Raw genomic sequence first — 144,179 nt, 5'->3', positions numbered from 1 at the left:
GATACTTGTTTGGTCTCCTCCAGCAGAAGGTAAACATCTGTATTTGATCTTTCTCAGTTAGGAAAAAAATTGTTGTCAGTAATCTGTGACCACTCATAAAAATTTTATGGAAGATGAGCATTGTGTCTAATGATCACTCACACTCCTAATACCATCCCTAACAAGAACTTCTTGACTGTTAGATGCACTTGCCTGCTTTTGCTATGGCTCATATGAATTCTTATAAGAAATCAAGGCTGGAGGTAATTTTCTGCTTGTAGTTTATGAAAGAGCAACTGGTTTTACAGGAGATAAACACAAACTCCTCATACCTACTCACTTCTTTTCATGTTTTCATCAGACCTCAACCTGGACGTGATGACATAGATATCATCTACAAAAGATGCCCACACCTGCTCCCCAGAAGAAAAGAAGTGCACTCTGTCTGGGCAATTCTCGGCTACAAGCTTGTCTTATCTTCACACACCCCCATCCTAACCCTGTGGGACAAAGACTATCGACGGTGTTGGGTACTGGTCAAGCCAGCATTCCCCTCTACAGCTGATAACAGGGAGATGCATGAATTGGTCTTTTCAGCCAAGATCATTGTGTCCAGCCAGAGCTTATCTTCAGTCTTAAGGAAGGAAAAGCTGAAGTTGGCTAAAAGCTTTTCTTTACTCTTTCTTCCTCTGATATTCTATAAGTCACCAAGGGAACTGAATATTGCAAAATCCTGTCATGAAACAGCAGGCTGATAAACTGAAAAATAAAAACAGATGTGGAGCAGAAAAGGCTTATGGACATTTGTTTCTTACTTTGGACTGGTTCAATAGCTGGGAATCTTTAATCCTACTCCCACTCAGAAAAATCCAATATTTCCTCTGCTTCTGACTATCACAATCCTTGGATAATTCACATCTTTGGATAATCACCTCTCCCACATTGCAGTCAAAATAAAGTGATGGGAAAATGCAAAATAAAAATAATAAGTGACATTTATTGCATGTGTAGGTGCCAAACACTCTGCAGGCGATATTTCATTTAAACAGGGTGGGGGCATAGAGCTCACACTCCAGAGCCAGGAAGCCTGGAGTCAAAATCCTAGCTCTAGCTCTTACTAGCTGAGTGGCTTTGAGCAAGCTACTTAACTTGTTTTGTTTTGTTTTGTTTTTGCCTTGGTTTCTTCATCTGTGCAAGGGGGATTATAATAATTGTACCTTCCTACTAAGATTCTCTAATGGATTAAAAGTGTTAGTATTTCTAAATTGCTTAGAACAGCATCTGGCACATTGTAAAACCTCAATAATTGTTTACTATTAATGAAATGAAGTAGAAAGACTTAGCAAATCTCATATTTCACATAAAGAACTGGATCTTAGTGAGATTAAGTTGCAGGTGAAATATACTGAAGAGCCAGAATTGAAACTGTCAGCTGTTTGTCCTCATGGCCCAGGTATTTAATCATGATGCCACACATACAACTTTCAAGACAAAATGTGGAGAGCCCACCAACCTATGAACATCAAAGTTATGTCTACATATATGTGGATAAAGAACATAGTTCAGGTCCTTTTCTATGATGTTTTGCATTCATCAATTTGGATATGGGTTTGACAGATTTTCCTCAAAATTCTAGCTTCTTGGAGACACAACTGCTGGTCTCATCCTAGGCTCTGAGGAGTAAAGATGGCATCAGCTTTGCAAAGGAATTAATTACTAAGTACCCTAAGAGCAAAAACCATTTAACTCTATTCATGGCAGACTAACTGCAGATGGTGGCTACTCCATCCTGTTTTACCTGGAATTTATTGTGCAGGATTCTATGGGCTACAAGTTACAGAAGATCCAAGTCATAATGACTTGATAATAAAGTGTTTATTATCTCACAGAGCAAGAATTCCTAAGGCAGGATGTTTCCTGTGCTGGTTACCTTATTGGCACAAGGATCCGTGTTCTTTCCATCCTTTCACATTGCCAATATTTGCATAACTGCTTTTATCCCTAGACTTGGCCCTGTATGATGGCATGGCAGCTACTACATCAGCTCAATTTTCAGCTGGGCCTACCATATCTCTTACAGCTCTCTGGAAATATGTGCCTCATTTCTGACCTCTGGATCATGTGGAGTGAAATGTCCAACTTCCCCAAAGGGCCTATCTTCCTACTTTCCTCCATCTGCTTCTTGCACCCACTAAGGATGGCAGGATGGAAATATGGGAGCAGCCTTGTTTCCACATGACTGAGGACATACCAAATCAAGGATAAATGACCTACATCTGGGCTTTTCCATAAGAGAAAAGGATGTTTCTATCTCATTGAAACAATTATTACTTTGATTCTCTTCTGCTCATATTCCAACCCTTATCTTATTGACAATATTCCTGCTACTATGTCCACATTCAACACTGCAGCTGGAATGGAGGCAACTATAAATCTGTTGCCACAACCCTCCAAGGCCTGCCATAGCTTTCATGGCACCCATGCTCCTGTCCTGCCCATCTGCTACATCTCAGCAATTTTGCTCTTTCTGATACCCAGGGAGGAAAACAAAACAAAACAAAACCCATTCTCACTCTAGGGTTTTCTACTTGCTATTCTGTCTGTCCTCTCACCCCAAAGAGATTTATATAATCAGCTGCTTCTCAGTCAGCAGTGACCTTGGCTAACATACCCTCAATGAGGTCTTGCCACACCACACTTTCTAGAGGACTTCTTATCACCACTCATAACTTTCCTTATTTGGTGATTTGTTCATTATATGTCTCCCACCTTTGGAATATAAGCTCCAAGAAAGGTGGGGCCCCATATACCTAGATGTAACAGGCTAATAAAAGCACAGCTCAAAGTAGTTAATCTTTTCTTTACCTTTCAGCTTGATTTTCAGGATTCCTTTTCACGCCATTCCATCAGCATTCAGATCACTTAAGGTCCCTGAGAGCAGGAGTTTTGGTGCATAAACGATTTTTGTGTCCCTCTTCATACATAATGAAGGTTTTGAATCAACCACACTTAACTCTAGTACTCAGAAACGAAGAGGATTTTAAAATAAAATCATAAAGAAACTTTGGATGATTAGAAAAAACCAACTAATTGAGAGAATAAACATCCAAAGTGTTCTCTAATTTGGTCGAAAATAACTAGGATCTACTGCATGATGCTGGGAAAAGATTATTGAAGTTCTTGATTTCTGCTTGCTTTGCAATCTGACCTTGGGGAGACAATTGGATGGACACTTCCTAATATATGCATTGAGAATCTTATAACAATTTCAAGTCAAGGTTGAAGAACTTTTATGAATGCTTTTAGTTATCTTTAAAAATTAAAAGCAGCTTTGCCTGAAGTGCATGTCTCTTGTTAGAGTTATTGAAACATTCCCAGCAAGTGCTTACATCAAGCCAAAATAATTACTTGGAAAGTGCCCAATAAAATTTAATTTTTTTTTTTACTTTATATATATTTATTTTGTATTTAATTTTCTAACATCCAACTCTGAATTAGTAATTCGTCATTTCATTCCTATGTTAGGACTAGTAATTTTTTAAATTAGAGATGTTATAGTTTACAGAAAAATAGTGTAGTAAGTAGAGTTCCCATAAACCCCACACACAAACCATCACACACACTGAGTTTTCCTTATTTCTAATACTTTGTATTAGTGTGGTATTTTGTTACAATTGATGAGCCATTATTAATATACTTATACCGTTGACAGTAGCCTATCATTTACATTAGGGTTCACGGTTTGTATTGTACAGTTCTACAGCTCTTTCAAATTTTAATCCTGGCAACATATATACAAATTTCCCATTTTAACCACCTTCAAATAGACAATCTGGAGGTGTTAATTACATTCACGAGTTTGCATTACCATCACCACCATCCATTACCAAACATTTCCGTCACCCCAAACAGAAATTCTGTACCAGTTAAGTATTATCTCCCCATTCCCTAGTCTCACCCTGGCCCATTATAACCTGTATTCCAGGTTTTGACTCTATAAATGTGCATTCTAAATATTTCATATAAGTGTGATCATACAATATTTGTTCTTGACTTTTTTTTTCATCCTCATAATTGTGGCCCATCAGTTGTATTGATTTTTTAAAAATCAACTGACCTATTTAAATGCTTTATTTATTCATTCCTTTGACAATTGTATTTTGGCCACATGTGACTGGAACCATAGAGCTATAGCTTCAATATTTGGATGATGATGAGATAAAGGGATGTTCAATATAGAATGAAATGCTTGCCCTTGGGAATTTTGTATATCTGTATTGAGTCATATAACTCCATAGATGTTTTCTGACAGCTCTCTAATGTTTCATGTCTGTTTTCACTCTAGTATTTTTCTCTAAGCAGAATTAACCTTAGCAACCAAATAATGACATCCTTCCTAGAAGAAAAAAAAAGTTTCCTCAAATTACTTCAGAGGACTTCCGCTGATGTTTTATTTTCAATAAACCTGGAGGCGAATAGCCACTTTTGAACTTTGCACTTTGCCCTCTGAGTTTCACAACCTGGCAAAAGATCAATACCAGAGTCAAAAGTGTCAACAAAAATGAAAATGATATGCACAAATTGTTATTTATATAGGTCGTCTGATTTTGTTTACTGAATTTAACATAAACTCTGTCTTTTGATTAAAAGCAAATGTTCAAGTTCTCCATAGAGACCTGCTGTTCTAGATGATTATATCTTTGAAAGAAAACTGCAAAGGGCAAGAAATAACCGAGGAAGGCAGATCTCTAGAAGGAATTTCTTTGGTATTAAATAGCAGAAGATAATGACCAGGCCATGTGTAGGAGGGACAGAAAGGGGGAGAGAATAATCACAAAAGATATGTTTTATCTCTTAAAGTCTTCTAAAATGTATATCATTTAAAAGCAATTGGTATATCACAACAAAGGTACAAAAAATTAATATCATTTTGAATTGGTTTTCCTAATTCTTGCAATTTACCAAAAGGAAATAATCAGAGAAGTGCACAAAGATACCGGTTTTGCAAAAGGATAGTCTTGGCACTATACTTCTTATAGAAAGAACAAAATTTGAAGTAAAGAAAATTTTTCAACAATAGAGAAATTGTCAAATGATCCTATTGATTTAAGATAGAAAATCATGAATCTACTTAAAATCCTTTTAAAAAATTCATTTAACTGAGAAAGTGAGCATTGTATAAATGTGTATGAAAAAAGGAGGATACTAAAACTGTATTCTATTATGATTCATCATTTGCAAAAGTTAAAATATATAGAGAAACTAATGTGTAGAAATAAGACTGTACAAAGTTGATCAGTCTTTTCTCTGGTGATGGAGCTATAGGTAATTTTCATGTTTTCTTATTATACATTTTAATTTGTTAAATTAAAATTTGTTAAATTTTCCTCAAACAGTATGCATTACTTTTATAATTAAGAGCCAATTATAAACTGGATGTCATTCTGTTTAAATTCACTTCTAGGCACAAAGAAAGAAAAACTATTGACTTTTTCAGTACCGTGTAACTTTTACAATGCTTGAAGTAGCATAAAATAATGAATTCCATCTTGCTCCTTTCTGAGGTTTTCCCCTACCAACAGAGGAAATCTTTACTACTCAATCAAAAGTGTTAATAAATATTTATGATATACAGCTTTAACTCTAGACATTGCTAGGAATTGTAGAAATTTATAATTTCATCCTAAAGATGTTTACAATATTCTGAGAAAGCAGACTTACTGTATGAAGTACATACCAAATAATTCATGAACAATTCACGTGCTTCTAACCAATTGTGTGGTCAGTTTATTCCTCTTCCAATGTGAAGTTAAAACATAAAAGAGTGGCAGAGATTTTGTGGAATTAGTTAATAAAAGCAAATATAGTAAAGTAAGAATTAAATTGATTACACTGTATTTTGTGCAGCTCAAATTAAGTCCTCTAAAACCTGTATGTGAAATATGTGCAGCCTCTTATTGTAGTTGTTAGGGTATGAAAATAAAAATACCCTGATTAAATTATTCAGCAAGTGCTTACGTATTCCAGTGCAGGTAACATTTCAAATCAAATAAGGATGAAATAAGAGCTAATATTTTTTCTTTTATAACTTTTCATTCCACCCTGTTGGAGTTGTTCTAATTGTAAATACCTTGTTTTATTTCTTTTTTTAAATTTTTTTCCTGTTCAGAGTTCTTTCAAAATGTTCAGCCAGTTTAACAAATTCATCTAAAGGAGCAGCTTCCCACTCAATCTTTTTTTTTTTTTTGAAACCAACTTCCCAAGAATAGGTTTAAATCCACTGACAAATAATGAGGCTAGTTTCCCCTCAGTTCTGTCAGTAAAAGATGAAAGACCTGAATGAGCACTGGATGACTGAGAGAAACGTAGAGCCAATTTTAACACAATCCATTTTCGTGTTTGATGACTTATTGTTTCAGTCATAGCATGTTGTGAGGCAGTGGAAAGGATGTGCTTCATAATTTCATAAGTGCCTTCAGTTCTTAAGGTTCTACATGACCTTCATACAAGTTCTCAAGTTGAATGCAAAAAAAAAAAGATGATAAAAACGGAGGCAAAATTAAAATTAATGAAAAAAAAGCTTCAATATTGATAAGTAATTAAATATCACTCAGGTGGCTTCTATAATGTACCCCAAAAAACATGTTCTTAATCTTGGTTCATTCCTGTGGGTGAGAACCCATTGTAAATAGGAACTTCTCATGAGATTTCTTCAGTTAAAGTGTGGCCCAACTGAATCAGAATGGATCTTAACCCTACTACTAGAGGCATGGCAGAGAAGGCCACAGAGAGAGAATCTTCTGGAGACAGCCAGAAGTCAGAAGTCATGGAACCTGGAAGGAAAAAGAAGATACTGCCTTATGCTTTGCCATGTGGCAGAAAAGCCAAGGAATCCCCTAAGTTGCCAACCAGCCAGAAGGCTCCCAAACTCTCAAGGAGGCAAGCCTTCTAGCCACAAATTGTGAGCTCGTAAATTCCCATTGTTTAAGCCAACCCATTATATGGTATTTGTTTTAGCACCCAGGAAACCAAAACAATTACATTGGTTCCTGGGAATTTAGCAGGGAAAGAGATCACATTTCAGTCCTTTAATTTGTGCTTTACATTTCTAATATAGAAAACAAGGAATGGAAACAAGACCCCAGATTTCCATCTTAATAAAATCCTAGCATCCTCATAAGTAAGAAATTATTTTTTTTAACTTTTGACCAAACATGGCAAGTGTTCCAAAATAATAACACCATAGAATGTAACTTGCAACTGTAATAGAAACAATTAGGGGATAATAATTTCTGTAGATAGATTGTAGCAAGGATTGCCTTATAACTTTTTCAGAATAATATATTGTACATCTTACAGTGCATATATTTCCAAGGGAATATGTGTTTAGTAACCTGCTTATAATTAATTTAGCCCCTTAATTTGCTTAGTTGGATTTTGCTGTCCCAATATCTTAATGACTAAAAACAAGAAAGGCGTAATTTAATGTTTCTATTTTCTATGTAAAAAGCAGTACATGTAATTATAAACCTGCACTGAAGGCAATAATGTTCACTTCACAAAATGACCTCTAATTTACCTCTGCTTACAGCAAATGTAACTTCCTATAATAAACAATAAGCCAATTGCAATGCTAAATGTACACCTGAAAATCCATTTCATTTACTTTAAATGAAATGGGCAACTGGGTATTCCCAAGGGAGACTTTAAGCATTAGGTGCCTGGGCTGTCCAGAGAAAAACATTTCAGCATTGTTTTCTTTGTGAATTCCTCACTTTTATAAAACAGAATTCTGTGCTCCTTTGCCTTGACAAAATGGTCAAAATTATCTGCCGTAGTCTAAAAAGATCTCCATATTTCATTTTATTCTATATATCAAGTATATACATTTGCCCAATGTCAGAATGAGTTTTAGATTATACCAAATGTCATTGATTGTACACTGGAGATAAATTGTATGATTTATATAACAAAATATAAATAAATAATGGGGAGGGTTGGGGGAAAATACATCAAATGTAAGATATGGAAAAAGGTAGTTATACTTTGACAATGTTCTTTCATACCCTGCAACAAATGTTTCACAATAATGAAAGGTATTGGTGGTGGGGTGATGTATGAGAGCCCTGTATAATGTTATGCATGTTTTATAAGTTCACAACTTTTACTCTACACTTATTGCTTAGGTATGTTCATCTATGAATGATATACTTTAATTAAAATAAAAGGGAGAGAGAACATAGAGGGTTGGAAATAAACCTCATGCAAGTAAACGCAAAGGGAGAGCTGGGTAGTGTAGACTGCAAGGTCGTGGGGAGTACTTGATTTTTCAGTCTTGCTTGCCTCTTAATAGCAAAGAAAGTTGCTTATAAAATAAACCACACACACTGATGGAACTCACAATTGGAACATTTAAATGATTATTTGCTTCTCTTTCTACCAGCTTGTAAAACATTATTTTCTTATTCTTCCTTAAATGGCCTTTGCTAATTACATACCTTGACCCTTGCCCTCCAAGTGCCTTCATTTATAGCAGCGCATTCCTTTCCAGGGCAACACATTGGCTGGGTTTATAGGATGCTGCTACCAGGGCTTCCATTCCTGACTTCTGCTTCCCCAGTCTACACGTCTAACACACAACATACAGCCAGCAAAACAATTCATTTTTTTCATTAGCGGTATGAAACTCATCTGAATCCCAAAAAATAGATGCAAAATGATACACATGATGTCACCCTTTGGAATATCAAACATATCAATTCAGAAATGTAATGGGAAATATATTATATATAAATATATTTGTCTGTTTCCTAAAAGAGAAAGACAAAAAATTTTAACCTAGGAATATAAAGCTGAATTACCACCCTAGAAGCATATCAAGAGGCATTTTACAAATGACTGTCCAGTTGACTGCTTTTATGGTCTACAGATTAGAAGTTTATAAAATGTTTTGAAACTTCCAATCTCAGTTGAGTGCCAGGTAAGTGCATCTGCCAATGAGATGAAAAGATGGAAGTAAGATCCCGTGACAATCTTAATGCACATGAGTAAAATGTTTTTAAGACAACCATTTACCCAACTTTCATTTTCTTCTCTAACACAGATTTGGAACTCTTTTGGTTTGTATGTACTTAGTAAATTGTTGAAATCAGTGCAACTTGTATTATAGTAGATATTTGCATATTAGGATGAATTAAGAAACTCTGTTTCTAACAAATAGAAACTGTTACAAAAACAGTTGTATTATTGAACAATTTAGGAACAAACTCAACATTCTATGCTCAGGGGTATATAATTCACACTTTTATTACTATTATTTGAAGTTCTGATAAATATAAACCAATTATTTATTTATTTCAAGTGAAACTATTTTAGGAAATTGAACTACTCAGTTGATTGCTCAAGGTCCTGAATCCATTTCTTATAGCTGGACATATCTATAGAATGAGCATAAACAAAATTTTGAGTCAGTTGTTAAGGTACATAACACTGTTACTTTTCACACAACTGAAATTGAGAAAGAAATGTAAAACAAAGGAGAGAGAAAAGTTGGTACTCTGTATATTTGTGTATTAACATATGAAGCCATCTAATACCTGCCATTTTAATAAAATTTTCACTACAACCAATAACATTACTAAGAAAACTATGACACCAGAAATTAATTGAAATGAAATTTTAACCAAAGGTTTTGTAGAAGAAAACACACAATTAACATAAAATTATGTTCTTCAAGTATGTTGAAATCCACAATCATACAAATGATAAATAAGGACATAATTTCTTTACAAAAGGATGACTGGATTATTTCATTTTCAATAAATATGCATTATATATACATATGCATATATATACATATAAAAATACACACACATATTTATATACATATATAAAAATAATCTTTGGTTTACAAGCAAATTTTCCATGAAGAGACTTATGTCCATGTTCAACATTTTTTCATGATATTTGACTTGTGTTGAAATGCTTTTTTCGCAGATTACATTTCAACATTTGAAGATTTCCCTCTGTAGGTTGAGGTAGAGGAATCATTGCTCATCGTTTCCTTGATAATAACATAGTAAGGATGACAAACATTAAAATTCTGGGATATTTTTCTTCTGATGTTGGCTTCGGGTTCTTCTCCTACTCATGTACCAGTGATGTGGGCTTTCAGAAAAGAGACCATTTACTTGCCGTGTTGTCAGCGCATCTGGAAGCCTTGTCAAAACAATATAATTTTACTTTGTAACTTTTTGACATTGGTATTTATTGCACCTGTCTTTGGGCATGATTTATGACCTGTCTGGCGAATATTTCTCCTCAAGTTGGAGTTTACAATATGAGATAAGTGAAGCATTTAAAGGCCTGTGCATGCTTAGAACTGGGAAATGGACATTTTGCACACACAGCTTACCTTCCCACCTCTTCCCCCAACTTCATCGACACCCCCAAAACGAGTTTTCATTCACTGGGACACATCATTCACTCAGTTCTTCCAAGAAAGAAAGAAGAAAAAAATTATGTCAGACTACATTTTTCATAATCTCTTTTGCAGGGAAATTATGTGTCAATAAATTCCTATGAGTGGCAAGAAAATTCACCATCAGGGAGGCACCCAATGGAAAACATGTGTCTCTTGTAAGGGGAGCCCAGTGACCTTTTGTCTTTGTAATGGTACCCTGGCTGGGACTCATCAGTGTTTCTATAGATCACCAGAAAACACACTTCCCACTGGCAAATTGTGCATCTTTTGAAAGCAGCCATTCAATGTAAGGTATTTAACTGGGCTGCAATCAAGAAAACTTTCTTCCCTGGAACCACCCCCTCTGGGACTTGGTGTTAATTTGCAATTGTTTAGCAATTCTTAATCTCAAAAAGTATGCACTCTTGATATGTTTTTGTTCAAGATTTTCATAATAAAATGATTGAAGCCCTTCAAAATCTACTTGCCAAAGTTCATATGAATATGATTTATTTGGGGAAAATTCTATAATTATTAATAAAATCTATACTTTTTTCAAAAGGTTTTTGAGATATGTGAATAAAATCTTTCTTGAACCCTTGCTCAGGCCTGCAAGCTCTTACTTTACACTGAACCTAATGGAAAACTACCTTGTCTTAAAATGACCTGAAGTATGAATTGTCATTATACCAGCATGAATTTTTTTGCATTTAAAATTAAGTAAAAAAACTAAAAGTGAAAGTCATTTTTTTATGATACTTCAAAAGAAGACACACAAGGTCCCATTCTAAGCATTTCTTTTTTTTTTTTTAATTTTTAAAAAAATTTATTGAAATATATCACTCATACATAAATGTACATAAACAATAAGTGTATAATAGTTGTGAACTTACGAACCAAACATATATAACATCAAACAAACCCACATAACATCTCACCCTACAACCAATAACTTGAATTGTTTATAAATTTTTTAACAAATGATTAAAGAGCATTGTCAAAATATTACTACTAAACAAAGTAGTTTTCCCCAACCAATCTGATATTATCTTTACATCATTTATATATGAAGATACATAAACAATTTCTTTTACCACCATCTTACCTAGAATGGGGACTCTACCAAATCCTCTTTTAGAACTTTTCCAGTGGTTATTTTCACTATTTAAAAAATGTACTTTCTTTTATATGAATGACAATATCTGTGAAAATACGTTTCTAATTTTAAATAAGTAATACTTTTATTCACGTCTGAGATATCCCTAAAATCCCATAATCACTTACTGATTAATTATATTATTTCAGGGCAGTTATAATTGGCATCAGCTTCTGTTTGTTTTTGTTTTTTTTTTCATTTTGCTCTAATGGTAAATATATACTTGAGCACATCCACTCTATTGATTTAAATTATTTCCAAAATTTATTATAGAATCCCCTTATCAAATAAGCTGAACTTCATTCAGTCAAGCAAGACCTCCAACATCATGATTTTAAGTGGTAAGTCAACACAATTTTCTTTACATCAGTAATTCAGACCAAAAGTAGTAACTTAGAAAAAGAAGAGGATTCATTTCTGCTTTCGATGCTAATTCCTTAAAGTTGCAGCATTTTTAGAGTATAGGAAATAGTTTCTACAACAAAGAATCCTGTATGTCTGTTCCCTTCATATCCCTTTGCCATTCATCTCCCATCAATGTCCCATATTACTAAACCACTTATCCCAGAAATGATAATCTAACCCTTTAATCATTTTTGTTGTACTTCTCTAAATTTTCTCAAAGTTTTCCAAATCATTGTAATGTCATTGTTGTTGTAGTGCCTAAACAGGATAAACCTGCCAAGACTGAGCATAGATCAACAATTATCTCATGCCAACACTTACAGATATGCCGCTGATCTTGTTCTTTACAAGTTGTTAATCTATTTTACAGACTCATTCACTCTGATACTCTCACATTTTCTTCTGGATACTTAAGCAAAGACTATTCCAGGTCATCTTCTTTAGTTGCAATAAGATTTTACTCCTATGAAAACTTTTGCCATATCTTACTTTTTAGAAGACCAGGAACTTCATTTCTTAGGATAACAAATGAAGCAGGGCCACATTTCTGAAGATCTTTGCAGTATAGTATATGCTAATCATTCTACTGTCACGTCTTGTCATTTCTTGTTAGTCCATCTGAAATCCAGAAAACATGAGAAGCCCTTCTTCACTCTGATACAATTTCCTTCTTGAACCTACTCATCCTTAACAAGTTGAACTCTGCCAATGTGTTGCCAAGCCAGTGACATCAGCACTGGCAGGACATTAAGTTGAGATTAGAAATGGCCCCATGACATCACTCTCTTGTTCCTATCGAACAGATGTTTTCTGTATATTGTGCAATTTTAGATCATTATTCATGGTTTCGGTCAGTATAATTCAAGAAGCCAAAAAACTGCCTAGAAAAATTGACCTGGAACCAGTTCAAAGAACCAAAATTATTTTATTGATTAGATGCCTGAGTTTTCATTTTCCAGAAGGACATCATGAATCATCAATACATGATAATACCTGAGTCATTTTAGCATGCATAATGTTTAGAATTTCAAAACAAGATAATCTTTGGAGGAATAGGATAGCTAAGGAACTTTGTTAAGTACAACTTAACTTGGGCCAGAAATGATTGTCCAGAGCAAGTTGTTTGTTTGAACTGGATAGTTATTTATTTTCACCTTATACTTGTCGACTTTATAGTCTTCCTTCAGCTTAGCTCCCAAGCAGTGAAGAGGTGTGTTTTAAACAAGCCAGACAGGAAGCTATTTTGAAAGGCCCTGTTCAGGCATTATACCAAAACAAAAAGATAAAGCACAGATTTGGCTGGCTGAGGATTTGGAGAATAAAATCATGTGTGAAACAAAACAAAACCTAAATGTGTTAATAGAGAGCTTTACCAAAGACCCTAAGTCTCCAATGTCCTTTCTCTAAGCAACTAGATGACATTTTAGCAATATTGTGCTTTACCTCAAAACAACAACAACAACAACAGCAACAACACTAGTCTATTTTCCAAACATTAATCCCATTATATTATCACTGCCACAGGGCAAATCTCTTGCATGGATCAAGGCAATTTTGTTCCTAACCAAATCAGTATTATGCCCAAGCCTCTAACCCATCATGCAACCGTGGACCACACCTCTTGTGTCCTGTGTGCTGGTATACGGTCTCTGATTATGTTACCATCCACTTAATCAAATATGAATTTTGCACTCAGAAAACCAAACATAGTCCCTCATCCCATGAAGTATATATGCCAGACAAATTATGCACACTTCTCAGATGTCAGTTTAACAAACCTATATTATAAGGCTTTACTTACAATAACATAAGCTATGCAACTTGATTATAAGGCTGTAAAAGGTTGACCTCTCCGGACATGGGACTAATTGTTAGCCTTTGTTTTAATAGTCTTTATTTTATAATTGTTTATAAAAGATGAGGTCTTCACACTGTTGCAGAAGAAATCCTACTGAGACTTATGCTTCCTGGTTTATATAGCCTAGTTAATGCATTATTTTTCATGTTCTATCATGATTTCCATAGTTATCTTCTTTTCCCAAGTTCCTAAGGTCAGGATGTCATTTTGTAATGAGGGAAGCATGACAATGAATAGAGAGACTAGAGTGGAGGGAGTAGTATTCACTTGGAAGCTATGCTACCACCAAGATCATTACATCTTGAGGATAAGGGAAATAAGCCTTAATCTCCCTCATATCCTTAGTGCCTACTCTAGACGTGGCACATATTAGGCATCAGTAAATGTTTGTGAAGTGAATGCTGTGTAGATAGCACGGAGGTATATTTCAGGGGAGGGCTTGGGCATGAGTCTTTCCAGCTCTGAGGCATTTACTGCTATTTGACACACCTGGAAAGTTACTTATCCTAAGTGTCAGGCTTCTCACCTGCAAGTTGGGGAGAATTAGTATAATGGGGGGACATTCACTGCAAGTTGATTGTGTGTGAGCTGTCTTTGGTATTCTATGTGTATCAATTCCTTTGATGTCTCTATCAGTCCTAGGATTTAAGCAGTACATTTATTTATTTATTTATTTTTAGGAGGTATCAGGGCATGAACCCAGGACCTCATACGTGGGAAGCAAGAGCTCAACCACTAAGCTACATCCAGGTAGGAGAAATGATGTGCCCAAGTTCTAGAGCTGAGATGAAAACCAAGACAGCATGACTCCCAATATAAAACTTAAACAACCACTATGTTTCGCAGGTTTGTTGCAAGGCGTAAGTGCAGCATTCATGTAAATCATTTCATTCATAATGCCTCAAAAATATGAACCATTGTTATTGTTGAAGTTCAATATCTGAACGATTAAGATGGTAGACAAAATTCTCTCCCAGGCCCTGACCAGTTCTAATGTTCTATGTAAAATCTGCAGTGAGGATTGTGATGTTATAGAGTGCATGAATCAGGAAATGAAAATTTTGATGGAGTAAAAGAGTCAACCACTGAGGAAGTTTATCTTCTTCATTCCAGTTTCCTCAAAACATAAGCTGTGGATAAATCACTTAGTCTCCTTCAAAGTATGGATATGTCATGATGCTATGTACTTTCCATTGCAGCTAACATAGAACACTATACCCATTCTGCAGATGACTATAAGAAGATAATCAGGAACCAGAGAGTAAAAAAGAGAGCTTGGCAAATAGGACCTAATCACCAAACTACAAATCCTTCAGTCTTCCTATTGTATCTTTTAAATCTCATTTCCATGTCCTATTAGATGGAAACTCTGTTGGTTAAAGGAGACACTGAAAATAAGGATGCAATTTCCTGTAGGAATTATGAAAATATATCGCGTATACTTATATGAAGGAAGTTACCATCATAGATGATAATAGATTCAGAAATTTCCATTTTTATTGCACCATGACACACTGCCTTGAAAAACTATACGGGACACAAGCCATAATATATTAACATTCTCTTGTCAAGCCATTGGAACAATTTCATCATTTTGGAAGTTAGTCACCTACACACTTTACTGCCCAGCCCCCAGAGACATAAGCAATAGCATCATTACACCGGATTGACCTAAAGTTCCAGAATGCAGGAAATCTGGAAAAGGAGAAAAAGCAACTTTTTTTTGCTGTTCTAATTCCAAAGGTTGGCCTAGCTCTGAGGCAAATGAAGCATAGGCTTATGATTTAATTTGCTTTTATTTCATTTATGAGGAAAAAAAGATGCTGTCTGGAAGTTCTGCCTCCTCTCCCAAGCCTGTCCCTCTGAAAACTACAGACACAAGACATTTTTGGTAGGAATGCTCATGCATTTGTTAATTGGGACGCTCTGTTTGTCTGCCTGGAATACAGGAATATAGGGGTCTTAGGCACCTGTACATGCCCTTCCCTCATCTTTAAAACACTATTTTCAGGATGGGGTTAAGGTGGATGTGGGAATACTGCTCCTTCAGGATAAGTCCATAGGGATTGGGTCCCTGCTGGGAAAATGACTAATTTGTGTGTGCAACTCACTAAACATAATTTCCTTGTTTTCCATTCACATAGCTTTTTTTTTTTTTTTTTCATTCTTCAAAATGTAACGAGCATTGCATAGACACTGACCTTTTCCCTTAGTTTCTGAAGAGAGGATTATGTAGAAGGCTGTTGTAGCACTGGATAAAAGAAACATGCCCAGTTGTTGCTAACGTGATTTGACCTGTAAACAGGTGAGAAAAGAAAGAAAAACACATTAGTCAGATTTATCTGTGAATGACCTTTTCAGAATTCTTTTCAGAATTCTTTTCAAAGATGCTTGCTCTCAAGATGTAAAATTCAGTATGTGTGAGCGAGACAGCTGCGTTTACATGTCATTTATCCAGTGAGTGAGCTGACTGACCAAGCTCTTATGGCTCCTACTTGCTGTTACACTTCACGTTTTAAAGCTAAAAAATAAAAGGCTAAATGGACGAGTGTTCTATGTCATATCTACCACAGATCATTGAGTAAACAAATATAACTGTAATACTTTCCTTCCAGGAGCCAAAAAGCCCCTTACATTTTGCGGGAATAAAGCCTTGTTAACAGTCACTCCTTATAGGGATTGAAGAACTCACTTGAATGGTGAAAATAGACAAATATTTTATAACAAGAGGTCTCAGATTATCGGACAATTTCTTCTATGATCCACTGCGTTCTAAAATTCTAAAGAGATGTGGACAAACACCACAGAAAAAAACACCACCAAAACCTCCCCCTCCCCCTTCATCTCTAACTATGGCAGCCAAAACATGTCTGAAATGAGGAAAATATCTGCAGCCTCCAAGAGCTTAGATATAATCAGAATCAGTGAGATGTGCCAGACCTTTTCCCTTTCTCCCAGATGGTGGAGTTTTCTACTTTCACATTTGGCTTTTAATGGACAGGCAAGAAGGCCTGCCAGTAAAGCAGTGGAGCTAGCTAAGAAAACAAACAAACAAAAGCAAGCACACCCTAGACATGGAGGCCAATGACAGGGATGATTGATCAGGTGACCAGCTGGAAGCTGTCACCACCAGGTTGAGAGAAACAGGCCGGGCTCGGCATGTTTCACGGGCCAAAGATTATCACGAGGTAATAGGTTGGTAGCGTTCTTCAGCAAACAATGAACTCGAAAGGATGGAGCTTTGTTTTGCTTAAACCATAGGTTTAACAGAGATGCTTGCCACATGACTCCTTGCAAAAGGGATACTTGAAACTAAACATATTCTATTTCCTCTTGCACAGTCTTACTGGAGGAAAGCATACTGCCTACCACTTAATCCTTCTTTAGTCTGTATTTTCATATTCCTAGGCAGACTTGTGATAAAGTAAATGCAAATTTTGGCATGTAATAATTTCAGCAAGAGTGCAAACCATTGGGAGGTGCATTTGAGTCCAAAGACTTAATTTCTTTTTTTTTTTAATTTTTTTAATTGATTTTGTAAAAATATTACATTAAAAAAATATGAGGTCCCATTCGACCCCCCCCCCACCGCACCCCTCCCCCCCCCCCAGCAACACTCACTCCCATCATCATGACACATCCATTGCATTTGGTAAGTACATCTCTGGGTATCTCTGCACCTCATGGTCATTGGTCCACATCATGGCCCACACTCTCCCACGTTCCATCCAGTGGGCCCTGGGAGGATTTACAATGTCCGGTGATTGCCCCTGAAGCACCATCCAGGGCAACTCCAAGTCCCAAAGGCGCCTGCACATCTCATCTCTTCCTGCCATTCCCCATACCCAACAGCCACCATGTCCACTTTTCCCACTCCACTGCCACCTTTTCTCTGAGGTCCTTGGATTGGTTGTGTCCATTGCACCTCTATGTCAATAGGAGGCTCAGATTCCACATGGTTACTGGATGCAATCCTCCTGCTTTCAGTTGTAGGCACTCTAGGCTCCATGGTGTGGTGGTTGCCCTTCTTCAACTCCATCTTAGCTGAGTGAGGTGAGTCCAATAATTCAGACTGTAGGAGCTGGAGTCTGTTGAGCCTCAGGGCCTGGCTATCATATTGTCAGTAAAAAGATTCAATCCCCTAAATATATCTTAAACCCCAATACCAACTACCTTAATTTCTAATTATGCTTTAATTTCCTTGTTGCTTAAATGAGGATAATAGAAGTCCGGTAAGCTCTACAGTGTTGTTTTGAGCATCATTTGAAGCTTGATTTTAAGATGTCATAGATTATAATAAAGTTTGTAGAAAGTTTTTGAAGATGAACATCTGCTAGCATGTAAATTAGCATACTGATTTTAAGATTAATCCCATTATTTGAGATACATTAAAATGTGAATAAAAAGGTGAGTCTTGCAATCAAGTAAATAAGGTATACATGAAAATATTTTATAAGCCCCAATGTATTAGATACATGTAAGATATTATGAGCAATTCAGTCATAATATGAAAGTGTTAATTATGTGGAATTCTTATATCATGCTTGTTACAAAGGCAGCAGCCTCAAAAACAAAAAGACTTCACATGTACAAATGGAAACATCATGGGGAACATAAATTAAGATCTTGGTGTACTTGAGGTTAAATATACAAAAAATGAAAGTAATAGGAAAATATTTGGTAAATTTTAATTCATTGTAACATAAGAAAGCATCCATTTTTAAAAGATATCCTGGGAAGCAGATGTAGCTCAAGTGATTGAGCTCCTGCTTACCACATGGGAGGTCCTGGGTTCAGTTCCTGGGACCTCCTGGAGAAGATGAGCTTGTGTGACAGGCAGGAACGGTGAACTGAGCAACAAGATGATGCAACAAACTGACGTAATGAGGAAAGACAATGAGAGTTACAACAAACCAGGAAGCTGAGGTAGCTCAAGCCATTGAGCATCTCCCTCTCACATGGGAGGTTCCATGTTCAGTTTCTTTTGCTTCCTGAAGAGATGAAGAGAAGATGAGGAGACAGTGAGCCCAAAAAATGGAGGGGTGAGGGGTGGCAGTAGAGTAAATAAATCTTAAAAAAAAAAAAAAGAAAAAAGATATCCGGAAAAATTCGATCTGATTTCCACCCCAAGGAAAATGTATGCTGTGAATAAACTACCTAGATTTCACACTAAAATGTGTTCCTTGCTTCTATTAAGCACACAATTTATATTTGCAAACATAGCATTTGTTTTCCAATATTCAGTATCAAACAATACAGTATGATTGACTGGGAATAGTTATTTTATTATCTTGACAGTTGCAATTCAACATTAAAACAAATTGTTTACCATATGCTTAATAAAGATTCACACAAATGATTTATATTCTTTGCATACTTTATAGAAAGTTTTCAAAGTTCCATTTTTCCAGGAATCAACAAATGGCATTTATATTAGACAACAGTTCATTTTAACTGTCACTTCATGGCTTTAAAAATAAAACAACTTTCTTATCAGTAGTTTGAGACTCAGTCCAGGCCTTCTGTATTATTTAACATGCTACACCAAGAAGACAACATGGGTTTGGAGGAGGAAAGCCTAGATAAGTATTTCCTTAACTGTCTCTGCCAGAGTATGCAACATGCTGAAAGATGCTTGTTTTATCTTAAGTTTTGTCATTTAAATGAATATAAGGAAGTTATTGGATGTGAAAGGTGAAGAGACAGCTCATCAATATTTTCTCCATGTGGCCAAATTCTGATCTCTTGCCAAAATGTTTGGTAAAATATTGGTAAAAGCTCTTTGCACAGATCAGTGGTTTTCAAACTTGGCAGCTTTACTTGAGATAGATGAAATACATCAGAGTGTCTATCCTTGGAAATTCTGAAACTGTAGGTCTGGGAAGGGGGTCCAGAAAATGTGTTTGTTCTTTCAGGTTTCTCCAGTGATTCTAATTAGATTTGGGGACTATTGCTGTAATGATTCAAATTACATTTCTAGACTCATTAATAATGTAACAATATGGAAAATGTTATTTCCTTAGCAAGAGAATTTTTCGCCTCTCTTATGTTGGATGAATACTTGATAACACTTGGCAAGAGTAGGGGAAATGCTCAAGGGAAATTTTTGAGGAACAAAAGATGGCCTTTGTCTGTTCTAGGCTTTACGTAGTTTGCTGCATGAGGTATGTAAATTGAGGGTGGGAAATGAATTGTCAAGAACAAAAGAAGAGGATTTTTAAAGGAAGAAAATAAGGGCAAGGAAAAGATGCTTAGTTCAGTGCCTGAAACTTATATAATTATTAAACTTAAAATTGTGGCTGTGTCTATTACTCTTACTGTTATTACATCTACCATCTCATGTAGATAAACACAGTAACACATTAGAGTCTAAAGCTTTAGGTTGGAAGTCATCAGTGTTTACCCCACTGTCAACTCTTGTTAAAATCATAGTCTCCTGGGGGATCAAATGTAAGTTAGCAAAACCAAACCCCTTGATCCACCAACTAGTAACCATGGACCATGCACTTGTGCAGCAAACAAAGAATAAATCAGAAGCATTTCTCCAAGATGAGTTGCTGCTGGAACAGTTGGAAATCTTTGTCAATTTAAAGTTGAATCGCAACTGTCCAACACACCCCAAAACATTGATGAATCTTTGGAAGTGCCAGAAGACACTCCACAAGAAATGATTTCATACTTGGCTGTCTTCAGGAGGCAAGAGTTAATGGTGGTTAATAATAACTATTTAAATGTCAGAGGATATAACAATTGATCTCTTTCTAATATTGCAAATTTCCTTCTCCCCACCCTCAGCAAAAAATTATTCACTTTTAATCATTTACTTATATTTGAAAAATAAATTCTATGTACAATTTTTTAAAACGTTATTTGTAAAGAAGTTTTAGGTTACAGAAAAATTACATAAAAATATAGGGTATTCCTATATACCCCATCCCCTCTCCCTCTCACATTTTCCCCTATTAACAACATCTCACATGAATATGGTACATTCATTTCAATTTCAATTCATGAACAAATACTGAAGCATTGCTACTACCAATGGTCTATAGTTCACATTATGATTTACCATAAAATTTTATAGGTTTTGACACAATGTATAATGACCTATATCCATCATTGCAAAATCATTCAGAAAAATTCCAATGTTCTAAAAATATGCTATATTCCATATATTCTTCCCTTTCCCTCCCTTCAGAACCTCTTTAACTACTACCTTTATATCGGTGTTACAAATCCTTCTGTTACTACAATAATAGTAAGTCTACTTTGGTCCATGGTTGCATTCCCTCCTTATGTTTGTTCATTCCTCAATCTTGAGGATTTAGGGTTGTTGATGCCTACCCTGCTTCAGATTGAGAGGGGGCTTATACCTTATGGGGAAGATGGAAGGAACTGTTTTGCTTGCAGTTTTAGATGCTTTTTGGGATGGGTGTTGTCCATCATGATCATTTTGTTAGTTGCCCTGGGCAAATCTGATGAACTGCAGAGTTGGCTATAACTCTGCTGAGATTCAGGGTTCAACTGGCATGTGAACAGGCCAAAGATTTAAGACTCGGGGACACATATTTAACAGGCATAGTGCTAATTATAGGTTCAAATAAAAGGGGTAGAAGAATCTTGTGTAGAGAAATTATAAATGAGCCTCAGTCTGATACAGTGAGGAAATAATATATCAGATACTCCAAGGTAAGTTCCACCAAAGGGGTGCTGATTTCATGGGGTTGTGTGCCTTGCTTATAGTGTCCAAATGTCTCTAGAGTCATTGGGAGTACATCTGTTTGAGGCTTTGTTAACCATGGCAGTCAGTGAGATTCATCTGAGATATGCTCAAGCAGAACCTCTGGAGTGACCTCCCAACTCACTTTGAAATCTGTTAGCCATAAAAATTATTTTGTATTTATTTTTCCCCCTTTTGGTCAAGGTGTTTTCCATATGTATCACTGGCTGGTACTTGGTATTACTCCAAGCCAGGGAGGCTCATTCCCAGGAGTTGTGTCCCATGCCAGGGTGTGGGGGGAGTGGGGAAGATGGTGAGTTTCTTTGCTGAGTTTGGCTTAGAGAGAGGACACATTTGAGTAACAAGGAGGTTTTCCAGAGGTTACTCTTAGGCAATATATATAGTAGTAGGCTAAGTTTCAATTTTACAAGAATAAGGTTCATAAATACGAACATTAATTTCAAGGACTTGGAGTATTAGTCCATTTTCTTTTATTAGGCACTGCTTATGTACTCTAGAGATTTCTTGTCCCTCTATTATAGCACAAGGCAAGACTTTCCAAAATGGGAATTTAATATTTTGTTGGTTATTGTGTAGGTCCCTACTCACTGAGATAACACCCTAAGACCACATGAACATATTCATATTCCACAGTGGCATGCCCTAGGTATATCCTAACCCACACATCCCCTACCACCAACACCCTGCACCAATGACCTTCCCCTGCCATAGATGCCAATGAACATCCCCACAAATGTAGTCTCAACCACAGTCCACTACCTCCCCAGAATTCACTTCTTCCTTCTTCTCTAAAGATAGTCCAAACAACCCACCCTAACCTTACTCACACTCACACTCCAGCATTGTTGACCCCATTCATAATACTGCACTACCATCACCCCCATCGACTGCCAAACTTCCTCCATCCACCTTATCATAGATTCTACCCAGATTGAGCATTGACTCACCACTCCCTACTCATATTTTTATCCCCTGGTAATCTATCTTCCAGAATCTACCTCTGTGAGTCTGATCAATATTCCATTCAGTAAGATTATAAAATATTTGTCCTTTAGTGACTGCCTGACTTCACTCTACATAAGGTCTTTGAGATTCATCCCTGTTGTATGTGTCAATACTTCATTCCTTCTTGCAGCTGAATAATATACCACTGAATGTATATACCACATTTTGCTTCTCCTTTCATCTATCTGTTGATGGACACTTGAGTTGTCCCCAATTTTTGGCAATTGTGAATAATACTGCAATGAACATTGATGTGCCTATATCTGCTTGCACCCTTGCTTTCAATTCTTCTCAGCTTATTCCTAGTAGTGGGACTGCCAGATCATATGGCAATTCTATATTTAGCTTCCTGAGGAACTGCCAAACCATCCTCCACAGCTTCTGCACCTTTTCACATTACCATCGGTAGTGGATAAGCATTCCTTTTCCTTCACATCATCTCTAACACTTGTAGTTTTCTGCTTCTTTAATAGTCACCAGCCTAATAGGTAGAGCATGATATCTCATTTAGTCTTCACTTGCATTTCCCTAATATCTTGTGATGCTGAGCATCTTTTCATGTGCGTTTTAGCCATTTGTATTTCCTCTTTGGAAAATGTCTATTCAAATCTCTTTTCCAATTTTTAAATAAGTTGTTCGCCTTTTTAGTTTTGAGATGTAAGAGTTCTTTATATACATTGGATATTAGGCCTTTATCAGATAGATAGCCCCCAAATATTTCATCCCATTGAGTAGGCTGCCTTTTCACTTTCTTGACAAACTCCTTTGAAGCACAAAAATTTTTAATTTTGAGGAGGTCTCATTCATCTATTTTTCTTTCATTGCTTGTACTTTGGATGTAAAATTTATGAAACTATTTCCTATTACCAGATCTCATAGATGCTTGCCTACATTATCTTTTGGAGATTTATGGTCTTGGTTCTTATATTTAGGTCTTTGATCTGTCTTGAGTTAATTTTTATATAGGGTGTGAGATGGTGATCTTCTTTCATTCTTTGGATGTGGAACTCCAGTTCTCCAAGCCCCACTTGTTGAAGAGACTATTCTGTCCCAGTGGAGTGGGCTTGGTGGCCTTGTTGAATATCAGTTGGTTGAACATATGCATCATATTTAAGCTTTCAATTCATAAAATGATAATGTGATTTTAGGTTCCAAAAATGGTATATGGAAAATATCCTTACAGAAGCAAGGGAGAAAAAAGGTCCATATTTTTACTGACCATTAACCAGGTCTAAGAGGTTCTTTTGGGGGAGTGGGTTACTGAAAATGATTGTGCTAGGACTCTGGTCATTCATACACTTCTGGATCCTGGAAAGATGATGATGACTCTGTGTACTGCTTGAGTTAACAAAATCCCCACTTTTAAGACATGGCATGAAACAAAGTATTGTCAAAATACTGTTTTCCAAGGTGTATTTATTTCTATTTTTAATGGAACAAAATTATTCCCAGCTGTGCAGTGTTCTTGCTCTGACCATTACTTTTTAATGAATCTCACAAAGAGATGATTAATTCTACACCCTTGGAGGCTTTGGGCTGAATACCGTTGATTAAGCAATTACGTTAATCCACTTCTGTTTGTTTTCTTGGAAGCCCAATGATGAAGGTAATTTTCCCCCCTCTGGAATAATCTCTCTAGAATTATTAGGCATTTATGTGAGTTTTACGCACATTTCTAAGGGTTGTATTTGCCATCGTTGACCAGTTTTAAGCTGCAAATTACAGTGAACCTGTTTTATTCCAACTGATAATTTTCAGGACACCACGACTTCATTTCTCACCTTAGTCGTTGTCATCAAACATTGATATTGAATTTTTCATAGTATTTTAATATGAAATAAATTTTTTAAAAACACAAAAATGCTCAATTACTTGTTTTAGGTAACTGTGGAGGGCATTAAATACCGAAGCACACACAGTTTGTGTGTTTATAAAATGATGAGAAGTTTGTAGAGGATAATACAAACAGAGATTCCAGGGCGTATAGTCAGAAACACTTGAAGTAGACATGTGATTTTAAGCAGAGCAGCAATCTGAGTGCTTTTTGGGGACATTTGTGTGTATACTGAACAGGCAAGAGTTTGATTGTGGCCCTGATGGAAGAGGCAACAGGAGAATTCTGTAGTTTAACTGGCAGATCACTGGGTGTCTTGAGTGAGAAGAATAGTTTAATAATGAAAATAGAGACAAGAAACTTTAGCATTTTGTGGGAGGCTCAAATAATAACATGTACAAAGATAGAGATTAGAGAATGACAGCTATAGGATGTGATGGTCTATCTGATGATTATTTTACCCATGGCTTTTCTCCTCATTCTGCAGATGACCGAAGATGTAAATATTTTCTTGTTTCTTCATGTTCCATGTTATATTAGGTTGAATCATATTCAATCATTTTTGACTGACTGAAGTGACAATTCATATAAACCATATGAATTATTATTACATCTTCCCAGGTAGCAGGTTTCTTTGCTTCTTACTTGGTTTTTCCTTCTTTTGTTGTTGTTGTTGTTATGGTTACAGGAAACAACTTTTATTAACCTATGAAAGCTCATAGATTTTTCTCTTCCCCTTTATACTAAAGAGGACTCTGACTTGAACTACTATTTCTTCTTGAGAAGGTTTAGGGCTTTTGTGGTTGAGAACAAAGAGAGAAATGGGAGAAAATATACATTCCAAGTGTGAAACTAAAAAGTCTTATTTTAGTAGGGGTTAAGAAGAAAAGTGATAGAGTAGCTGGAATGTGGATGGGAAGTAGATTGTTGAGGCAAAAATAAATTTGATGTTACGTAGTTTTGCTGAGGATTATACCCATTTCATTACCTTAAAAAATAGAAGTAAAGGATTTGAATAATACTAGCTTCAGAGAATGCACTTATTAAATTTGAAATGAATTCAACTATGTATGCTTGATGTTATTCTTTTATCAGTCTTTATGTCTCTGTTGCATAAAGTAAAATAATATAAAATTATATATACTGCATTATATTATTATATTAATATGTGTATCACTATATGAATTTTACAACCCAAAATACATATTTCAATATGGGGCTTAAAAACTCGAAAGTATGTGTGGTTCTACTTATGATATAAGAGATTGTCACATAAGATTATATTATATGAAATTCCATTTGGCTATTTGGACTGAGTTCTTTTAACTGTGACAATGTTTTAAGACAAAGCTCCACAGTGCAAGCATGGTTTTATAAAATGTAAATTCCCTTTAGCACTTCTATTGAACTCAACTTGTCATTATCTTCTGTATATAATATCATGTTATTTTATAGCTATATGGTCATGTGGTTTTAATAATGTCTTCTTTAAATCTGACCTTATCAAAAATTTTCTTGTGTAGTTATACTAATTTTGTTAGATGTCATTCATGTGCCTTTTTCTTACTCACTCTTCAATATGATTTGCTGTTTTTGTTTTTGCTTTTATATTTACTTAATAAGTTATATTGTTGTACAGAGGTGTTATTTACTTTAATGCTAGGCTGGTAAGGAATAACAGCATAATCACATAAAGGAAAAGGAAGCTAATTTTAACTTGAAACTTAGCAGACTAAACAATGACTAAAACTGAGCACAAGCCATAAGGTCTTCCATACCTTTGACTGATTCCATGAATAAAGACTGGACACCAAATGTATCTAAACTATTTTACACATACTTGTGCAGTTATACCCAAAGCAATCTATCCAAGATTCAAATCTGCACAATGTTGCCTCATTCTTCAGATCTGCCCAAAGTGTTTGGATTTTATATTTTTGCACCTAATTTGCAAGATTGGTTTGTGCCTGCAATTGCAATTTTAATATGGTCTTTTTCAAGTAAACCTTTATATTATGTAATTCTAGAATGATAAAAGTGTCAATATGAAAAATATGAAATAGTTTCTACAGTTGCAGAAGTTCACTACCACTGAAGCTCTTGTTTGGTTGTTTAAGGATTCTTACAGAGAGGATGCTCTCATGTAGGTGTTAAGGAGAAATACAAAAATTTTCTAACTTTTTACTCTCTCCCATTAGTCTGTACACTTGCCCTTTCTAAGACTTCCTTGTCCCAGTAATCCAATAGTTTTCCTTCTGGGCCCATGATTAACCCAGCCAAGCCATCCACCACTGCCTATGAGTTGGGTCACTTCTCATTCCTCACAAAGTGAATGAACCAGGTCCATTGACCAAAGCCCTGTGTATTAGTCAGCCAAATGGGTGCTGATACAAAATACCAGAAATTGGTTGGTTTTCATAAAGGGTATTTATTTGGGGGAGGAGATTACAGATACCAGGCCATAAAGCATAAGTTACTTCCCTCACCAAAATCTATTTTCACGTGTTGGAGCAAGATGGCTGCTGACGTCTGTCAGGTTCAGGCTTCCTGGGTTTTTCTGGGCCCAGCTCCTCTGTTTTCTCCACATGGTCAGCTGTGGACTAGAAGGCTCTCTAGGGCTCCAGCTTCAGAATCAAACTCCAACATCAAAACTGCAACATTAAAAGCCCCTCAACTCTGTCCTTTGCCATGCCCGAATGATATGCCCAATCAAAGCCCTAATCATAACTCAATACTGCCCAGGTACAGACCAGATTACAAACATAATCCAATATCTAATTTTGGAACTCATAGCCCTATCAAACTGCTACAGCTTGTCCCTGAATTTCTTCTCCTCACTGACTTTCACAACCTTTCTTTTTTTTTTATTATCTATTTTTTCTAAAATCTATTTTTTCTAAAGATACATAGATTACACAAAATGTTACTTTAAAATATATAAGAGGTTCCCATATACCCCACTCCCACACTCCCCACTCCTCCCACATCGACAACTTCTTTCATTAGTGTGGTACATTCATTGCATTTGATGAGTACGTTTTGGAACATTACTATACAGCATGGATTATAGTTTATGTTGTAGTTTACACTCTCTCCCAGTCCATTCAGGGCCTTATGGCAGGATGTATAATGTTCTGCATCTGTTCCTGCAATATCATTGAGGATAACTCCAAGTCCCAAAAATGCCCCAATATCACACCTCTTTTTTCCTCTGCCTGACTTCAGCAACTCCCATGGTCACTGTCTCCACTCAGTGATATAATTTCTTCCATTGCTGGAGTTATAATAATTCTATAGTTGAATACTAGTAACTCCACTCTAATCCGTATTTTATTCCTCCATCCTGAGGACCCAGGGAAACTGATGTCCACTCCACCTCTAAATTGAGAGGAGGCTTAGATCCCACAGGGCTGATGGATGGAATTCTCCTGCTTGCAGCTCTTGATGCTCCTGGTTCCCTGATGTGGTGATTGACCATTCTCACCCTCCTGTTAGATGACCTGGATAAGTCCAACGAACCGGAGAGTAGGTGTTGCAATTCTGCTGAAGCTCGGGGCACAGCTGGTACATAGACAGAACAGAGATTCAAGTCTCCTGGGCATACACCAACCCCAGGGCTAACCACAGGTTCAATAAAAGTGACAGAAGAGGCATGCATAGAGAGACCACATCTGAGTCCAACTCCATCACACTCATTAGCACAAATTCCAAAGTAAGGCACACTGGCAAGGCACTCAACTCCAGAGCCATCTGTCATGACTGTAGGACCTGGGTGTCTCCATAGCCCTCAGCAGTACCCCTACCTGGGGCTGTCTCTGAGATCCTGCTGAGATGTGCATAAGGGTGACCCCTCTGATGACCTTCTGACTCATTTTGAAGTCTCTTAGCCATATAAACTCATTTGTCTTTACCATTTCCCCCTTTTATTCAAGGTCTTTTTCTAGTTGCATCAGCAACTGGTGCTTGGCAGTAATCCCTTGGCACCAGGGAGGCTTATCCCCAGGAGTCATGTTTCATGCTGGAGGGAAGGTAATGAATTTACATGCTGTGTTTGGCTTAGAGAGTGGCCACATTTGAACAACATGGAGGCTCTCAGAAGGTAACTCTTAGGCACCCTGCAGCTCTAAGCCTAGTTCAATTTTCAAGCACACAGACTCATAAGCATAATCATCAGTATCAAGGGCCCATCATGGGACCATCCTTCTTCACTGTTCTTTGCCCTTGTACTTGGGGGATTGGTGCTTCTCCATTGGTGAGTGCGATAGTTTCCTGGAATGGGAACTCAGCACTCCCTCAATTGTCGTGTTAAACTCTACCCCCTATGTCAATACCCAATGAACATATGAACATATCTATATACCCTATATGCATGCCCTGGAGAACTCCCTTCCACCCATGCATCCCCCATCAATGACATCCCACATCAGTGCTCCTCCTGTGCCCTAGTTGAACTCCTCTGTGATCCAAAACTTCTTCAAAAATGAAGTCTAATATATTACCAGATTTAATTAATAGGAAAATGAACTAGTAATATTAGGTTTAAAGATTAGAAATAGAGTACATAATAATTTAGAAAGCTAAAATAAATTAAAAAATAAATTGGGATATTAAAAAAATGTAAAATATCATAAAATTTTTTTGACATTTTGCCTTTCATCGCTTTAATAGGTGTTGCCCTGTATGTACAGTGGCAAGACAATCTCTTCCATTTCTTCCTCAGTGTCTACATCCTTTTTTTTTTATTATGTCTTTAAAAAAGTTTTAGGTCACAGGAAAGTCACATATAGAACATAGGGAATTCCCATATACCCAACATTAAACCCTTTTCCCCCTTCTCCAGCAATGATCTTCTTACATGTGGATGTTACATTTGCTGCAACTGATGTACAGATATTGAAACATAGCTACTAACCATGTTTCCATTATGGTTTACATCATGGTTTACATTTTAGACTATGCACTCTTATATATTTTGGTGATATCTAACATGGACTGTATCCATCATTGCAGGGTGATGCAGAACACTTCCATTGCCCCCCAGGTGCCCCCTCTTCCAACTATTCTATTCCTCTCTCCCCTTCCTATCAGGGCCCACAGTGGCAACCAAGTTTCACTGCTTGAAGGACAAGATTCTTACATACTTGCAACAATGCTGAGGACTTGACACACTAGTCTGTTCTCCCTCATTGGGAGCCACCCATTCAGGGCCTTTCTTGAGAGGAGCTGTTTGGCAGCTGTCATCCACCCTTGTCTTATACCTCATACTGAGCTGACATTTGTTAAATAAGTATGTCTTTTTTTCTCCTCCATCAGGTGACGCAAAGAATTTGCCACTCCTAGCACATCTTGTCTAATTAATATCTTCATCAATATAGTGAATGAATATAATTTTCTACACAAAGCCCAGAGAATTCATTACTATTCAATCTATATATGAGACAGGCAAGAAAGTTAACATGGCCCTGGACAAACTGTCCATCCATGTGAATTTGTACTGTTCTTCAGCCTCCTTCCTGATAAGGATAAAAGAGAATACATTCACAGGATCAAAGGCTGCATGACATATACTTGAGTCCATTTCCATCTGCTCAAGCATAGATATCATAAATGAAGCAGCAGTTGCAATAGGGGCTATTATTTGGTTTTACAATGGTATTATATTTCATTGTCATCTTTATGGACCCATTTGGTCTTTTTTTTTAAAAGAGATTTTTAGTTTGCTAAGCATGGTACTTATCTCCTCCTTCTCCTTCCCTGATATGCAAAATTGTTTTAGATTGGATAAACTTCCCACATGACCGCTGGCATATTATGGCATATTATCCCATACACCAAGGAACCAGTGTAACATATATGACTATTTTAATTATACTTTTGGGAACTGGGACATGAGTGCTGTGTGGATCCAAAGATGTATTAGACTCCCTGTGAGCTGGAACTCTGCAATGATTCCACTAACTATATGACCCCAATATACTTCATTCTACATGAGAGGCTATGATGATGCTTTAGTTTGGGTCTCAGTGATATGTTGGACAGTTTGATAAAAATCCTTGAAATTCTTGAAATGCTTGACAATGTATTTATCTCTGGGGACACAGAAATTTCTTCATTCAATGGTTTCCTGATCTCAAAAGTGACTCAAATCCAGAAATTGAAAAAAGGAGTTTGCCAGTTCATTGCTGCAACTCCCCTCAGTTTCCTGATCTATCATCTTTTATCTAACTTTATTGCATAGTTTGTGCAATAACTTTTAGCTGCTCATCTTTCATATCTCTGTGGAGAGGGTGATAACCATCTCCACAGTTCTCCGAGAATCAGGACCCCTAAATGCCACTCTTACTTGGTCACTCATTGTAATAATTGCACCCATCCTGCCTCTAATGAGTAAACAACCCTCCATCTCTAATATTTTGTGATCTAATCAGTCCCATTGCTACCAATAAACCAAATTCTGTCACATAATCTTTTCCCCATTAGCCTAATCTGTAAAGGACAGCCATTACTGAGTTTCTCAAACAATGCATATACCAACCTATCTCTTTTACCCTGGTAAAAGAAATGCCTTGCAGACCCTCCCATAGAATTTATGCAGCTGGGGTAGGAGTTGGGGTGCACATTCTGGCCATGCATATTATATGCATTCTAATACTAAATATCATGCCAATTCTGGCATTTATATTTAATTTGTAAAGTCATTACTTCCTTCATGCTTCAAGAATAATCCTAGCAATGTGTTAGTACCATTTACTGGATCCTTGCCAGGTTACTAAATCTTTATCAAGGAAGAGCTCCTCATATCAATAACTTACCCTTACTCAATTTAACATTGCATCCCTTGTTCCCTTTATTACTCACCCTTAGCACAGAGCCCCAAATGTACTCATCCTGGCTAGATCCTACAGCAGCTCTTTTGGCACATTGTCACTTTCTTCCCTTAGCAGATCCAGCACTTCATCATCTTGGTTATATTGTGATTTGACCCTAATTATTAGTATGGTGATGAAGAAGGGTACAGGTAGAAAATATGTGGGGCACAGGTTGATTTGCAACACAGACCCAAGGCTTAGGGTCATACTTCCTCTCCACCAGGGTCCTTATCTTGGTACAGTAGACTTGCCAGGACTGAGAATTGGTGACTTGTCATTTAATTGGGCCCTGGGCCTGATCTTCAGATTTTTCTGGATAGAGGAAATAAGTCTCTTTATATGCTGGTAAAGAAACCCTCTTACTCTCACACTTTGCCTTCAATAGGTAATTAATCACCACTCCCCACTCAATGTCTTTTTCTAATGCATCAGTGGAATTTAACAAGAGCTATTAGATTCCATTGAAAATACTCCTAATAGCAGTATTTATTTCATCAACTTCTCAAAACCTGAAATAATGCACTATTTAGAGTAGTCCTTTCCACTGATAGCCCATTTGGTGAAGAACCAAAACTGAAGGTGGAAACAATTGCACATACTAGAATATGCCAGGGGCTATGAATGCCCCACATATTATTATTCACAGGCTGGTCAATAGATGCTATACCTCCAAAATCTCATTTTAGAGTCTCTCTCCTCAATCGTACCTAGCAACAACTATCTTAGATAAGATTCCCCAGAAAACAGACTCTGATACACAGATTTGCAAACAATAACTTACAAAGGAAGACCTTCAGAATTAACAACCATAGTGAGGAGTTCAAATGATATAAAATTACAATAAAGACCACAGCCAGTCCCTCCTGAAGCTGAGTTTGATTCCTGTAGTGCCGCTTACCTGTGAGCTGTCAGCTGCCCATACTTCCAGGTGCCTCTGTTCTTAATGGGGGAATCTGGACTGCTTACAGCAGCACCCATTATAGCTTCATTGACTAAAGGATCCTAAATGACTAAGATGCCATGTAATTTCCTAAAACCAAAAATCATTTTTTCTTCATGTTGCAGAGCAATTCCAGACAAATTTGAATGGATTTCTCACACTAATTCAGAGAAAGAAAGGAAAAGACCTGGGAGTAAAGAAACAGACAGTAGATAAGTAATTCCCATAGTCAAGATCGTGCATTTGGTAGAGTTTTGCCAATTAAAGTTGAATGTGCTAAAAATAATTATCTGGCCATTGTGTGGCACTCTTACACATGAAGCATGAATGGCGACTATCTATGGAGCTTATTATTTTGCCACTTTAGAGATTATGCCTGGTAACTGAGGATGGTGTTTTGAACACTAGGTGGTAAGACGACCCAATTTCAGTGTCAGGAAATATATATATATATATATTTTTTACCTCTTATTAATTTTGATTCCCGCTGTATTTGTACGCTTGTACACCAGAGGCTTTTAGAGTTGTGTTTTGCCTCTGTAAAGTAATATTGGTTGATGGTCTGATTAAATGGTCCTGTTCTGTTGTTACGATCCCAGACTTTATTAAAATATAGCATTTAATTTTGTTTTGATTATTTTATTTAATTCACTGAAAATAATATTTTGTCATTTTGTCTGCATTCTTAGGAAGGAAAGGTGAATTCCTTGGAGAATTGGGAATAGAATACTATTCCCTTCCTGAACACAATTCAAAGAGTTTGCTGAATCATTGCAGTAATATGAGAACCTGTGAAAACCCCACTGGGCATCAGGAGGTGTTGAAGGGATTGGAAAGGAATAATGGACTTGAAAGGTTTCTTGCCATCTGGTGATTCCCCCGATGACCAACGTAAAAGAGGACTGAGATGGGAGAAGGCTCAAGTAATATTATGAAAGAGTGGTGGTTTCCACCCATGTTCAGGAAACCAGTGAGACAAAAGGCCCACAGCAGCAGCCACATGCCTCGGAGTCTTTCTAAAACATGGTGCTTCCTTTGTTGTTCCCTTACAATATTAATGCCCATTTTACAACCTGTTTTTCTAAGGAAATAAAGATACAGATGGGTTTTGTTTTGTTTTTTTTCAAAAAAAGACTGACCTTTCTTTTCCTAACTGATTTTTTTTTAACTCTTTTAGATGACATTATTTTAATTCTCTCTCTTCCTTTCATCAGACAAAATATCAGACTACAGAATAAAGAGAAGATTGGTTTATTCCCTATAGAGGAGAATTTTGAGGAAACTGTTGCGAGCTTAATGCTTTGTTAAGAGATCTTGTAAAACTTTTTGTTGTGATATATATATACAACCTTAATTTCCCATTTTAATCTCTTTCAAATGTACAATTCAGTAGTATTAATTTCATTCACAATATTGTGCTACCATCACAAATATTCCACTTTTTAAATCACCTCAAATAGAAACTCTGCATCCACAAAGCAATAACTTCCTTTTCCCAAATTTCTTGATACCCATACCGTATAATCTACTATCTCTGTGAAATTTTTCTAAGTATATCATATAAATGAGATGATATAATGTTTTTATATAATGTAGGTATGAGGTCCAAGACCACTTTAAACCAAACTACTTTTTTTTATGTCAGTTTTGAGCTATATAATATAAGACTATGAATTCCACTCCTTAAATTCCTTTTCTTTGATAATTTTTTGTGTTACTGTGCTAATTCTAGCACAGTAAATGCTAAGAACATTGAAAAGTGGTCCAATCTAATCACAAGTTCCTTAGGATCTCTTACTCTTTCTGTGACTCAACAAATAACAAACATATGTTGCTTTATCATAAATTATTGCAAAATAAAATTACATAGAAAATGCCTTTTTTAATTAAGTCATCAAATTGAGATAATGGCCTATTAAAGATTTAATTGAGAATATCAATGCAATATGCAATACATATTCAAGCAGTTTTAGATAGGAAAAATAAAATTATACAGATTTCATTTACAGCAGGGGTTCTTAATAAGGAGTTCATGAGATTGAATTGAAATTCAAAAGAACATTATTCTTGTGGGTACATGGTGGTGCAAGTGTGATATATTTATTAAATAATGCACAGTACAGTGTGGTCTTAGTAAGAGGTCTGTGGTTTTCACCTGACTGGCAAAGGGGACCATAGAACAAAAAAGGTTAAGAACCCCTGATTAGAGATAAAATTTTACAAGTGATTGAAAAAACAAGTTTAAAAATTGTCCTCTATCTCCATCAAAATGTTATTTCAAAGAGCAGCAAACACTGTAAGATTCCTATCAGTGGATATTTTTAGTTTTTTCCTTTGCTTCAGAAAATTTTGCTTCCATCACCATAATATATACTGATCCATGGCTTTAGGAACTGTAGTTAAAGCAAATTTACTCTTACTTTTTGTCTGTTTATTTTTGTTTTCTGATGAGACATCTGCAGTCTTTTAAAGGGTTTTTTTTTTCTTGTATGTATTTGTCTTTTTTTCCCCTCTAGCTGCTTTCAAGATTTTTTAATTTGTCTTTAGTTTTCAGCAGCTTTATTATAATGTATCTGGGTACGTTTTTGTTTTTGTTTTGAATTCATGCTGTTTGGTTCACTGGTCTTCCTGGATTTGTATATTTTAGCAAAATTTAAGAAAAATTTTGCCACTATTTCTTCAATTATTTTTTTCTACCACCTTCTTTTCCCTCTCATTCTAGATTTATCATGACAGAAATGTTAGACTTTTGGTATTGTCCTGCAGGTCCCTGGGGCTTTTATTCAATTTTCCTTATCCAATTATTTTTCTCTCTGTTGCTGTAATTGGGTCATTTCTATTGACTTCTCTTTAAGTTTGTTGACTCTTTCCAATGTCATCTCCCCTTTCCTAGTGAACCACCCTTCATGTGACTTTTTTATTCCAGTGATTTTATTTTTCAGTTCTAAAATTTTCATTTGTACTTTTTTCATACCTTCTATTTCTCTGCTGAAAATTTCTAATTTTCTATTCATTTCAAGAACATTGGCTCTTACTTCTTGGAGCCTGGTTATAATAGGTCCTTTAAAGGATTTTTCTGATAATTCCATTATTGATATCATCTCTAAGTTGCATCTTGAAAGTTGCTGAGATTTTCTTGGTTCTTCCAAGTAATTGTGGATTGTACCCTTAAAATTTTGAATTCCTTGGTATGAGAATCTGGTGCTTTTTACAATCCTATGTTCAGGCCACAAGTTGTGATTTCTTTTCCAATATCAATTCAATTTTTAAATACCATATAGTACCATTAAGATGTGTTCCATGTGTGCCAACAAAAGGCAAGTCTGAGTCCTGTTTGTATTACCCCACAGGTTCCTGAGATTTTATTCATGTTTTTCAATTACTTTTCTCTTTTTCTTCATTTTGAATAGTTTCCACTGTTCTGTTTTCACATCATTGACTATTTCTTCTTTCATCTCCACTCTGCTATTAAGCCTATCTAGTGAATTTTTTATTTTGATTATGTTGATTTGACCTGATGAGTAAGAATCAGCAAATAATTTAGATGCTTTAAAATATGCCAAACACTCTAAGTCAAACTCAGCATATAAATGAATTACCTTCCCTCTGCCCCTGGAGTGGGACATGACTCCCAGGGACGAGCCTCCCTGGCACTGAGGGATTACTACATCATGCCAACTAGCAATGCAACTGGAAAAAGACCCTGACCAAAAGGGAAAAAGGGAAAAGACAAAGAGACTTCAAAGTAAGATGGGATGTCATTCCAGAGGTTATGCTTATGCACATCTCAGCAGGATCTCATTGACTGCCACAGTAAATATTGCATCAAATAGTGGGGTTTGTGAGAGCTCTGGAGACATCCAGACACTATAGGCAGGGCAGGCAGCTCAGGAATTTGGTGCCCTGCCAGTGGACCTTTCTTTGGAATTTACCTTTCCCAGTTTGACAGAGTTTGACCAAGTTATATCTTCCCTGCACATGGTTCTTCTGCACCTTCTATTTGAACCTATACTTAGTACTAGAGTTAATAGGTGTATGTCCAAGAGACTTAAATCTTTGGGCTGTCTATGTGCCAGTAGGGCCCTGAATCTCAACAGAGTTGCAATGCCTACTTTTCAGTTCATTGGACTCACCCAGGACAACTAACAAGGAGATGATGATGGACAAAAACTATCCCAAGAAACAGAGAGAGTCTGCAACTGCAAACAAGAAAGTCCCATCCATCTGCCCCATAGGATCTAAGCCCCTTCTCAATTAGAAGTGGAGTGGGCATCACCATCCCAGAATCCTTAAAATTGGGGAATGAACATTGGACTAGAGTAGGCTTACTGTTATTTTACTATAGACTTATTGTTATTCTAGTAATGGAAGAACTTTTATCATTGATGTGGAGGCAGTGGCCACTGGAGGTTCTGAGGACAGGGAGAAGGAAAACTAGGTGTAATATGGGGGCATTATCAGAACATTGGAATTGTTCTGAATGATGTTGCAATTACAGATACAGCCATTATATATCTTGTCATAACTTATAAAATTGTATAGGAAAGAGTGTAAACTACAATGTAAGCTATAATCCACGCTTAATGGAAATGTTCCAATGTGTGTTCACCAATTATAACAAATGTACCACACTAATGAAGGATGTTGTTAATGTGGGAAAATGTGGGAGGGGTAGGGAGTGGGGCACATGGGCATCCCGTATATTTTTTATATAACATTTATGTAATCCAAGTGTCTTTTTTAAAAATTTTTATGTGTATTAAAAAATATGCCAAACAGAGTGGGATATCAACAGTAAAAAATAAAAACTCACATCATTAGTGAAGTTTTGGGGGCCAAATGTCTTAGATATTCCAGCTAAGGTGAAAGAACATTTACTGATATTTTCATGCCTCTCAATCAAAAAGAGTTACAGTGCATGGTGGAAGTATTGGGATTTGGGAGGGCAACATAAAGTATATTTAAGTACATGGCCCTATTTACCAAATCAATACCCAAATCCTATGGTTGATAGTCTGTTTCCTGGGGCCATACGTCATTCCAATTTCTATATCAGTAGCCATGGGCAGGAGACAGAAAACACATCAGTTTTTTGAGAAAAGAAAATAAAGAATTGTAATATTAGGTATTGAAGAAATGAAAGGATAAAAAGAGAAAATGAAGATATCACAGAGGACTTAACACCAGTAATAAGTTGCCACCCTCATGACTACAAGACCTTTGGAAATATTAAAACCTAAAGATCAGAGAATGGGCTCTGCATACCTCTGAGGAGCCATTGCTGCTCAGCTGTTACTGAGCTCTCTGAGCAGAACTGAGGAACCTTGTGGGGTAAAACCTAGACCCCTGGGGAGGAGGAAGTGGCAGCTAATGATAAGGAGGAACATTGAGGCAGGTCTGTAGGTGCCAGAAAAACTGCAACTGGATTCAACTGCTGCCAGGGTGAAGATGCCAGGCTACCGTGGGTCTGACAGGTACAGGAAAGAAAGAAGAAGCTCTCAGGAAGCCACCATGTAAAAGCGAGTCCCTTTCTCCCACTCCAGGATTTTTGCAGAGCCTAAGATGGAGCCAGCTGGCAAAGCAGGGGTGTGGACGGCAGGGTCCCAGCCTCATGACACAAAATAAAGCAGAGAAGTGCAGATCTGAAGATGAATGACAATAGCTTAATAAATGCCACACTGTATAATGCCTGGTGGTTTTTAACTTACATGTGAAAACTTCTCTTTGTTTAATAATACTTTGTGTACCCAGCAGAAGATACAATTTTAAAAATTAATATATTTTAAGAAGATAAGTAAATATAAACACTAAAAGAAAACACAAAAATAAAAATAATTTTGGCTGTTTTAGGCTACTTGCCTCTCACTGTATTAGTTTGCTGAAGTCAGGGTAATTGCATGTTTGGAAAATGAATTTTGGATTGAGTGCAATTGTAGCAGGGTATTAATTTTCTATTAAAGTAGATATTCCCAGAAAGATGGACCGTGTTACCACTGTGGACTCATATTTTCCCTGGCATGTTGCTACATGCCACAGGGATATAAAAATGAGAATTTAAGGTGCTAGATGAATTTTAATGAGAAAACTTACCTAATCATGAGAAAAAGAATGCTGTGTTTTAATCTAATACCAATAAATGGGGAGGAAGAGAGATCTTTTTGGACTTTACCTGAAAAGCACCTTGTAGCACAAGCAACATCTAATTGTTAAGAGAAATAAGAAAAGAGAGGTTGTTGATTGTATACCTTCATTCATTCATTCATTCATTTATCTTCCAGTCATCAATTTGCTCAATTGTAATCAATGTATCTTCAGTCATGATAATTGCAATGTCATGGGTTTCACCACCCTATGATATCCCATTCATATTAATGCCTAAATTATGTTTATTTTTTTGTGGGCATACTTCTTTATTTACAACAAAGCCAGTCTTCAAGAGTCCATTCCCATGTAGTTCCTGGAGGAAAGTACATACATCTGAATTAATCATGGTAATTACTTGATGTAATTTTAATTAGCCAGCTAGAATTCAGCTGCTGTGTGTCCAGGTCAGACCCTGTACCATGTGTCCTCCAATATATGGTGAGTGTCCATCCCTGAGGGCTGTTTCCCTCCCACTGGCTCGTTTTATGGCTGCACCAGTCACTGACATTGTCTATTTTCCATTGATTTACTCAGACCAATAAAACTTTTTCAGAAAGATGAAAGAATATTCTGTTTCTCTCTTTTAGGTGGTGCCAGGGAGGCCCTGCATTAGTATTGTCTTGCCCCTACCTCTTAATGGAACACCTCTTTCATTTCGCACACATGTACCCCATTTTGCCAGATTGCATATGGACTAGTCAGGTGTTCGAGGTAAGGGCAAGGTTTCAGTGTCAGTATCTTTCCTTGTTATGTAATCCCTCTAATGCTAGGACCATTCTGCAGTGCCTGACTTATTTTTCTCTCTGGTTTAAAACAAGCCCATCTGGGAATTTAGGTGCAGGAGCATTAAATTTGGAGATCATTTGCATATGCTTCTGTTTTTGTGCAGGATAGGAATACAGGGCTCCATTATTTGTGGCTGACTGGTAGCTTGTGCCCTGGTCAACAGTACAAACTACGTTATGGTTTGTTGTAGTATATTCATTACGGAATGAACATACATTGAGTCCATATTGCCAAAGGGCAGTGTGGCCAAAGTCAGAGAGTGAGAGAAATGGGAAATTAGGGTATTTATTCCCCTGGACCCACCCTTGTGTACACCACTGAGTGGACTATATCACTCTACTGAAAGCCATCGCTACTCTCAGATGGTTCTCTTCAAGGAGTTTCCCTCCCTGTATTCTAGTAACCATTAACTTTCTTCAACCCTTAATACCTGAGTGAGTAACAACTATACCCTGTCCCCACTCCCATTGTGATGCTAAGTGTTATGGAGTATCCATTACACTTCTTTTCTTTTTCATTCTTCACTTAGCAGCCATAAACCTGAATATATCACTTGCATGATTTTCATGAGGCTTCCCATTGATTTCCATTAAAGGTAGAATAACACTCCCATTAAACTTAGAATAACATACACCCCCCCCCCCATACCAAGTCTACAAAGTCCAATATGACTTGGCTCTCTCCTGTCTCTAGGCTAATCTCTCACCCCCTTTATAAAGGACTCATCCTCACTTCAATAGCCAGCAAATCTGGCCACTAAATACTTTGCTGGCCTCACCTTGTTCCACTCTCCCTCTTGTTTTTTATTTTCCGATCACACTGTCTTCCTTCCAATTCCTTGAACACACCAAGACTTTTCTCCATACAGAACTATCAAGTTGCTGTTTTCACTTCCTGGAATGCTCTTCTCACAACTCCCCAAAAAACTTGATTTTCTCATCCTTCAGGTCTCTGCTCAGTTGTCACTTCCTCTGAGAGATTTCTCTGAAAATTTTAACGTGGCTATCCCCAGTTACTTTGGATTATGTCTTATTTTCTTCTCTTAATTTGTGACATCATATAATAACAATGATCATTTGTCACTTGTGTATTGTCAGGCTTCCCCAACAAGAACATAAGCTCCAGGAGTGCAATAACCTTGCTGGTCTTGTTCACCCATAGGGTCCCAGACCCGTAACAAAGTAGGACTCATGCAAGGCACTCAATATCTATTTTCTCAAAGAAAGTTCAGTTAAATATGCTATTCAGTGGAAGGCATACATCTCTTTACTAGTAAAGGTGTTTGCTAGGGAGAAATCATCACCAATTATCACTCTCCCTGGGTTTTTCTGTTACCACATTGTTTCCAAACGTCTGTGGCTTACAAGCATTCTTTCTGTTCTTAACTCCCAGCTCTTGTCATTCTCATCTGGCTGGGAATAGCAAGTGGGAAAAGTGGTACTAGAGTGGAGTTCTTCTGGGTTTCTCCCTAGGTTGTTCTTTTGAAGGTGATGAGTTACACCTTGTAGAAATTCCTTGAAGTATTCAATTTGGAAGTGGTCCTCTCTCCCAGTTTACAGCCCTGAAAAATATCTTCCTTATTTTCCTATTCTTTTGGTTCTGGTTCCATGTTTCAGTGTCTGAAAGGGAAAAAGGCCTCTAGGCTGAAGCTATAATCCTAGAATTCTTTTGGAATATGACCACTGGGTGCTCAATAGCTTCTTCTGAAGTTCAAGAGGAAGAAAATCCCTCAGTCTTACTTAACACTTGCTTCAGACATTTTTAGTGGCACATACTCATCAAAAGAATCTTTTGTTCTTTTAGCAGTTTTTCATGATATTCTACATCAATTCAAAAAGATCAAACCAATTATTAGAATTAAAGATCTATGAAATATTTGAGGCTCAAGCCTCGGAAAGAATGAGGGTGATAATTAAAATCTCTAATTCTACTTTAAAAAATCCATAGAATTCTTAAATCTTAGATTATTAATTTGTATAAATTACAGAGATTAACAATTGTGTGGGAGTGTTTTGGGGAGAGAGAGAATGAGGTGGGTGATGACACATACTAGTAAATAGTAGCTTCCTCCCATGGCTCTTTTTTTTCTTTCTTTCTCTTCTGCTACTCTGAATTCTGAAATATTTAGCAATGTTCTTATTATTCAGAAAAGGAATTATTCTTCAACATGGCAGCTAATTACAATAATTTATATATTTTTATGAAATAGAATATAGCATACTTTTTCATGTGATACATGCATATAAATTTATATTATAATACGTCTCCATGAAAATATAGTCTGTATTAAAGTATATATACATAGTTATATATATGCATGTAGGGTGTGTGTGTATGTAAACAGACATATCTATTATTGTTAAGATCAAGTTAGTTCTTTAGGAAATCTAGTTTAACTTTTCCAGCCTTCCCCCACCATAATAAAATCATCAAGCCATTTTTCCCTTAACAATTACTGACTCAAGCTATAAATCCTTAAACTGGTCAATAACCTATAACCCAGCACCTCTTGAAATGGAATGTGGGATATTTATGTTCCTCCTGAGAACAGCTTGTATATAAAGTCCCAAATAGCAGGGCATGCTGACCAAGCCCACCTTTCTGGAGCAATAACGCAAGCACAATAGCACAGGCGTCTTCCCTTCTGTCCTCCCCTCCCCCATCTGTAATAGCTGAGATGCCTTTTCTTGGAAGGCTTGAATCACACCCAACTTAACATATTAGGTGCTAGCTTAGCACATGCAGCACTAAACCACACCACAGCTCATTAACCTTTAGACTATTAAAAAAAAAACTTACAAAAATGTCAGCTTTGCTTTCCATTTTAGTAACAGGGTCTAGGGTTAACAAATAAGGAAAATAGAAAATCTCAGACTGTTTCGTCATTATTAAGAATCATTCATTTCATAAGTATTTTTAAGTCATAAAGTAAAACAAACATGCTAAGAAAATAAGCTTCAACTTGTAGATTTATTTCAAATTCATTATGCCATGCATTTAAAAAATATATTAGACTGCCTTAGAAGGTTAAGTAAACTTTTGACAATATACTGAAACTCTCCCCCGCCCCCAAATTAAGAACTTTCTCCATTATACTCTCACAACAGCTAACAAGTGTCATTAAGCATGGATTATGTGCTGGGCATCCCTCTAGATCATCAACAGATATAAATACTTACCCTCATGGAGCTTACATCCACTTAAGCATTTAGCATCATCCTCTGCTAAATGCTCTTTTCCTTCAGAATAGAGGTAAATTCCACAATACCCAAAGACCTGGAATTTGTGATTCCTGTGCTGGCTGGCTTGTATGACATACACCTCTACTTAACCAAATAAAAGAAGTTTGTACATGGAAAAAATCTTGCATTTTAAAAATTAAAGTTTGTCTTGTCCTAGAAGTATGAATATAAGCACTTAAAGCACACATCCAAAAGCTTCCTCTCTCATGTGACACTGGCCCCAACCTGCAGATTACGATGCACAGATACGTGGCCCTAGCAAGGTCAGCTCAGAAGTGCCGCCAACAATATTTTGAAGGCTTCCTTAGGAGCAAAGTGCTGAGGCGTGATGCTTCCTCACAGAGCAAATTTGCCACATTTTTTGAGATGTCTGGAAATACCTTAAGTGGTCAGAAAAGTATGATTTGTTACACTGACTAGATAGACAGACAGAGATAGCATGAGAGAGACCTTAATACATAGTAGATACTCTGGTAGTTGCTAAGATTGCAAAAAAAAAAAAAAATTGCACTTCAAGTATTTCTCAGTATAGTTGGGGAGAAGGATGGTTAGAGGGATAGGGGATCTGGTACATATTTTTATGGGAGGCTTAGACATATGGTTAGATAAGGGATGTCCTTCAAGAAAATATGATGCTGGATACAAATCTGTTAAAATGATTCAGTTGATTATTTTTCCACCTAGAACCTACCATGCACCAGATACTAGGCTAAGGTATTGGAAGTTCAATGGAAAACAAAGGAGAACTAGTATCCCTGTCCAAAGAAGCCAGGTCTAATGAAGAAGTAAGACACTACCAATTACAGAAAGTTATATACATATTTCAACTGTGCAGAGGGCAGAGTTCAACCAAGTGAAGCGTGGCATGGGGGGTGGGCATCTTGGCAGAAGGAACAATTAAGCAAAGCATAGGAAAGGACAGAAATGGCAAGGTTGGGCGGAGTACGTATAAATTGTTTGGTGGTGTTGACTTAAGTGGAAAGTTTGCCTGTATTCTTGAGAGTCAGTCTGTTTTCCAGGCAAGAGTGCCAGATGGGAGTTCAAAGCCCTGTTTTCTGGTTCCAGCAGAATGATCTTGGGAAAGTCACCACAGCTGAAGGCATTGGGTCATTGAAGGAGAGTATCAGAAGAAATCCATTGCTTTTAAGTAAGAGTGGAGTTTGCAGGGCCCCAAGACCATGGGGTGTACCCTGCAGCCCTGCATCTTTACATTTACCCTGATGCTACAAAATTGGTTATAAATAATATTTATTACCAACTTCAGGAGGGTTGTGGAGATAAAATTAGATAATGAAAGTGAAATTATTTAGATATTTATCAAAAATGTTTTAAAAATGGCAATAAAAATTAATCAGCAAAAGATAAAGACTTATACAGAGAAATTTAAATCTGCTTTTTGGAAAAAATAAGAGCAAGCCTAATTAAAGAAGTAAAACAAAATACAAATACCTATTTTGTTCCAGCCTTGGAGAGATCTGTTAACGTAAAGGTACAGGTAGAGTTTTCTGCCAGGTGGAGGAAAAAAAAGACCATGCCCATCAGAAAATATGCTAGTCTAGAGGGATATATATATATTCTTTAATTGAGAGACAGAAAATAAAATTTGAATATATAAAACCCTTCTTTAGAAGGGAAGATAAAATATCATAATAATATCAGTTCTCCTAATTAAAAGTTGTATGTTAGATGCAATCTTTTTCAAACCTCAATAGGACTTTTGGTGTAACTCCATAAATATTAATAAAATCGCATGAGGAAAACTAGAAATTTAGAATATCAATGATTATTATAAAAGGAGAAATGATAAATATGACAGTATACATAAGAAATGAAAAACTCAAAGAACAATGACCTTTTGTTAAAAATTTACTAATAGTTTACTAAGTCTTCAGATGGCATTTAAAACGTGTATAAAAGTATGACAAAAGTGATGATCTTTGGTTTAAAAATAACTAAAAACTTTGGTAATATTAATAAAAATATTTAAAATCCTGGGAAAAATCAAACAAGAGATGGAAAAAAATTGTATACCTAAAAATTTTGCTTCACTATTTTAAAAATTTGTAAACTACACAAATAATTATTGACATTTTACACCTGTTGAATTGGTGAAATTCAAAGAGTAAATTCCAACCAACAATGTTGCACTTATATAGTATATTCCTACATTATTTGAAAAGTGTAAATTGGTACAACCTTTTGAAAAGTAACTTGGCAGTATGTAGTAAGAATAACAATAATGACCATTGTAAACTTAGTAACCATTCTAGGAATGTTTCCTAAGGAAATAATCTAAAAGAAGGAAAAAATTATACACACACAGGTGTTGATTACAACATTGTTTGTAATATGGAGAAAAATATGAGAATCAATCAAGTTTGCAAGGGTAAGGTCATGCTTAATTAAATTATAATACAGTGCTTTCAGTTAATGAAATGTTATGCAAACAATAACAATAATAATTAAAATCTTTAGTAACATGGAAACTCATATATAATTTAAGTGAAAAAGCAGAACAAAAAGCTCTGTACATATATTTTGATTAAAGGCACATTATATATGTGTGGGGGGGTCTAGGTCTGTGTGTTCCTCTGGGTGTTCTCTCTGTCTCTCTCTCACATGCACTCAAAGCCATGTACACACTGAGATTCAAATAGCACTGTATATAACTGTGCTTATGTGTATTCTCACATTCACATAGAGAAAAAGACAAAATGAAAATTAACATAATAGGGTTGCCGGTTTCAACCCCCCCTTTCGCTTTCAAAACTTGTTTTGCTCTGGAAATAGTTATGTGAAGCAGGGAAAGCCAATCCTACCCCCAGCAGAAATTCACAGATTCTGATGACTCCAAGAATTCATGATCATCATCCTCACACTCGTTGCATTTAATTAGTTTAGGAGTAGACATGCAGCCAGTTTTGACAAAAAAGACTTCAGGATGCTAGGGCGGTCTTCTGGAAGAATTCTAAGATAGGATATCTTAATTTAAAGGAGACAACTGAAGAGCTATCCCTGTATTACTTAAGATACCTAACCAGGCTAGGTGGCTGTTAAAGAACCCTCTAAAGACAGTGACTTAAATACTGTGGGTATGCATTAGTCTATCATAAGACTAACTGGACATGACTTTGATTCTTTGTCATACTCAGTTTCAAAGATGGCTGGGAAATGAGGTTGTTAGTTGGATATATTGTCTTCTCTCACTATGGAAGAAGAGGAAAATATATTTTAGGTGTAAAACCAGAAGGCACTTCCACAATCTCTTTAATCCCTGGAAGTTGTCATGTATAGCTGTGATGGTTACAGAGATTGCTAGTCTCCTAGGGCTAAAGGAATTAGTTTTAGGATGAAGCTAAACAGAAACCTGAGTACTGAAAGACTGAAGGCCCTGGGCCCTTGGTAACAGTATTGGCCCTCCAGTATTTGGTAAGACTAGAGATGAACACTTTTTGCATTTACATTTTAGATATGTGAGATATTTCATTTTTTTTTAAAGTCACATTGAGTTGGGGTATCTTAACCAATTCAAACACTGGGAATATTTTTTTCTAATAAAGTGACTCAATTTTTCGATTTTTATTTTACATTTTGCTTCAAGTTCTTTGCAGCACCTTATAGATCATTCAGCTTACTGTTCACTTTGAATCTGCATTTATCACTTTGAGAATTCTTTTATAGCTCATTTACTTCAATTAATTTGCTTTAATTAATTGTTTGCTATAGAACTCAAAAGAAAATAACTATCCACTAACTCTTACCATGAAAGCAGCCAGAGAAAGAACATGTGGATATTTTACTTTTTGTTTTTTAATATTTATTAGAATGGGTGAAGTTGGAGAATAGGATAGAATTTGGATAAGACTAATACTAAAAGTTTTACATATTGTCCCTAGCAAAATCTGTTTGCCTTTTTGTAGAACCATTTCATTTTAGATTTGAGCAAAGTATCAGATGACTCTTAAAAATTTTTTCATACTTGAAATCAAGGAAGCTATCAGTAACTACTAGGTTTGTGTCAAAGAGCTCAGAAGCCAGACTGAAGACACACACACAAAGATCTGGCAATTTGAACTTCAATACAGACAATAATTGCAATTAATAGAAACATAAGTTCTATTCCATGAATTCATAATGATATTAAAAAATACTGCATAAGTCATTTTTGATGAAAGCCAAGACAATGATGCATTATTTTGAAACCTGGCAAATAAAGGGAAAAAATCAAGCTTTTATTTTGTTCTTATATATGTACTATACTTCATGGTAGCCAAATAGTTTATAAGTATCCCAGTTAAATTTTTAAAAAAAGAAAATGATATAAGACTCACCATTTGACAATTCATAATTAAATTATGAATCCAGTCAAGGATTAGCAATAGCTGCTAACATCACAAAAAAGAAAGATAACAATAAAACATACATTTTCTGATCAAAATACACAAAACTTTCTCAAATTATATTGTTGCTCAAAATTAAAAATATATTCTGACTAAGCCTCTAGTTCTAACTACCAATCTCTAAGAAATACAAATTTATACCACGGAAGGCAGTCCACAAAACACATACATACTGTGGGAAATTCTGTAGGACAAAATACAGTTTCTCTAACAAATACCTTACAAATACAAATAAATATATAGTAAATCTCCACGTGTCTGGCCACCTCTTTAGCACAAGCTTATTTACTGCCTGTAACTGATAGTTTCTTGGGAGTATGCAGTTAAATCAGTTACTTGTGCTGCCTTCAAGGACTTTGAAATTGTATTAGTTAATGAGTTCTCAGGTGCAAGTAACAAAAGCAACAGTGGTTTTCTTAAGCAAAGAAGAGTCAACTTGAAGAACTTAAGGTGTCAAAAGGATGGATGGCAATTTAGATAGCTAGACTTGGAAAAGTACAGCAACCGACTCAGGCAGCTAAGAAGCCAGAAGCCAAACAACTATCTTTTAGGAGAGACATTCTAGATATACTATAGGACTCTGCCTTGGCTGAGTCTTTAAGTGAATTTTAACCTTTTCTCCATCTTTGCCTTATTTGTTTAAGATGCAAACCCTGGACAAGAACATCTGATTGCTTAAACTGAGTCATGTGCTAGTACATTGTTTGCTGGGGGCAGAGTGAGCCATTGGGAAGCCCTGTTCCCTCTTGATTCTATAAAATGAGAGAGGTAATATATTATGTCAATACCATATATAGTTTATCCCCTCTATAATGAAAAGAAGATTTAAGATGTTTAACTCCCCAAAATTAATATATGCTCACTGCACAAATTAGTACTGAAATATGTACATGTTTATAATATATGATGTTAATATATGTTATGTATTTATTACCCAAGAAAACAAAAATACCATAATATAATACAACAAGAGTAATGGATTGAATTGTGGAACTACTATGTGCAAAGATCCTTGTACGCATCATCACTTATCCTGATATCTCCAAACACTTTCATGGAAGGCATTTGTATTACCTTTCAGATAAACACACAGTTCAGGGAAGTTTTTGAGACCATTCACCTGAAAGCACCGGGGTTTAAATCTAAGTCTTTTTGACAACAAATCTATCTTGGGGACTGAAGAAGAGGAAATTATCTCTAATCAATGTATTGATTTAGCAGATGACCTTTGCTTCAGACCTTGAAAGTTGGGAAAGTCTCAACATCTCAAAGAGAGGGAAGAGAGCAAAAATGGAGGAAGGAGTTCATTTTGGCAGTATTGGGAAAATATATTTAAAAGGCAAGTGAAAGCTAAGACTGGATCTTGGTAGACTTTGAAGGCCTAGGAAAGAAATTCTGTCTTGAGTCTGTGTATATGTGGGATATACCAGATATTTTTGTTGAGGGTAAGTAATATTGTCAGAGGTCAGAGGAACATCAATTTGACAAAAGAGTGTTAAATTATGAGCTGATATGTGCTATTCCTTTTAAAAGAATGTGGCTATCCATTGTGCTTTCCATTTTTATATAGGGACACAGGACAGTTTTCTCCGTTATATATTTTTCCCTTTAAAATTTAATTGACATATATCACTCATATATAAACATAAATAAATAGTAAGTGAGTAGTAAAAGTTGTGAACCTACAAAACAAACATGCACACCACCACACAGGGTTCCCATACCTCACCCCACCAACAATACCTAGCATTGTTGTGAAATATGTTTAACAAATGATGAAAGAGCATCCTCAAAATATTACCACCTACAAAAGTATCTTATATTTGGTGTATTTTTCCCCAAACCCACCCCATTATTATTATTATTATTATTATTATATCATTCATACATAAACATACATAAGAAGTAAGTTTATAGTAAAAGTTGTGAACTTACAAAGCAAATATGTATAATATCATACAGGGTTCCCATATACCTTACATTGCTGGGAGACCTTTGTTACAAATGATGAGAGATTATCATCAAAATCTTACTGCTGGGATCGGCCTTGGCCCAATGGATAGGGCATCTGCCTACCATATGGGAGGTCTGTGGTTCAGACCCCGGGCCTCCTGGACCCATGTGGAGCTGGCCCATGCGCAGTGCTGATGTGTGCAAAGAGTGCCCTGCCATGCAGGGGTGTCCCCCGCATAGGGGAGACCCATGTGCAAGGAGTGCTCCCCATAAGGAGAGCCACCCAGTGTGAAATAAAGTGCAGCCTGCCCAGGAATGGTGTCTCACAAACAGAGAGCTGACACAACACAATGATGCAACAAAAAGAAACACAGATTCCCAGTGCCGCGGATAAGGATAAAAGTGGTCACAGAAGAACACACAGCAGGGAAACGGACTTGGCCCAGTGGTTAGGGCGTCCATCCCCCACATGGGAGGTCTGCGGTTCAAACCCTGGGCCTCCTTGACCCGTGTGGAGCTGGCCCGTGCGCAGTGCTGATGCGCGTAAGGAGTGCCCTGCCACGTAGGGGTGTCCCCCACATAGGGGAGCCCCACGCACGAGGAGTGTGCCCGTAAGGAGAGCCGTCCAACGCGAAAGAAAGTGCAGCCTGCTCAGGAATGGCGCCGCCCACACTTCCTGTGCCGCTGACGACAACAGAAGCGGACAAAGAAACAAGATGCAGCAAATAGACACAGAGAACAGACAACCAGGGGAGGGGGGGGAATTAAATAAATAAATAAATCTTTAAAAAAAAAAAGAACACACAGCAAATGGATACAGAGAGCAGAAAATGGGGGGGAGTTGGGGGGAGGGTAGGGAGGGAGAGAGAAATAAAAAAAAATAAAGACTTGATAAAAATATCTTACTGCTAACTATAGTCTATACTTATATTTGGTATATTTTCCCCCAAAACATCCTATTTTTTTAAAATATACTTTTATTACAGAAGTGGTGAACCTACAAAACAATCATGCTCACGTAAAGAATTCCCATACAACACACCTCCATCAACACACCACACCATGGTGGAACATTTATTACAGATTATGAGATAATATTATCACAGTATTACCACTAACCGTGATCCATAGTATGTATTTCGCACTCTTTTTCTATATTCCCCCATTATCAACATGGTACATCTTTGGCATATTGGCAATTTGGTATTGTTTATGAATTCCAAAAACAGATACTGGATTGTGTTGGTAAATTGGTCTGTTCCTCTGGGTGTATTAGATTGTATTAGACTCAGAGGTTTCACTTTTACTTTATTAAATCAAGATTAAGGTTTTTATTTGACCATGTCATTAGGGCATGCAGGGTTCAGTCCCCACCACCTTGGTGGGGATAAAACAGACTCTCACATGGAAGTAAATACACAAATATATGGAGAAAGAGAACATAGAAAGTTTAATTTTGATGCTGGAGCCCCGCCCCCCAGGAGAGAGCTGAGCTGTTTGCCTGATAGTTTATGGCTGGCCTTGTGGAGAGAGAAGAGCAGCTGAGCCCGGAAAGCGAGGAGCCCTGGGAAGAGAGATGAGCCTTATGCCAGCCTACAGTTGAGCTCAGAAGAAGCTGGACTCATGGAGCCTTAACAGGGAAAAAGGAAGGCTGAACCCTTGCAGATATTGCCCACAATCTTGTTTCAACACATGGCAACAGACTTTGGGTGAGGAAGTAACTTTGAGTTGGACTCTTTAGGGGCCTGTGACTGTAAACTTCCACCCCAAATTAAATGCCCTTTATAAAAGCTAACAGATTTCTGGTATTGTACATCAGCACCCTTTGGCTGACTAATTCAGCATAGATGCATGAATATTTATAGTATTGCTGTTAACCACAGTCCATAGGTCACTCCAGTTGTATTTTTCCCATGCTTCTCCACATTCCAACCACTCTACAATAGTGATGTACATCTGCTCTAGCTCACAAAGGACACTCTTGTATTTGTACCATCAGACAAAATTCTCATCCACCTCTGGGTTTACTGTGTTATTCAGTCCCTAGATTATTCTATAGCTTTCTTTCTATTGACCTTTACGTCCCTATACTACCATTTCCAGCCACATTCCCATTTATAAACCAGTTGTTACTCAATATAATGTGTTACCATCAACTCTCTGTATTTCCACACTTTTACAATAAAGTTAATTAAAACATCTCCATATTAGGCATCAGTAGTCCATCTCAGCCCTCCTCTAATCTCCTTTAAGAATCCACCACCTACCACATGTTTGAAAATGTTTCCTATATTTCCTTCTAGAAACTTTATGGTTTTTGCTTTTCTATTTAGGTTTATGATCAATTTTAAGTTAATTTTTGTGTAAGATGTGAGATAGGGGTCCCCTTTCTTTCTTTTGGCTATGGCTATCCAGTTCTCTCAGCATTGTTTGTTGAATGAACCATTCTGCCCAAGCTGGGTGGGTTTGACAGCCTTGTCAAAAATCACTTAATCAAAGATGCGAGGGGCTGTTTCTGAACCATCAGTTCAGATCCATTGGTCTATGTTTCTGTCTTTATGCCAGTACCATGCTGCACCACTGTTGCTAGGTAATATGATTTAAATTCTGGAAATGAGAGTCTTCCAACTTAACTTTTCCTTTGTAAGATTCTTCCGGCTATTCAGGAACGTTTAGCCTTTCAAATAAATTTGATAATTGTGTTTTTCATTTATTTTAAAAATGCTGATGGAATTTTTATCAGGATTACATTGAATCAGTATATTAATTTGGGTAGAATTGACATCTTAATGATATTTATTCTTCAAATTCATGAGCATGGAATGTTCTTCCAGTTATTTAGGTCTTTTTAAAATTTCTTTTAACAATATATTGTAGCTTTCTGAATACAAATGCTTTACACTCTTGGTTAAGTTTATTCCTAAAAAAATTGGTTCTTTTAGTCACTACTGTAAGTGGGATTTTTTTCCTGACTTCCTCCTCTCCTCCTCAGAATGCACATTACTAGTGTCTTTTCAAATCTGTTTATTCTGATATAAGTATAGCTACTCTGGCTTTTTTGTTGTTGTTGTTACTGCAGCTGCAGGTGTGGAATATCATTTTACACCCTTTCACTTTCAATCTATTGGTATCCTTGGGTCTAACGTATGTCCCTAGCAATCAGCATATAGATGGCTCATATTTTCTTATTCTTTCTGCTGGTCTGTGTCTTTTGATAGGGAAGTTTAATCCATTAACATTCAATATTATTATTATAAAGGCAGTTCTTATTTCACACATTTTGACCTTCAGGTTTTGTCTGTCATATTTTATTTTCACCATCTTTTAATGCTTTTAATTACTGTTACTGATATAATCTTCATTTCTAGAGTCTCTTCCAAGCCTCTCTCACTTGTCTTTTCTTTTCAGACTGTAGTATACCCTTTAGTATTTCCTGCAAGTCCAGTCTCTTTGTTATAAACTCCACCAGTTTCTGTTTATCTGTGAATATCCTAAATTGCCTTCATTTTTGAAAGACAATCTTGCTGGATATAAGATTCTTGGCTGGAAGTTTTTCTCTTGCAGTATCTTAAATATATCATACCACTATCTTCTTTCCTCCATGGTTTCTGATGAGAAATTGGCACTTAATCTTATTGGGTATCCCTTGTAAGTTATGCACTGCTTTTCTCTTGCTGCTCTCAGAATTCTCTCTTTGTCCTTGGAATTTGACATTATGATTAGTATGTGTCTCAGATTTGGTCTATTCAGATTTATTCAGATAGGAATACATAGTGCTTCTTGGACACAGATATCTATGTCCTTCAATAGGGTTAGTAAATTTTCTACCATTATTTCTTCAAATATTCCTTCTGCCACTTTTCCCTTATCTTCACCTTCTGAGACACCCATGACATGTATGTTTGCATGCCTCTTGTTGCCATTTAGCTCTCTGAGACCTTGTTCAATTTTTTCCATTCTTTTTTTCATCTGTTCTTTTGAAGTTTGCTTTTAGAGGCCATGTCTTCAAGCTCAGCAATCCTTTCTTCTGCCTCCTCAAATCTGCTAATAAATGACTGCAGTGTATTTTTTATTTCATTTTCTGTGACTTTCATTCCAGTAAGATCTACTATTTTTCTATGTATGCTTTCAAATTCTTCTTTGTACTCATCCAATATTTCCCTAATAACCTTAATGTCTTTAGCTATCTCATACAGTTTATTAAGGAGATTTGTTTGAACATCTATGAGTAGTTGTTTAAACGCCTTTATGTCATCTGTATGTCATCTGGAGGCTTATCTTGTTCCTTTAACTGGGGATATCTTCCTGTTTCTTGGTATGGATTATAGTTTTTCATTGTTGTCTTGGTATCTGGTCTACTAGATGTTTTTTTTTTAAATTTTTATTTATTTATTAAATTGTCTTTTTTATAAGGTACATAGATCACAAAAAATATTATATTAAAAAATATGAGGTTCCCACGTACCCCACTCCTCACTCCCCCACTCCTCCTACATCAACAACCTCTTTCATCATTGTGGCACATTCATTGCATTTGGTGAATACATTTTGGAACACACTGCAGCACAAGGATTATAGTTTACATTGTAGTTTACAGTCTTCCCCAGTACATTCAGTGGGTTATGGCAGGATATATGATGTCCAGCATCTGTCCCTGTAATATCATTTAGGACAACTCCAAGTCCCAAAAATGCCCCTACATTTCATCACTTCTTCCCTCTCTCTACCCTCAGCAACTACCGTGGCCACTTTCTCCAGATCAATGCCACAGTTTCTTCCATTACTAGTCACAATAGTTCTATAGTAGAATACCAGTAAGTTCACTATAATCCATATTTTATTCCTCCATCCTGTGGACCCTGGGTTGGTGATGTCCACTCCACCTCTATATCAAGAGGGGGCTTAGATCCCACATGGTTGATGGATGCATTTCTGCTTGGAGTTGTTGGCACTTTCAGTTCCCAGGTATGGTGGTGGACCATCGTTACCTCCCTGTTAGCTAACCTGTGCAAGTCCAACAAACTGGAGAGTAGGAACTACAATTCTGCTGAGACTCGGGGATAAACTGGCACATGGACAGTCTGGAGATTCAAGTCTCCTGGGTATTCACCAACCCCAGTGCCAACCACAGGTTCAGTAAAAGTGACAGAAGAGGCATGTGTAGAAAGTTCACTTCTTAGTCTAACTCCATCACACTCAGCAGCACAAATTCCAAAGTAGAGCCCACTGACAAGGCATTGAACTCCAGAGGCAACTGCCATGATTGTAGAACCTGTGTCTCTCTCTAGCCCTCAGGAGCACCAGTACCTGGGGTTGTATCTATTTTGGCTGTCTCTGGGATCCTGCTGAGCCGTGCATAAGTGCGACCCCTCTGATGACCTCCTGATTCTTTTTTGAAGACTCTTAGCCATATAAACTCATTTGTCTTTACCATTTCCCCCTTTTATGCATGGTCTTTTTCTAGTCACATCACCAGTTAGTGATTGGTAATAATCCCTCGGTGCCAGGGAGGCTCATCCCTGGGAATCATGACCCACGCTGGGGGCGAATGTAATGCATTTACATGCTGAGTTTGGCTTAGAGAGCGGCCACATTTGAGCAACTTGGAGGCTCTCAGTAGATAATTTTTAGGTACCCTGCAGCTCTAGGCCTAGTTCAAATTTCAGGCACACAGGCTCATAAGCATAACCATCAATATCAAGGGCTCATCATTGGAGCATCCTTCATCACTGGTCTTTGTCCTTGCATTTGGAGGATTGTTGCTGTTCCACTGGGTAATGTGACAGAGCTGCCCTGACTAGGAACTCAGCACTCCCTCAGTTTTTATATATAACTGTAACTAATATGAAAATAGCCAACATATATTCAAACATCTTTATGTACCCTATGTACATACCCTGGAGAACTCCCTCTCAACCATGTGTCCCCCATCAATAACACCCCATACCAGCATTCCTCTCCTGCCATAGATGAACCCTTCTGTGGTCCAAAACTTCTTCAAAAATGAAAGCCTAATACATTGCCAAATAAACTTAACAGGAAAATGAAATCATTGTGGTAGTTTTAAAGACTAGAAATAGAATACATACTAATTTAGAAAAACTAAAATAAAGTAAAAATAAATTGGAGTATTAAAAAATGAAAAATACCATAAAATTTTGTTTTTGATGTTTTGTCTTTCATCACTGTAATAGGTGGTGCCCTGTATGTACAGTGGCAAGGCAATTTCTGTCATTTCTTCCTCAGTGTCTACATCCTTTCTTTCTTTTTTTTTTCTAATTTTTAATTTTGTCTTCAAAAAAGTCTTAGATCACAGTAACATCACATATACAATATAGGGGATTCCCATATATCCAACATCAAATGCTTTCCCCTTCCCCAGAAATGATCTTTTTACATGTTCATGTCATATTTGCTGCAGCTGATGTACATATATTGAAACATAGCTATCAAACATGGTTCCATTTTGGTTTACATTATGGTTTATATTTCAGACTGTACAATTTTCTAAATTTTTAATTACCTTATGTTTTACAGTATGGTTTATATTTTAGCCTATAGACTTTTATACATTTATGGTGTAATTTAATGTGTCCTATATCCATCATTGCACTACCTTGTGGAACACTTCCATTGCCCCCCAGTTACTCTGCTTCCATCTATTCTATTCCTCTCTCCCCCTCCCCTCAGGGCCCACAGTGACAATCAATCTTCAATGCTTGAAGGACCAGATTCACAGATACTTGACATACTAGACTGTCCTACCCCATTGGGAGCCACCAATTCTCTAGAGAGACACAATTACCTCTATTTCAGAACATCAGTCCTCCCCAGGATGTGGGTACACCTTCCCACTCATTGTATGGTTTTCAACCCAATAATATAACACACTATAACAAGACAAGCACTCACACACTCCCTAGAAGCCTTCCCCTTTCCCAGATGCCCCCCCTTAAGCACCTTCAACAGGTAATCTTTCCTTATAATACTTTTAAAAGTTTTCTCAGCATTATAATTTCAACCACATACCCAACAATCTCCCATGTTCAACTGTTCCCCCCCAGCCCTACCCTTAATTCCTTGGGCCATCTGACCCATCCTCCAAACCCTAGCCCTCCTCAAGCCTGCAAAGTCCCACCCAAAGAATTCCCTATGTTTCCATCTTATCCCTTCCCTGTACAAATACTCACCTCCAGCTTATCAGAGATTTCACCAATCTAGGCATCAGCTCACAACCTTCCTCTCCCCCTGCAATTTCCTGTAAGCCTATCATCCAGTCTCTACCTCTCTGAGACAGTTTGGTTTGCTTATTTCATGTCAGAGAGGTCATGTAGTATTTGTCCTTCAATGCCTGGCTTGCTTCACTCAACATAAGGTCCTCAAGATTCATCCATGTTGACAATAAGCAAGATGGTGGCTGAATGAGCTTACCTGACAGTCTCTCCTGCAAAGAAGTGGCTGGGCAGTGTTGGAGGTTCTTCGGAACCAGGCTGTTTCGGGATTTTTGCAGGGCAGGAGGTGTCTGGACATTGATTTGGTGGGAAGGTAACGGAGAGTTATATCGTCTACAAGATATAATTGAGACTCTATTGCACAGAGGTGAGAGCTGCATGCGGGACGCTCCCTCCTGGGGTGGGTGGAGCCGTGGAACCGGTGCTGCAGCGGCGATTTTTGGAGGCTCTGTGGTACTGGGGAATTCGTGAGCACTGAGCGGGCTGTTTGGGGGGTTGACAGGATGGGAGGCCTTTGCAGACCGATTTAGGGAGACAAACGGGGGTTTTGTTGCGAAGCGGGGAATTTTTTATTGCGGACACAAGTAATAGCGCTTCCGCCTGGAGCCCCGCCCCCCCAAGCCTGGCTGCTGATCTGCAGCGGACTTAGATTGCTGGCAATAAAGGAACGTAACCGGGAGGCTGTTACAGGGTCTGGCAGGGTGGGAGACATCTGGAAGCCGATTGGGGGAATATTTTACAAAGCGTGGGAATTTCGGTTTTGGACTCTGTTGTTGGTGTTTCCAGCTGGAGCCCCACCCCCTGGGCCTGGCTTCTGATCTGCATCATTAAATTGGCTACAGTGTAGAGGCGCCCCCAGGTGGCTGTTCCAGGGGCTTACAGGGTGGGAGGTGTCCTGAAGCCGAATTGATGATACATCCACAGAATAGACCCCAGTGAGTGAGTGAATTGCGGGGTTCAGACATACAAGATAGAGTTTGTGGATCTGACCTCACCCATAGGGCTGGCACCCAGCTGCAGGGATCCCTGAAGGCTGTGTTACACTGCGGTGCTCCCAGGCTCCCTGTTAACCAGATTTGAGGTTGCCAGGTCTGAGTCCCCTAAACCCTGGTGGCCCACATCCCAGAGACTCACACCTCTTGAGTCTTCAATATCTCAGACTTTCCATCCCTGAATCCATCATGCCCTGAGGTCCATCTGAGTCCTTGAATATCCTAGCCCTCAATGTTTGGGTTTTTTTGTTTTGTTTTGTTTTGCTTTGTTTTTATTTTTTATTTTATTTTATTTTTTATTCTTTTTAATGTCCTGATTGCTAACATTGCAGTATCTCCTAGTCTTTTCTCCCAGCATATCCCCCAAAGTCTTTTTTTGTTTTTTGTTTTTGTTTTTGTTTTTTTCTTTTTCAGTTATTTAGGGGTTTTTGTTGTTGTGTAGTTGTTGTTGTTGTTGCTGTTGTGCTGTTGTGGTTCTATATCTTTTTTTTCTTTTCCCCACTTGTTCCCCTCCCTTTACTCACCCCCTTATACTTTCTTCCTTTCTTCTCTTTTTTTTTCTTCTCTCTCTTGTCCCTCATTTTCTTCTTATTTTATTTTATCTTATTTTTTTATTTTATCTAATTTTTATTTTATTTTATCTAATAATTTTTTTTAATTTTATCTAATTATACAATAGGTGCTGCAGGGAACACCTCACATTTGCTGGGTTTCCTCAACCTCCGCTGCCTCATTTCTGTGTGAATTGATTTTGGCTACCTATACTATCCCCTTTCCCCTACATCTTGATATCCCTCATCATCTACAGTCACTCCTATTTCCCACCTCCCTTTCTTTGATCCCCAAAGTATCTAACTCTTAATTTCTAATACCTTTGTTTTGTTTTCTGTCTTTTATCCACTCTTGAAACTATTGCCTTTCTTTTCTCTTTCCCTCTCTCATGAAAACAATAGCTTTTTAATTCTTACCATATTCCTCCCATATTCAGTTGACTACCTCATTATAGGTACTCTACCTACTGCTATAACTCTACACAAATTACATGAATCTAACATCCATCCTCCCAGATCTCATATTGTTGCTCTGTTAACATATATCACCAATACTACTTTACACTTTTTCCTTGCTTACACAATTGCTTTTCCCTGGCCCTATTACTTTCCTTTAAAGTGAACTCAACCAGCAATAAGAAATTAGAATAAGAAGAACAAAGTGACAAAGAGAAGATATAACACTTATGCAAAAACAACAGCTAATTAATCCCCAAGACTAGACAAAGAAGCTAAGGAACTGATTAAACCTGTCAAGATAAAATGATGACCAGACAGCAACAAAAATCTACAAACCAAACCAGTAATCAGGAAAACATGGCTGAATCCAATGAACAAACTAAAAACCAGGAAGGGGAGCAGAAATTCGCACAAGTAATTAAAGATCTCAGAACATTTACCACCGACAAATTTAATGAAGTAAAGGAAGAGGTTAACAACATGAAGACAACACTTGGAGGGGAAATTGAAGACATACGTAAAAAGATAACAGATATGATGGGAATGAACACCACAGTTCAAGAAATCAAAAATACACTTGCAGCAAATATCAGCAGACTAGAAGAGGCAGAGCAGAGAATTAGTAATGTGGAAGACAGTACATCGGTGCGGTCACCCCTCGGGCTGAAGTGTGGTTTGCTGGCCTGGCGAGGGGCGGCGGCCGTGGTAGGCCTATTCCAAACCGCTGCCCCCATAATAGGGTGGTTGGTCGGGCCCACCACCACCCCTGAAGGAAGCTCGGCATGGGCGCAGAGTGCCCTCGGGTCTCCCCTTCTCGGCAGCCATGCTGCCGCGGCCGCCCCTCCTCCCGGATGGCGCCACACGATACCTTGTGGGGCGGCACCCTTCTTCTTTCTCCCTGCGCAGGCGTGGGTGGAAAAATCCAGTCTGCCCTTTTCCCTCCCCCCGACAGCAGCAACAGCCAGGCGTGGGTGGGAAACTCAAGTCTGCCCTCTACCCCAGCAACAGCAGCCACCAATCCCTAAACCCTGCCACTTCCCCCAGCAACAGCAACAGCCAATCCCTAATCACCACCCCTCCCCCATCCAGTACCGCCCACTGACCTTTCCCCGGCAACCAATCAGAACAGGGCGTGGCTTCGACCAATCAGCCTTCCCCAGCCCCTATAAAACTGTTGCCTCTCCCTCAATAAAGTTGGAATTGCGTGTTTACCTTGTCTCCGCAGTAGTTCTTCTGCCGTGCGCCCTCCAGTCCTGAGAGCCCCCGACAAGGGCCTGGCCTCCCTTGTCCCCAGTTCGTCGCCTGCTTCTCCGGGTGACCACTTCGTCGCCGGCTTCACCGGGCAACCCCGTCAGCCGAACCGCGCAACCCCTGTGAGACCGACCCCTCGTCTGCTGCAGGACCGACCCCTCGTCCCAAGTGGGACTGACCCCTCGTCCTAAGCTGGACCGACCCCTCGTCCGCAGCCAGAACCCACCTCTACCGACCGAGCAAGCCGCCGCACATCGGAAATCAAACAGATAGTAGAATTGGTCAATAAAAAGATAGAAAAACCCAGCTAGGACTTAGGGACCTGAATGACAAAGCAAATGCTCAAACATACGTATTATAGGCATCCCAGAAGGAGAAGAGAAGGGAAAGGGGTCAGAAGGAGTGTTGCAGGAAATAATGGCTGAAAACTTCCCAAATCTATTGAAAGAGTCAGATGTACATATCCAAGAAGCACAGCGCACCCCAATCGTCATAAACCCCAACAGATCCACCCCAAGACATATACTTGTCAAATTATCCAACACTCAAGACAAAGAGAAAATTCTAAAAGCAGCAAGAGAAAAGAAAACCATCACATACAAGGGAAGCTCCATAAGATTAAGTGCTGATTTCTCATCTGAAACCATGGAGGCAAGAAGGCAGTGGCATGATATAGTCAAGGTACTAAAAGAAAAAAATTTCCAACCAAGAATACTCTATCCAGCTAAACTAGCATTCAAAAATGATGGAGAGTTCAAAATATTCACAGATAAACAGAAACTGAAAGAGTATGCCAACAAGAAACCTCCCCTTCAAGAAATCTAAAGGGAGTTTTGCAGGAAGAAAGGAAAAAAATGGACAGGCAGAATTGGAGGAGAGTGTAAGAGCAACAAAAAAGACAAAAAGAGACAGAAAAAAAACAAAAACAAAAACAAAATATGACAAACACAAGCCCAATCAAAATATGGTTAACACAAATAATTCCTTGAAAATAATAACACTGAATGTCAATGGATTAAACTCACCTATCAAAAGATTCAGACTGGGACATTGGATAAAGAAATATGATCCATCTATATGCTGTCTACAAGAGACATATCTTAGACCCAGAGACTCATGGAGGCTGAAAGTGAATGGTTGGAAAACAATCATACAAGCAAACAATAACCAAAAAAAGGTAGGAGTAGCTATATTAATATCAGACAAAATAGACTTTAAATGCGAAACAATTGTGAGAGACAAAGAAGGATACTACATATTAGTGAAAGGGACAATATGTCAAGAAGATCAAACAATCATAAATATTTATGCTCCTAACAAGGGCGCCTCTAAATACGTGAGGCAAACGCTGGAAAAACTAAGTGAAAGAATAGATGCATCTACAATTATAGTGGGGGATTTTAATACACCACGATCAACTCTGGACAGAACATCTCAAAAGAGAATCACTAAAGAAACAAAATATTTGAACAGTATATTAGAGGAGCTGGATGTAATAGACATATATAGATCATTACACCCAAACACAGCAGGATATACATTTTTCTCAAGTGCACATGGATCTTTCTCCAAGATAGACCATATGCTAGGCCACAAAGGAAGGCTTAATGAATTCAGAAAGATTGAAATCAGACAAAATAATATCTCTGACCACAGTGAAGTGAAGCTGGAAATCCGCAAGGGCCAGAGGCCCAGATTTCACACCATGATTTGGAAATTAAACAGCACACTCTTAGAAAAACAGTGGGGCAAAGAGGAAATCTCAAAAGAAATCAATGACTACCTTGAAGCAAATGATAATGATAACACAACATACCAAAATTTATGGGATGCAGCAAAAGCAGTACTGAGAGGGAATTTTATAGCCATAAATTCATTTATCAAAAAAGAAGAAAGAGCAAAAATTGAAGAACTAACTGCACATTTGGAGGAATTAGAAAAACAACAACAACATAGCCCAACAGGAAGAAGGAAGGAAATAACAAAGATAAGAGCAGAACTAAATGAAATAGAAAATAAGAAAGCACTTGAAAAGATAAACAAGACCAGGAGCTGGTATTTTTTGAGAAGATCAACAAAACTGACAAACATTTAGCGAGACTAACAAAGAAAAAAAGAGAGAAGATGCAAATACACATAATAAGAAATGAGAAAGGAGATATCACCACTGACCCCACAGAAATAAAGACTATCATAAAAGGATACTTTGAAAAACTATATTCCAACAAAAATGACAATTCAGAGGAAATGGGCAAATTCCTAGAAACACATAAGCAGCCCACATTGATGAAAGAAGAAATTGATGATCTCAACAAACCAATCACAAGTAAAGAGATAGAATCAGTCATTAAAAACCTCCCAACTAAGAAGAGCCCAGGGCCAGATGGCTTCACAGATGAATTCTACAAAATATTCCGGAAAGAACTAACACCAATCCTGCTGAAACTCTTCCAAAAAATTGAAACAGAAGAAACATTGCCTAACTCCTACTATGATGCCAACATTACCCTAGTACCAAAGCCAAACAAAGACACCACAAGAAAGGAAAATTACAGACCAATTTCTCTAATGAACCTAGATGCAAAAATACTTAACAAAATACTTGCTAATCGTATTCAACAATACATTAAACGAATTATAAATCACGACCAAGTGGGATTCATTCCAGGTATGCAAGGATGGTTCAAAATAAGAAAATCACTCAATGTAATACACCATAGAAATAGATTGAAGGAAAAAAATCACATGATTATATCTATAGATGCAGAAAAAGCATTTGACAAAATACAGCACCCTTTCTTGATAAAAACACTCCAAAAGATCGGAATACAAGGAAATTTTTTGAACATGATAAAGAGTATATATGAAAAACCTATAGCCAACATTGTTTACAATGGAGAAATCCTAAAATCCTTCCCTCTAAATTCAGGAACAAGACAAGGATGCCCACTGTCTCCCCTTCTATTTGACATTGTCTTAGAAGTACTTGCTCAAACACTGAGGCAAGAACCAGATATAAAAGGCATTCAAATTGGAAAGGAAGAAGTCAAAATTTCATTATTTGCAGATGACATGATCCTATACATAGAAAACCCTGAGAGATCTACAACAAAGCTTCTAGAACTCATAAATGAGTTTAGTAAAGTTGCAGGTTATAATATCAATGCGCAAAAATCAGTAGCATTTCTGTACACCAATAATGAGCAAGATCAGGAGGAAATCAAGAAACAAATACCATTTACAATAGTAAATAAAAAAATCAAATATTTAGGAATAAATTTAACTAAAGATGTAAAACTTGCATATATAAAGAACTCATATATTTTGAAAATAAAAAGATAAACAACCCATTTAAAAAATGGGAAAAAGATATAAACAGACACTTCTCCAAAGAAGAAATACAAATGGCTAAAAGCACATGAAAAAATGCTCCAAATCTCTAGCTATCAGAGAAATGCAAATCAAACTACAATGAGATACCATCTTACTCCCATAAGATTGGCAGCTATGAAAAAAACAGAAGAATACAAATGCTGGAGAGGATGTGAAGAAAAGGGAACACTCATCCACTGCTGGTGGGAATGCAGAAGGATCCAACCATTCTGGAGGACAGTTCGGCGGTTTCTCAAAAAACTAACCATAGATTTACCATATGACCCAGCAATACATCTGCTGGGTATATACCCAGCAGAACTGAAAACAAGGACACAAACCGATATATGTACACCAATGTTCATAGCAGCACTGTTCACTATCGCCAAAAGTTGGAATCAACCCAAATACCCATCAACAGATGAGTGGATCAATAAAATGTGGTATATACATACAATGGAATACTACTCGGCTGTAAGAACAAATACACTACAAACACATGTGATAACATGGATGAATCTTGAGAACCTTAGGTTGAGTGAAGCAACCCAGGCATTGAAGGACAAATACTACATGACCTCAATGATATGAAATAAGCAAGCTGCCTCAGAGAGCTGGAGATTGGAAGATAGGTTTACAGGAAATCGGGGGGTGGAGGAAGGATGTGAGCTGACGTCTGCAGGGGTGGAATCTATGATGAGCTGGCGGTAAGTATGAGCACAAAGAAGAGATAAAATGGGGGCAAGGGGTTGCCTTTGGGTGGGGCTTTGCGGGTTTGAGGGGGGCTGGGAATGAGCAGAGCGGTAATATTGCCCAAAAAAATTGGGGGGAGGGAGGGGCAACATACGAACATAGGAGAGTGTCAGGTGTTGGTTGAGAGTAAAATGCTGAGAAAACCGTATCAAAATATTATTAGGAGGGTTACCTGTTTAGGATGCTCGGAGGGGATGGTCTGACGTGGGACGGACTCTTGGGGAATGTCTGAATGCTCATTTTGCCAGGGTGGGTTGTACCATTGAGTAGAGTCTCAAGTAGTGAGAGTGGGGGTGGACCCACATCCTGGGGAGGACTAATGCCATCAAATAGAGGGAACTGTATCCCTCGAGAGAAAGGGTGGCTCCCAGGACATTAGGGCAGTTGAGCAAGTCAGGCCCTGAACACTGTTGCAAGTATCTCTGGACGTGACTCTGCAGGAAATGGAGATTGGCTGTCGCTGTGGGCCCCAAGGGGAGGGGAAAAATGGATGATGAATGGATGGAACCAAGGTAAATGTGGGGGCAAGAGAGGAGTTTCATGAGAGTACACAAGGATGAATATAAAACATGTAATATTACACCAAAAACATATAGGGGATGACAGACTAATAATGTAAACCATAATGTAAAACATAGGATAACTAAAAAATTTAGAAAACTGTATAGCCTAAAGTATGGACAACAATGTAAGCACAGATGTCACCTTGTTTGAAAGCTATTGTTTCGGAGTCTGTACATCAGTTTCAATAAATATGATATGAATAAGTTAAAAGATTATCGCTGTGGAAGGGAAAAGGTTTTATGGTGGATGTGTGGGAGTACTGTATATTGTATATAAGAATTACTGTGATCTAGGGCTCCTGTGAAGAGAAGCTCAATAATTAGGAAAAAAGAAAAGAAAAAATAGGATGTAGAATTTTTCCAAATCAATATGTATTGTATATCTAACCTTTAAACTCATTGCTATATTCCATTTTACTAGTAAGGGAAACTGACATTATATTGGGCTTCACTTTTCAGGAAGTTTTGGATCACAGAGTGGTTCAACAATGGCACCAGAGGAATACTGGTATGGGATGTTATGGACAGGCGATATATGGTTGACAGGGAGTTATACAGGGCATATGTCCAGGGGGCATGGAAATGTTTGGATATACTCATAGTGGAAACAATTAAAAACAACAGCTGGGGGGTACTGGGTTACTGGCTGGGGGGGGGGGGCTCTGTCGTGGTCCCTAGGGGAGCAGCGGCAGTCCCCCAGGTGGATCCTTACCGTTGGGTAAGGATCAGGAAGGAATGAGGGTCCAACAGTGAGCCCCTGATACTAATGACTATGCTTGTGAGCCTATATGCCTGAAATAAGAACAAGGCCTAGAGCAACACTGTGCCTAGGAGTTCCCTCCTGACAGCCTCCGTGTTACTCAAATGTGGCCAGTCTCGAAGCCAAACTCAGCATGTAAATGCAATGCCTTCCCCCCAGCGTGGGACATGATACCCGGGGATAAGCCTCCCTGGCACCGAGGGATCATTACCAAGTACCAGCTGATGATGCAACTAGAAAAGGACCTTGAATTAAAGGTTCAACGCAGACCAGCAGAATATCCCTGTCTACATATAATAACAGGAGTTAAAAATGCTGTGTGACCTAAAGTAAGGGGGAAATGGAAAGGACAAATGAGTTTATATGGCTATGAGTCTCTAAAAAAAGTCTGGAGGTTGTCAGAAGGATTGCCCTTATGCACACCAGAGCAGAGTCTCAGAGACAGATAAAGTAGATACAACCCCAGGTATTGGTCCTTTTGAGGGCTAAAGAGACCCACAGGTTCTATGGTCATGGCAGATGGGGTTCACTGCCATGTCAGTTGGCCCTTCTTTGGAGCTGGTGTTTCTGTGTGATGGAGCTGGACTCAGATGTGATCTCTTTTCACAAACCTTTCATGCTACTTTACTGGAATTGTAGTTGGTGCTGGGGTTTAAGATATATCTAGGGGATTTGAATCTCTGGACTGACAATATGATTGCCAGGCCCTGACCTCAACAGACTACAACTCCTACACTCTGATTTATTGGACTTACTCCACTCAGGTAACATGGAGTTGAAGAATGTCAACCACCACACCAAGGAGCCTAGAGTGCCTACAACTGAAAGCAGGAGGATTGCATCCAATATCCATGTGGAATCTAAACCCCCTCTTGACATAGATGTGGAATGGACACAACCAAGCCAAGGTCCACAGGAAGGAGGAATACAGTAAGGATCAGAGTGGACTTAATGATATTCTATTCATGAACTATTGTGGTTAATAATAGAGAAAATGTGGCATTGATGTGGAAAAAGTGCCCATAGTGGCTGCTGGGTGCAGGGAAGGGAAGGAAGAGAAGAGATGTGGAGGCACTCTCGGGACTTGGAGTTGTCCTGCGTGGTGCCCCAGGGACAATTGCCGGATGTTGTATGTCCTCCCATGGCCCACTGGATGGAACGTGGGAAAGTGTGGGCTATGGTGTGGAACACGGGACATGGGGTGCAGCGATGCATGGAGATGTACTCACCAGATGCAATGGATGTGACATGATGATGGGGGAGAGTGTTATTGGGGGGGGAGTGGTGGGGTGGGGGCGGTGGGGGTGAATGGGGACCTCATATTTTTTTAATGTAATATTTTTTAAAAAAATGAATAAATTGAGTAGAATTTGAAAAAAAAAGATTCATACATGTTATCCCATGTGTTAGTACAGTATTCCTTCTTATAGCTGAGTAGTATTCCATTGTATGTATGCTACACATTCTGTTTATCCATTCATCTGTTGAAGGGCATTTGAGTTGATTCCAACTTTTGGCAATAATGAATAATGCCACTATGAACATTAGTGTGCATATATCAGCTTGTATCCTTGTTTTCATTTCTTCTGAAATTCCACTGCTGGGTCATGTGGCAAATCTATAGCTAGTTTTCTGAGAAACTGCCAAACTGTCCTCCAGAATGGCTGCATCCTTCTGCTTTCCCACCAGCAGTGGATGAGTGTTCCTATTCCACTACATCCTCTCCAACACTTGTAGTCTTCTGTTTTTTTGATAGCCGCCAGTCTTATGGGAGTAAGATGGTATCTCATTATAGTTTTGATTTGCATTTCCCTAATAGCTAGTGATTTCAAGCATCTTTTCATGTGCTTTTTAGCCATTTGTATTTCTGCCTTGGAAAGCATCTGTTCAAATCTCTTGCCCATTTTTAAAATGGGTTGTTTGTCTTTTTATATTCAAGATATAGGAGTTCTTTATATATACAGGATATTGTTCTCCTATCAGATATATGGTTACCAAATATTTTCTCCCATTGGGTAGGCTCTCTTTTCACTTTCTTGACAAACTCCCTTGAGGTGCAAAAGGCTTTAAATTTGAGGAGGTCCCATTTATCTATTTGTTCTTTTGCTGCTTATGCTTTGGGTGTGAATTTCATGAAGCCATTTTTTTTATTACAAGGTCCTGTAGATACTTCCCTACCTTGTTTTCCAAGGTCTTTATGGTCTTGGCTCTTATATTTAGGTCTTTGATACATCTTGAGTTGATTTCTGTATAAGGTGTGAGATGGTCATTCACATAAGCAGCCTACATTGACAAAAGAAGAAAATGACGATCTTAATAAACCAATCACAAATAAAGAGATAGAATCAGTCATTAAAAAACTCCCAACTAAGAAGAGACCTGGGCCAGATGGCTTCACAGGTGAATTCTACCAAACATTCCAGAAAGAACTAATACCAATCTTGCTTAAACTCTTCCAAAAAATCGAAATAGAGGGAATATTGCCTAATTCATTCTATGATGCCAACATTACCCTAATACCAAAGCTTAAGAAAGACAACACAAGAAAGGAAAATTACAAACCAATCTCTCTAATGAACATAGATGTGAAAATCCTCAAGAAAATACTTGCTAATCGTATTCAACAACACATTAAACAAATTATACACCATGACCAAGTGAGTTCCATTCCTGGTATGCAAGGATGGTTCAACATAAGAAAATCAATTAATGTAATACACCACATAAACAGAATGAAGGAAAAAAAATCACACAATCATATCTATAGATGCAGAAACAGCATTTGACAAAAAACAGCACACTTTCTTGATAAAAACACTGCAAAAGGAAACTTTCTGAATATGATGAAGGGTATATGTGAAAAATCCATGGCTAACATAATACAATGGTGAAATCCTAAAACCTTTCCCTCTAAGATCAGGAACAAGACAAGGATGCCTACTATCACCCCTTCTTTTTAACATGTGTTAAAAGTACTTGCTTTAGCATTGAGGCAAGAACCACTATAAAAGTCATCCAAATTGGAAAGGAAGAAGTCAAAATTTCACTATTTGCAGATGACATTATCCTATACATAGAAAGCCCTGAGAAGTCTACAACAAAGCTTCTAGAACTTATAAATGAGTTCAGTAAAGTCACAGGTTATAAGATCAATGCATGAAAATCAGTAGCATTGCTGTACACCAATAATGAGCAATCTGAGGAGGAAATCAAGAAACAAATACCATTTACAATAGTAAATTAAAAAATCAAATACCTAGGAATAAATTTAACTAAATATATAAAAGACTTATACACAGAAAACTACACAACAGTCTGCAAGGAAATCGAAGAAGACTTAAATAAATGGAAGAATAGTCCCAGTTCATGGTTAGGAAGACTAAATATCATTAAGATGTCTATTCTACCAAAACTAATCTACAGATTCAATGCAATCACAATAAAAATCAACACAGCCTTCTTTAATGAACTAGAAAAACTAGCTATGAAATTTATTTGGAAAAGAAAAAGGCCCTGAATAGCCAAAGACATGTTGAAAAGAAAAATGAAATTGGAGGAATCACACTACCTGACTTCAAAACATACTACAAAGCCACAGTACTGAAAACAGCATGGTATTGGCACAAGGATAGACACACTGACCAATGGAACTGAACTGAGAGTTCTGATATAGATCCTCAGACATAAATCATCTGATATTCGACAAGGCCACCAAGCCCACTCAACTGGGAGAGAATGGCCTCTTCAACAAATGGTGCCTGGAGAATTAGATACCCATAAACTAGATGTATTTATTCTGGATGCAATTGCTCTCTTTAGTTTAGGACTTTCTTGCCCTTCTCCGTTGCTGGTTATGTAGTACGAGCTGAGGATGTAAATGGTGCTGTAAGCTGTGGAGGGTCAAGCTGCCTGACTGCACCGAGGACCGATGAAACTTCTTCCAATATTCTCCTTTACCAGGCATAGGGACAGAGCCACAGCCATGTGTAATAATCCAAGTCTTGCAGGTCTAGACTGTAGTTGCCGAGAGAGACTGATGAAGGCATGCCTTTCCTCCCCTGCCTGGGATGGTGATGGAGCTGCCCGTGTGGGCAGCAATCTATGCCATGCAGGTCCAAAATGACTACAATTTCCCCAGTAGACTTCTGACTATTCAGTCTGTGCCAGTTGAATGTACCTGCAGATACCCAGAGAGGCTGGTGCAGGGCCAGTCAGCTTCCACCCTGCCAGAAGTGGGACTGAAACGTAGTCTAGGGCTGATGCCTGATCTAGGTGGAAAGAAGCCAGTCCCCACTGTCACTGTGATTTTCAATCAGCCTGGCTTCCCAGCATGCTGGGGGTGGAGTCAAAATGATAGCTATCAGCCTCTTTCCCATGTGGACAGGTTCAAACTTTAGCTGTTCTTAGGGTTATACTTTAGCCAGCCAAATTTACTAATCAGTAGCTGCCATTGGTGGTCAACTATCACTTCCTCCCCTGTTTATGGGAAATGGAGCTTCCAACTCCAGCCTCAGAATAGCTCCTGAGGTAGATTGTGCTGCCAGAGTAGGATGATCACTGTCCTCCACGGTGTAGCCTATAGTTGCCTGGAGAGGCTGGCACAGGTCCCTTAGCATCCTCCTTGGTGGAGGTGGGGCTGGGACTTAGGCTAGAGCTGCATTCTGATCTGGATGTAAAAAAGTTGGTCCCTACCAGCACTATGATTTTCAGTCTATTGGGAAATGGAGATTCAATTCCAGACTGAGAATATCTCCTGAGTTGTGCTGTGCTGCCAGTGGAAGATTTGCACTAGGCTCTGAAGCATGGAGCACTCTACATATGAATCTTCTTTGCAGATGAGCAGTCTTCTTCCATTCTTTCAGGGACGTTGCAGGATGCTTTTCTGGGTCCTGGAGTCCCTAAACAGTACTTTAGATAGTTCTGGGTGTTTACTAACTGCCCTGTAGCATGAGCTGACTCTTGGAGTTCCTTACTCTTCCACTTTCTTGCAGGTTCTTTCCATTATCTTTTTTTTTTAAAGATTTATTTTATTTACTTATTCTCCCCCTCCCTTGCCACTTGCTTGCTGTCTGCTCTCTGTGTCCATTCACTGTCCATTTTTCTGTGTCTGCTTGTCTCTCTTTGTTGTATCATCTTGCTGTGTCAGTTCTCCACAGCCACAGCCATCAGCTCTCTGTGGACGCAGGCTGTTAGCTCTCCGTGGGAGCACGCCAGTTTGCCTTCACAAGGAGGCCCTGGGAAGCAAACCCAGGACATCCCATATGAGAGATGGGAGCCCAATTGGTTGAGCAACATCTGCTTCCCCTTTCCATTATCTTTTGTATGAAAATAATCTCGGATAAAAATACTCCTGTTGGGAAGTGGACTTAGCCCAATGGATAGGGCATCTGCCTACCACATGGGAGGTCTGCAGTTCAAACTCTGGGCCTCCTTGACCTGTGTGGAGCTGGCCCATGTGCAGCGCTGATGAGTGCAAGGAGTGCTGTGCCATGCAGGGGTGTCCCCCATGTAGGGGAGCCCCATGTGCAAGAAGTGTACCCCATAAGGAGGGCCACCCAGTGGAAAATAAAGTTCAGCCTGCCTAGGAATGGTGCCTCACACACAGAGAGCAGACACAACAAGATGATGCAACAAAAAAAACCCACACAGATTCCTGGTGCCGCTGATCAGGATAGAAGTGGTCACAGAAGAACACACAGAGAATGGACACAGAGAGCAGACAACTGGAGGGGGTGGTGGGAAGGGGAAAGAAATAAATAAAAAAATAAATCTTTAAAAAAAAACCCTGTTGATAATTTCCATATAGATAACTACTTTTCACTTTGTATTAAGTACAAATATCACATATATAGTGATAATTGTTATTTCAAATGGCCAACTTTTTATTTCAATTAAAATTTTTACTGGACCTCAAAGAAATTGCAAATAATGATTCAAATTTAAAGTGTACTCTAGTATGTAATAGAGAGAATAAGAAATGAAATCAAGGGATGTTTAACAATATCAAATAATAGACAATGTCAGAGTTAATGAGTCCAATTTAGATCCTATGACACCTGAATCCAACTTGCCTTCACCATTCCACCTCACAATCTTCTCTCTTAGCTGCTCTGGGACAAAAACAGAATCACAGAAAACTTCTACAGGTAGCTAAAAAAGTTTTCTAGGCAATGTATAATTCAAAAATGTGCCTTTATATTTAACAGGCATTTTATTTATCTGCCTTCTGTAGAAGTTGACAAGGCCACCATCTTGAAAATATCAAAGCTGATCTGATTAGGAAGTCAGGTCTTGAAACTGACTTCAAGAATATAAAATTATCAACAGATCAACAAGTTTACCATTTAGATAACTAATTCCAGAGAAAGATGGAAAACCATATGATATTACACGATTTTTACCTTTTTACATCGAAAGAGCAAAGGAAGATTTGTGAACCATCTAATTTATTTTAAAAATTCACAAAATAATTATCAAGAGAGCATTTGTGCTCTAACAGAAATTACCAATGAAATCTGTCATCATTATTTACTACAAATGCTTTACATTTATTTTTCTTAAAACTAAAAGGAGAAATCTAATCTTGCTTGTTTTTCTTTACCTAGCTAAATAAACTACATAACTTTTTAAAATAATTTCCTCTTATTTGGCAGATTTAAAAAAATTTTGCACTTGAGGTTTCCCAATAACCATTGCTCTGTCCAAAAGGAAATTAAAATGAAATACATCAGGCATGCTGGGACTTCACACTTCTGAGACTTACAAAGCAATATGACCTGGTTCAATCGATTGTCATTTTAACTGCCCAGAGGCACTCTTCAGGAAGGGGGCTTATGGTTTTACTGTTCTTCATGGGACCATATCCCTTTTCAAATGGCTTAATTTAGGCTGTGCTGAAATTCTTATTAAAATCAGAGTCATTAACATTTCATTAAAAATGCCCATGATGTCAGAAATGGCAGGTCCAGGCCTGCCAAGTTACAAAGAAAACTACCCTTTCCCCTAGGGTTGTGCTAGCAATTTGATACCCAAACCTACATTTGCATTTTTCCATCACTTGAACAAAAATCTCTAAAATTAGAAAATAAATATATCAAATGACTACCTTTGTCTGAAGCCTTCCATGTTTTATGCCATTAGGTCTCGACGGTGAGATCAAAAAACCTAACTTCAAGAATGTAAAATTATCAACAGATCAGCAAGCTGACCACTTAGATACTTAGTTTTGCTCCAGAAATTAGTGTTTGATAAATGGATATGGGGTCTCTCTGTGTCGTCATAGTGACAGGATTTTATTTCAACAGAAGTCCTATACCCAGAGTCACCTTAGAATCACAGAAATGGCAAAACAACACATGTTAAAAAATTGCAGTCATAACTAAAACTCATAGTCATGAACTTAATAAGTTACTTGTGGATATTTTTATTATTCTTTACTATTTGATGTACAGAAAGCTCCTTGATACAGAGTCTGGTTTAAAACTTCTGAGTTTTAGTTGATACTTTAGAGAGAAACTGACTGCCAAAGTAACCAAGTAACATGTGACTGGCTCACTAACTCAAGTGACTCAATGTTCATTTGAGCATTTTCTGTGTGACACATTTCCCTGGTGTTCCTCAATCTACCTTCTTGTCCATCACCAACCTCATCTTATCACATTCTACATCTCACTCTACACTGTGACGACTAAATGTTTAGTGTTTCAACATGAAAATTTTCTCTTTATTTTTATTTTAATGAAAGAAATTACAAAACTATAGAAAAAGCATGCAGAAAATGTTGATTTCCCCCATAAATGCATTTATAAAAGCAAAGTGAAAATATCAACCAGTTAACTTCCGAAGGATAAAGAGAAGACTAAAAGAAGCTAGCCCAATGCTTTTCTGGTCCAAGCAATGACTCAAAGGCAGACATGATGACTATCTGCAACTATTTGAATTACATAAACACCAAGAGGGATAGAAAAAAATAATAATCACACTAAAACAGAAAAAAAAAGTGATAAAATTAATGTGGGAAATGTGGTCTGAATAGAAGATGGGAAATATTCTGATGATGTCCTCATTTGGACTCCATTTTATAAGTAAAATTTAGATAAAACCACATTTTCGTAATTTTTAGAATTATTTCAACAAATGGTTATATGGGATTAACTAAACTTGCCAAATTGATGATCCAACCAACTTTCATTTCTAAATTGATAGGAAAATAATCCATATAGAGAGCATAATCTTTGGTTACTTTTAAATTGAAGGGAAAGAAAAAATGCTCATAAAATCACAAGAGAAAGTGTACCAATAAACTTTCAGTTTGATCTTCAAGCCAAAGGCATGTAGATAACTTGAGATCCAACATGGGTAGGATTAACATAAGACATTGAACTGGAGCAAAGGCACTGAGTCCAGACTCATTGGCCTGAGTTCTGGCAGTCAACCCATTTTTGTTGTACCTTAGCCAAGGACTTAATAAATAGAACATCTGCTAACTCCATTCTGCATTATAGTAAATTCAAAGGGAATGGGGGAGCCAGTGTGGCTCAGTGGTTGAGTACCGCCTTCCCACGTACAAGGTCCTGGGTTCAATCCCTGGCCCCAGTATTTCTTAAAAAAAAATTGAAGGGGTGGGATAGACTTGTTAAGGAAAAAAAAAAAAAAAAGGAAGGGAGGGACAGAGGGTGGGAGGAAGGAAGAAAAAAAAGTGGAGAAAAGGCAAAGAAAGTTACAAGATATAAGTGATTTTCAAAACATCATTTGGCTATAATGATCAGAACACACAAAAAATATACTGAACACAAAGTCTTTCTTTCAATACTTTCAGACGTCTTACTTTTTCCTGGTAGATATACTTTTTAAAATTTTATTTATTTTATTTTTTCCCCCTTTCTCCATTGTCTGCTCTCTTTGTCCATTCACTTCTACCCCCTCCCTCCATTGTCTACTCTGTGTCCATTCGCTGTGTGTTCTGTGTCTGCTTGTGGTCTCACTAGGTGGCTCCAGGAACTAATCCTGGGCCCTTCCAGAGTGGGAGAGAGGCGATCTTTCTCTTGCACCACCTCAGCTCCCTGGCCTGTTGCATCTCTTATTGTCTCTCCTCTATGTCTCTTTTTATTGCATCATCTTGCTGCATCAGTTCTCTGTGTGGGTCAGCACTCCTACACAGGGCAGCACACCTTGTGCTTGCAGCACTCTGTCTGGGCCAGCTTGCCTTCACCAGGAGGCCCTGGGTATTGAACTCTGGACCTCCTGTATGGTAGACGGGAGCCCAATTGCTTGAGCCACATTTGTTTCCTCGTAGATACATTTTACAAGTAGATTGCTGTCTTCTCACAAGTGATAAGTGACATAGTTTAATCCAGGGGTAGGCAAACTTTTTCTGTAAAGGGCCAGGTAGTAAATAATTTATGTTTTGCAGGTCTAACGGCCTCTGTTTCAACTGTTCAACTCTGTTGTCATAGCAGAAAAGCAGCCACATGGAAATGAATGCATGTGGTTGTGTTTCAGTGAACTTTTAAAAAAAATTTTAATTTTTTTTTTTTAACAAAAACAGCTCTGTTGAATTGACTACATGCCATATTTTGCCAATCATGGTTTAGGCAATTGCCTGTACAATGCATTATTTAGAAACCTGAAATCTGCAAGCATATGGGATAAAAGGAGTGAGGGAAATGAACATTTATTGCTAACTGACTAGGAACCATGTATTCAAATTTTATAATTTCAAATTGATACTCAAAGAGCTAGCACACATTTGAGGTAGAATTCTAACATGATTTATCAAATTCCAAAGCCTATGATTTTTAAAGTTCATCCTGCTACTATATTTAAGTAATGGCCAAAAATTTAGCAAACAAAACAGAATATATAAACTTTATAAAATTTCCATGCTCTTTCAGACAAGCTTAAGGAAATACGATATACTTAAGAAATATCAGGACCCAAGGCTGTTCACAAAATTCAGTTCAAGTGTTGTTTTAAGTGAGAATTTTCATTTGTACACCAGAATATGACTAACTTATTTTCTTTCCTATATGCTGAAATGTATTTCCCAGTTTATCACTTATCATTTATTTTTGTTTATGGTGTTTTTTGAAATATGAATTTTTAAAATAAAATCCCAGTTGTCATTTTAATTATATTTCTTTCCCTCCTTTTTTATGGAGACACTTTTCCCTCCCAAAGACCAGATAAATATTCACCAGTAGTTTATTCTGGTTCTTTTGAAATCATTTTGGATTATTTTATCAATCTGAATTATCTCATTTTGATATATGATTTGAAACAGGAGTTAAACTAATTTTTCTCCTAAATAAGTCCCCATTTGTAACTGTTCATTGACTAAGTCATCCTTTTCCAATTGATTCATAAAGGCATCCTTATGATAGGCAAACATTTTTTACACCCTTGGATCTATTTGAGAAATTCATTTTGTTTCATTAATAAATAAACCATTTCATCTATAGCTCCAAACTCCTACTCATGGTAGCTCTATAATATATACACATCTTTTTTTTAGCCCCAAACTTAATTAACTCTCCTTAACTAGAATCGGATTGAATTCTTCCATCAGAATATCAATTTGAAGTATGAATAGCAATATGTCAGCTGAAAGGAAAATAAGAGAGATATGGGGAAGTGTTCTGTTTTAAGAGTGACACCCCAGCCATGTTCTTTGTCTCAAATTGTGTCAAATGTCATACACTGAGGTTCACACTTCTGAATGCAATCCCACAGGTTTTCTTGTTTCAAATGTGAGGAGACCTTGCATATCTAAGTTTTTCATTTGGAATGACTGAAAAATGTTTTTCCTTTAATCTACACTATCTTTTGTTGCCTGACAAGGAATTAGAATTAGGAGTTTATATCCGGGGCTCTTTGAGGTTACCTGTTTTTCCAGAGACTGTTGAGGTTAGAGTGAGAAAGCTAAATTTGTCTGATTCTTCCAGCTCTAGCCAATGTGCTTCTTTCTTGTCAATGTTCTCCATCAGAAGAGGCTCAAAGTAGAAAATTCTTCTACTTTTCCAGTGACAATATATACTTCTGGCTCCACTAATTTGGAGAGATAGTCGTAAACAGTTTTTAAATAACACCAGTTCCTTGCTCCACTTCACTCTCTTCTGCTCTTTTTTTTTTTAAGTTTTATTTATTTATTTCTATCCCCTTCCCCCCCTACCCTGGTTGTCTGTTCTCTGGGTCTATTTGCTGCATCTTCTTTGTGCGCTTTTTGTTGTTGTCAGCGGCACGGGAATCTGTGTCTTTTTTTGTTGCGTCATCTTGTGTCAGCTCTCCGTGTGTGTGGCACCATTCCTGGGCAGGCTGAACTTTCTTTCATGCTGAGTGGCTCTCCTTACAGGGTGCACTCCTTGCGCGTGGGGCTCCCCTACGCAGGGGACACCCCTGCGTGGCAGGGCACTCCTTGCGTGCATCAGCACTGCGCATGGGCCAGCTGCACACAGGTCAAGGAGGCCGGGGGTTTGAACTGTGGACCTCCCATGTGGTAGACAGACGCCCTAACCACTGGGCCAAGTCTGCCGCCCTCTTCTGCTCTTTTTTGAGGGGATCTGTTTATGGATTCCTTGGTAATTCTTAAATTCTAGTGCAATTTGTTCAGCATTTTTCAATAGTTATGTTTGGCAGAGGCCCTTATCTTGGCACAACATTGACTGTATGTTTTTGTTAACTTTACTTTGTAAATCTTTTTTTAATTTTGGAAATGAGGCTTTATACATCCAAATTTGTATGCTATCTCATTTCCTATAAGAATCTGGATTGTATTTTTTTTACCAAGAGTTCTGGTATTTCAATAGAAGAGGTTTTTTATTTTTGTTTTTTAGGAGGTACCAGGGAATGAACCCAGGACCTGGTATATGGGAAGCAGGTGCTCAACCAAAAGAACTACACCTATTCCCTATCAACAAGAGAGTTTTTGATACATTTATGTTTATTGTCATCAATAATAATTTTTTCCTTTGGGTATCACATTTTATGATTTCCATTCTTGTGATTCTTTGTTGTTGTTGGTTTTTCTTTTGCAGTATTGGTTGTAATTTATTTTCCTCAAGTTTTTAAAAAGTAACTCTTTTTAATCATACTAGTGGCCACCTTTTTTGGAGTGGGGGAATTGAACTTATATTTTCTCTTTACCATCATCAGTGATAAAGTAGTATTTGTGATCCCTTCCTGTTGAAATTGAAGGAATTTGTCAATTTTTATTTCTTCCTGTAAATCCCAGTCCCCCCATTTTGAGGACATAATCTGGTAATTGAGAACCTGTTTACATGTTTTATATGTATCTTCTCTTATGACCATTAGTGTTTTTTAATAATCACATTTATAGTGTTATTTTTCCATACCTGGTTTAAATGGTTTGGGCTCTCACAACCTGTGTTGCCATTCTAGAAACTACCTCCATTTGAGGTCTTTATTTTGATCCAGTTAGCTAAAAATGCCCTCATATAGTGCTTTTATAGAAAGTATTTTTCTCTTTCTGCACATTTGAATAGTAACCTTGTTTGGTAATAGAAATCATAAGTCATAACACATTTCTTTCAAATCTTGCAGTCACATCACTTTTATGTTCTTGTGCTAATGCTTTATTGGTAACAAATTTCATTTTATTTATTTTGTTTAGTTGATGCTTATAGACTCCTCCTTTATCATTGAAAGCTAAGGTAGCATTGATCGATCTATTTCAATTAATTTTGCCTGGTATGTAGCCCATCTATTCATTCTTCAGATTTAGACATTTTACTTATGGAGTTTATCTTATTATGTTGTGATTAATTCTGCTCCATATTTCCCAGTTTCTTCTGGAACTCCTGCCATCTCTTTCCCACAATTCCTCTCTGCTTCCCATTCTGTAATAGATTGCTAGTTAGGGTGGGCAAACCTATTATGTAAGGATGCAATAGATACACATTTTCATTAGCTCCACAGTGGCTCAAAGCCTAAGACAAGTTAGCATTTCCAGCAGTGGTGTTTTATCTCTGTGTTCTTGAGGAAGCTGACTTACTGGGGACAGCTATCAAGAACCCACATTCTGTTCAGTTTGTCTTCCCTCCCTGTATACAATGTGTCCATGTCTGATACCCTTTCGGGTGCTGCTGCTTGATTTATCAGTGGCAAGCCCTGCCTGCTCAAGAAGAGGCTCATTGTCCTCCAGACTTTGCGCCTGCAAAGTATCCCTCTCACAGATTCTTTCAGATGCTTCTGATTCAGAAAATCCATTTGGAGCATTTGATATCAATTCCAAGTTATATCTCAGCCATAAGCTTAGCCTTACTCTTCCTGTGTTGGAAGGAGGATTTGACCAGGATTTCCTCCACTTAATTTCTCCTCATATGCTTTATCAGAAAAGTTAATGTCTTCCCTTAATATCATTGTATTCATAGTCTATCAAAAGCGCTTTGGAAATTTTTAGCATATGAATAGAATCTTTTTCTACCTCTCATCAAAATAAGTGTTTTTTGGGCATCTCGATATAGATTCTGGACCTGGGGTTATTTAGAGACCTATGCTCAAATGGAACCTCCTGACCTTTAATAATTATGAGTGACCATAGTTTTTAGAAGGAAGAGATTGCGTTAGAAAAGAGAAGTAGTAGTTATAAATTAGTGATTTTTAAAGCCTTACTACATCATTATTTCTTTTTTAAAAACTTGTGTCACATCATACTTTTATTTTCAGATGCTCTGGTGCATGGTCGGGACACCTGCTCCTCAGAGCCAAGGCATTTAATGCCCCATCTGCCAGGAGTGTTGCCTGTCGGGGGTTGACAGCTGTGTTTCTGCCAGGCATTGCTCTTTGGTAGGAGGCGACTGCTATGCCCTTCCCCTTGAGTGTGGTCCACAAGGAAGGACTGACTGGTCAGTGTCGTGGGCTGAACTGATAAAAAGGCATGTTCAAGTCTTAACCCTTAGTCCTGTGAACTGTAATTCTATTTAGAAATAGGGTCTTTGAAGACATGATTAGGTTAGATGGGGCCAAACAGGATGAGGGTGGGCCTCAATACAAAATGATGCTGGCCTGGTAAGGAAGGGAACATTGGACACAAAGGGAGAGACCCCAGAAAAAGGTCATGAAGAGGGAGGAGGCAGAGTGAAGCACCAAAAGCCAAGAAATTCCAAGGATTGTCAGCAAACATCAGAAGCAAGAAGAGGCAAGGGAGGATTCTCCCTTACAGGTTTCAAATGGGCAAGCCCTGCTGAAAGCTTGATTTCAGATGCCAAGCCTCCAGAAGTGAGAGACAGTAAATTTTTATAGTTTTGAGCCATTTAGTTCATGGTATTTTGTTTTGGCAGACCTGACTCCCTTACATCTATTTGGGACAATCACAGATCAAGAGCTATACTGATTGACATCTGTCATAGCTGTAAAATATACACCAGACTTTGAAGACTAGTTGGAAAAAGAGAATGTAAAATAGCCCATTTATACCTTGAAAAAATTGATTACATATTGAAATGATAAAATACTAAATATATTGGGTTAAATAAAACATGTATTTAAAATTAATCATGTGGAGCAGAAGTGAACCCGATTCACAATTCCAAAGTTAAAGTGACTACTAGAAAATTTCAAATCTCACAGATAGCTTTCATTTGTGACTAGCACTATATATCCGTAAGACTGAGCTATGGTAGAGAAATAGCAAAGCAGGTGGCACGTTTTGGACAGAATGAGGGAAGAGAAGAAAAGCAAGAGAGAAAAACAGGAGGCTGAAGATGGTCTAGTGCAGGGGTTCTTAACAATGGGTCCATGAGCTTGAAATGAAAAAAAAACATTGTTCTTGTGGGGACGTGTTGGTGTAGGTATGATATATTTAACACAGTGTAGTGTGAACTCAGTAAGGGATCCGTATTATCACCTGACTGTCAAAGGGGCCCATGGAACAAAAAAGGTTAAGAACCCCTGGTCTAGAGTAAGAAGGTCCCTAAAGTCCATTGTAAAGGTATTAGCTTCTACTCTGAGAAATACAGAACCACTGTATAGTTTGGAGCAGAGAAGATGTAATCTAACTTAATATTTTAAAAGAGACCCTTTGGCTGCTGGCTTGAGTCTAGGCAATAAGGAAGCAATGATTGGGGCAAAGAGATTAGTTCAGAGGCCATTGCATTAATCAAGGCCAGAGATGACAATGACTTGGACCAGGGTAGTACATAGACTGTCCTCCACAAAGCAAAACAAACAAATGAAGAGATGAAAATTTGGAGAGAGGAGCTAATAAAAATAGTATAACCCTAGGAAGAGCACAGAGGAGCTACAATGAATAACAGTAATAACAATAATAATAATAACAATACAATTTCCCATCCCTGCAAATGAGACTTTGGTTTCAAAATGTCACTAAGTAAACCAATAATCAATGACAAAATATATTGTTATGAAATTCAAAACATTAAAAACATGAATATGCTAAAAACTTGTGGGGGAAATAGAATAGATTACATATTTAACATTTGAAGTTGGACTTCTCAATCGAAACTTTGAGTACTAGTAGAGCACTGGGTACTAGCAGAGGATCTCAAGCTGAGAAGCAAAGGAAGTCCAAGGGTGGCAGTTTGCATCAGGACTAGAGAGCAGTTAGTCTCGACTAGCTTGGGGGAGGGATGTCTCTAAGGTGGGGGTGAGGGACTTGAAATTGATAGTGTTGGGATCTGGACTTGAATAATAGGAAAAAATAGTGAAAGGAGTTTGATAGGTCTTTTGGAACATTTGAAAAATTAGAGATAAGTATGAAAAGATTTAAGCAAATAAGAAATCAATTGTAAGAAATTCAAAAGAATTATTTAAACAGTGAACAATAGCTACAACACAATGCCAACAGTGGTAAGAGATTAAACCCCAACCATGCTAATATGCTAATATTATACTGGTATAATGGGAGAGGAGAAATTTTGGTTGAGAATGTAACAGAGCTAAACTCTTAGATACAATTACAGAAATTCAATAGATACTGCCTAAAATGTATTGATTAGTTGATTGATCATTATGCATACATATTTTTATACTAAATATATATGTATCTATTATTGATTCTATGTATATAGATATATTTAATTATTTCTATAGCTATCTCTCTATCTGCATGTATTTGGTTATATGACGCTAAACACTAAGAAAAAGGTCCTTGGGAAGCAGGATTAGGTGTTCAGATTTGTTACACATTTTGTACTATTTGTTGTTAACTTTACTTGGTGGATTGGGTTATCATTGTCAGTTCTTTGCTCCTCTGTAACAACTACACCCTAACATAATAGCATACCCTCACACTATGTACAAACATTATATCCTGACCCTCTGCTCAGGTGCTTGGGCATGTCACATGCTTAGATCAATGCTATGGCAGCAAACTTCAAGGTTTTATATATACTTTTGTGATAAGGCTTGCCCACTATTGTTTCTGAGTTCCATCAGGAGGCCAGGACTATATTGGTCCCAGGAGAATGAGGAAACCTGTGGAGCAGATGGGAACCCAATTCACAATGTGGAGCTGAGCCCAACGGATCTGAGTCATGTCCAGCAGAGTTACAGCTGACCTGTAACCAAGGACATCTGTGGTAACTGTGGTAAGCCACTGAGAAATGCGTTGTTGTAAGCCTAAGCCAGTGAGATGTTTAAGATTGATCAGTTGATCAGAAATTAACTAATCTCTATATGTATGGTGCCCTAGGAGTCAATGAACAAAACCAAATTTTAAACTAACTGAATAAACAGTGACAGTTGAAGAGTTAGGATTCCATGTACTGAAATTTCCCCTACTCTAATGAAGTAGTCATATCTTTTTACCTGTTGACTTCAAAATGACTATAAATAAATGTGTTGCTCTCTTCCCAGAAATGGTGCAAATGACTTAGCATGAGCAATTCATTGGATCACTGTGTTCCACAAGGCTGGGAATTGTACTTCTTAAAAACACCCTTTGCTTGGTTCGGTGACCTTCTGCTTTTAAAAAGTCTACTGTTTTCTGACCTTGTTCCAATGAGTATCTTCAAGGCTGTCCCAGTACTTTCACTTGAGTTCTCCTCAGGTTCCTTGTTCCTGGAGGATTGCTATCTGTTTCCATTCTGTTTTTCCTCAGCTCATTGTTGAACGGGAAATTGGTGCAGTTAGTTTAGAGCAGCTAGAAATCAACCAAGTTGAAAAGGTCAATGAAAGATTCATGGGCACAAATCATGGAGGGATTGAGTGGGCTTTGAAGGAAAGATAAGCTTTGGATGCATAAGGGGAGTACACAGGGGTCTCCTTCCTAGCTCCTGAAATAGAAAATCACTTTTAAGACCCCCAAAGGGAAATCAAGGGCTTCCTCCCCCTTGGAGAAACTTTCCTGTCTTAACAGGAACAACATAAATAATGCTTCTGTTATAAAAAAGGACTAGCCTCTTATTAAGACTCATAAATCAACAGTTATTTTATTTTCACAAAGACCGCCAAATGCGATTTAAAGTGAAAGCGCATTTTAAATGGTCCTTGGGTATATGTTAGTTATATTTCTGGGCCGATATATGGAACTCAGACATCTACTTACATCTAAATATTTTCAGTCTTTGGGGAATACACTATTTTGTTTTGCATAAAAATCCAGATATAGTAGGTATAATATGGGGCTTTATAACTACTGTCAATGCATATAAGTATTGACTAGAGTGTTGAAAAGATCGAGGGCATTGGAGTCAGAGGGTCTGGGGTAATTTTAGCTGTACTCTTTAGAAATTGTATGACCTGGCTTCTTTTGTTTACCAGTGTGAACCTGGTGTCACCACAGTGCCTGGCACATAGTTAGCACTCAGTATAAGCTTGTTTAAAAAAGGAGTTATCCTGAGAGAATATACCCTAGATCTTGACAAGGGAAGTGATATCCCAAAACTCAGTCAATCCATGGCACACCCAGTCTCCTGCCTCCTAATTGAATGTTCATTTCATCAGATTCTCCATTCCATATTAACCTGAAATTTTTGTGTCTGAGTAGCTGAAACCAAATGCAAATTACTAAAGAAATGAGAGGAAGTTAATCAAAGGACCATAGGCTTTCCTTCAGAATAGCTATATTCTGGGAAATTCAAGGAAGTAGGTGGGTCTCAGAAATATCTGAGATCAGAGTTTGTGTGCCTCCAGGGCTCCTTTCTTCCTCTGTTGCCTGTTTTCCCCTGTGTGACCGCTTAATCTTACTAAATAATATATTTATCTTACTAAATAATATATTTATGCATATGAGAAAAGATATCACTGATGATAATCCTAACTCTTAAACCTTTTGGAACCTTAGTCAACTGGAGGGAAACTGTCTGATGATTTTAGCTTCTTTCCAAAAATACTGAAAAAGGAAGAGTCTCATTGGAAAATGTGTGTGAGATGCTCAACCAAAGACACTCAGCTGTTGCTAAAAGGCAGGGCCATACTTGACTCACACAGCAGTGTCATTGGTAACCAGGAAGATGGAGGAGGTATCAGTTTCTAGGAAAGGTTTCTAGAAAACCCTACAGTGTCCACTACACTTTGATGATGCATAATTTTTTGTGTTTGGGCTTTTACATTCTCCAACAGTTAATATTGACTGTAGAATTCTCCTAGGAAAGATTATTTCTGCTTGTATTTTATTAGAGATTTTAACATAGTATTTTTTCACAAATAAAAACTTCAGTTCACATATAGTTAAATAAAAGAGCAAAATAACATAATTATTAACTACAACAACAAATTTTCTCTTAAAGTGTATGAAAGTAGCCTTGGGATGAACTTGATATTTAACTAAATGGTTTGGTTGCTGTTGTATTTTCCCCTCTTTCTAATACAGAAAGAAACAAGTAAATTGAGAATAGTCATAGTAAATGTATTACTTTCATACTCTTGCTCATCACTGACCTTAAAATTTCCAATTAAAAGAGAAGCTTTTTATTTAAAAATATTCAAAAATCTTCTTCAAAAAGCTTTATTTGTGACCTTTATATATTCAAATAACTTAAGAACAGCGCTGAACTGTTGACGGTCTCTACATTATTTCATAAAATTTCCAAAAGGACTGTCCCTTATAAGATGAAAATATATCTATTCCAGACAAGATGAAGGATAACAATGTCAAGCTAGTTATTTGGCAATATAAAGATAAAAGAAACATCTACTTAATTAAAGAATATAATTACTATCTAATTATATTCACATTGTCTAGATGAATTTAAGTTCCAAGTTAAGAATATATTGAAAGGCAAAAATCATAGACTTCTTTCAACGCAAAATGTATATGGGCTGAAGCACATGCCTGTTCATTGAGGAGTCAAATACTTAATTACCAGCCTAATTCCTGTAGACTAAAATAATGGCAGTATGGCTTGCTGCAAGATTTAGAATGTATTTTGCTTTATGAATACTGTAAGGGGTTGTAAAACAGCATCCATAAAAGTCAATTCCTTTAAAAAGAAAGACTATATTATATCCCAGGCATTTTTAAACCTCTGAATGCAAAGGGTTATAAAAAAAAAAAAGTACATCCATTTATATCCATACTTAACACTTACCCTGGCAGAATATATGCAGCGTGTCCAGTGTCAATCCTAAAAATAAACTTCATATTGATATTCTGCCAGACTGATGTTGTGTGGCTAAGTAAATTAAAGGGGGAAGTTGAGTCTCCAAGGCTAATTAGTTTCCAGGAAATTCCCAATTCCTCTGAGCCTCCTTTAAGGGCTAAATTTCTCAGTGATTCAGCAAACAGTTACAACATTCAGTAGATTCCTCTCATGAAATGTGGGTTGAAGTTCCAGGACAGTCTCTTCTGCCTGTTTCTGACTGATAGGATGGAAAAGGTTTGTGTTGGTCCAGAACACAGTGAAGTAGCTGATGTTGAAGTCTTTTCTATACATAGACACCCTGTCACTTTGCTGGACCTCAAGAAACATGGCTGTGTGTGTGTGTGACTACTAGAAGAGCTATATAATGATGATATATTCCACTTGGTGTCCAAGTAATTTACTGTGGTGAAACTTCAGAATTAGCAAAGGGAGTTTGCACACTTACTTATCATCATTTCAGTCCCTGAATTACCTAGCAGAGGATTAGAGTGATGAAAGCTCCCAGCCAGTGGACAGCACTGGATCAACAGCCACGGGCTTGGATCTTCCAGCTCCCTTTAAGCTGCCCCAGGTGATACCAAGTGGAGCAGAGATAAGCTGTTGCAATTAACTTCTGACCAAATTGCAGATGCATGAGCAAAATAAATGATCGTCTTTCTTTTCCACTATGAAGTTTTACAGTGTCTGTTAATCAGCAATAAAAAGTTTTTTTAAAAAAAGGAAGAGTGCCATGTTTAAAGCTTCAAATGTAAGAGGCCTCCAGATAGGAGATTATACTTAACCCTAAACCCTGTTTCTGATGCCACCCTTTTCCTAACATCTTGGGAATTATATATTTTGAAATCACAGCATGGAATCCTGAAGACTTTATTTTTTTGTATTTAGGCTTTCTCTTCTAATATCTCTAAAAGGAAATTATTAGAGTGTCCCTATACAAACTCCAAAGCCACCAAGATATCATATAGATTTCATAAGAATTATCTCCCTCAGGAATGTTCTCATTATCTTCTGAAATAACTCAAAAAGTTCCATTTGCATCATTCTATATAAGTCAGACTCATAGGTCCCCTAAGTTGTCATCAATTTAGCTCAGAACCCAGGAGCTACTTGGCTCAGAGTTCATAGCTTTCAAGGTATCGCAGTGCCCAAATTGCATTATGCACTAGGTTTGGCAACAGCTCCAAATTTTTTTTCATGTGTCCAGAGGATACAGCAACACACTTGCAAATGGAATTCCTAGAAAAACCTTTAGTTTCCTTGAGTAAGTATGCAAATTTAGCTCAATAACTGCATTAACTAGGCCATATGGATTTTCACAGTGAAAATTTTTCCATAGCTAAATATTTTGCCCCTAAGCCCTAGTCAGCCATCTCACAAATATGTAACCAGGTATAAGAAGAAACATGAGAAAGTGTGAAATGTGAATTTAATGGAAGTCCATCTTTTTCCAAAACCCAATGGAAAATAACTTTATTATTTGTTTACTCTTACTTTTTTCCAAAAGGTATTTGAAGTCACTAAAGGTGAGGATTAAGATAATGAAAGCCATCTTTCACCATAATTGTTCTGCTGGCTGTAATAAATCAAGAACATTCATAATAGGTATGTTTCTAGTATATCCCAAAATAATGACCATCAGACTAGTGGTATTTAATTCATTAAAAGAAAGTCAAGAATGAATAACACCAACCTTTATGGAACAAAGAAATGCATGGTAGAGGAAGTAGAAATAAGAGGTTTAACATAATGAAAGCATGAAGCATCGGGGGCAGCATTTTAATGTGTTCCCTCTTTTAAATCCACACTAATGGCTTCAACCTCACAGCAGTCTGAAAAGTCTTCACTTACTTCTCAGTTATGCCAGATTAACATTCATAAGACACATGGGGAGCTCTTCTTTAAGACAGGCCAAACTGAGACTCTGACCTTATAACAGAAATGAAGTCAATATTAAGGAGGAAAGAAAGTTGAAAATATTTATATGCAAATAGTCATATAGCTGCAACAAAATACCTTCAGGTGAAAATTCATGTTTCTTATGGTGGATACTTCTAGACAATTAAAATGATTGCATTTGCTATTCCATAAACTGGACTTTTAAACAAAAATCATGTGGGTGGGGTGGCAAAGAGTAATACCTAAACTTAAGCTCGTCTGTAAGTATTTCCTGAATTAGTATAGATACACATTTATTTCCAATCAATTCATGGAGATTTTGCCACCTAGATCAGTTAGGAAAAAAAATGAACATCTATAATGGAAAAAATGATAAGGCTGGTCAAAGCTTTAATTTGATCAGAAATTATCAAGTAGAATATTTTGTAGGTATAATCCATGAGATATTTTATTTTATTCCTTTATTTTATATCCTGTTTGAAAGAAAACTACTAAAGGATAATATATATCATTATTTTATTGTAAAAAATACATAATCACATCAATACAGCATGACTTAGACAGCAGAAAGAGATATTTGAAAAACTTACAAAATGAATTTAACTTCAAGTCCTTCCTATATTTTTGCAATGGATCAGCCTATAATACAAGAATATAAATATGCAGTCTATAAGTTTTTGCTTCTATGTGATATTTTTTTTATTAACCTCTTTTACAATTTTATTTGGGTGTTTGGGTAAGAGGGAACATCCTAGAATCAATGGTAAAAAATTCTTTTATAAAAGTCTGAGCACAATGTCTTCAGAGACTTAAAGCCAAATATACTCTAGATTGGGAAGGGGAACAACTTACAGATAATAAATCAAAAAATTCTCAGCAAATTTACATAACATGGTTCTTACAGTGTAATTTGTAGTATTTCATAAGCACTCTCCTCCAGTGGTAGATTGAAGTTATATAAATCTGAGTGATGAATGTAACAATAGTAATAATCTGAGAAAAACATCATCCCCAAGAAATCACCCTTCACAGGGCAAGAAACCACCAGTGAAAGACAATGGAGGTGAACCCTCAATGGAAGAGCTGAGAGGGAATAAGGAGCATCAGCAGGAGCATCCCTGTCTGCCTCAATGTGTTGTGTTAATGGTTGAGAGTTTAAGGGACCAGGGACAGACTGGTCATAGAGGGCTAGTTATGGGCCAAACAGTATGGAAGCCCTGTCCTCAAGTCTAATCTGGAAAATTCTGCTATTAAGGCCTAAACTTAAGGATTAAAGTGAGCTCTTAATATAACAACATGCCCTGGAGTAGACCAGCCAACCTCTGGGTACCAGGTTGACTGTAGTAGACACCATCTACTCAAGGGGGAGGCAGTGATCCGTGCTTACCAGAACTCACTGGAAGATGGCCCTTTCCTGCCCACAGTGTCTCTACCAGTACCACTACCCAAGGGCTTACAGGATACTTGATGTGATACCAGTGGAAGAGAAAGCACTAGTCTGTGCAGTATCTCAGGCTTTAAGAAGTTCAGGGAAATAATAATTACAAGGAAACTAGAATCTAAGACTCTTATTGAATACCATTGATACACTGGAGAAGAATAATTAAAAGCTGCTATTGTTGATTAGTCACCTAATTGCAAACTCAGAAGGCCTCTTTGGAAGCACTATAAAGAGACCCTTAACTTGCGTATAGTGTAACTGTGATGCTCATATTTGGGAATTGGCCAAATCCATACCTTGGTTCTTTGGTCTGAGGGGGAGGCCTTACGGAAGTTTCTATAATTGTATCTGTTGCCTCTAGTCAAGATAGTACATAGAAGATAATATTTGATTTCACCTACCTAAGATATAGAAAACATGAAAGGGTGTCACACCTACCCCAAAAATAAAAAAAATAAAAGAATAAATTGGTGAGATCAAAAGGTCAATCTGAAATTCAAGGAACTACAGGCCCTTCCAAGGAAAGACAGGGGACACAGTATGTGGACTGACACACCTGTCATAGAGCACAGGTTAACCAATTGCTAAAGGCTGAGTGTAGCTTAGAGTGACAAAATAGGATCCCTGAGAGCTACCCTTGTTTTACCCTTGTTTTACATTCAAGGGTAGGCTCTTTTCCAAAGATATCCACTGTATACTCATGATAAATATTGGAGGCAGGCAGTGAAACTAGAGAAATGTCCCTCGGTGGTGCCAGCATGGAAGAATCTGCTGCAAGAATGACTAAGACCTCAAGAAGCCCCTCTCCTAGGGAGCAAGAGCCTTAAGCCATTGGGAAAGTTATACTAAATTCTTTCACAAGCCACCCCACCCCCAAAGGTGCAAATAAAGATTTATTTTTATTTTTGCTTAGAGGAAAGATAGAAGAGAAACTCTTTACACTTGCGGAATGAGCAGAAAACATGTCTGAGTCCAGCATCCTATGAAAATATCACTAAAGTGTCCTGATACTGCAGGAGGAGAAATAGTAAATGATACCCTGCAAACAAAATAAAACGAAACAAAATACACCTCCATAGAAGACACAAGGCAGAGTTTGATGGTCATGAGGAGGCAGGGCAAGAGTAATGAGAAAGGTCCAGTACTGATACCCAGACACACATGGCCCTCTAAGACTGGGATGACTTAAAACTTAAGACACAAGAGCGAGTACCTGTGCCCCCACCACCAGGCCATCAAGCAGTGTGATAAGAGGAACAAGAATATGGGGATCTTCTCTGTGACTCAGGTCTACAGGGACAACTGAAGGCTGTGGGTGGGGCGTGGCATTGGGAAAAACTCTCTGGCACCCCTTATTTGAAATCTGTGGTATATTTACAGCAGCAGTTTTCAACCAGGAGCAATTTAGATCCCCAGGGAACATCTGATAATGTGTGGACATTTTTGACTGTCCAAGTAGGGGCTATGCTACTGACATCTAGTAGCTAGAGACCAGGGATACTATAAAACATTATATATACACAGGGTACCCTCCCTCCTACCTACCATTGACAAAGAATTATCCAGACAAAAATGTTAATAGTGTCAAGATTTAAAAACCTTGACTTAAAGTAACCATAGCAACATCAAACCTCTAACCCAGACGTACTACTGGTGAAAGCGGCTCAATTGCTCAAAAAACAGGCTGGCAGAAAAGATGCGCTCATTTGCAGACACAAATACCATTTACATCACTCACTACATTCTACACCAAATGCGTGGCATTCAATAAAAATTTATAGGACACCTACAAACACAATGTGCACACATACCTATGAAAAAGACATTGTCAAAAGATGAAAAAATCAGCAGAACCAGACTCAAAATTAACACAGAAGGTTGAAATATAAGTCAAATACTTTAAAGTACTCACAATCTACATATATATGTTATTATATAATTGAAAACTGGATGGCATGCAGGAACAGGAGGGAATTTCAAAAGAGAGATAAAAACTTTAAGAATTAACATATGGTAAATGCTTTAAAAGATCAGAGAAGAAGAATTCCTTTGACAGCTTCATCAGTTAATCTGATACAGCCAAGGAAAGAATTATAGATTTGCATATAGGTAAATAGAAATTATACACTGCAAAACAGAAAGCAAAAGACAATTCTGTGGTGGACATCATTATACACGTATCTCTGCACACATATATAACTTAGGTGTACTGGATAGATTCTTAGGACGAATACGTTAGGCAAAAGAGAACACACGATTTAAATTTTTATAAGTACTGAAAATTTTCCTTCTAACTGTTGTAACTATTTACATTCTCACCAAAGTTCTGGGAATGACTTAGTTTTTATCATTCCAACATTTCTTTCCAATACCACAGTAGATTCCTTAGAAGCAAAAACTAAATTCACTACTTCATATCCCCAGTACTAGCATCTATGTAAAATATGTTCATGAAGACAAAGGTTGTACAAAAATAAATATGATTTCTACAGAGGAGAGAATAGATAAGATATGAGATCTAAACATTCTAATATTAGAAATTCTATCAAAAGAGAGCAGATCAAGTTTACATGCCAGCTAATTGGCCAAAACTTTCACAAACTTTTTTGCCACCAATATTCATGTAATTGAAACACTCATTCAAAAATTACAAACACAGCAAACCTAATGCAAAACAACAAAATGGTTTTGAAGTATATTCTCAGGAGGCAGTCTCTGAGTTCATCTAGATATTTTTTAGAAATTATATATTTATGGAAGCATAGTAATACAGCAGTAGTATTTTCACAAAACACTTGATGGGTAGGTAATTCTCTAAGAAAAATAAAAACCATAAATACTAAAATTCATAAAGCTCCATTGCTCCAAACTTTTCTATTGCAGAAAAGTAGTTAAAATCTTAGTTGCTGACTTTCCCCCGGGACAAAATTTTTACTGGAAAGGTGGTTGGACTATGGAAACATTTACCAGCTGCAGGTATAATACTGTGTCTGTTGTCAGACTCACAATTTCATTGGTTTATTTCTGGAGGATTATTTAGATGGCTGTGGTCTTATATCCAGGCCCCAAGGAAAGAAGAAAAAAATGAAAGAGAGAGAGAGAAAGAGAAAGAAAAAGGAGCCCATGAGGTGTGCTTTTTCACTGTAGAATAATGATTTGTTATGTGTTTGTCTGAGTTAAATATAGCAGCCAGTCATCTTGCACAGTCCTATATTATATTCTGCTCACTTAAAAAAGAAACATTTATTTGGATAGTTGAAGTAGTCTCAATAAACCCATAGCTCCCTTCTCCACTCCTGCAGTTATTTAAGGCAGATTTGTGGTGCGCATGTTATAAATTTTACCAATTAATCAATGAGAATTGAGATTTGCTTGACTCATTAATGTCATCATCATTTATTCAAATTTGTCATTATTTTGATGATGGTGATTTTGAAGGTAACATTCCTACTGGAGTGGCAATTACTTTAGGTGGGGGCGGTTTAACTGTTCACTCCCCTAGGTTTTTAATAAATTGGTGAGGCCAATGACAAAACATTAATTACAGATTACAAAAACCTGCCTTCATTATATTAAATGGCTCATTGAAAACAAATAACCCCACGTGAATTAACTACACGAGTTCACAGATTAAAGAAATTGAACTGACTTCATTACGAGTGATTTTCAGTCCCAAACTGAGACTAACAAAATTTTCAAAGGCAGTCTATGTCTTGAGGAAAGCTTGGAACCTCAAGTTTATGCTGCCATTTCTGGTTGCTCCAGACATTTGCTAGACCCTAAGGTCTATTATGATTTGATTAAAACTAACGTGCTTTCAGTCATTGGCAAATGCAGTACATATAATGATTGAAGTCAAGGGAACCAGGTCCTGACGTTATGTTGATTTTTGCAAAATATATGGTTATCTAACTCTTTGATAGCAATATCAAAAAGCTGTTTGAGTTCTGTAATGAGACTTCAGTGTGAGTTTACGATATTTCATTCCTACACTTGAATATTTACTGTTTTTTTCAAGAGAAAGATAAAGTATGCTATGAATGAATTTGTCATTATTTCTCCTCAGACATTGCAGTTTTTACTGGTCTTACAAATTAAACATATAGAGCATATTTATGTCTACCACCATACTTGTAATATCAGTAAGAAAAAAATGGATTAATTCTGTTGTGGAGGGTCCAATAAAAGCTTTCTATAGGGTCCCCTCTTTTGTATTTAAATAAATGATTGTGGACTTTTATGGATTTTTGTAAAAATAATTTATAAAAAATACTATCATCTTCATTATGGAAAATACCAAAGAGGGTAAGAAAGTATACTAAACGTATTTATGACTACTATTCAAAGACCACTACCATAAAAATGCTATATGTATATATATACCCATGAATTTATCTTTCACAAAACTTATTGCATGTTGATTTGAAAAACTGATTTCACATTATAAACAAATATTGATATTGGCTTGTTCCTCTTAATTGTATATCATATGTCTTCATTACTTTAAATATTCCCAAAAAGACATTTTTTAAGCATTAACTTAATGTCGAAATCCTCCCTTCCTTCTCATCATTTCTTTAACTTTTCTAAAGAGGAATTCACATGTTAAGATTTTGGCTTTTGGAGTTATTCCTACCTGGACTGATATTTATTACTCTGTGACTATCTTCAAGCTCTAAATCTATTTTCCAGCCATAATTTTATATTTTCGGAATAAGGATATTTTGTTCCTAAAAATGCTATGAGGTATACTTGAAATAGTCTAAGTATTTAACAAAGTATCTAGAATTCAGTAATAGCTAAAAAAAAATCAGCTATCACTCTTATCCTGTAATCTTTTAATAAAATTCCTTGAATTAATTTTTAAGATCTCAGCATTCAGTGTTAATAAACTCCATCTTTTTTTTTTATTTTTTTATTTTTTATTGACTTTGTAATAATATTACATTAAAAATATATATGTGAGGTCCCATTCAACCCCATCCCCCCACCCCCCCTCTCCCCCCCCCCAACAACGCTCGTTCCCATCATCATGACACATCCATTGGATTTGGTAAGTACATCTTTGGGCACCTCTGCACCTCATATACATTGGTTCACATCATAAACTCCATCTTAAAGGTAAAAGCAAAGTAGTAGTAGCTTCTTGTGACTGGACTGCACTGGTAAGCATCATCATTAATTTCCCTGCCTTTGAAAAATTACCTGAGCTATATTTCATTCATAAGGTGTCATTTGACCTTAGTCCAGTCAAGTTTGTTGCCTAAACTCCCATTATTTTCCTGGAGTTGCTCACTTTTCCTGTCTGCTTCCACTGCTGCAAGCCATCTCTGCTCATAGTAAAGTAAGTTCCCTTTCCATGGAGATGGAATTACCTGACACACATTTTAAACTGCTTAATTATGAGTTATAGACCCAGTTACAGTGTCTATTACTAACGCATTTGACACTGAGCTTTGTTACCAAAGAAGTAAGGGGAAAATTATTTTAAAGCTAAGGAAGTAGCCCCAAACATTATATTTTCATTATTACTGATGTATGATTTTAGGACACTGGTATCAATTGTGGATATAAGTAAATATCTTTTAAAATGTCCCAATCATTCTTTGTCCAAGTAATTTTGCCTCATGAAAAATAATCATGGATGGGCACAGAAATTTACTTATAATAACACTCAACACAAAATAATTCATGAAATTGAAGACTACCAACAATTTATATCTAACAGCATAATAATGTATGGTTTGCAGAATTTAATAGATGAATAATACTATCAGGGAAGATTTTATGGGTGAATAATGAAAGGAAGGACTAAAAACCAACATGCATTATGGTCCAATTTTGTAAAAATAAAAATGCATTTAAATATCCAAGAGACTGTCAATCTCTAATGTGTTTTTATTTTAATTTCCCAATGCCATACAATTGTAATATATAACATTTTTAATAAGAAGGATTAAGAAAATTATTTTATTTAATGTACAACACATTGGCAATTCAATTTAACAAACTTGGTTTTCTTCAGTAGCACATTGCATGGAGTCTGTCATTGTCAATGACAATGTATGTATAACCCTTAAGATCTGTCCCTCCATCTTTTGTGAATGTGATAGCAATGATAGGAGTTCAGTACCCTTTTACTATAACAATATAGAATATAGATTGATACTTAAATATTTATTGCTTTGTATGGTAGGCAGAATAATAGTCCCCAAAATGTGCATGCCCTAATCCCCAGACCTTGTATATATGTTACCTTGCATGGCAAAAGGAACTTTGCAGATGTTATTAAGGATCTTGAAATGTGGAGATGTTCCTGGATTATGCAAGTGGGTCTGATTAAATCACAGGGGCTTTAAAAGTGAAAGTCAGAGGCAGGAGAGCAAGAGTCAGAGAAGAATTGACTCTTGGAAGTAGAGACTAGAATGATATGATTGCTGGAAAAGATTGAAAAGACAATGAATGCAGGCAACCTCTGGAAGGTAGAAAAGGCAATGAAATGGATTATGCTCTAGAGCCTCTAAACATAACACAGTCAGCCAGACACCTTGATTTTAGGACTTTTGGGCTCTATAACTATACAATAATAAATTTGTGTTTTATAAGCTAATAAGTTTGTGTTGATTTGTTACAGCAGCAACAGGAAACTAGTACACTCTACTTTCTTGGTAATTCTATCATAGAACCATGTCAGACATTCAGAAAAATCTTGTCTGGCTTCTTTTTTCAACCTCACAAGGGTGATTGCAGATATTTCCCCAAAAGTAAGCAATCACCACCTCAGTAATCAAAAAAGAAATTTTTTTTAAAGCTTCAACTTTTCAGTGGTAACAAATAAACTATGATTAGGGTTAACATTTAAAAACCAGAGCAAGAGCTATCTTGACTCCAAGAGGAATGTGCATAAGAAGGAACCCATGGTAACATCTTTCAGCCAGGGATTCCCCACTTGTACTCTGCTGTGTACTGGCAGTTGAAAGGGCTTACCACAAGAACACATGAAAATGTGGTATAAGCTGTATGATAACAGTTTCCCACACTTTATGGAAGGAGCAAAGCCAAACATATACAACTGCAACATACTGTATAATGTTTTATAAATTGCAACACTAGAACTGGACACAATTTCTAAATGTGCCACAATACTTATAAGGATATCTTTTGTTTCTCTTTTTACTAATGTACTTCTAATCACAAAATTATAAACGTTCAACGAAGAAGTTACTGAAAACAATAAAAAGCATGTGGTGACAATAAATAGCCTGTAATGGACAATTAAAATTTTAGTATGTCCCAGTTTCTCTCTCTCTTTTTCTCTCTCTCTCTCTTCCACCTCCACTTCCTCTCTTTCTCTGTCTCTTTTTCTCTTTCTCGCCCATTCCTCTCTAATCTTTATAAGCTTTACTTTTCTAACTGAATACTTACGTAAGGAAAAAAAAACAGTAACAAAAACAAAAAAAACAACTATCATTCTTCTCTGGAGTCACATTCTAATACATCTTATCCAGAGTTCTCCTTTTACCACTTAGTTATTAATTTTATTATTTGCCTATTCAGTATATTTACACTTGGAGGGTTTTCAGGATTATATATATAGTGTTATACTGGTGATCTAAAGTATAAAAGAATGGCCCCTGTTCAGAAAATTCAAGAATAAAGCATTTTGTCTCAAATATATGAATATTTCAAATAATTGAGGCATACAAATGGTTGAGCTAATCTGAGTCAAATTTCCGATTGACTTTGTATGTATAAACTAAAACTGTGTACAATGAAGACTTTTTCAAGGAATCCCACTTAAACTGATGAAGTCTAATTTCCAAATGACATGTGTTTTACAGGTAGTTTTCAAAAACAGTTCTTTTTTATTTGTATTTTTTTAATTTAAAAAATTTTCTAAAATGTGGAAAGGACTGGCTGGAGGCCTTGGAATGTAGGAAATCCAAGCCACCTGGTTGCACAATCCAAATGTAAACAACCTTCCTTGTCATTTGTTCTCACAGCGTTTGGGACACCAAGTTATTTCACTTTATTGAAATTTCTCTCATGAAAAATGCATGGAACAACCTTCACTTCTGCCAGAACCTCCTGTGTTTACCTCATAAATGCAGTGAAGATTTGTGCATAAACATATGGAAAGCCCTTATACTATCTGAGGCAAGCATAGAACAAGAATTATTCTGACAGCCCGTGGGGGAAAAAAAAGAGTACATAGATAAACTTTGCACTGGCACTCACCTTTCCTCTAAAATCTTTCCAGAACATTTCTACTACTCTGTGCTCTCTCTATTCATAGCATGTGCCCAAAAATTAAATATGCGCTTATATTGATAATGAGTACTCCTGGAGTCCAAATTAGAAAAGTCAAACAGGATAAAAATTCATAGAAAATCTGACTAAAGAAACTATTTAGAAAGTTTATCCTGAATTCTTCCATAATTTTTCTATAGCCTATACTACCCCCAGGATCTTCTAACTTTGACTGAATTTCAATAAAACCAGTTGAGAAAACTAATTGGATGGGCTGGGTGTGAAAAGATAAAAAGATGTGAGCTTAGCCTACAATTCTATCTACTAGACCTGGAAATAAAAATAATAGGGAGAGAGGGGATATTACAGAATAATGCTTGCTTTGTATAGTCTGTCCTGTAATCCCTCAATTAAATTTTAATAGCTTTTGAGATGACACTAATAATCCAATGGCCAAATTTCAGTAAGTAAAGAAAAAGCCCTTGAAAGGTATGGAAAGATTTTTATAAATTATGATTAAACAAATTAAACATTTATAATATATTCCAAATCTTGACAGTCAGTATGCTTTTAAGGTTATTTACAATTTTAGAATTTTATTAAAGAAAAAATAAAAGAGGTTTTAGCCTCCTGTGGAGGAAGGAAGAAAAAAGAAAATCTCTTGCATAAACTATAATGGTTTCAATTTTATTTACCTTGGGTGTAATCTCTCTAGGTTTATAGGATACTAATAAAATAAATTACATTTTTCTATTGAATCTTTAAGGTGTTTAAAATTGCGAGTTTGTGTTTAATAAAATTGAGCTCTGTTCTAAATTAGCATTATATGTATTAAATCTTTAAGATGATTAAAATTGTAAGTTTTTGGCTAATTTAATCATTGCAAACTTCTTTTTAAAGATTTGCTCTTGCATAAATGGAAATGAATAGTGTTTTTTTTTCCTTCACAAAACAGAATGAGGGATATGAGATGTAAAAGGATATAGAAGTTTTATGGAAGTGAATTCATAGTCAATGCTGACTAAAATTTGATGCTTGTTTATGGAAATGTGCTTTGTCCTAAGATAAGATGTATTGTTTTCATAACATCAGGGTGGAAATATGTAAGACAAGGCTTAAATGAATATAGAAAGTTGTAGAAGGTAGCATTAAGTAAGGGAATACATTTTTTAAAGGAGAAATTTGTCTTGAGATGAAGTAACTAATCTATGTGATTATGGAATGTTTAGGAAGTTTGTAAAAGCATTTTCTAAACTGAAATATTTAAATGGATAATGCCAGGGAGTCATTATTAAATAGAAACTTAAATTGATGTTGATAACAAAAAGTAACTGCATAACAGGAAACCTGTCAGAGGTCACCTCAATCTTCATATTAAAGTGGTGGTAGGGGGAAGAAAATCTTGATTCCTTTCGGAATCATAGATTTTCATAAATAATGGAGACTGGAGTTTTTCCTGTGCTGCTAAAATAAAATAACCTGTTAATTAGTACAATTACGGTAAAGGTGTGAAAGTAAAAAGTTAAGTTCATTTGATACGTTATAAGCTGCCCTGGAAGTATTTAGAAAGTGTATAAAATTTGGAAGAGATAGACTTCAGTATTGTCAAACTCTCTTGAGCCTTGAAACCAGGCCCCCAGTATCTTGCATGGTGACTCTCCATTTGAGTTATTGGTTAGGATGTTCACTAAGACCCCTAAAACAATAATAGGATTTACCTCACCTCTGGACATGCCCCTGAAAAGGATGGAAAGTATGCTGCAGTTTAGGACTCCTGCAGCAGCTGGTGATAACTTGATATGACCAGATTTACAATGGACATTGCCTCCAAACTGGCCACTACTTCATAGTGTTGAAGGGTGCTATGCAACAGGCTGGTGAAACACTGGAGCTTACCTTCCTAGCTTCTCTCTAACATCAACTGTGTTGTAGCATGCTGGCTGTGTGAAGGACATACCAAGTGGAACAATAATTATCAGAATGCTGTGAGTAGAACTTAGATAGACATAACTGGCATTATGGTCTGTTCCCATGGAGAGACAACATGTGTGGTATTGCAAACCCGGAACTTAGATTTATTAACTGCAGCTCAAAGAGTAACTTGTGCATGGATTAGTGCCTTGATTAGTATTAAATGCTGTACCTATATACCCGAGGAATATGATATCTCTTCTATTCTATATCATATGGATATGGATATTAAACATGTTAAAAATCTTGGTAAACTTAATTTTCTAAGTAATTAATGAATTTGCCTGTAAGATAAAAGAATGGCTGTCTTAAGGACTGTCTTTATTTTGCTTGCCATGTGCTTATCTTATTGTTGCCTATATTGTCTTTGTGAGTTTGTCTTTGGGAGTGCCTCTCCTCACATCTCTCCCAGCTTGTCCTAGGCAAAACCACCACTCTGGGAACTGGGGGTGGTCAAGGCTGGCCCGCTTTTGGGGGCCACTTACCTACATATTATTTATTCTTTTAGCAACTAAGTTCATTTCTTCCAGAATCCATGCCTCTCAGAACAAGGTATTAGCCATGCAGGGATTTCATCCAGTTCCAACCATAGTGCCAGACCCACCTTCCCTCAACCTCAGTAGAATTGCCAGGGAGTTTCACACCTGGTCAAGCAGGTTCTACCACCTTTAACCAGCGGGGAGCACCTAGAGAACAATGACCATCACCCTTCAGCTCCCCTTAAGAATAAAGGTGAATATTCTCTGAGGGGGAAGTTGAGGTAGTTTAGTATAGGAAACAGAGAAGGTGGCTGGTCAGAATAAAGCTGCTGAAGACCCTGGTACACGGTCCAGTTTGAAAGCCCTGGATTACTTTGTTATTGACTAAAGGAAATGTTGCTTGCATACTGCTAGACCAGCATGATCTGCCCCTTATTGTTCCTGCAAATTGGACAGCATGGAACACCTTGCTGGCATGGCAGAATATGACCCATCCACAAGTTTGGAACAAGACTTTCTCATTTAAGACATATCCAGTTGTCATCTTTCAATGAGACTCATAATTATATTTTTTCCCTTGTAAGGGAGCAGGTGGCTAAGCCCCAGCCTTTATTAGGATATGCTGTATTTATAATGGTTTAAGATGGTTAATGGCTGAGTCTGTCACCGTAGATTTCTTTGTCCCTATCTGCATGAAATGACAAGAGGGAATCCATGGTGTGGGGTGGTTACCCCTGAGTTGTGTAATTTTATTATCAAGACTAGATATAGAGGAGAGTGTGCCCCCGATGGTTCTACACATTGACCATTTTTTTTGTGCCAGGTGGTGCTACAATTGTCACTGAAAAACACACAAGAGCTTTAACCAATCACACTGCTCAAGCCCTTGATGAATCCAAAATAGCAATTTTCTCAGTAAACAAAGAAACTACCCAACTACAAAAAGTAGTTTTACAAAATAGAATGGGTTTAGATATTCTTTCCGTGTCACAAAGTGGGACCTGTGCAGTCATTAATGTTTAACATTGTATATATGTTACTCCAATTATTCTGTTGTCTTTTATACTGTTGCTGAGATGTGGATGCAATGCTTATCCTACAGTCAATGTAGACTGCTGCACAGGGGTGGATTGTAAGGTTTCAAGGCCCAGGTCCCCACTAAATCCTCAGCCTGCAGCAGCCCGTGTAACTTAAGCATAAGTTAAAGGTTAACAACCCTCCCCAGAGGGGAGAGAATGCATAGATGGTAACAAAAACTACAATCTTCCCAAAGCAGTAAATGTCTTTGATAAATGTCCTTCCTATAGCTGAAGTGAAAACATCACCAAACCCCAAGTGCACCATCATGAGACCCTAGCAGGAATTTGTTCTCATATCCTATGGAATGTCTTTATTATCACCCCCATGGAATGTCCTTGTTCTGAGACCCCTTATATCACTCCTCATTTTTCCTGTCTCTTTGTGGAGCATTAACTATATTCATTCTTTGACTGGCCACCATCAAAGATTCTTTCTTTTCCTATAAAACTAATGCTTAACTAAATGCTGGGTGTGTTCTTTGGTCTCGTGACCCCACCAACTCATGGCCGTCAGGAGTTGGGTTGTATCAATTACTTGAACTCCAAAATGAGATAAGGTATTTGGAAATAATTCTATGATTTTTTTGATAGAACATGTCCTATAAAAGTATAAATATTAAATGTAGTTACCTATTTTTTTTCATTTTTTGCCTGTTTTTTATTATTTTTTTCTTTGCTTAATTTCTCTTGCTGGAACGCCTAACACAATATTGTCTAATGGTGGTGACAGTGGGCATCCATATTTGGTCTTTTTGTGTGTGTGTGTCTTTATTTATTTTTTTAATGTTACATTCAAAAAATATGAGGTCCCCATATACCCCCACCCCCTCACCCCACTCCTCCCCTCATAACAACAACCTCCTCCATCATCATGAGACATTCATTGCACTTGGTGAATACATCTCTGAGCACCGCTGCACCTCATGGTCCACACCATAGCCCACACTCTCCCACAGTCCACCCAGTGGGCCATGGGAGGACATACAATGTCTGGTAACTGTCCCTGCAGCACCACCCAGGACAACTTCAACCCCTGAAAATGCCCCCACATCACATCTATTCCTCCCACTCCCTACCCCCAGCAGCCACCATGGCCACTTTCTCCACACCAATGCCACATTTTCTTCGATTAGTAATCACAATATTTCATGAATAGAATATCAGTAAGTCCACTCTAATCCATATTCTATTCCTCCATCCTGTGGACTTTAGAATGGTTGTGTCCACTCCACATCTATATCAAGAGGGGGCTTAGATTCCACATGGATGCTGGATGCAATTCTCCTGCTTTCAGTTGTAGGCACTCTTGGCTCCCTGGTGTGGTGGTTGACCTTCTTTAACTCCATGTTAGCTGAGTGGGGTAAGTCCAATAAATCAGAGTGTAGGAGTTTCAAGTCTGTTGAGGCTCAGGGCCTGGCTATCACATTGACAGTCCAGAGATTTAGGTCCCCTGGTTATACATAAACCCCAGCACCAACTACAGATCCAGTAAAAGTAACAGGAGAGACAAAGATGGCATCTGAGTCCAGCTCCATCACACAGAAACCCAAACTCCACAGTAGGGCCAACTGACATGGCACTGAACTCCATCTGCCATGACCATAGAACCTGTGGGTCTCTGTAACCCTCAGAAGAACCAATACCTGGGGTTGTATCTACTTTATCTGTCTCTGGGACTCTGCTGAGGTGTGCATAAGGGCAACCCCTCTGATAATCTCCTGGCTCTTTTTGGAGACTCATAGCGATATAAACTCATTTGTCCTTTCCATTTCCCCCTTTTATTCAGGTCAAAAAGCATTTTTAACTCCTGGTATTATATATAGACTGATATATTCTGCTGGTCCAAGTTGAACCTTTTATTCGAGGTCGTTTTCTAGTTACATCATCAGCTGGTACTTGGTGGTAATCCCTCGGTGCTAGGGAGACTCATCCCTAGGAGTCATGTCCACACTGAAGGGAAGGCAACACATTTACATGCTGAGTTTGGCATAAAGAGTGGCCACATTTGATCAACATGGAGGCTCTCAGGAGGTAACTCTTAGGCACCCTGCAGCTCTAGACCTTGTTCTTATTTCAGGTGCACAGGCTTACAAGCATAGTCATTAGTATCAAGGCCCATTGTTAGTTTTAAAACAACACATCTGAAAAAAATAATAATTATGAGAAATTAAAACTAAACATGAGATCCACAGTATAGAGAAGAACTATGGGGAATGCAGTATTTTTAATACTTTTCAGCTATATTATCCCCCAGTTGGTTGAGTGAAAACATACAACTCTCATCCTTGGTTAACGCAAAGGAAACACAGGATGCCACCTGTTAAAAGAGATTTTTCTTTTAAAAATGTGGGCTTGTATGTATATATCTATATATATTCCACAATATAGATTTCTTGATTTTAATCAACATGTTACAAGTTACTCATCTTCTGAATTACTTAGCTCCACAATCTAAACCCAGTCCTTACGCTGTACCATACTACCTATCACCAATCAAAATTAAGAAGCCTCAAAAATATTTATCCTGTGGCCTCTTATCATACACAATTGAGAAAACTGAGAAATGTTGGAATGTCAATGTTAAGAGTGACAGATTTGAATTCAACTCTATCTAGGTTCACATCCCATCTCTCCCACAGAAGCCATTGCTATCACTGTTCTGTGCATATCCACAGGATCACCTGACCATTTTTATCTGTGCCAGCTTCACTCTCAACAACCATCATCTCTTTGTTGAAGGACTCTCCTCATGTTGTATTGTCCTCAAAATCTTTGGAACAACTGCAGCATCTGGGAACTTGTTAAAAATTCTTGAGGTCCTCCCCAGAGTTAAAAAATGTGAAACCCTGGAGGTGGGCTTAGTGTATTTTAACAAACCCTCCAGGTGATTCTGAAGTTTGAGAACCACCTGGCCATAGATCCCTACTTTGCTTGTGGGCATGGAGGTCCTCCAGTGCCTGGGATTTTATGTACACCTTTGCTCCTCCTATCAACTCTTAACCTATCATGCACAGATATGGAGGGATAAATACCTCAGCTCCCTTGTTTTTTACCTGGACCACTGAACTATACTCCTTCCAGAGCTTCCTTATGGTCTGACATTTTGGGGGACTTTGCTGACTACAACTTTTACTTGGCTTCCTTTCTCTCTGCTTCTTACTTCCCCAATCTTCTTCTGGTATTCCCTAGGGAGATGACCTTAAAAAGTAACTTCTCTATGAACTGTCTTCTTCTGGAAGACCCAGCCAAAGGTAGCTACTTATTATGGGATGCTATTTCTATTAGATTTCTTAACCTCTTGTCCCTAGTATTCTAAACTGAGAAATGCAGATAATAATACCACCTATATAAGTTGCAATAGAGATTAAATAATATAAGGCAGTCTTTGCGATATGCTTAACACTCACTGAGTTATTCTACTTACCCTTTCCCCATCTCTTACATCATCTCCTGCCCTTTCCCTTCATTGTTGTTATTATTATTCCCATTATAACCATAATCATATTTCTGGCACTTTAGAATTAAGAGTAATTAACAAAACTGTATTAAGGAGGCAGTGGCTACTGTAGTTGCTGAGGGCTGGGAGAGGGAAGATGAGATGTGATGTGGGGGCATTTTTGGGACTTGGAGTTGTCCTGAATGATATTGCAGGGACAGATGCTGGACATTATATATATTACCATAACCCACTGAATGGACTGGGGGAGAGTGTAAACTACAATGTAAACTATAATCCATGTGGTGCACCAGTGCTCCAAAATGTATTTATCAAATGCAATAAATGTGCCACAATGATGAAAGAGGTTGATGATGTTGGAGGAGTAGGGGGTTTGGGATGTGAGGTATATAGGAACCTCTTGTATTTTTTAATGTACCATTTGTTGTGATCTATGTATCTTTAAAAAAAGACAAAAAAATTTTTAAAAATTAAATAATAAAAAAAGAATCAATGCACGATAACAATAAAGAACATTTTTTGTGTATAGGGAAATAAAACTACTACTAATTCTAAGTATACCAGTGAGATTTAAAAAGGAAAAAGAGAAGTCATGAAATTCAGAAGCTGGCCTGCTACTCATATTTAGATCATGTTGTTTTCCTACTAAATATAACATTTTTTAAAAATTCTCAAAGAATATCAACCTCAACAAGTTTACTTGGGGACCATGACAAAATAAGAGGAAACAAGGCCATACTATAATTTTGCCTAAATACAGATTATTAAAAAAATACAGTGCCACCCAGAAAATGCCAAATTCCATGGTTTCTTGGCTAAAATGTTTGACAGCTGTTTTACCAATATAGTTTATCTTTTTTCTAGTCATCCCTCCTTATAGGTAAGATTTAAGGGGATACTTGATCGTAGAATTTCCCGTGCTTCCTGGCAGAATCTAATCCAGAACAAACCCGTTTCCTTAGACCTTCCCCCAAATCAGAGGAAGTTTTAAAGTTGCTTAAGAAATGTAAGACTTCCATACATTATGCATGGGCTGACTCAGTGCTGCTGCTTACCAGCTCACCAAAGCCCTGGAGTCGGCTACTGTGGTCTGGGGCTGTGGTAATGACCCTGCTGCTCTTCCACTAGTCTAGGCTAGTCCGTGTCCTAATGAGGTTGTTTGGGACACCCTGGAAAGAGAGACAGTTGCCTACAAGATTGGACATCGAGAGATCCAAATCTTACTGGTAACAACCTGGAGGGTCAAGTAGTGGGGGAAAAGGTGGACCCCAAAAAGCAAATTTGAAATAAAAATTAAGAACTTTAACTGCTTGAGATGCAAACTCTACTTAAAAAGTTTGTCTAGACTCTGGGGAAGAAATGGAAGAAAATCCCACTGTATATGCAGGATGACAGAATTACAGTGATGAAAGGCAAAACATCCAAAAAAAATATATATTTTTTTACTATTTTTCATTATGTTTTTAATATTTCAATTTTTCTTTACTTTAGTTTCAATTTTTCTAAATTATTATGTATTTTATTTCTTATGTTTATACTTATCATTGTTTCATTTTCCTAATAAGTATATTTGGCAATATTCTGGGCTTCATTTTTGAAGAAGTTTTGGATCACACGAGTGTGACAACTATGACAAGGGAGGATCATTGGTGTGGGCTGTCAGTGACGGGAGGAAGTTCACCTGGGCATACATATAAGGTATATAAATGTGTTCAATGGGGCATTGCCACAGTGGGTAGAGATTCACTCAACAAGTGAAAGAATATTGAATTTCCATCCTGGGGAGCTCTGCCATATTCTCTAATAGAATAGTAACAAACACCAAGTACAGGGGCAATGACTAGTGTCCATTGATGGGCCTTTGATATTTAAAACTATCCTTTTGAGCCTTTGTCCTTGAAGTTGCAACATAGCCTAGTGTTGTAAGGTGTATAAGAGTTGCCTCCTGAGAGACTCCCTGTTGCCCAAATGTGGTTCTCTCTGAGCCAAACTCAGCACATAAATGCATTACCTTCACCTCAGCATGGGACATGACTCCTGGCTATGAGGATCCCTGAACCAGGGGATTACTACCTAACACCAATGAGCAATGCAACTGGAAAGAGACCTTGAACAAGAGGGGGAAAAGGTAAAAACAAATGAGTTTATGTGGCTAAGAGACTTCAAAATGAGTCGTGAGGTCTTTCCAAAGGTTACACTATGCATGTCTCAGCAGGATCTCATAGAAAGCCAAAGTAGATATTACCACAAATAGTGGTGCCCCCAGGCTATGGAGACACCCAGGTCCTACAGTCATGGAAGATAGCTCTGGTGGTTGGTGCCTTGCCTGTGGGCCCTACTTTGGAGTTTGTGCTCTCTGGTATGACAGAGTTGTACTCAGATATGACTTCTCTTCACATGCCTCTTCTGTTTTCTTTTATTTGAACCTATAGTTCATGCTGGAGTTGGTAGGTATACATCTAAGAGACTTGAATCTCTGGGTTGTCCTTGTGCCAGCTGGGCCCTGAGCCTTGGCAGACTTGCAACACCTACTCTCCAGTTCATTGGACTCTCCCAGGACAACTAACAAGGAGGTGAGGATGGAAACCCACCACACCAAGGAACTGAGAGTCTACAACTGTAAGCAAGAGAGTCCCACCCATCTGCCGTATGGATTTGAATCCCCCTCTCAGTTAGAGGTGGAGTGTGCATCACCATTCCAGAATCTTCAGAATTGGGGAATAAACTCTAATATGAACTAGGGTGGACTTACTGGTATTTTGCTATAGAATCTTTGTGTTTCTAGCAAAGGAAGAAATTTTATCATTGTGTGGAGACAGTGGCCACTGGAGGTGCTGAAGTCTGGGTGAGGGGCAAAGAGGTGTAATATGGGGGCAATTTCAGGACTTGGAATTGCCCTGCGTGACACTGCAATGACAGATACTAGTCATTACATATACAGCCATAACCTTCAGAATTAAGTGGGAGAGAGTGTAACCTACAATGTAAACTATAATCCATGATTAGTGGTAATGCTCCAAATGTGTTCCTCATTTAAAATGAATGTACCACACTAATGAAAGAAGTTGTCAATGTAGGGAAGGGTGAGAGGTGTGGGGAGTGGGACATATGGGAATCTCTTGTATTTCTTTATGTAACTTTTTCTGTAATCTAAATATCTTTTTAAAATAAATAAAAAATATATTAATAAAACAAACAAAAAATTTTACCCAGAAAGATAAGGAAAAGGGGTTTGACTAGTTACTGCAGGTGTTTAACGCTGGTCACCCATAATCTCTTGTGGGAGCCCCAAAGTCTGCAGGCTAAATTTCTCCATGACCACCGGGACTCATCACTAAATGGGAGTGCAGTCACCCTAGGTCTCGGGGATGGTGTGCCAAAGCTCTCAGAATCCAGGTATAGAAGCCTCTGATGAGGGGATGACCTCAAGCCCACTGGCAGAGAGGCAGTAGTCCCTTTGTTAACTCGGATGTTTATGGCTCAGATGTGGGCCCACCCTTCCTATTGTGGTTATTACCCCTAAGACACAAACTTCCCTGAACTATATAGAGGATATGGGTCTCTGCTAAAGAAGATTGGAATGATCCAGTGGGACTATATTGTTTTGTTGCCCATCCAGATCAAGCTGATCCTGATTATATGGTAAACCCAGAGGAAGCCCCTTTGACCAGGAAGCCAGAAAACTTTTCCTCCATGGAACACCTGCCAACTACCAGGCAGACTCTTTAGCCCTAATGGTCCCAGATCACCACCTGGCTTTAGACTACCTGATGGCCAAACAGGAGTGAGTATGCACCGTATTAAGCACCACCTGCTGTATGTATAACAACTCCAGACAGGTATAGACTAATCCACAAAGGATGTTCAAGACTTTCAAATCTTCCACAACATCATCCAGATATTCCAACAAATACCCCAATTCAAACAGGCCTCTGATCTGTTTTCCTGGCTCTCCCTGGAAGTGTGGGGGGAATGCTTACCACAAGAGCTTTCAACTCCTGGTGCTTGGGTATATTAGCACTTTTCCAAAGACCACCAAAATTAAGTACCTCTTGTGTTGGCTCAACATCGCCCCGCCTCTGGCTGTCAATATATCAACAGCTTTCCAGGGCCAGGGTGACAGCCAATCTGATGGGCAGAAGCCTGGGTTCTGAATTGGTTAAGTACAAATTTTAAATTTGGGTTTGGGTGGAGGTCAGGAAAGACACAAATGGGGAGACAGAAGCAATGAAGGATGAAAAAAGAGAGTTTATTACTTACAGGTCCAGGAGTGTTGCGAGGCAGCACGCGGGGACAATGGGAAGCATGAGCAGCTGGGGGCCCCACCGCCAGGTGGGAGCACGTAAGCCCACAGAGAACAGCAACTAAACTTGTGCCTCTATTGTGGTCCAAGGGTGGCAGTCAGTGAGTTTTCCATGGAAACAAGTTTAGCATCCTTCATTGCTTCTGTCTCCCCATTTGTGTCTTTCCTGATCTCCACCCAAATCCAAATTTAAAATTTGTACTTAACCAATTCAGAACCCAGGCTTCTGCCCATCAGATTGGCTGTCACCCTGGCCCTGGAAAGCATGAAGGGCTTATGGTGCTCCTGGGAACCAGCTAGAGCATAGTGGGCGCACAGCCCTGCTCCACTCAGTGCTGGGGTGTGGCGGTGGGGTGAGTACACTGCAAGGGCATCATAAGATTTTCCTACCCCTTTTAAAGTAGTGTTTGATTCAGCCTTCTCCCGGTTGGTTACCACAATCCTTCAACTGTTTTCCAGAGTTTGAGGAAGATGGTTCTGCCAATGTTGCTAACTGTTTAAGGATTTTACAGGGAAACAGAACCCTGGATTGTTTCATGCTGCCATTTTTGTCCAGTATGCTCAAAAATTGCTATTTTTATTGATTTAAAGGAAGCCTAAATATTAGTGTTTTGTAACTCACACTTGTATTATGGTTCAAATTTCAGTGAAATAGAGGAAACTAAAGTCTTGGAGTTTATACCCCCAAAAGCCGTATCTTTTCACTTCAGAAAATCACAATGACTGTGGAGATTTTGGCCACCACTAGATCACTTAGATTTTCTTACCCTAACTCAGTTATATATTAAACAGAAGAGCTAGGCTTACAGAAATTGAGGATTTCCTCTTAGCTGCTTTGGTAAAAAATCAGTCTGTTGACCTATAAGTTTGTTTTGCCTGTTTTATATGTCTTCCTCAACCAATCTGAAGTTCCAAATAAAATTCTAAAGTCCAAGTATTTATATATTTTAGGTAGGAAAAAATGATAATACATAGTTGTATGTGTGTGCACAGATATGATATAGTGTAAGCCTTTTTATCCACTTCATTGAAGACAGTTATACTGAGTTGCTTCTTGCCCAATTGTTCTGGTAACCAAGAGTGAGCATTTCTAATACTGTTGGCAAGGTTAATGGTACAGTTGGTGGTCATGGAAATAAATGATGTTAACTGGACTAGGCTGGGATTATGCCCATGGTATTATTCTCATACACACAATGTGCTAACCAACTGTTGTTCATTCAAAGCCAACTCTGGAGTGAAGCTTTCTCCAAATTTCCTTTGCCGATTATGATGAAGGGCTTGACTGAGAATCGGCTTTCACGCTTGGTTAGGCTGGTGAAAGTTGGCCAAGTCCATGTCTCACCACTGACCTTACCATTATGGCTAACCCTGCCCATGGCAGTCATCCCCAGTAAAAATATTCAAAAACTCTTTTGTCATTCTCATGCTGTTGGTCTCCCTCTTATGAGGTAGTGTCTCCAAGGTCAGAATTAAACACATATTAACTGAAAAGTACATCAGGTGGAATCCACATTGTGAAATCATCATCTGGGGTAATAAATGTCTTCTGAAAGATTAATTATGCTTTCTTTAGAGGCAAGGCAGGAATATACACTTTGTCACTGTCATTGGCCTTTATGCTATTTTCAAAAGTGCAAACCACTGCTCTGGTTTTTCAAGTGACTAAACTGTATTTTAATATATACACACATGCATGTACACATATACATAATGCATGTGTACATATGTATTTTTTCTCCTCCCAGACACAGCCTGTGGAAACCCAAAGACTCTTGTTACCACTCTTTGGTGAAAAATAGATTACCATGAAAGCAATTATTTGGTAGACTCAGTGCAAGTTGAAATTAGATTCACTTTTCATGGCTTTACATCCAGGAGGAAACTTATAAGAAAATAACCTTCAAAAATTTTCATGACTCTTCTGGGGAAAGGAGACCATTTGCCCATAAATACACACATAATTTCTATTTAAAAATAAATACCCTAAATATTGCATGCCACAAGTCAAATCCTATCATTAGCACGCAATTCTTGTAAAGAGGCATTTCATTAAATTAATACATGTGAAAAGGCATTAGGCATGTATCATACTTTAGGGAAGAAAAATAAAAACACATAAATAAGTTAGTGGGAAGGGATGTTTTGTATCATATGTTGTATATTCCAAAATTCTTCCCAGTATGAAAATAACTTTGACCACTTTGCTAATGAAAACTTGGACCTAAGTAAATATGGCTAGACCCTAAACAGTTGTGTTCAACACATGGGTGGCAAACCAGAAAGAAAAAAAAGAAAGAAATCTAGTGGCTATTTAAGCTTTTAAGAAAGGTGGCATATTGACCAAATTTTAAAAATGAATAAAAACAAAATGCAAATATAAATAATAAGCAGAATTTTGTAAGCAAATAGAAGATTTACTAGAAATAAGAGGTTTACCTCCTTGTAAAAAAGAAAAACATTTATAAAGTATCAATGAATTCTATCTGAATTACCATTTGTTATTTGGCAATCACATTGACTTCTTAGTGAACCTTTTTTTCTCATTTATTTTTGCTTATATAGGTAAAATGAAAAGAATACTAGAGTATAGTCCTTACAATGTGACAGTGCAGAAGCTCATTCTCCCCCCAGCCCCCACTGCTGTTTTGCTGTCTATGTCCATTTGCTTTGCGATGTTCTGTGGTGTCTGTTTTTTTTTTTTTGGTCCTCTCCTCTCGTGTTTTCCTAGGCTTCACTGGGATTCACTCCCGGGGACCTCCGATGTGGGAGAAAGTTTCCCTGTCACTTGTGCCACCTCGGTTCTTGGTTTCTGTTGAGTCTCGCCTTGACTCTCCCCTGTGTCTCTCTTTTATTGTGGTATGTTCTTGCTGTGTTGCTCTCCACCAAGGTCTGGCTTGCCGCGCCAGCACACCTTTACCAGAAGGCTCTGGGGATCGAACCCGGGTCCTCCCATATGGTAGACAGAAGCCCAATCACTTGAGCCACATCTACTTCCCCAGCAGCTCATTCTTAATTACCTCAAAAGTAAATTTGTCTTTAAATAAATAATTTTAATTAGTTTTCCAAGGAAGCAGCAAAGGATGTGAGCATTGTTCTGGGAATTAGATGCCAAATACATGGCATATTCGTTGTTGACAAGTCAAATGGCTGAATAAAGTTGATTCAATCAATTTAGATGAACCAATCATCTAGAATATACCAGTCCTTTAGATACCTATGATACCACATGTTGAGGTAAGTTAAATGACTCAGAAATAGCTTGTGATAACTTATTTTTAGACAGCAGTATATTTTGTTTTAGTCTTCACAGTTTGTTTTCGAGGTATGTCATTCTATTTCTAAATTATTTTGTATTTTATAAAGCCAATAAAACATTTATAGCTTTAAAAGTTAAAAATACTGCAAGATTTAAAAAGAGGATCAATTCTCTGCTTCAACTCTCCATACCTTTAGCTCTGTTTTCCAGAGATAACCACTTCTCCTTTTTTTGAATCATATGTACCTTCATCTCATAACCAAATGTTATACATATACTACTGTTTCTTGATTTATCCATTTTTAACACTATCAATTGATTTTTGTACTGGAACATGATACTTTAGCACAATTACACACCATTCCCTCTTTCTGTACCTTGCTTCTGTCCTTCCCATGTAATAATAATATTATTTTTGGTTAAACCATTATGTAACATTTCTTTCTAATGTCAATGAATTAGTACTCACTGCTGAGCCAAGTAGTGACATATAATGACATTTTCTTGTTATGTATTATATTTTATTTTTCTTGGATATAATGATCCCTTAATTTTATTTTCCTTAGATTTCCATAAATCTGATTTAAAATTTTCTGATACTTTATAATGGATTGTAATAATGCTTTACTATTTTCCACATGGTCAGATGTTCATTCATTCATTCATTCATTTATGCAAAAAATATTTATTAAATATTTACCATATGCCAATGAGAAAGTCAAGATTAGGTTTGGTTACTAGTAGCTGAAAATCTCAAATAACAGTGGCTAAAACATGAAAAATGTTTCTTCCTCTCTAAAAATTTTACGCTGTTCAGAGCTTACACAGAAGCACGTGAATGATGAGGGGACTACACCTGTTTTGTGGGTCCATCATCCTCAGGTGTGCTCCCCACCTTATGTTCCAACTTAACTACTCAGTCTCCAGATAGATACTGCATCTACAGTCAAGTCACCAGGAAAAAGGCAAGGGAAGGGAAGGGAAGGCAAGGGAAAGCAGTGTCTCCTTCTTTTAAAGATGCTTCCCAATTATTTCACTCATCCTTTCTGCTTTTATTCCATCGGCCAAAATTTCGGTATATGGCTTCAAATGACAAGAGAAAATAGTAAATTTAGTAGTCTTTATTTTGGGTAGCATGAGTCCAGCTACCATGCACAGGTCCTAATAATGAATAAGAAGGAATGATTGGGGACTGAGAATAAAAAGGAGCCTGTTATAGGCACTTGAAATCCAGCAGTGGACCAAGAATCCATATCAATAAGTCTATACCCCTACTTGGTGTATTGATATTGATTTCTGTTTTGCAGTCACCTTGCATAGTTTTTTTTTTTCCAGTATTTTTTTTTTATTTCCTCCCCCCCACACCACCACTTGTCTGTTCTCTGTGTCTATTTGCTGCGTCTTCTTTGTCCGCTTCTGTTGTTGTCAGGGCACAGGAATCTGTGTCTCTTTTTGTTGCATCATCTTGCTGTGTCAGCTCTCCGTGTGGGCAGCACCACTCCTGGGCGGGCTGAACTTCCTTAGCACTGGGCTTATTTAACCCCTCTACTTTCAGTCCAGCATCTCTTGCCATCTGCTTACTATGGCTGGCCTCAGAATCCAGAGCCTTTCTGGTTTGCTTTCTCTACAGAATGAGTCTTTAATCTCTCTCACTGAGGTACAGGATGCAAAGTTGACATCTGACTGCTACTTACACGTTATAGCATTCAATCTCCATGTTTCACCACCTGGCTGCATTGTCCCCATTGTTCCTTTCTTTGGTGTCTTATGACTCTAATTATAAACTCTTTATGAAGTTCTGTATATAAGTTGGCTTGCTTTTCATTGGCAACTCCTCCTGCAAGTGTTTCTAAATTAGAATCCACATTTCTGTTAATTTCTTTATCTACTGTCTGTTGAATGTCCTCCTGATCTCTTCCTCAGTGTGGACATATGTATTAGTTTTCTATTCCTATGTAAGAAATTACACTGTTTGACCACTTGAAACAACATATGTTGATTATATCTCCTAGTTTATGAGGCTCAGAAACCCAAAAGTACTTTCTTTGGGTAGTTCTGGTTCAGGGTCTCATGAGATTGCTGCCATGCTGTCAGCAGGGGCTTCAGTTATCACAAGGCTGAAATGGAGCTGGAAAATCTGTTTCTAAGCTCATTCATTTAGTTGGTGGCAGGCTTCCATTCTGCACTGGCTGTTGACTTGAGGCCTTGGTTTATCACATAGCATAACAGCTTGCTCTTCCTACAGTGAGAGAGAAGGAGAGAGATTGAGAGAGAGAGAGAAAGAGAGAGAGAGAGATAATGGACCCAAGACGGGAGTCACAATATTTTAGAATCTAATCTCAGTAGTGATAGACCATCATTTCTGACCCATGCTATTGGTCATACAGACCAATCTTAGTACAATACAGGGGAATACACAGGATGTAAATATCAGGAGGCAGAGTTCATTAACAGACATCTAGTAGGCTGGCCACCACAGTTTTTATCTTTTTATTCACTTACTCTCATTTTGTGGAGTTTGAAAGAGAAAATAATTTAAATGCATGGGTTCAATTCATCATACGTAGCTAGAAATCTCCCATAGGTTTTAAAAACAGGACTCGTTGGGTAGGCATGAGGTTAGTTTACTGGTGGGAGAAAATTGACACACTAAATGGTTTTTAGTATTGGGTCCATCTCCACAATGAAAAACTAGAAAACCTTGAAATGCCAAGCGGTCAAAAATATAACCAAATTTATTCCATGCCAATTGAATTACTCATAGAAAATTTGACAGTTAGATCCACATACTACCTGCTATTCTAAAACCCTGACTAATACAGATGAAATTCTACCTGCAATTTCTATTAAAGGAATGTTGGGCATTTAAACTGAATTTTCTGGGACTAGCTGTTTTCTGCATTTTTTACTTTTTATGTTGTTAAGAAGAAAGCTTTGGCCAGAGGCAATGTTCTGGAATGAGAACATGATATACAGATGCTTTCCTAAATGGCATGAATAGAATATGTTCTTAATAATGCAAAAATTGCAAATTGATTGGGTAAGTCAGCTTTTTTAAGGGTTGAGACTAAGGATAATAGGAGATACAATATTTGATGAAGCCCATTTGTAACCATTTCATTTTTAGCAGTGGAGTGGGTGACTAATGTAATAAGTATAAAATATGCACTAGCATTTTATACAATCTTACCACAATGACAAATGCAATGCTATCAAACTATCAACCCTTGCATCTTTTGTTTTCATGCATTGCATTTCCATTGGTTTTGAAGGACTGAAATAACACTCAATGTGCACTATTTTGGCTGGTTTTAAATATGTATAATAGTGTCTTACAGTGTACAATTTTATTTTACTGTGTTACTCTACAAGTAGAATGGTAAGTTTGTGGAAAAACTTGAAAATTAGCATAGTTGTCAGTGAAACTGATTTATATGGTTATCACTTGAAAATTTGTATCATTTGCAATATTCACTTAAGCCTCTGCATGATTCTCCCAGGGCTTTCTGAAGCTGAAAACGTAAGTGGTGATCATAGTTGGTGCATTGCCACAAATTTATTATTGTACTACCATTTTTAATAAATTGGCAATCCATTCACTATCTATATACTACTATATAGTTACATATATAAATTATTTATACACAGATGGATATAATATTAATATAAATATAGGCATATGTGAAGTAGATGTAGCTGTGGTCATAGACTTATCTAGGTATAGAGAGAATATTGTGAAATAAAAACTGATGTATTTCTTCCAGATAATTCTTTTTTTTTTTTTAAAGATTTATTTTTATTTATTTAATTCCCCTCCCCCGGTTGTCTGTTTTCTGTGTCTTTTTGCTGCGGCTTGTTTCGTTGTCCGCTTCTGTTGTCGTCAGCGGCACAGGAAGTGTGGGCGGCGCCATTCCTCGGCAGGCTGCTCCCTCCTTCGCGCTGGGCGGCTCTCCTTATGGGGGCACTCCTTGCGCGTGGGGCTCCCCTACGCGGGGGACACCACTGTGTGGCACGGCACTCCTTGAGCGCATCAGCACTGCGCATGGCCAGTTCCACACGGGTCAAGGAGACCCGGGGTTTGAACCGTGGACCTCCCATGTGGTAGACGGACGCCCTAACCACTGGGCCAAAGTCCGTTTCCCCAGATAATTCTTAATAGTTCTTAGTTGTTCATGATTCTGTAGTACAATGGATTTAAGAGCTTCAACAAAGGCACAAATACTGACAAAAATAAAGAAATCCTTACTCAGTTTTCAATTCCTAAATAGAATTTTAGCAGTCAGTAAGCTGAAAAATGCTGAAAATAAGTATGCGACTCTCTCTACATCTGTCCTCTCTTCTCCCTGCTGCTGTTTCCCATTGATGGAACCCAACAAGGCACTTAAACGAGCCCAGGGAAAGCAATCCTGACAGGTCAGTCTTGAGGTGCAGAGAGGGGGAAAAGGGCAGAAAATGGAACTGGAGTGGTAGAGAGAGAATAACAAGCACAGCAATGAGGTTGTGGGTGTGTAATTTCTCCCCCTATATTAAGGGTAAGAGAAACTAAGACAAAATAGCTCATTCACAAAATCAGGAATAGACGACTCATTTACTAATTTCTAGGACATGGCTGAATCCTCTCTGACTGGGATGTGCTACTTGGCATTTTGCTTTGTGGCCTTTTAATGGATGGGTGTATCTCAGAAGATTTGTATAAATACCTTTGGTCTGGGTGGTCAATGAAACATCTAAAAAAAGAAATGCAAAACTCATCGTATTTGTTTCTGGAAAATGGACAGATTTTTAAAGTGTGTTCATTGAGACCAAGATCCTAAAACTTCTTGGTTTGCAAAGATGTCATCAGGGAATCTCTTTTTCCCTCACCATTACACTCCCCTCCCTCCAAAACAAAAAACAAAAAACCTTATTTCACTAATACTTAAGAAAGAATGGGAAAAAAATAATAAATAATAAAACAAAAGAAGGCATGGAAGCATCAAACTCTATTATGATCATTTATCAAAATATGTATTTTATTCATTCACCTATGTACTTCTATAGCCCTTATATGAGTTAATTTTATCAGAAATTTTTGAAAAATCAAATGTGTGCCAATATAAACTAGGTCAAAAACATATATACTGCACCTGTTAGGACTTTTACTGATGGTTGTACAGTTTTATTTTCCAGACATATGAAGGACAAGTTAATAGGTCAAAAAGATCGGGTAAAAGTAAATGTATTCTTTTTTTCTACCCAATGTCTCTCAGCATTGTACTCTGATTAAAAAAAAATCAATGTTGGTGGTACCCAAGTTACATAAAGATAGTGATTGGATAGTGGAAGGCAATTATAAGTAGGTTATGTTAACTGGTTATTTCACAAATGTGGCACAGGATGTTTCACTTCCATTAGAGGCAGCACTATTACCTTTTTAATATTGTTTGAAATGTTTATGTTACCTATAACGGGGGGATCATGATTTGAGCCATGCAAAATTTTAATCTATGTAATAACTAAATTAGTTATATAATTGGGTTCTAATATAATTTTATTGTTCCCCAAGAATTTTCCTTAGTTCTTTAGTAGCTCAAATATTAGAACATTGACCAACCTCATGGCATTAAGTAACAAAAGCCTATGGGAATCTGGATTATCCTTTTCATTTTAACTTCAAAGTCCCTCAGCCTATTTTAGGCCCTAGAAAACGAAGTGGTCATTTTTACATACAACTATGGTTAATGTAAGCCCAAACTTCATTTTATTTATCCTTTTCAGTGCCACAAATTAAATAATGAGGGATGGTACTCATGTGAACCACTTATATGTCTCTACTAGTGATTTATATCTCATAATTTCAATCATTTTATTACCTTTTTTGTGAAATATCTAATGCAACACTGATTTTATATTAAAACAAATGATCTATGACAGTTTTGAAAACATTTGCATTGCAAGACATTTGTTTAAAACTCTACAAAAATAATTCCATCTTATTAAAAACACCAAAAGAGTTTTGGCTGTTGGGCAGAGCTGAGGTGAGAGAGCTGAAATTCTGTAGTAGGATATGGATTCAATAAAACACTATCTCAAACTAACAGGCTCTGGCATCTTTTCTTTCCTTTCTATAAACTCTGTCTGTGGTATTACTGCCATTAGGCCAAATAGATGTCCCTTGCAATAGTGGTCACAAAGGTACAATGAAAAATGGCAAGCCACTGGGACCTAGAGAACTGTCTGGAAAGAAGCATGAAATTTCAACTCTGTCTCCTTTTGTCTACTCAGGCTTCAGTAGTCTTGATTTCCTCCCTTTCTTTCTTTTTTTTAATTTTTAAGAAAAGTATGCTGCCATCCTCTAGGTCATGGGTTGGCAAACTTCTGTAAAGGGCCAGACACTAAATATTTTAGGCGCTGTGGGCCAGACGGTCTCTGTCATAACTACTCAAATCTGCTGTTGTAGTGCAAAAGTCCCGTAGCCAATACATGAATGACTGAGTGCAGTTGTGTGCCAATAAAACTTTATTTACACAATAAGGCAGAGGGCCGATTTGGCCTGCAGATTGTAGGTGTGTTGATTACTGGTCTAGGACATCCTTACCCAAGCTGTTGAGAACACAGAAAAATAGAGTTCTTAAGGAATTCAAAACTTTCTGCCTTTAACAAATAAGTTAGTGGGGTTTGACCACCTGTAAGCACATAAGCTCTTAGAAAGAGAGTTCTAGTGTAAAAAATTTTAGGTCTTCTAGGTGTACTCGTTTGTGCTCTTACTAGCTTTCTCACCATCTTATGCATTTCAAATGTCCCTTCGTAGCCTCTGAGTGTCTTACCATCTTTATCTTCTCTGACATTGCTGGTCTTGATTTCCTAGGGCTGCCGTAACAAAGCCCAGCAAATGGCGTGGCTTAAAATAGCAGAAATTTATTGAATTTGTTGCCTCACAGTCCGGAAGCTGGAGATGTGATATCACGGTGTCGGCAGGACCATGCTTCCGTCCAGGTGGAGAGGGCAGGCTCTGTGCATGTCTCTTCTAGCTTCGCAGGGGTTGCTGGCAATCCACAGCATTCTCTCCTCTGTCTGTCTCCCCTCCAAATTTCCTCTCCTTGTAAGGACACCAGTCTTATTGGGAAAAGGCCCTGCTCTTTTCCAGTGTGACCCCATCTTAACTTTCCTAACTCCATTTGTAACAACTCTACCTCCAAACAAGTTCTGGGGATTAGGATTTCAATGTATCTTTTGGGGGCACATAATTCAAATCACAACGACTGGTTACTAGCACTTTTGATCCAGTCCCTAATCACAATCTGCATACATTTTAATTTGTAAGATAATTAAGGTTTTGCATTTGTCCTTCATAGACATGAATGATAGCTCGTAAGAATGTAAGTTTTTGTTTTATTTTGTCTTGTTTTGAGGAAATTACTGTGCTAGGTTTACTCATATTTTCTCACCTGCCTTGATTTTATGCATATGAAAAGAATGTAGATATTAAAATCTCCAGCTCAGCTAACAATGAATTTTATGATCTTGGTCTATTTGCTTACTGTCTCTGAAAGTCAACATTCTTATATATAATAGAGGGAAATATAGGGAAAATAAATCATTTTTTAGAAGCCAATTTTTAAATTAAAAATACATGAATTTTACAGGTAAGTTTCTTAGAAAAAGTTCTTGGCATGTAGAATGCCACAAGTTTATTAACTTAGCTAATGAAAGATTGACTTATCAAGATACAGCATTGTCTTGTGACACCAACCTATTTCGTGATTAGAAATTTTTAAAGTAAGAGATTTATAGCATCATCTCTCGGAAGAATCTAATGAGATGAGAATTGTTAGCCCTATCATTTATGAGCAAAATTAGGAACACAAATTAGGTAAGATTTTAACTTGTATGTTCCTGGTATTTAGGTGGTTTGTGAGATTAATTCTGTCATGATGACATTGACTATACACATTATTGGGAAAGATATTATAAGTCTTTCTTTTATGAACAGGACAACTCCCGAAGTCACCAGGAGGTAAAGTGCTGCATATTGTGGAGCAAGTAGTGTCAAAGTTAAAGAGTTACTCACGAGAACACTCTGCTAAACTCAATTCTAAGCGTTGCCAGCCCCCTCATCCTCACCCCCGGTCCTGTCGGGTGACTCAGGTAAGTTTCTCAGGGATGCTCTGTGAATCACTACTTATTCTCTCCCTTGTGGTGGACAGGGATGCAGAGAGTTTGCATTGAAGGCTGCTCAATGGCTGTCTTTGCCGCAAAGTGTCCCATTCACAATTTTGACAAGGAATTTCCTCAAGTGTTACTGGTTGTTGTGCCCTAATGTGATGCAGTTTACCTTTTTTGGCATGTATGTTTTGTAGGTAATTTTGAGCTGGAGAGTCTTGAAACCATTTGACTTGTGGAAGAAAATTGCTTGGAGCACTATGAAAATATCATTGAGACCATGTGGTTTTTAAACTCTTTTGCACTGTACTCTGTTTCCCAATTATTTCCAGCTGTGTGTAGCCACTAAGCATACCTTCACAGCCTGCCTCTTTTTTTTTTAATCGTTGTGAAGTGCCATTTTTCGTTTATTAGTTCAAGTGAATGTAGAATGTCAGGGAGAAGTGGATTCAGTTTGACTCAGAGTTATCACTTCTCTCTCCTGGCACCCCTTGCCTCTCTGCTTTTCCTGATTTTATATTTCTGACAAAAGAGGGAAATGAAAATAGGATAAGGTGTCATTAATTTATACTACATTCATTTGCTCTTTGAAGATATAGATGGGGATGAAATTTCATTTATGTTACCTTTGGGAAAAAAGGATACATTGTAAGAAAGAAAATTCATAAACAAGAATATTAACCTCCTGTTGGGATCATAACCTTTTCAAGTTATTAGCAGCATCCATTTGCCAATGAATCATGCAACAAATGAATTCCCTACCTGACCTACTTAACATAAATTTGTTATAGTAATTTGCATTGTTTCATGTTCTATTTTCTTTAAAAATATTCTAAAACATTGACATCTAACCCATTGCAGAGTTATCCCTACCCTTTCCCCCTCCATGAGTTCATTGACCAAGCAAGGAACTCAATCATTCAAACTCTCCTAAAAGTAACCTCCTTTGTTACAAGGGGCACATGTACTGGTATCAAGAACATGGCAAGGTTACCAAGGGTGACATCAAAAGTATTTAATGACTGGTAGGGCTTGGGCATCAGCCAATCAGAAACAGATGTGCCATCCAGTCAAAACGGACATGAGCCATAGGGACCAGCATGGTGCCACAGGGGCTAACTAGCTTCCTCTTGGCCCTGCCTGTTTCCAGGAGAGGCCCATAGCTGCTTGTAGACCAAAGAAATTAGAAAGGGAAAGACAAGTTGTAGTTTATGTGCCTTCTGTATGACTAATTTTGTCAATTTTCTTTCTCTCTCATCGAGACCTATTTCCACTAAAGATACAAAGATCTTCCCATAAAATCCAAGACTCTTGACTAACTTCCTAACTCTAAGAAGAATTTGAGTCATAAACTGATGCTGTCTAAAATCCTGAGGAAAAATATGCTTTCTAGTCGTAACATGGAACAGGTTTCAGGTATTTAGAGGCGGGATGGGGAAGCTTAATAATTATTAGCTTCACTTGGCTTTTCAGAGGCTTCATTTAGTTTAATGTTGATTTCAAAGCATCATAAACATATATATATATATATATATATATATATATAAACTAAAGTTAAAAATGCATTCCAAAGACAACCATAGATCATTTTTAAATTATCTATGCTTCTGCTCTCCACCACCAGTGAAAATAATAGAGGCTTATTTTTTTAATTGCCCAAAATTAAGTACGTGAGTACTTGCATGCAGTGTATTTATTTTTAAACACATCTGAGTGAAGTCTACACATATTTCTGTATGTTATTTCTCTAAATTTGGTTTCAGTTCTACCAGAAAATTCTATATGGTGCAGAAAATAACATTCATCCTTGACAATAAATTTAGTAACCAGAAGTTGGCAGAATATTAATAGATGCTAGAGGTCATTGCTCTCTTGCAACCACTAAAAACATGTTCTCTCTTATAAACATTTGAATAAGGTTTAAATTTGGTAGATTATTTATAAAATGAGAGCTTTCCAGACATTCCTCTCCAACATCCTAGGAGAATGGTCCTCTCTTCCACCTTCTGTATTCTTAAAGATGTGTAATGGGCTTTAAGCACGTCTCTTAAATACCGTGTATATGCTGGGAATGCAAAGAATACTCCTTTTTGGTCAGTTGTTCCACAAGCCCACACATTCCACAAATCATAGTAAAATTCAGAGTAAAATGACCCATTCATTCATCCTTTTGCCTTTTTCGTCCCACAAAATTGTATTGAGTGTCCACACTGTGCCAGAGGGTCCTGATGCTACTATGATTGGAAAAAAAAACAAAACAGAAAAAATAATCCAAAAACCTACCCTGGTCTTCTAGAAGCACATAGTCCAGAGGCAAAGAAGTGTAATAGAAAACTAACATGAATGGAAAGATAAGGGTTATAATTTCAGTGAGGATAGGATGGCATAGGAATCAAAAGAAGGAGAAACTAAGACTTTCAGGGTAAGAGGGAGGACAGAATTGACCCGTGATTGTTCTTGAGGTGGTCATTGTGTCCTAGCAAAAATAGCAAAGCCATAGGTGAATGTGAACCTACCATGTAACTCAAGTTGACTAATATAATGGAATGCTTTATCAGACATCAAAAAATAAATCTTCTCTGAGGTAGTCATATACATTTTTAAAAGATAAGATTTAATTTATAAGAAAAGGTAAATCAACTTGAAATTTTCTATAAGGCATTGCCTAAAATGTCCCATTTCAAATAGAGACATAAGTTTAGTGTATATTCCAGTGATTCATGTATGAAAATGACTTTATTTTCCTAAATAAGGACTAACTCAAAGAGCCTGTTAAATACCAGTCAGCAGGGCAGCACCAGAGCAAACTTAGGAAGTAGATGGATTGTGTCCTAAGCTTAGGAGCCCTCCTATTTCTCCTTTCATCTCCTTTCTCCCTCCTGGGTCTGACCATGAAGTTCTCAGAGCCTCCATCTCTTTTCCCTTTTATGTTAGTCTTGACTCTAAAAGTGCAAATTCAATTTATCCTATCGATTTTCCTTTATATTTAATTCACATGAAAATGCACACTACTAAGAACTTAATGTTTATCATTTCAGTATTTTCATAAGAAGTGCATGGCGTGGTAATTTTTTTCTATTCCTGGAATTCCATGTGCTAACAGCCTGGGTTTTGAGTAAAGAAGTGATAGAATGAATTGCTATGGTAGTTTATATATAATAAGTACATGTATATATGTATATATGTATATTTATGATATATTTACACATATACACACATGCATAAGCTATTATAATATATAACTCAAGCTCTTGCTTTCACTCTCTCTATATTTATACATATATATCTATATTATAAATGACTGTTTATAATGTAGGGTTGCAGGTTGATTATTACAACTCTAATAATTTACATCATGCAAAATAAGTTTTGAAACTAATTGTGCTTTTCCTATAGAATGAGTCCATTTATTCCATTTTATTTCAGGATCCCCAACTGTTTAACTGTTTAAAAGAAAATTAAATGCAGAAAAATTTCTGTCAAATACTTCAGAGGGGCCTCTAATTCTTTTCTATTTTGGTTATGCTGCACAATTTCAACTAGCACTTTTTAGAAAATGGGTGGAGCGGAAACTTTGAACTCAGTGGAAGACAGACACAAAATGTCTCAGGCACTCTAATTGTTTTTCTGAGAAATTTAGTAATTATGGAGAAGTTCTGTTTATTTTAATGGCTTCTTATCACCACATGAAACTCACTTAATGACCGCATTTTCTCAAGGGGCTTCCATGACATCATCGAGTAGCCCCAGTGTTTCCTGATACTTTAAAATTCTGCCACAGCCAATTATCAGGATTGTAGAGGATTGTGGGATTCCTGAGGAGATCTCATAAAACTCCCTTATGTTCACACATGTATATATATAAATGTATACTCACAAATGTGTGCATCCATCCATCTATACCTACCTTATGACTTCCCATCTATAATTTGCAATGCAGTGGAATAAAAGTTGGGTTTAAAAAAGAAATTACTGCAGAATCTGGAGAACGTGAGGAGTTCTTTCTCAGAAGTAGGAACTTGCCTGTAGGATGACATAGGCCAGATGCTGTGACTGGCAAAGATTTGGTACTCAACAAAAGTCTATCAAGTGAATGAATGATGGAGGCATGATTGGTAAAGCAAATAAATGAGCATATGAATGGACAACCTATTGAGTAAATGCCCTGGCCCATCAGATGATGTGGAGGAAGGGAGATCCACAAATAGCATCAGGATCTTAGGAACTGCCTCACTTGAGGGCCTCTGTAAAAATTGGTTTATCATGTTGTCCTGGAGGTTGTTCCATTTTTACCAATTGCTTCTGATGTTCAAAATGTTATCACAAGGAATGGAATCTCCAATGGTGGACTCTTAGGACTGGGACAGCTGGATTAAAGAGATGCAGAACTGGTGGGAATAGAGGTGCATTCTACTGGATTTAAATCATATGACATTGTTGGACACTTACTCCACATCCTTGGAAGAATAGCCCTTTATCCCTTTAAAGCGTTACTCTGAGAAAAACAGAAATCAATTTCCTTTACATCAGGGATATCCATTTCCCTGTGGCTCTTCATTGGCTCTTACCTTTGCACATGACTGCCAATGCAGACTTTTCATAAAATGCAGAGATAGTAAACCCATCCAGAAGCACCCTAAGCTGGGTGCTGGGCTGAGAGGTAATTTTAGGTTGTGGCTAAGGAACTTTGACCTCAGGCACAATGTACAGCACGGCGTTAGTCATTTTCTCATTTCCACTGAAAGCACTGGCCCGCTTGCGACGGGAATATCAAGTGTTACCACGGGTTGCTGCAGCTGCGAGCCATTATTTCCAGTGGCAGTGGAAATCCATTGAGAGATCTCCTGGGAGATTGTGCAAAATGCTGTGGTGGGTTTAATATTAACCCTTGCCACCGCTGTAGCTAAGACTTCCGGCAAAGACCAAATTTTACTGGTCAGCTGCTGCCAAGTTTTAGAAAAAACAGACTTCATCACATGCAAGCTCGATTTTGAGATGGAAAACAAGTGCCTTCTAATGCAACACTAGGCCCCTTGGAAGCCTTTTGTCTCCATTTGACAGTTTCACACCCTGCAATGTCTGTTTCATAAAAGTCTAGAAAGCTTTCTAGGAGAGGAAAGCTTGTGATGAGGAATGCAGCACAACCCTGACGAGCTAAATGCCTTTTTCTTTTATAGTTCATATGTGCCTTAAATAAAGAGAGAAGGAAAAAAGAAAAGCAACCTGACATTATATTCCCAGACAAACTAGTATTTTATTTCTCCAGCTATATTGTTGGTCCTTATTTGCTATGAAATGTCTCTATTATTTCACTTTGTTTATTGTTGAGGGATATTTGCATTCTAAGGTCCTGTTCACTTTTTCTCCTTAAGGGGAACATTTTAAAGTCCAGGAAAACATACCAAATACAAATGCAGGAATTGGTTCTGCTCGTGACTGTCTACACCCCTAAGTTGTTTAAAGCTTGCGATGCTTTCATGATTGTTCTTTGGATCTGGATGCTGGTTCAACAGGTAGACAAAAGGTCATTTATTCCCATTTTGGCATAATTTCTACAATTAATTAGCTGCTATCAACTAGTAGACACAGTCATATGACCTGAAAAATGGGCTTGAACCAGAGTTTCTCAACCTGGACATCATTGACATTTTGGGCCAGACAGTTCTTTGTTGTCAGGCCTTTGTGAATTGTTTAGCAGGATTCCTGGCTTTTACCCCTTAGATGCCCATAGCACCCCTTTCCCCCACTTGTGACCACCAAAACATATCTCAATACATTGACAAAAGTTATCTGTGGGCAAAATTGTCCAGATTGAAAAACACTGACTTAGAAGGAAATGGTTAGAAGGAAAGAGTGCAACACATCTCTTTTAAAAATCTCTATGTAATGACCCTATAGCCTAGGATAATTTAGATGCATACAATCTAAATATCTGTTTCACAAATCATTAATTGCTCTGATTCCTACTCAGTCTTCACTTTCTTTTTTGTTCTCCCATCATGAACTTTCCTTACCTATTGACTGTTGAAATCCCGGCTTGGCTTTTCATTTTCACTTAGATTTAAAGCCTTCAACACTGTAACTTACCTCACAGCTGCAAGCTAACTCTGATAGCTGAGACGTGTGCTCTCTTGGGCACATGGCTACACAGGGAAGCACCAGATGGGGGCAGACGGGGAGCATCAGCTACCCAGGAGTCATCAATAAGTTGCCTCCCCTCTGCACAGGGCAGAAGCAGAAAGAGGTGATTATAAGCAACCAGGTAGACTTTGCTATCAGCAACAAGAGAGCCCGTGTCAATCAGGAAAACACTCATGCTCTTGGCTGTTGCTTCTTTTAGAAAAAACTCATCTTTGTTCCACCTTACCACATACTTTTCTCTAAACTCTTTCCATAGATTGTCCTTCAAGTCAAAGTTACCCCTACCAACTAGTACTCTTTCCACCCTGCTTTGGATTTAGATTGCTCTGGGAATAGAGTTTCTCAAAACTGCTTTCTAAAAGATCCTGAATTCCCACAAGAACGTAACATGGTTAAACAGCAATTTCAGCTGAAAGTTAACAAGGTTTTAAGGTAGTTAAAAAACTGTGAAAGCCTGACTCCCAGTGTGAAATACAAAACCTGTGAAATTCAAATATGCAGGAACACTTTCATTTACTCAGAGCTCAAGATCAAGGCTGAAAATGTTTCTTTGTTTAAAAGGAAAAAAGTCCATAGGCTAGAGTGTAAGAAATGTAGGATTCTTGAAGTTGCTTTTTTTTTCCTTTGGCTAATTATAAGTTAGAAATAGTTCAATTTATATATTGTATATATAGTTAGGTGTTTTCATTTATATGCATTCTGTATATTCTTTGTATTTTCTGTGTGTATGTATATGTGTAAGTATATAAAATGCATATTCAATGTAACAGCTTAACCACATTCACATATAAAAAGACTGAGTAGGTAAAAAGAGCATAATATGTTTTGGTGGAGTGAACATTAGAGTATGCATCAAAAAACTGGATTCAGCTTGATATGAACCCGTGATCTTATAACTTTACCAATTCTACGTTTCCTCATATATTACGTTAGGATATCAACATCCTAATTTTTCCATACATATTCCAAAGTATAAGGAAATCTTTTTAAAATCACGAGGTGTATAAAATATATAGATAAACTAAATATTTAGCCTATAAAAATGCTCAGATAAACTTTTTAAGGGCAACTGCTGTATGTGATGAACTCTGTTCATTCTGTGTGTAATGTCGAGCAGACAGTTATTTTACAAATCATTCAAAAGTTCGTATAACAATGTGTAAAAAATAAAAGAGTATACAAAGCTGGTTGAAAACTAGGCATTTTGGAGAGTGGAATGGGAATAAGATCTCTTTACCACCCAAGAAGAGTTTTCCTTAATATTGGTTTCCCCCAACTTGGTGAGATTTATAAATATTTTTTACCTAGCTTTTAAATGTAGTTATTAAATTCATGATCCTGAATGATATAATGAAATATCCAATTCATCTTTTGAGGGTTATAATTTCTTACGTTTGTGCTATTTGTATTGTAGCAGAAAATTATAAACAAATACTTTTGGGCACATGAATATTGATAAAAGTGACATATATTCTAAACATTATTTTACCTTAACAAAATGATCAAGAGGGATCATCTTTAATAGTAGTTATATAAATCCTACCTTTAATTTACAATGTATATTTCATTCATGCAATTAAGATAAATCAGTAAAATATTCATCTCATCCCTATAAATATGCAATACAATTTTTTTAAGACTTTTAAAATTGCAGTAATTATTTGATTAGACTAGTCATGAAACATTTAAAAGATACAGAATTTTTAAGTCAGCAGATTTAGAGTGGTTATCAATGACTTTAGAATCAATTTCCAATTTCTAACTATTAAAGTTTCAATTGTATCAGATTCAAAAAGAAAAATTAAGTGAATTGTGGCATGGTGCAATAGTTTGTAACCATTTAAAATCATGGGAAAATCGACAAAGTATGTTAAGTAAAATAGATAAATTACAAAAATCTATAGCCAGTATAATCCAGTTGTATACACCCATGTACATATACATGAATTATATATTCATATTTATGTGAAAATATGCATCCACAAATATAGAATATATACATATTTCATATGTACAAATGTGAAAAACACAGAGGGGAAATATGTTACCACACTGATAGGATATTTCTGGGAAGTATAATTATGGGTCATTTTAAATTTCTTTTGTGTTGATAGCTATATTTTCTAAATGCTCCAAAGTCAGTTTATTATTTCATAATCAGAAAATAAATAGATGCTTTAAGTTAAATGTCATAAGCTTGAAATAGAAAGAAAAAGACAATTTAAATATAAGAACATCAAGATAGGAGTTATTAATTCTATAACAGATTCAAATGTGATGACATTATATATTTCTACCTGCAGGTATATTTTGAAGAATTTAAAGCAAAAACTCATTTGAAAACAAATAAACAGAACATAAGAAAAGGAATCAAACAAAGTGAATAAAGAAGAGAAAGTATTAATGTTTCTTAAAGTCAGATTTTGTAATATGTAATCGTTGTTACAAAGAGTTGAATTTAGTATATATATATATTTTATAGATGTACAATTCATGGCAAATTTTTTTCATTTTCAACTAAATTATGTATTTTTCATTCAAAGATTAAGGACTTTAAGTCACCTGGAGAATCAGGCTTGCAAAAACATAGTTTTAGTTTCTATATAGATGATCCAAAATAGTCACTTCTGTATGTGCACTTCATAGGCAAAAGTAATTACAACTTGAGGGTCTTTTAATATTGTTTAAAATATGACATAAAAATAGAATGGGAAAAAAAACATTTTATACATACTGTCATTAAAAGACTAATTATACAAAACAGTCCAATGATGTTCTTTTGAGTTGTAGAGATAAAGGACATAAATTGTCTCATTTGAAAGGCTTCTGTTGCTAACTAGTTTTTTGTTTAAGTGTAATTTTATAGAGTTAATAATGTTTAGGGGTTGAATCACATACTCCATAGGAATTTTGTCTTTACCATTTTCTGATTTTTAAAAAATCATTAATAAATACAAAAAGGAAAGATGGGGAGGTAGGGTCGCACATTATGTCAGTACACTTTAATTAAGTGTAATAATTCCTCTTCTCCTGGGGTAGCTGTGTTAAGACATTTCTCTTCAGCCATTTACCTTCTGTGGCTCTATTTTCAGCACAGCCATGGGATTCATCTGTGGAACTCTACTGCCCTCTGTTGGAAATGTGTCAAACTTCAGATGGCTCAACATTTTCAAGATCAGAGATTCGTAGTTCAGTTTTGGTATTTTCAGTTCTTTTTATAAATCTTCTGAGCATAAGATCTCTTGGAAGATTGAAAAGTTAAGAACATGTTGCTTAACTTTGTAACAGGCAAAATCATTGCAGACATTTCTTTACATTTAAAAAATATAAACTTAGACTTTTATTATATGTAAATGCTATTTGTAAAGGCTACCTACTAAGAAAGAATGACTTTTTTAAAAAAGAAGTCTTCTAAATACAGATGTCATTTTTCTCTGTAAAGTACCCAAACAGAAAATACGATAATTTAGGAAAATTTAGGTTTTTGTTATAATACCACGTAGCACAGTATTTTTTTTAGCTAAATATCACAGGGATGAAATGATTCAAAAAAACAAAACCTATAAGGCATTAAAATCTGCAATTCATTTTATGAGGGACTCTCACTGAATTAAATTTCCCAACGTTGACCCTTCCTCTGGTGAGGAACTTTGGAGATGGATGCCTTTGATCTGTGCAGCAGATGGTGATCTGCATGCTTCTAGCACAAATGCTCCACAAATATACAGCAAGAAGTGACCTGGAAAAGTCACCTCAGGCAGGAGTAAAGACATGGCCAGAGGTGGACTCAGAAATGCCCGAAGCTATCAGGCTGGAGGCATATTACCAATTGGATGTCAGGTTTTAATTCGTTAGATGGTGGTTTTCGTTTAAAATCTAAAAATCTCTCCTCCCTTTTCAACATCTGGTTTAGCAATTCCTTAAGAGACAAAACAGCCCTTTCTCTCTCATCCCATCTATTAAAATGTACCTAGGTCTGAGACAGAAATGAATGATCATGTCAGAACTGAGTATTTCTACTCCAGTATTCTGCTAGATCTAAGTTCTAATGCCCTAAAATCAAAATATTACAGTATAATCTTCTACAGTGTAATTGATGGAAAATTAGCTTGGTTTCCTGTTATGTCCCATGAAGTCATTTGTTACGTCAAAATACATGAAATATATAATCAGTTCAATGTATTTCCTTATTTAAAGAATGAAATAATAATTTAAATCTTTCTATCTGATCCCTTTCATAACTGTTAAATGTTTTAATTTATACTAATCTCTTCTAAACATATTTTCTGCAAAGTGTTTCCAAACAATATTTACTGTATTATATATAAAAGGAGACCTGAGCCTGAAATTATTCTTAATATGCAAATGTTGAAATATAAGGGCAGACATTTATGATGGCAGCTTTATCTTTTATAGGGTGATTTCTTTAATAAATTAGCCATTGTATGTTTCTTTTATCATGCAAAACTTCCCAAAATAACCGAAGCTCTTTCAATAATATAATACCTTGGTCTGAAGAATTAATTTCAACATCTATTTCTTTTTGGTTTTTTAACTGATGTGAAACAAAGCAGAGCAAATTGGGAATAGCAAAAATATGTTTGTAAATTGTTAGAAATCCACCATATTATCTATATTTTCTCATGCCTCTTTAGTTTACCAAGGGTAATTTACTTAGAGCTATGCATAAATACAGCTGATATAACATATACAGACTCAAGCATTGTTAGAGGAAAGAGTAACCAAGGTCTTTTGTGGAAAAAAAAAAAAGACTGCAAATAAGTTGTGAATTGCAATTTAGGTTACTCTGTGTCTCTAATAAATGATTGAGACACTGTCAATCTAGCTTATATAAGCTGTAAAAATGGATAAGCCTGCATGCAATTCCAAATAATGCATCTATTATTATGGGGATTGTTGGTTACTACAAGGGTGATAAAACTTGGTTTAAATACAACAGTATTATTGTTGGAAAATGTGTAAGTGAAATCAGAATTTACGAATATTTTAAATATCTTTTTACACAACCCCCAAAGTTTTCCTAAATCATCTCGTTAAAAATCAAATTTGCAGCCATCTGTAAGTAAAGGCCTTTTATTTGGTGTCTGTTTAAAACAGGGAAGAAGAAAATGCATTAGTAAAAGGTTTCCAAGGTCTTTTATGTTTTTAAAAGAGAGAAGAGCAATCAAAATATGTCTTTAATCTAGAAGTTGTCTTTAGGCAAAACGGCTTTGGCATGTGTGATTTAGTGTTCTCTTCTGGCTACACAGTCAAGACTTAAAGAACTGGGGTGGAACGAAGGTAACTACATTCCTAACTTTTCACCACCCTGTGGGACTACGCCTCATGTCACAAAGCATCCGTGGAAAATTTTGATTGAGCTTCAACTCAGAGAGCTAGATCAGTTCTTAAGAATTTTACCTACTCCCCTCACCCACCCCTCCCACCCTGTTATCCTATTCTGTGTATGTGCCCCAAAATGATCTCATTGCTATGGACCCAGGTACTGAAGGTACTTGGTGATAACTCATTGTCCACTGTAGTTCTTATCTATTCATTTTAGGAATTATAGGGCATAGGCATATAGAGTACCTCCAATTCCTGAAAGAAAAAAAAAACCTAGAAATTTCTGTTGGATTATTCAGGAAAGAAGATAGAGCTCTTCTGGATCATTTTCTTTCTCTCCCTCTTTGTTCATTTTTGCCTGAATTCTGAGTATCACAACCACATTAGGACTTTCTGGGCCCACACTGTTTCCCATTTACATTCTAACCAAAATATATAATGAAAAAATAGACTGAAAAGCCTCTTTATTTCAGACAAGACAGATTATGAGTTGTATAATCTTTTTTTACAACTCTATTTTATTCCAGACATTGCATTAGGTCCTTTATGAGGATCATCTCACATGATCTTGCCAACACGGCTCTAAGTCTTCATCATAGTCCACGTTTTACACAGAAAGAGGCAGATTCAGAGAGGGGAAGTGACTTGCCGAGGATTGTGTAGCAGCTGAGAGACAGGCTTGGTCTGCAGACGTAAAGTTTTTCCACTACAACTTTCTCACCCCATTATCATCTTCTGTTTGTCCCATTCTCCCACCCAAATCTTCTTTCCTCCGTTCCCCCAAGAAAAGCTGAAATGAATTATTTTACTAAACAAGACTTTAAATCTTTCACGAGAGCTGATGTATCCCTTAGATAAGGAACACAAATTTAGAAGGCCTAGACTAATGAGTTCTTATAAACATGATGTCCACAGATTGGGTTTCCCTCTAGCCAGGTTCAACATGGTGCCTTCAGTCTTTACCTCTTTGTTTTGTCCTGTATATTGGCATCAGTTTATCTGAGCTATTGTTCTATTGTGTATCTTCCCTGGCTGTCCTGGGTCTTGCTGGTTTCCCAGCCCCTTAAAAAATCTACTCCTGGCATTCAAAGTACCTTAGAAGTTATCTCATTCACCTACCCTGTTCTGGGCTCTTAGAAGTCTTAACATCGCCCCTGAACCATTTCTAATGCTGTGTGTAAATGAGTTATGTTTACTAGCCCATGTTTATGAGCTGCATTTAACCACCAGGGAAGTTATAAGTCTATTTGCAAGCATTTAATAGAGTCCTAGGTGGGTGGGGTAAGGAATATATAAATCTGATGGAAGGCACCATCTTGAACTTGTCAATTGGAAACAATTTTTTGACTTCCTGTTTCTAAGACATCACTCTTTTGTTCCTCTGGACTGCCTAATAAGTTTCTTGTTTCCTGCCAGAGGGATAATAGTAGTGCCAGTTCAACTGAAGAACAGAAATAACTTGGGTTTACTAAATGATCAAGTGTCTTTTTATCCAATTTCAGTTGCTTGCCTCAGTTCTTTCAAATCCTTCACCTGAGACAGGGGTGAAGGAAGGTGCTTTTCTGCAGATCCCTGGTTGATATCCTCATGACACTTAACATTTAAATATTCAAAGCTATATAGCGTTTAATTGTCCTTACTAGCAGTATCAGGCTATTACTTTGCAAATTTTAGAATAATTTTAAAGTTTGACTTGTATTAGAAGCGACAGCCAATTGTGTTTGTGGGGGCTGATTTAAAACAACGAAATTAATCAAATTTACAAGAGCTGGTTATAGTTGCTTTTTTTTTTTCAGAATTTTTCGCGCCCTCCCCTGCCCTGCTTCCTCCCCTGCCCCCACCCTGCTGGTTTTTTTGCTGTCTGTGTCCATTTGCTGTGTGATCTTCTATATCTATTTCTCTTTTTGTCTTCTCTTCTTGTCTTTCTCCTCTAGGATTCACCAGGATTTGATCCTGTGAACCTCTGATGTGGAGAGAGATTCCCTGTCAATTGCACCACCTCAGTTCCTGGTCTCTGCTGCACTTCATCTTGGCTCCCCTTCATCTCTCTTGTTGAGTCATCATCTTGCTGCATGACTCACTTGCATGGGCACTCGTTACTGCACAGGCACTCGGCTTGCTGTGTGGGCACTTGGCTTGCCACACAGGCACTAAGCTCACCACGCAGGCACTGGCTCACTGCACAGGCACCCGGCTCACTGCGCAGGCACTTGGCTCACTGTGCAGGCACACTTTCTCTCCTTTTTTTCCACTAGGAGGCCCCAGGGATCGAAGCCGGGTCCTCCCATATGGTAGGCAGAGGGCTTATCACTTGAGCCACATCTGCTTCCTATAATTACTCTTGATATTGTTACGGTCATCTTTTCACACAGGATATATTGAGAAACACTTAAGGAACCTTTTTCTTTAACTTAAAGAAAATATTTTTATCCTAAAATATCTTCTCAGTTGATACCTCCAAAGTGCTAATAATCTAAGAGAACATTTTACAGCTTATAAAGCCTTAGTTGTAATACAATTCATTTGCTTTAAGTTTCATTCTTTACAATGCAAGGTCTTCAGAGTTACCTTTTTGAATATGCCATTATTTTATTGCCCTATTGCTTATTAATAAAAGATCTCTAAACACTATAAAGCCATATTAAGTAAAAATAAAATGGATGTTAAAGATGTATATTTGAGCTCCTAATTGAAGCCAAAAATAGCTTATTTTAATTTAATACAAATATAGTGAAGCATGTACGTTTATTAATAAAAGAATAAAGACAGTTTCAGGCCAATGTACTGAAGACAAGTTCAGTAGCCCAGTTCCCATGCATGCCAATAAATTGAGCCCACATGCTAACAGACTGTACCCTGTGCTCAGAGATATCTTACACGTCTATACCATTGGTCACAGGTAGGACCAGCAAATGGGCATGGGGAGGAGAACAGAATAACTCTGCAATCTGCAGAAGTAGAAAAGATTATTACTTTTAAAACAAGAGCTCTCTTATTGTATTGTTAACTTACATGTTGTAACACTGGACGTTCAGGAGCAGCATGTTTGTGGGCAAGGGACACTATGTTCTATTAAATTCAATACCTTTGAGATGCTTTTATGATCTCTCAGGGAAATCAGCAAGTCTCTTTCCACCAACAGGAGCACTATACTTTACCAAATGTAGCTAACATTTCCCAAGATTCCTAAATATGCTTTGGTGTTTACAGAAGAGATTTTCAAACAAGGAGATCTCATTTTGTAAATGGTTTTATTTTGTTTGTTTTGTGTTTTCTTGGCACCTGGATTAAGTCATCTCAGAGAAGAGGAAACAAAGATAGTAACAACCCATTAATTACTCCTCAGCAAAGAACATTCAAAATTCAGAAACCATCTAAGTTTAATTTCTCCCTCCTTGGAACCAGGAGAGCAGAGAGATGGCGAAAGGAGGCCGACTTCAGAACTTTGTAGCTTGTTCTTAAATATCGTGGTATTTTTCTTGAAACAGAAGGTAGTAATCAATGAGAAGTTATTCAATGTGGTTCAGCTCATATAATACTTTCCTGGTGTTAGTCTAACCACTATTGCTTTTGCTTTGCACCTTTTTTTTTTCTTTCCCCAAACCTTAGTAGACTCTTTAAGGTCACATCTGTTAGGGCACATAATGGTTTTTAATCACACTTTTCTAAATGACTAGAACACAAGTATGTGAGGGGAGCAGCACTTAAACCGAAGCCTGATCCCTGTTGTAGGATATTTGGGTGGTGATTTTCTGGAGGATTGAATGCAAAATGGCAGAGACCTCTTCTGAACCCACGCCAGTTGATATACAGCTGAACAATCAATTGCAGGCAAAGCCCTGCTCTGAATCAGTCTCCTTTCCCAAAGGAGGATCATGGAGAACAAGTTTCAATTTTAGGGAAGCAAAGAAGGCTAGAATAATACATTATCTCTACAGACCCTTGTCTTCAATTCTAAATACCTCTAATGCCCCTTAAATCCACATCAGATCAGTTTCAACCAAATTATAATAAGTATTCACTGTGCAGTGCTTTTCCCCAAATTTGAACTAGGTGGCAAAAACAGTTTTTTTCTTCTTTTTCAACTTACATTTTTTTTAAGATTTATTTTTTATTTATTTCTTTCCCCTTCCCCTCCCCCAGCCCAGTTGTCTGCTCTCTGTGTCTATTTGCTGTGTATTCTTCTGTGTCCACTTTGTATTTTTGTCAGCAGCACCCAGAATCCATGTCCCTTTTTTGTTTCATCATCTTGCTGCGTCAGCTCTCCATGTGTGCAGCGCCATTCCTGGGCAAGCTGCACTTTGTTCGCACTGAGCGGCTCTCCTTACGGGGCATACTCCTTGCACGTGGGCCTCCCTTACACAGGGATCACCCTGTATGGCACGGCACTCCTTGCGCGCATCAACACTGCGCATGGGCCAGCTCATCACATGGGTCAGGAGGCCCTGGGTTTGAACCTTGGACCTCCCATGTGGTAGGTGTATGCCCTAACCATTGGGCCAAATCCTCTTCCCTCAACTTACTTTTCACCAGAGTCATTGACATGTGCTACTGAATTTTGTTAAATAGCCTGGAAGAAAACCATATACTGTTGTCCGTAGAGCAGTATACCACACATACTTTCAGTAGTTACTTATATGCTGAAGCCATAGACCAAAAGACAGAGTTAGCCCTTCTTTAGAAATCCATTTATTCAATAAGGAACTATGCAGTGATATTAAAGCCACAACAAACAACAGGTCCCTATTGTCGTGGAGATTCTCATCTTCTATTGGGCAAGACAACAAAAGCAGACTAGATAATTTCAGACTGTGGCAAAGAAAATAGGGTGACATAAGAGAGCATGATTGAATGAGGCCACTTATGTTTATCCTTTAGGGAAGATGTTTGGAAGAGATGACATTTGCACTGAGACTTGATGACAAGAAAAAAGTAAACTTTGAGAAGACTAGAGGGCAAACATAAGTCACAAGTTTAAAGTAGAAACAGGTATCCTAGAGAAATGATATAAGGAGGTGAATGTGGCTGCATCACAATGAGTAAGGGGAACAGCATGCACAGGTTAACCCAAAAGCACTACATAGAATCTTGGAGACCAGAGTGAATTTTACAAACGGTCCATCACCATTGTTGAACAAGTTTTTACTGCTCAACATGTTAGATAATAAGAATATTTTCTGTTGTAACTGAGACGTGAGGTCTCCACAGGCAAATGTATTCTTAGGTTCTAGTATATTACATATTTTATAAGACAGATCACAATATCTCAAAGAGGCATGAGAATCTTTATTTATGAAACCATATCCCAGTCACCTGTGGCAACAGCAATCATAACAATTCATACTATTTGTTCATGAATTCAATAAATATTCAAATAACACCAACAGTGTGACTGCACCAAGAACATCGAAATGAAAGAAATACCTTCAGTCAAAGAGTTTAAAAAAAGCATATGCTATTTTTACCACATAAAACTTTTGAGGTCATAGAATACAAAAGTTGATTTGATCCCTGCTTTCCTCATTTTAAAGATGAGACCTTTGAATTAATGACTGGACAAGTGATCAAAATTACAACACCATGACATATGAAGCTTTGAGAAGAAAGCACACGTTTTCCATCTTTGTACATCCTTGGTAATTACATGAAGAATACCAATAAAGTAATCTGGCCATTCCAAGGAGAGAAAGCTTGGATTATTTCAGTCATAAACCCAAATTTAAAATCTGAAATATTGGCTCCATCACTGGTTGCTGATTCAACACACCAATAATTACTTGTGATCAACGAGTGTGTGAAAATCAGGTACTATTCTGGGCAAAAGTGACTCAAGGTGATTAAAAGACCTTCTACATCATCAAGAATTTTACATGGGGAGAAAGATAAGTTAACCACTGTAAGGCAATATTATAATTACTTTTATTGAGATAAAAGCCAGGTGAGACAGCACGAAACCTCTGAGGCTTGTGAAGCTACAAGAGCACAGAGCAGGATCATCTAACTCTGCCTGAGCAGCAGTTACGAGAGGAGTGCAAGAAAGGCTACCACTGGAGGGAAATGGGATGCACCTTAGCCTAAAGAACCTGGAGCCACACAGGCAGGATTGGGGACAGTGGGGTGGCTGTGGGGAGTAGAGGGGTATCCCAGACAGCAGTAGGAGCATGAGCAAAGTTCTAGAGGTGGGAGGGCGGAGCATTTCAGGAAGCACAGATGAATATAATATAAACGTATTTTTCCATTTTCTTAGTAAAGAACAGGTAAGGTAACTTGTTATAAATGTTCTCTTCAATTTGATGCATATATTTACAAACAATCGTGCTTTGGAACTATATATTTGTCCACATGGGTAAGCTCTTTCCACAGTGCCAAGATTCCCTTTCCACCATTTATTTCACTGTCCTTTTGCAGTTCCAACCAATGTTAAGCAGGAGAAATAAAAGAGATGAAAGGTAAACAGATCTGCTTCTTTGATTCCTACTTAGTAGATTGACATGGAAAATATTTAGTCATGATTTTAAATACCTCTAGATATCTATAAACCATATTCAGTCCATAATAACCCAGAGTTCAAATCCTATTATAAAATAACATGATGGATATCCCAGATACCTAAAATCTAAACAATCCTAAGAAAATAAAACAAACAAAAATAAAAACCTTTCTCCAAAGAGTAGTTTTGTTCCCAAGACATACCAGATCATTTACTTATGCATTGTCACTCATTCATTACTGCCAAAGAACTCATTTTTGAAGGCTTACCTCTTTAGAAGACTTAACTCTTGTCAGTAATTTTGTGAACATTGCTAAAGTCTTATTTCCAGTTTTAAGACTTGTTTGTTGAAGGCAAGCACCTGCTACTTTTGCTGCCACAGTAACTCAATTAACCTGAAATATGCACAGCCACGTCTGCTGGCTTCCTTAAATCCACTGTAAAATTCTCCACTTTGGTGGGCATCTTCTATAGCTGGCAGATAGTAGATCAGCTTTTATTACTAATCCACCTCCACAACATGATCTTCCCAAGCTTTTCTTTAACATGGGAGATGAAAATTAATAGCGAAAGGAAGAGATGGGTCAAAAATAGCTGCCAAGAAGTGGTGCTGCTTCTTAAAACACATTAGCTAGTCTATTTGATTTTCACACTTGTTAGGCCATATTCAAAATAATCCTTCATTTCATCTACTACCTGAAACTACTAAAAGCATCTAATTTATAAAAGTCAAAGGAAGGAAGAAATGAAATAAAATTGTTTAAAAATATATTTATTCTTGAGATGAGGCCACAATGTATGTATGAAGGAAGCAGAAAAGAAAGGACTAGGTGCTTCTTAAAAAAGAAATCAATGGTAGATGGGTTTCAATGAGATTGCCTAAAGTGAAGACAGGAGACGGGGTAGTTTTAAGGAGCTGCACTGGTAGCTGGATTCATTTCCAAAACCCTTTGGGTGCTTTTTATTTTTTTCGTTTCAGCTGATAGCCTTTAAATAACCTTTAATTTTTTTGCATTAAAATCTCTATTATAACAGGGAAAATTGAGGAAGACACTTATTAAAAAGAGGCAGCAGCACATATGGTATTATTTTTACAGCCATTCAGTGTGTTGATATAAAGTAATACATTTGAGTCAAACATCATCTGTGTGAGTAGTTAAAGTGAAAACCGATCTGACTTTGCACTGTGGCCCAACTAGCTGTCCAATTAGCAAAATGATTAGCCAGGCTAATATCAACAGACCCATTCCTGTGTCAATTTGACAGTTATATCACTACACAGATTTTTGTCTTTCCCTCAGGGCCCCTAACCATGGTCCATATATCCTTTAAAGAAGCACTATTCATTGGATTTCTATCCGAGGCAAAGTGTTTTTCCTAGAATACAGAACTACTTAAGCAGTTTTCTAGACTTTGGGAGATTTTGCTTTTTAAAAAATCCATAATTAATTAGTACCATCTCCAAATTATTTTATGGAAGATATTGTAATGAAAGAATTGGTTGTATAACAAATGGCTTTGAACATGAAATATTTCTTTGGTGGTAGCCTCAGTAAATAAAATAATTTAAATATAAACCATTTATAGCTGTTCTTTGAATATACACCTTCACTTGAAATTCGTAAATCCTGCAAATATATTTTAAAATAAAAGCTTAGAAATCATTTCCTTATTGGTGGAATTTTCGACGTGAGTTTTTTTGACATGAGTTTCCTCTTGATAGTCTGTACATTTTCTGGATAATCTGATTGGAGCAGAGACTACAACGTTGGTTGGATAAAACAGTTTGGATGGGGTGGGGGTGCAGTTTTGGAATTGCATAAAAATATATATAAACATTTTTTGATTTTTTGGACTTTACCAAAGAAGTTTGAATTAAGAGCTTCATGTGAGAAAAAAATAAAGACACCAAAGCCTTATTAATTTTGGAGCAGATATTCTTAACTTGGGGTCCTTAGTCAGGCTCAAGGAGGTACGTAAGTCTCCCCAAAAGTGTATGCCACATTTTTTGTGTATGTTTATGTATGAATTTTTCTGGGTTGAGAGATTATTCTACAGTTTTCATCAGGTTCTCCATATGGTCTAAGGCTCATAAAAATTTAATAACCCTGCTTTGGATTGTTTATTAAAAGAAAGTCAAATCCCAAAGGCAAGTGTGAAGGGTCTCTTTCATTTGATCCTGCAGACACTCTATCTGCTTTTTCCCATGCTGCTTCTAGGGCAGGAAAACTGGTGTGTAAGGATGATCTCAGTTGGCTTCCTTTTGGATTCCTCTTGGGATCAGTAAGTAGGAACAATGGCAGGAGATTTGAGGGAGGAAGAAGAGTCTTTCCAGATATTGATGACTCTAGTTCCCTCCTTGTGCTGTTAATAGGTACTGGCTGTGACCTTCCACTAAAGGTCACAGATCCTATCCTGTGACCCTGTTGTCATAGCGATCTCTGTCTCTGAGTACCAGCTCTGCTCCCCTCACTTACACCATCAGGTCTAGGGATGTAAATCGAATGATTATCCTTCCTAGCCCTGGACAACACTAGCTCTTGTGGCTCCCCTATGCCCTGCCCACATGGCTGTAGGCTTAGGTATTTCCCTCCCTTTTTGGGGAGTGTGGATAGGTTGCCTAAGGAGAAAGGTAATGGGATAAGCAAGAAAGAACCATCATGTCAGAGAGATAGATAAAGATTATCACCTTAAGTGACATATGGATGTAGATAGAAATATGCAGGACTTATTATCCAACTGTAGCAATTTGATATGGTTTATGAATTCCAAAAATAGTTATTGGATTATGTTTGTAAACTGGTCTGTACCTGGGCATGATTAAATTATGATTAGGGCTTTGATTCGGCCACACAGTAGGATGTTGAGTCCTGACCCCTTGGTGGGCAGGGACTCAGATAAAACTACATGGCAGAACAGAGGAGTTAGTGGGAGTTTTGATGTTGGAGTTTTGATGCTGGAGCCCAGGAAGTAAGCACGCAGAAGAACAGAGCAACTGAGCCTGGAGAGAATCAAACCCTGGGGAGAGAGACAGAGACAGTTGCCTGATAGTCTACAGCTGGCCTTATGGAGAGAGGCAAAGCCTAGAGAGCCTTGTAGTCTACAGCTGACCTTATGGAGAAAACAGAGGCGCTGAGCCAGGAAGGCAACAAGCCCCAGGAAAAGAAGAATGCAAGAAGCCTGAGCCCTGTCAGATGTCAGCAGCCATCTTGCTTCAACACATGGCAATAGACTTTGGTGAGGGAATTAACCAATGCTTATGACCTGGTAACTCTAAGCTTCCACCCCAAATAAATACCCTTTATAAAACCAACTGACTCCTGGTATTTTACATCAACACTCCTTTGGCTGACTAATATACCAAGTTAAGAGGGGAATAAAGTATAAATTGATTTTGTCGTGGCCCAGAAGGACATAAATGAAATGATATTAATAAAGAAAAAATGGTCACTAGCCCTAAATAATTCAATAAAGAATTTCATTTCCTAATAAATGGTATTGACTTTACATATTTTTACTAATTCTGAGAAAGTTTAGGAGCAGTGTAATCCCAAATAATGAGCATCTAACACAAATCTTGGTTTGTAAATACCACTAATAACTCAAACGAGCCAAGTTTCTTTTGATAAATGATGGAATGCACCTGGGAAAACATGTTCTAGAAATAGCAGAGGTGGTTCAAAAGGACACAGAAGCTGGCTTAAAGGGATTCCCATTGACGAATTTGAGCATTAAAAGAATAATGTCAAAATGGATTTTAGGATATTGAATAATAATTTTTATTAAGTCTCTGAAATATATATACATATATATAGAAAAAGAGAGAGAGAGATTGCTCTCCATTTCCTTTTTAAAGATTAATGCCAGCTAATGTTGAAAGAATAGAAATAGAAAATCATTATGCTGCCTTCTCCAATGTAATAATTGATTCAGGCAAGGATTATCAAGGGGTGCTAAAACCATTATCTGAAATGTTTTTGGGTGTTGAGGACAAGATATTCAAAATATTAATTCAGATTTTCCATTAATTATGACTCGGAAAATGCATATTTTCAAGGAACCATCTGGCAGTCTCAACACTAATCATGTTCCACCACTTGTAAGACAACCTAACATTATGTCCCTCTAATTTGATTCAATAAGAGATATACATCATAACTTATGTAGTATCTTTGCCAAATATGTTTAACTTAAATGTCATAATGAGACTACAATAAGATAAATTATAATATGGGGCATTCTTCTGACTAGCACTCATTCAATGAATGTCATTGAGTAAAAAGTTTGGAGTACTCTTCTAGAGTAGAGAGATAAAAAAGATATAATGACCAAGTACCAATGACCTTTTTGAATCTAAGGACCATCCAAGTACAGAGACAATGAGAATTACAGTATGACCAGGCAGTGACATCTTCTTCTATGAGTAATCCTAAAAAATTACTGCCTGACATACTAGCCCACCCAATAGTATCCTTCACCTTTCAGGAATAAACAAGGAGCAGATGTAGTTCGAATGGTTGAGCACCTGTTCCCATGTACAAGTTCCCAGGTTTTGAGTCCTCCAGTACCTCCTAAAAATAAACAAATGAAAAAAAAACAACTCTCACTGGGGAGCAAATGTACTTTAGTGGCTAAGTGCCTGCTTCACATGTATGAGGTCCTGGGTTCAAACCCTGGTACCTCCTAAAAAAAAGAATAGCAATAACAACTTCTCTGTGTATTAGAAGCACCTAACTACAAGATATCTAAGTTCTAAGCTTCTCAATGATATCTCTCAGCTGTATGATCTTGAATAAGTTGATTAACCCCTCAATGCCAACCTGTCTTCATTTATAAAATCAGGAGTTGAACTGTAATTATTTTCTTTTGATTTTTTACTCTACACCATAATTCCAACAAAAGTTATACAAATATTTAGACAAAATAACAAGAAACATTTTAAATAAAAAGCAATATATCTTAAATCCAAGAAGGTAGATCACTTGAGTTTTGATTAGAACCAGACTCTATTCCTATTCCTTCAAACTTTTCTGATATTTCTTCGTCCATAAATTTAATAAAAGTTTTATCTCCATTCAAAACCTCAAACTCATGCTCCACAATGTCATTCTGGCAGATTCTTTAGAAATAAATATATAGAAAAGGCACAAAAATCATCCGTTTTCATATGTAACCATTACCTAGATCTACTACCAAGTATATCATGTGTCTATAATAGAGAATATTTAGAAAACAGAAAATTGAAAGAAGAAAATACATATCAACTGTAAGGATATTATCCAGAGATAAACACTGTTTTAACTCTCTCTCTGTGTCATCTATCAACTATCTACAAACACATACATATGCATTTATATTTTACACACACATATACAAATATGTGAATGTATGCTTTTAGGAAATAAATCTACAATATGCAAAATTAATTGCTAGGTCTAACTTTTATAAAATGTATGTGTGCATATGTCTAATATTTCATCTTTAGTAGAGGTTCTTGCAGATAGTACAGAATTCATTACAGCATTTCAACTCTTAATATAGAACATGTCCTTAAAATTCTGTGTTTTCGGTTTTTTAGGAATCCTTTTATTAGAAATCCTACCCAGCTGTATGGGCAAAGCTGTTATTCTGGATTTTGAGGTTCTGGGATGTACACAGATGAAAATAACAATGTCCAAGCTGTTTATTTTTACACCATATGCTTTAACTCAGCAGTCCATTAGGTTTTCAGAATTAAATGGGTTATATTTAATAGAGATAGGTGTAAAAATACTTATAAATAGAGCTAAGAGGATTTAAACTGTAAGGATTTGAATATATTAAGCAATTACTTTGGAAAACTGATTCTGTGCAAAGGGAATTTATAATTAAGGATCACTGAAAGTTGTTTTCAGTGTCAATATGAAAGTAATGTTAGGAGTTTTCTTCCTAAAACTTTCTCAGGATGGAGATACATTTAACCACTTTGATATAAGCATAATCTCCTTATCAGTCATTATTTATTTCTAGAATTGCTTATATATCCTTTCTTTGTATTTATCATTTATGTTGCTAAATGGATCCCACAAATATGTACCATGAAGTATGTTTGCCCTTTAAGCTGAAGCAATTACTCTTTTTGATGTTGCATTTAGAAAAGTTGAGTGCATTTTTATAGGCCTTCCCCGACCCTTAACTTGTTTGAGTGTTATGTTTTACAAAATTTGCTCCTGAATATATTTAAACTGAAGCTAGATAAATGATATCCACACTTTTCAAACAACGAAAGGACAAAAGATGTGGTCTGTGTTAATGAAAACTAGCCAATTTTGTGTTAATGCACACTAGCCAATTTTCTTATAAATTTAGATACCATATAATATACATTGAAGTTCTTTTTGAATATTATTTTTATTTAAAGTAGTTTTCATTTGGGCTAAGTCAACAACAACGACTCCATACTGTCTTAGTTTGCTCAAACAGGAATCAAAATGTGGTCTTAGGAAATGCATACAATAGAAACAGCACATAATTCTTAGCATGAGTCTTAAAAACAGCATGATGTATTTTATTGTTAGGTAACAAGAATCTATATTGTTTAAAATGTCTGTAATCTGAGGTGTTTTTTTTTTTTCCTCTAAGTGACATTGACTGAAATCTTTCCATAAGGAGGGGGGTTTTATAATAGGTACAATTAGGCTGTTGCTTCTAGTTCAAATGCATGCCCCTTCATTTCCTCGAATTTTATACAATGTAAATAAATACTCTGTGGTATTCAGAGGCTACTGGAAAACTCTGAATGCCTATCATGTGTTCTAAATAAAGCCGTCTTGAATAAAGAACTACCTTTAAGCTAAGAAAAGTAATAGTTGCTAAGCAGAAAGGTCAACAAGAGCAAGTGGGCTTTTTCCTGTATTTGTCTGTGAGAATAAACATATGGATGAAAATGTCCCTCCATAAAAGAATTCAAACAAAGCAAAAGTCTTCAGAAAATAGATTGCGGTGGAAAGTTTATTTAAACTTAAGACTCCCGGGTGGAATTAGCCATGTTAGACTGCACTGAACTGAATGAATAATTCCATTCCAATATGGTCCACTTTCCTTTAATTTCTGAGAGTTATGTTTGGAATATCTGTACCCAGTAGAATATGAGACATTTCAACATCAGCAAACTAAGCACAAGACATAAGACCCTGAAGAAGTGGGCCCACAGCTTCAGTGCTGGACAGACATGTTCAGACTCAGATCAATGCTGAAGGCAAATGATAATATCTGAGGTGAAAAATAAGATTCATTAGAAACTTATGAATTTTGTTATTCAATATTGACGTTTCAACATTTGTTTCTGTAGAAAAAAATTTATGACGTTTGTACTGTTGGACAGTCGCATGAAAAGCATACTAGAATAGATTGATTAATTGGTTGGAAGTATCTATATTTGTAATTTCAGAATATTGTACCTAATGTCTTCCCTAAAAGAATACATCTTTCTCTTCTTTCTATTGATCTATTCTAAACAATCTGAATTACTTCTGTGTTTCTAACATATATTTCTCGGTGAGTTTTGACCAAACTTTCTAATAAACCGTGGACTTAAGTAGGGTTCTGTTGGTACAAGCTAACAGGCTCTGACTGAAGAACTTCTAGCAGTACTGAAGATTAAAACTGAAAGGTAAC

Source organism: Dasypus novemcinctus, chromosome 21 (genome assembly GCF_030445035.2).
Source record: "Dasypus novemcinctus isolate mDasNov1 chromosome 21, mDasNov1.1.hap2, whole genome shotgun sequence".
In the NCBI taxonomy this organism is placed as follows: domain Eukaryota; kingdom Metazoa; phylum Chordata; class Mammalia; order Cingulata; family Dasypodidae; genus Dasypus; species Dasypus novemcinctus.
Note: the sequence above shows the minus strand (reverse complement) of the source record.